Source organism: Aulonocara sp. 'chitande type north' Nkhata Bay, linkage group LG11, assembly GCF_057382095.1.
Source record: "Aulonocara sp. 'chitande type north' Nkhata Bay isolate Kocher_YH1m ecotype deep benthic linkage group LG11, A_spYH_male_GT1.1, whole genome shotgun sequence".
Taxonomy (NCBI): domain Eukaryota; kingdom Metazoa; phylum Chordata; class Actinopteri; order Cichliformes; family Cichlidae; genus Aulonocara; species Aulonocara sp. 'chitande type north' Nkhata Bay.
The window spans coordinates 27,756,253-27,883,723 of NC_141354.1; the positions used below are offsets into that span (position 1 = coordinate 27,756,253).

Sequence of the window (127,471 nt, forward strand, 5' to 3'; positions counted from 1 at the left end):
AATATTTTTTGTTCTGGGGGGAATCTAAAGGAGCTGCTGGATACAATTACTTCAGAAATGTGCAAAATTAAAAAATGGTTTAACAGGAACAAACTATCGCTAAATCTAAGTAAAACTAAAATTATCTTATTTGGGAATTCCCTTAGAAATGCACAAGTGCAGATTCATGTAGATGGTGTGGAAATTGAAAGAGTACTTGAACATAAGTTTCTTGGTGTGATTATAGATGATAAATTAAACTGGAAGTCTCATATAAATCATATACATAACAAAATTTCAAGAAGTGTCTCAATCTTGAGTAAAGTAAAACACATTCTGGACCACAAATCACTCCACATTCTCTATTGTTCCCTGATTGCACCGTATTTGAATTACTGTGCAGAGGTTTGGGGCAATACTTACAAATGTTCGCTATCATCAATCTTTATATTACAAAAAAGGGCCATAAGGATAATCCATAAAACTGGTTACAGAGATCATACAAATCCACTATTCTTAAAATCAAAAATTCTAAAATTCACAGATCTGGTTCATTTTCTCACAGCACAAATTATATATAAAGCAATAAATAACCTGCTTCCTGACAATATTCTAAAAATGTTTTCTAAAAGGGAATGGGGATACAATTTGAGGGGGGAATTAAATTTAAAACATCCTCGTATCCGTACAACATTAAAAAGTTTTTGCATCTCTGTGTGTGGAGTGAAGCTGTGGAACAGACTAAGTAAAGATATGAAGCAATGTCCAAGCATGGCGCAGTTTAAAAAGCGGTTTAAGGATATGGTTTTTACAGGGTACAGGGAAAAGGTAGAGATTTGATAGGGTGTTCTTGTCTAATATTTTCATGTGTGTGCGCATGCACGGGTTTGTTGGTATGGGTATATTTAAATATATATATATATATATATATATAAAATTGTAGGTTGTGTATCCTTCAGGTGTTAATGGGGTTATTGAAAATGTGTATATGTATGTGTGTATATACGTATGTATGGATAGATAGAAGCATATATGTGTATATATTAAAAAAAAAATTACACATAACATATAATGTAATTGCAAGGAGGTATTTCTGTAGTCTATTGATACTAGATAGTGGAAAAGGGGTGGGATTAAATAAGCTTATGCTTCTTCCTGCTCCTTTTTGAACATGGACGTTATTTGGAGTTGTGGTTGCTCGTTTTCCTTTTGTTTGCTTTGTTCATTTGTCTCTTTTAATTCTATTTTTTTATATACTTTTTCAACATGTTCAAAATAAAGATTCAATCAATCAATCAATCAATCAAAAATAACTTGGTCATTGACGAATACTCCATGTCTTTTTGAGTACAGCCCTGTACACTTTACAATTCATCCTGCCACTTCTGTTAGTCACGCCATCAGTAAACACTAGTGATGGGGTTCCACCAACACTTCTCCCACTGTTTCTGACAGATAATGTGTTATCTTCAAATCAATAGGTGTTTCTCTCTTTCCTTCTCTTTCCTTCTTTCTTCCCATAATTCTGCCACAGGCTCATCTTTATTTAAATATTAATTTCTAGATGTTTTTTTTAGGAAGTATAATCTAACCTACTTGTTCTTAAGTGTAACCACTAGTTTGCAGCTTGTTGTAAACCCTCTGGATTAACAGTTACAAACTTACAGATGTAGACTTTGACAGTGATACACCTACTGTACATCCTGGTGAGAGTTTTTTTTCTGACTCAGTTAGATGCTGTGAAGTTGTTTTTTAGCCATTCTTTCATCATCCATTTCAGTTGTTTTCTGTTGTCTTTCTTTTCAAGAATGGCCACTCAGCAGTTGACACTTATTGACTTATTTTGAATTTTTAAGCCTAATGACGACCTCCCTCACTTGGAATGACCATGAACAACTATGAAATAGAAATTCCACTCTTTGAATCACGTCATGAAATAACAAGGCAACAGGCCCCACCTAGCTATGAAGCTGCTTGTCAATTGTCAAGATACTTTTGAGCCTCTGAAAATGAGGGACTGTGTATACAAATGTGGATAATTCTTAAACAGTTAATGCATTTTTTTAAAGTTAGTTTTTAGTTTTATTTCTAAGCCACTGTGGTGGCATGGAGGGACAAAAAGACAACAAGTTGTGGACCTAACCGCATCTGCTGTAGATCTTTGGGTCAAAACACCCAAATTTAGTGGCATTAAACGAGTACTCGCACTAAATGCGGAGCATCAAGATTGTGCAAAGAGCCAACTTTAGAGTTCTGCAGCGTTTGTTTTAACGGGTATCTTCAGAAATCAATCAACCATTTTTAAATGCCAGTACAAAAAATATGTGTATAATAAGCTAATTTTTCTTCTAATAGCCGCCCCAGTATTAATGCACTTAATACAACTATTAATTGTCCACCTTCTGCTGCTGTCATACGAAACGTCCACAGAAATGAAACAAGACCACAGTCTCATTTCAGCACAGCAAAGTACACTTTAAACATCAGTTCGTTTCAATCTGTAATTCTGTAAATGCAGTAATAAAGTCCTGTAGTAGTTGTGTTAGGTTATTTTACCATCAGCTACTGTCTTCATCATCACAAACAGACATTATGATGACTCACGTCCCTCTGTATCAGCTTGTTTCAGCTTGATCTATAATTTGTGTAGTTCACTGAACGGTTACAATTCTCCCGGCTGAGTAGTTAAAATGTCACAACTACGCATCGTAAGTCTAAACTACTGCATCAGCTCACACCCACAAAAGATAAATTGTTAAGATGAACATTTTTTACAGTGTGTCTACATCGCTTGGCAGTGCTCTATGGAGATTGACAGTGCATCATGTGCTTGGCAGTATTGGCTTTTAGTATCATCTTGTGGGCTAGTGCATTATTTTCTATGTGTGAGCGTAAATAGGGCCTTTGTGAGAGTCTGTATATTTGTGTTTGTGCTGTGTTAGCTCGTATTGCGTGGATGACATGATTTGTGTGTGTATGTGTGGTGCATGCCACTAGTTATTTATTTTTTTATTTTTCATTTTTTTAAATCATGGTCGTATTGATCGAACCTTTTGTTAAAGGGATGCTCGTTAATACACAATTAGCATTCAGATAGAAAATACATCATAAGGATAAAAAGTCATGGTCATTAATTCCTGATGACGGGAGTGAGGGATTGGGAAGGGGGAAGGAAAGAGAGGGAGAAAGAGAGACGTAGAAGAGAGAGAGATAGAGATAATAAAAGGCATTCTTCAGTAATTGGAGTGGATTCCATTTAGGAGTTCATATAATTATTCTTCGTTATTTCTCCTCCTCTCTCTTTCGTCCTCCTCATTCTCTCTACCTCAATTTCTCACCCTCTTGGCATCCTTCCTCCCCCTCACACCTTTTAGAGTCTCCATTTTATCCCCATTTTTCTTCTCCTTCCCTCATCAAGTAAAGCGCCCCAAAGTCCCTAACATGTCTCATCACTCATACAGGCCCTCCATCTTAATCCCATTATTTCTCCTCATAGTCTTCCTCCCTCCCTCTTGGAGCGTTAGTTTCCGAGGATCACCAGACATTTCTCTCATCTCCCATTTCTCTCCTTTAGTCTGAAGTGTGAGGACTAGCGCAGCCCTCGTCCTTCCTCCCTATTTTTCCTCATATTTGTCCTCTCCTGGTCCAAGAAAAAAAAAGAAAAGAAAAAAAAAGCTGTCCTCAGCAGCTAGAGGTGCACGTGTTGGGGTTGGAGCTAGCCTCCAAGCTCCCCTCTGGGCTCAGGGGTGGGGGCGACAGAGGGGACTCCAACGCCAAAGTAGAAACCGGAGCTGAAGGTGGTGCAGGAGCTGTGACCTGGACTGGAGAAACTGAAGCTGGCGCAGTGGTTAAAGAAGCAGCAGGGGACAGTGGAACCACAGCACCTCCTCCTCCTCCTCTACCATCCCTTGCATCCCTCTCCCGGAGCAGGTGAACCAGGGCAGCATGCTGGGCGCTGAGGGTTGCAGACAGGTGAGCGGGCAAGGCGTTGAAGCCCGCCGTGAGCTGCTCCACCCGCTGCTCCAGGGACAGCATCTGACGCTCCAAGTCCTCGCTGCGGTCGTTGAGCTCGGACATGAGCTCATACATGACACTCTGCATCTATGAAAGGAGAGAGTGGAGAGTGGGAGATGAGTCAGTGCACACGGCGTACTTTGAAGAAGGGAGACAGACTGCAAACACGTAAAAACAGGAAGATAACACAGTCGCTCTATGAAAGCTTGTTTTAAAAAAAACAAAATACGTTGGTATTGAATAAGGAGAGACACTAAGTAGAGCAGGGATGTCAAATTCATTTTAGCTGGGTCACATGCGGCCCAGTTTGATCTGAAGTGTGCTGGATGAGTAAAACCACTGCATAAAGGTAAAAAAAAGAAAACAGCTTGAAACATTTTCCCCGTCTTTTAGCATAAAAAGTACATTCTGAAAAACTTTAATGAAAAATGAACAGCCTGAGGTGTAAAAATAGGTGAAATTTTAATAATATGCCTCAGTGTTTCCACAACTGACAGCCTGCTGACAATACAAAGAAATCCCACAGTTGTAAATGAAGCACTTCAGCACGGCTTAACCACCTTAGTAAGAAAGCTTTAAAACTGGCCGTTCAGGGCAACCACTAACAAATCTGGAGCAGTGACTGTCTGTCTAGAACTACCAATGCAATGCCAAATGAATAATAAACTTTTTAATTGTGATGTTTTTCTGCTGTTTTAACTTTGTGTGTATGCCAATACATATACATACATATTTTGTATGCGATTTTAACTAGTGTCTTTGTCTTCACGAGGGTATTTTAAATCCCATCAGCCCTGCCCCTGTCCCTGCAAATGTTTACACTTAGGTGAGTCAGTTTGTGGACAGACCGCAACTGGTCACCCACGGTTACAGAATAAGGTAAAGTGTCAGAAAGAGAAAGACTAAGCAAAAATGACAAAAAAAAAACTAAGAGGGATTAGAAATCACACTAGACCGGGCTTTATAACACTGTGAAGAAAGAAAAAGAGCGAGAAGAGAGAGGATGAAAGGAAGCCAACAGAATGTCCCTGCCTTACACATCCCTGTCTCTGTAACCATGGTAAATGCACAAGTGGCCAATTGAGACTGAGATTGCAAAATTGCAAAATATTTGGTGCTAAAGGCATCGCTCCTCTGAAAGAACACACACACACACACACACACACACACACACACACACACACACACACACACACACACACACACACACACACGTGCGCTTACATTCTCACTCAAACACCCACACAGTAACAGAAAAAACACGAGCACTCCCCTCCCTCCTCTCGTTTCCTCCTCACTCTCTCACTCAGTCATCCCTGTTTTAACACTTCTTCTGGTTGCTAGGAGACGCAAAGCCACAGAAACAGGCAGATCAGCATGGAAACGGAGAAATGCTGTGCAAAATTTTTGGGGGGAGCAAAAGCATGTCAGGTATGAGCGACTAACCTGTATGCAAAAATGAAGAGCACTGATGTGTGCCTCACCTTTGAGAGATCCACTAGTGTGTTGGCCTGATCGCTGAGTTTCCTCTGCTCCATTTTCACGCTGCGTAATCTGCAAACAGATGCACACATAAAACACACATACAGGGTGGAAACCCGGTAAATATGCTGTGGTTGGACCAGAGAGTTAATCCCTCAGGGTTCAGACAACACCACTCTGGAGCGGTCACCTTGCCAAGTTGAGCTTCATTTCTACCTGCAGTGTGTCCCTTGATTTGAATGTACAATAACAGCAAGCGCACAGTGTGGACTGAAACATAGTAATCTTGTCATGAAGTAGAGAATACATATATTTGTATATATATAATGAATGCAGGAAAAGAAACATTAAAAGTTAAAAGATAATTATTATTAAGGAAAACTTTTGGGGCACAAGACCTAGAGGGAAATAAACCAAAAAATCTGATAAAAAAAAATCATTGTACTTTAGTCCAATTAAAAGCCTATTGGACTCTCAAAGCACTATACAATAATTGGTGAACTAACCTGTGTTTTCATAAAACAAACCCTGTGAGGCTGACTTTATGAGACTGCACCCCCAGCTGAGCCCGTCTCCTGTTATGCTAACAGATTTTAACCACAGAATGTACCCCTATTCCCATCGAGTCAGCCCGGTTGCTGTGTTGACACAGCCAGTCCACAGTCCACATGAATAAGGATTAGCCTTTGAATGCTAGATTTAACACAGCCTTACGTCTCTTGACTCTGGCTTTTGAATTGTCCTGAAGTTGAACCGTTAAAGATCAAAGGATCAGGAAACATTTACGAGATTCTTCATTTAGATGCTGGACGGAGGATATACAAAAAATCTTTTTCTTTATGTGTGTGAATTACACTCTGAGCACTTGTAACAGCAGCATCACTTTTTGGGAGAGATGACAGGGTGATCGGAGTGTCTCTAACAGCACACAATGCACATGATTATCCATTCCCACAAGTGTATTTGCCTGGATTGAACCTGCCCTTTCGTAGATGATGAATCACATCATGCGTGTGTGTGTGTGTGTGTTTGTGTGTGCGGGGATTAATGCATTTTATCTGATGATCAGCGTTGATTCAACCTGTGGGTGGATAGAAAGTACAGCTGATTTCAAAGGCTTCATCAGCTCAGCAGCGCCGTCATGCGCATGTGCTCGTGTGCACGGGTGTGCTTGCGTGCGCGAGTGTATGTAGTTGTGTGTGAGGTGCGGTCTCACTGATGTATAGCCTGGAGGAACTTCCGCTGGTGTTTGCGGACTCTCGAATGGTCGATCTTCTTCATCAGCTTGGTGTGTTTGTAGATGAGCCAAGTCTCTCTTAGTACGTTAGCAGCTGCATTCTTTATCTGCTCCCAAAAAAGAATAAGCACACATATACACACTTATTGTTAGCAACAGGTGGTCCTTAGCAACTGAAACTGGCAACAGGTTTGCCCAGCCCTCTCGTCTTTCTCTTTTTTCCCCTGGTTTTGCTATTATCTATGCAAAGAAGAAAAAAAACAAACACTAAACCATCATTCTCTTCTTAGAGGCTGCCCTCATTCTCTCTGTCTCTCTCTCATGCTCCCTCTCTCTCTACACATACCGGCTTGCCTGCCAATGCTTTTCATGTGTGCATAAACAGCTCTCTCCTTAGGGAGATTGGCAATGAGAACCAACAGGAGTCTCCCCCTCACACACACTTCTCTCTTCTCTTGGTTTGTCTACATGCCACATTATATCTTAGACTTATTCAAATGGGGCTGCATTATCTTGGCTGGCTGAAGTAATTCAGCGCAGCACCATCGCAGTGTATTAAAACCAGTGATCTTCTGTTTAATTATGACAACAACTGAAAGCAACAATCGCTGCACAGTCACTGCACTCAAACTAGCTGTCAAAGGCATTCCCCATCTCTACAGAGGAGGAACATTAGCCTATGTAATGATGCTCAGTTGTGGCGAGCCACTCCAAGACGGTTATTTTTCTTCACTTCATTTGTTTGGACCAGCAGAATGGGAGATTTCTTTGATTTAATAAAATGCCTGTTTGAAATGTCAGTTTCTGGTCATTTTCTATAGATAAATATCGGGATTCTTCTACTTTCTCGCGGCTCCATACTTGTTCCTGTATGTTTCATGTATTTTATAGGTTGCTATGTAATTACAACACAGGGGTCTGACACCCATCGAAAAAAGCGAGGGTGGACACCATAGAGAAGGGAGAGAGAATCTGTAAGGACATAAATTGAATGAGAGACTTCAAAGAGATGCTGAGCATTGAACAAAGAACAATTATACCCCCGTCTGAGGAGCACAAAAGACCCCGGCAGCTTGGCTAATCAGCACCCATCCACTGCAGTCAAGGACTGCTCACTCACATACACGCCTACACATACACACATGCAGACACACGCACACACTATTGGCTACAGATGAAGAGAGTAGGAGGCCGTGGGCCTTGCAGATGTGTTTTCAATAACACAGAGGAAGTCAAATCAAATAGAGCTCATCGAGCGAACTATAGATAATATATAAGGCCCCCGTGATTCAGCAAATTCGACACGTTATCCACCATTTGTAAAGACAGTAAAGATAAAAAAACCCCAAAACCTTTATTCTGCTTAATTTAAAAAAAAAAACACACAAGAACAAAACTTACAGTAACCCTACAAAATAAAACACATTTATGTTAAAATTCATGGAATGACATAATTTGAATGTGCAAGCATCACCTTCCAGTATGCATCAATGGGATTACAGACCTCCCAACCGTGTGGCAAACACAGGCAGTGACAGACCTGCAAAGATCTTAAAGAGCCATCACAACCCTGACATGCTGTTTAATAGGCCGGGGGCGCTAATGTTGTTTATATATAACATGTTTATAGCAGCGCTTTTTGAGACACTACATCTAAACTACATTACATTAGATATGCTGCTGAAGGATACATGTAAGATTAATTAGTATTAACTTACTTAGATTATGTTGGAATAAATAGAGTTCATTATTGCTCTCTCTCTCTCTTTTTGTTTTACAGGCACTAAAGAGCACATTCAGTACTGTTTAAAGATGTGGGCCCTTTGGTAGACTGAAATGCCAGATCTTGTTTATCACATGATTAATGGCTGCAGGGTGAGTGAAAGATGATGATTGATGGCATCTTGTGTCTGACTGAATGGCAGGCTGCGGAAGTTTTTCCACAGTTTTCAAGCACAGGTCCAGCAGTCCAGAGGGAGTCTACCGCTGCTGGACATTTTTTTTCTTTCTTTTTTGTGCAGATGATTATAAAGCATCATTTAAATCCTGGAAACAAAAAATGAAACCCAACTGTGTATTTTTTGCAAAGACCCCACCACCACCGGCACACTGTATTTAATTGTCTCTCTCCTCCTGTGAATCAATGTCGATATCGATGCAAAGACAGCTACTCCATTAACAAAGCTAACAGACTCAACATGAACCGCTAAGAATACGCCACGAGAAACCAAATGACAGCAGCGGCAGCCATTCCTGGACCATATGGCTTGTACTCGGGCAACCATGTTAGGGCCATCTGGCTGGTTTGGGTCAAAGATCTGTTCTGGCTGCTCCCCTGTGTGGCACACCTTATGGCAGGTACACGCAAAGTCTGTTAACGCATGGGGCTCCCACTTCTCAGCATGCTAGGCAGTTGATGACATGTTGCAGAATATAAATTAATCAGCAGAAATAGAAACATTTTACTGAAATTACTATATATATATATGTAATCCCAGTTTATAATACATTAAAAACAGAACGTTTCCATTTACTAAATAAACATTAACTGAAATACCAAAACTGGGAAAAGAAGGGAAGAAGAGAAATAGACTTTTTTTTTCTCATCAGTTGGAAACAAGATCAGAGGTAAAGCTAAATTGCTAAACCAAGAAAGACTCAACCTTTTTCACCCTGGAGGTCCACATACCAGGATTATAAAGACACAACCACTGCCATTTTCAAAGGTTGCCAAGTGTGGCACTTTCACTTAAAATGAAATCAGCTTCTTAGTGCTGCTGAGACTAAAATGGATGTAGAATTGTTGAGAATTTTTAGACCAGGTTCAACACCATTAGTGTCACTGACTTACAAAACCTCGCTGGCTATTTTATTAGGTACACCTGTTCAGCTGTTTGTGAACCTATCATTAACGGGAATATCTAATCACGCGGCAGCAGCTTAATATACTCAGGCATGTAGACATGGTCAAGTTGACCTGCTGAAGTTCAAGCATCAGAATGGAGAAGAAAGGGAATTTAAGTGATTTTAAAATTAGCACAGTTCTTGGTGCCAGATTTGCTGCTAATCTACTCTGATTTTACTACACAACCATCCCTAAAGTTTACAAAGAGTGGCATGCAAAAGAGAAAATATCCAGCGAGCAGTAGTTCTCTAGTTGAAAAAGTCTTGGTGATGTCTGAGGTCAGACTGCTTTCAGCAGATAGGAAGGTAAAAATGAGTTAAAAAAGAAAACACAACCAGGGTATGCAGAAGAGCATCTCTGGGCAGCAAACGATCACACCGGTGTCACTTCTGTCAGGTAGAAACAGGAAACTGATGCTAAAATTCCCACACAGGCTCACCAAAATTGGACATAAGATATGAAAAATATTCCCTGGTTTAATGAGTCTTGCTTTCTGCTGTGACATTCAGATGGTAAGGTTTTAATTTGGTGTAAACGACATAAAAGCATGGATCCATCCTGGCTTCAGTCAGTGATTCAGACTGGAAGTAGTGGTGTAATGTTGTGGGGATATTTTCTTGGCACAATTTATGCCCTTTAGTAGCAGTTGAACATCATTTAAACACCACAGTCTGCCCAGCTAATGCTGCTGACCATGTCCACCCTTTCATGATCATAGAGTACCCTTCTTCTGATTGCTGCTTTCAGAATGTCAAAGCTTCATTCATCTCAAACTGGTTTCTTTGACTTGACATTGAATCCACTGTACTCAAATGGCATCCATAGTCACCAGATCTCAATCCAACAGAGCATATTTGGGATGTGGTGGAATCGGAGACTCACATAATGAATGTGCAGTCGACAAATGTGCAGCAACTGCGTAAAACTATCATGTCATGTTAGTAATTTATAGTTTTGAGAGATAATAATTTTTTTTGCTGGATATTTTCAAGTCTCACAGATGCAGAAACATTATATATCAAAATTAATTCTAAATGTATTAATTTTGGCCCTACAGTTTTATAGCTGTAGAGTAGAACTGGAGATTTTTACTCAATTGGACATTTAAATAAAACCTAGCACTTATAGGGTTAATGACCTGTGCATGTAATTAGGCTCTGAGATGCTGGACACACAATGGTGTTTTTCCAGTGATCAGAAAACAAACAGACGAATTGCCTTGGCAACAAACTCATCCATGTGCCACTGTGACACGTGGCCTTACCTGCTCTGACCTTCCCTTCACAGACACACTGACAAGGGGACAAGGAGACACTTAGGCAGACACAAACATGGCCACACACAAGGACAATAATCACTATTTCAGCATCCAAAGCAAAGGAGAGTGATGCCCTTAGGCTCAAGTTAAAGGTGAAACAAATCAATAAAATCACAGAACATTAAATTACAGTTAAAATAATCACTGGATCTTATTAGGGGGCTAACACATTTTCTACATTAGAAGGAAGCTCATGTGCAAGTTCAACTGGCAAAAACTGAAAAAAAAACATCAATGAGATATGTAAACGCACTCGTGGAGCATTGAATGAATTGTCACCATCACAATATGACTATAATAACAATGAATAACGATATGCTTATAAATGAAAAGGCTGCTAAAAGTTATTTTTATTATGTGGAGTGGAAGCTAGCTTAGTGGAAATCTTCGGGGGTTAGATTGCTCCCATTTGGCTACTGGTGTAAACATTGGAAGGCACTGCGGCACCTCCTCCTTGGCCAGAGTCCAGAGTGCACTCTGAATATTCAGACAGGCCGAAGCTCTGAAATGTGCCGGAGGGACTCGTAAAAGTGCCCTGAATTAAGTAGTGGTCCAGTGTGAAAGCAGAATATGCATCCCGAGTGCAAATTTCTAGAAAGATTTTTTTTCCAGCTTCTAACTTGGAACGAGAGTTTAAAAGCCTGAAAAAAAAGTAATGACCTCAGATACAGACGGTGTCAGCCACAGTCACACAGTCAACTGGCTTACTGCTTCAATAAAAGGAATTTAACACTGGAATTTGACATCGTAGCGCCATCAAAAGGAAGGAGATGTTAGCCCACTGACTTAGCGCCTGAGCAAGCATGTCCTGCTTTTCTTGGTGTTGAGTGAGCTCTCTGAAAGTTGAGGGTGAAATTTTGACCAAATGGGCTTCCAGCAGTGCTCTGAATCAACCAGTGCTTCAGTACACAGCCACAAAAAACAGCAGCAACAAACCAAGAATCGAGAAGAAAAAACAGTCCTGGCATCAAACAACAACAAATCACACCTCACACACATAGTCAACTTAAGGACTAGATTAACTGCTATTTAATTAACATTTGCATTAATCCTATCAGATGGAGAGACTTCACTGAGCACTGCATGAAAATTAACTCGGTGCATTAGTCTTTGGAAGGAAATCATTCTCCCCGATAAGGTTATTAGGCCCTCCACACGCAATGTGCACTGCACAGGGGTTCAAAATATCAACTTCAGTCTTGACATTGCTCTGCATAAAAAACTGATCGAGGATGAAAGCAGCAAGTATTCATCAATCATGAAAATAGAAAGGATTCAAAAAATTGTCAAAAAGTGTCAAAATCATAAGGAAAAGTTACAGCGAGATTTTTGGGCTCAGATTTTCATGCTATTGATGAACCACACCCTATTCTTTAGACAACATTACAAAATTACATTAGATTGCACAACACCTCGTTCAGATCAGCTAAGAGCGTCTCTCTGGCATTTAATTGACATTCTTGTTAATCCTTCAAAGGGAAGTAGACAGCATTGCAGTGAGTTAGAAAGACAGACTGTGTGCTTTCCTGTCTGTTTGTGTGTGTGCGCACATATGATGATGGCAAGATGTTGAAGCTATTGTTGCATTATTTATTATAAAGCTTTGACTGATTGTATTCTCTTGGTACAAAGATGTGGCAAAGAATGGCCCCGGCTATGTAAATCAATGTGCACACAACAGCTTCAATCATTGGTCTCTCAGTGATAGAGGGCAGGAGACAATTACCGCAGCATAAACCGTAGACCCTTTGAAGGGAAATGTCACCAAGCAGCATGCTGCATATTGCTCTAGGAGGCCTCCGTTACTTGATGAGCGGGTTTATTAAGATCATGAATTACCCTTAATGATGATGGCATTTGCTTTAAAATATGAATATAATCTTTTTGCTTGAGGGGCTAATAAAGTTGATCAGTGTGACAAAAAATACAATACTTTTTTAGCTACCAGTTAAAAATTTGGGATTTGATGTGACTTTCCTCAACCTTTAAAACTTAAGGTACACATGTACCGCAGCAGGTACTTTTGTAATTACCAGGGGATTGTGAAAAAATTGTAGGTTAGCTGAATAAACGATAAAAATTCATTTGATTATAGTATTTAGCACATTTACGGTCACAATTACCAGCTACACAAACCACACAGCCTCCACATAACCTGATCTGCATCGAGTTTAGCAGAAAAGCTGAAAAGGCTAAAAAACTAATGGAAAAATGATTGATATGTACACTGTCTGCCACTTGAAGAGGTGAAGATGAATTTGCATTTCAATGAGGAGTATGAATGCAAATTAAGGTAACCTGCTGAAACAAGAATCTTTAGGCCAGCTAGCAGCGCGGTGAAGCTGTGCTTTGAGCTAAATGCTAAACTGATCATGCTAATATGATCAGGCTACACCGTTTCACCAGGCTGTCAGCAGGCCCAAAAACTCACATTCACTGTACTAACAAAGAAACTTTTGAACATTAAAACAAAAGCCAAGTTTCTACAGGCAAGGTGGTAAAACACTTAGCAAAACTGCTAACGTTAGCTCAAAGCACTGAGTACTGCTGCAAAATTTAAATAGCTATTAATTTGATAATTAAGCCCCAATCACACTGGTCGCTAGGAAAAAAGATATATACCCAACTGTTTGGGCGTGATTGCTGGAGGTTGGTGGCAGTCGCTGTGAATTGCTAAGCCCTCTATTCACACAGGGCATGAGACCAGTCAGTAATCCCGTGGTAATCATGGGTTACTAGAGGAATTACTAGAGAATTTGCAAGTTGCTTCTGTTGCTAAGAGAAATTGGTTGCAAAGAGGTATATGGTGTTGCATCGAAAACCCTTTTACGATTGCTTTGGTCACTAGCAGGTTTCCATGATCACTTGCTGTTTACATGGAAAATGGTAATTTGTCTGCAGACACTCAAAAACGATATGCCACGTTAGGGAAAAAAAATGCAACATAAACCATAAACAGAGAGTAAAACTTGTGCCTTTTAAAACGTTTTGACTGCTGCAGTAAGGCCTGTACAGTTTTTACGCTCCCTGTTTTGGGTTTGCTTTGCACTTCAAACAATGTCACCACCCATCGGCGAGTAGTTAGCGACAGACTGTGGACAAATTTGTGCCTTCCATGAAAACAACGGGCAACCATTACAACATGCTGGCAACCAAAGCAATCACAAGATCACAAGATTTTGGGTTTACCATTCTGTATACAACTGCTTACACTTAGTGAAAATGTTGGAAACTGGTCAGGGAATACAGATTTTACCCTAGTGACAACAGATTTTAGGGGAGCTGCTGTCTGATTTCTAGACCAGTGTGACTGAGACCTTATTAAACTAAAATGAAAACCACCAGATTTGAAAAATGACAGCATTGTGGTCAAAAAACTGCAAATCTTTGGATGCTCAATTGGGATTAGCTGCAAAAGCAAGTCTATCTCCAAAGACTCATGAGAATGAGAAGAATCTGTTTTTCAGCAGATATTATGTAACATTTCAGGTAGGGGTGTTTTTTTATGTTTTTCCAGCATTGTTTTTTTAAGGGCCATTTTAAATTTCCATTATCTAGAAAAACTGCTTGAACTTGGTCCTTTATATTTTTCAGGGTTAATATCTGGTACTCCTGCTCTCAGGAGTGAATTTCAAGTTAACAAAATATTGAAGGATGCTTGAAAGTCCCTAAAATATTTGAAACTCTGGTCTCTGACAACAGTTTTGGAGGACTGTAGAAAACCACAATTTTACAGGGTGGAGACTGATTTTTTTTTTTACAGCTTCTCATATACAAAGCACACAATAATCTTTAAAACAGTCTAAACTGGGAAAATAGCTTCATAGACATTAAAGCTTGAATATGGAAGAAAAAAAATACACTGAAATGTGATATTTCCCAGGTGTGACACCACATACAATATCTAAATGAACTTTAGATAATTTAAGACAAAGCAAGTGTGTAACAGCATTCTCTGTCATTTTCTCGTTGTGAATTTTGAAATGCTCATGGCAGCCAAACATTGTTTCAGAAGCAGACAACTAAATGATGCAAAATGAATATGTTGTATAATAACAAAGGTAGGTAGTTAAATCTTATTTTCAATAATAAACTGTTCACATCAGATTCAGTTTGCAAAATATCGCCGCCCTTGCAAACACCTGTGGAGCACATGGTTAAGGATGGTAAACATCTTGTGAAAACAGACCTGGCCAAAGACTGCAGGAACATGAAGAGAGAGCCTGGCTACAACTGACACACAGAGTCTATTTGGTTTCTTTGTCGATATCTTATCCACGCTCAAATTATTGATCACTCCACTCCGTTCAGTCACCCAGATAACCCTGCTGCCATCATGCACCCTACATATTTGATATGGGAGCTATTTTTAAAACTTGGGTCTTTCAACTGTATGAAAAATTGAAAAGGACCAGAGGAGGGAGGGAGGGAGTTGGGAGAGATGGGGTGTGGGGAACGGAGGCTGGGAGGGGGCAACAGAAGAAGGAGAAAGCAGTGGAGGAAGGAGAGAAGCAAATGTGACACAGAGAGAGAGAAAAGGATTTACTGTAAGAGGGACAAATGTCAGAGGAGAGGGGAGGTGTGGGAGGGAAAAGATCGGCGATGGAAAGAAAAAGAGAGCGGCGGTAAGTGAGGGAGCGGAATAGAGAGAGTGAGACAGAGATGACCTTTTATTGCCTTCGCTCACTCAAATAACATGGCACTCTGTCACAACAATACAGGGTGTAATGTGCTAGTTGGGGAGGGTGACGCAGTAGCAGTGAAAGAACAATCCTTTTAGCCGGGCTCTCGACGCCAAAGAAATTCTACAGTGTAAAATCACTTGCACTGCACATAAAAACCGCACTTTTACAAATGACAGCTGCAGGGAGAACGAGTGCTCTTTACACTCTGTGCTTTTGCTTTATTGCTGCTACAGATGACACACTCATTCACACGCACGCACTCACTGACATCGAGCATGCCTACACACCCTCTTGGTGAGTTGCGTGTCCATCATGAAGTTGTGTACATGTTTCTCGGCCTTGGTCAGCTCCAACTTCCTGGCTACCACGGCAACCACCAGAGCCGTACAGCCCGCACCCTATGAGAGACAAGAGGGGAGGGAGGGAGGAGGACAGAGTCAGCCAGTACAGAGGTGGAATTGGTAAATCTGTGGTTTTTGGACAGGGAATTAGTTCAGATGATTGAAGGGAGCAAGGACAAATATGAAGATGACAGAAGGAGAAGTGAATGGGAGAGAGGAGAGGATTAGGAGGAATAGCTCTGTTCCAGATCCACATTTCCTCATGTTGAGAGGCAAGCCAAATCTATTTTCACCTCCAATCCATCTGGTGTGAGATGCCTTCTATATCGCCTCTATAGGACGCTGAAATTGTGCCCCTTAAAGATAAAACCAGAAAAAAAAATATCACCGTTTGACACCAACTAATTTAATTTAATTGGATGTTGTCAATCCGAATTACGTGGTGTCAGTCTTCTCCTGTCACTGGTGGCTTGAGGCCTGCAGGATGTGTATAAGTGTAAAACAGCACTAGTTTGTCTGTATCCCAGCTCAACCCACGTGGGACTCACGGCAAATTCATTTGGGAGAGAATGACAGCAGTCTCTCAACCAAAAAAGACATGCTTGAGAGGAGAAGAGGAGCAGGAACACAGGGAAGAAGACAGACTTAATTAACTTTTAGATTAGACACTGTATTCAATGGGGCTGTTGAGTGCTCACAGGTTCCTCTGAAGGGGCAGGCACCGAGAGGGAAAAAAGAAGAGAGAGGGGAAGAAAAGATAAAGAAAGTGAAGAGCAATGAGTAAATATAAATGGGGAAGGGAAGAAACATGGGCGGATGAATATATGAGGAGAGGGTGTGTGCACGGAATAGGAGGAGAGAAAGATGGAGAAGAAGGCAATGTTAATGAGGTCACATATCTCCTGATAAGTAATGAATTAAGATTAAGAGTGTTTAATGAAAATGTATGAGTGTCTTCCTTCCTTCTTGTAAGTGTGCGAAGCTCACAGTTGGCAGAGGATAGGAGTGACAGAATAAAGAGATATAAGGAGAGAAACATAGTGACTTAGAGCAACAGCGAGGGCGCATGCAACATTTTGAAGCGTGCAGGAAATAGCCGGGACTTCATCATGCACACTCCTGAACGACAAGACAGGTTTAGGGAACAGAGCCCTCAGATAACAAACAGCACAAAATGCAGCGCAGTGTGCACGTGTTCACAAATGACCTCCTTGGTCAGAAACAGCGGGGCACTGATTGGTTTGTCGGGGCAGCCTTTGTGTGTGTGTATGTGGAAGCATGCGTTGACAAAGTGGCTGTATATGTGTGTATGTGTCAATTTGTTTGCACATGCATCTGCATCTATTTGCTTCCAGCAGCGCTCCCAGTGAAATGTCCATGCAGTGACACGACTGATGACGGCTATGCTGCTGTGATTTCTTCCATTTACCAGGGTGTTCCCCTTGTTTTCTTCAGTACAGCACAGCTGTCTACCCACTCAGAAAAGGGGGAATCACCCATCTGTGCCTTTGTGTAACACCCACGCAGTCCAGGTAAAAAGTGAATGCAAACAGCAGTGGAAAATTGTTTCCAAAACCAGTCAGTGGGAACATGCAGAGGGAGGAAAAAATACGGTTGAAAAAAAAAACAAACATTTAATATGCTCAATTAGTGTTCAAAATGCAAGCACTTAGAACAGAAAAGCCACAAAAAGGTTAAAAATGATAGCTTGTCTGCATCTGTTTAACCTGCAAGCCATCCACAACTGCAGTATGACTGCAGTTAAGCTGTAGGAAATAAAAATAATTATGCACAGTCATATGGTAAAACTTAAATGTAACGCCTACATTTAGGATGAATCTACATGTTAAAAATATTGGAAATATAGCCCACTGTAATGTAGGACATTTTAAAGGAGACCTCTTGCTCCTGAATTTATACTATACATCATGCAATCACAATAAATGAATATTATTTTTATGATTTATTTTTCCAGTACCATATATATTTTTAAGGTCTCTTTTCTTGATTTACAGTTCAAAAATGCCTTATTTATCTCATATTGGCTCTTGATGTAGCCCCCCTGATATCGTCTACTGAAAACAGGCAATCTCTGTAAAGAGCCATTTCTGAAAGCCTGCCTTCTTCTGATTGTCTCTCGAATTGTTTCTGCAGCACAATGATTCTTATGGGCACTGCAGTTTCCTGTAACCAGTGTGGATGTTCTTGAAAGAAATTGTAAATCTTCTACAAAACATAATTTCTTGATCTCTAGTGGAAATGTTTTAAACGCACCTCCACCTGTTTGAGTCACAGATTAATCTGAAGACTGGACTCAAGGAACAAAAGCTTTGACTGACAGACGGTTGCCAATACAGACGGCTCTAGCGTAAGCTATGTGCTAAACTTTGCCACTGCTAATCTGATTTAGCTGAACTGCTTGTGGGTTAAAGCATTTTTAATGCACGTATCCATAAAATAATACGGCTTGTGTGGCTAACCAACATTCCAAAGCATACATCCAAATCAACAAAAGAATGGCTTCACTAGAAGATTATGGTTATACAGGGAGTGCAGAATTATTAGGCAAATGAGTATTTTGTCCACATCATCCTCTTCATGCATGTTGTCCTACTCCAAGCTGTATAGGCTCGAAAGCCTACTACCAATTAAGCATATTAGGTGATGTGCATCTCTGTAATGAGAAGGGGTGTGGTCTAATGACATCAACACCCTATATCAGGTGTGCATAATTATTAGGCAACTTCCTTTCCTTTGGCAAAATGGGTCAAAAGAAGGACTTGACATGCTCAGAAAAGTCAAAAATAGTGAGATATCTTGCAGAGGGATGCAGCAGTCTCAAAATTGCAAAGCTTCTGAAGCGTGATCATCGAACAATCAAGCGTTTCATTCAAAATAGTCAACAGGGTGTGCAATACTCAGAGACATGGCCAAGGTAAGAAAGGCTGAAAGACGACCACCACTGAACAAAACACACAAGCTGAAACGTCAAGACTGGGCCAAGAAATATCTCAAGACTGGTTTTTCTAAGGTTTTATGGACTGATGAAATGAGAGTGAGTCTTGATGGGCCAGATGGATGGGCCCGTGGCTGGATTGGTAAAGGGCAGAGAGCTCCAGTCCGACTCAGACGCCAGCAAGGTGGAGGTGGAGTACTGGTTTGGGCTGGTATCATCAAAGATGAGCTTGTGGGGCCTTTTCGGGTTGAGGATGGAGTCAAGCTCAACTCCCAGTCCTACTGCCAGTTTCTGGAAGACACCTTCTTCAAGCAGTGGTACAGGAAGAAGTCTGCATCCTTCAAGAAAAACATGATTTTCATGCAGGACAATGCTCCATCACACGCGTCCAAGTACTCCACAGCGTGGCTGGCAAGAAAGGGTATAAAAGAAGAAAAACTAATGACATGGCCACCTTGTTCACCTGATCTGAACCCCATTGAGAACCTGTGGTCCATCATCAAATGTGAGATTTACAAGGAGGGAAAACAGTACACCTCTCTGAACAGTGTCTGGGAGGCTGTGGTTGCTGCTGCACGCAATGTTGATGGTGAACAGATCAAAACACTGACAGAATCCATGGATGGCAGGCTTTTGAGTGTCCTTGCAAAGAAAGGTGGCTATATTGGTCGCTGATTTGTTTTTGTTTTGTTTTTGAATGTCAGAAATGTATATTTGTGAATGTGGAGATGTTATATTGGTTTCACTGGTAAAAATAAATAATTGAAATGGGTATATATTTGTTTTTTGTTAAGTTGCCTAATAATTATGCACAGTAATAGTCACCTGCACACACAGATATCCCCCTAAAATAGCTAAAACTAAAAACAAACTAAAAACTACTTCCAAAAACATTCAGCTTTGATATTAATGAGTTTTTTGGGTTCATTGAGAACATGGTTGTTGTTCAATAATAAAATAATTCCTCAAAAATACAACTTGCCTAATAATTCTGCACTCCCTGTACAATGGCAGAGCCCGAACCAATATCCAATTAAATATCTGCCCAGATGAGCTGATGAGGGGTGCGCACAGGAGATGCCTTTGTAATCTGACAGATTTGAAGCACCTTTGCAACTTAAGTTGTGCCAAATATATTGCCAATTATTGTCAAGTCATGATGTGCCCTACTTTCAGACTCCTACCCAAAAAGAACCCATCCATACAAGCAGTTATTAGCGTGTTGTACATAAATTTGTTGCAGACAGTTGTTCATAAGTGGCGATTCTAGGCTCCAGTTGCCTAGGTAACCTTCTAATGTATTTTTCCAGTCTGTCAAATGTTAATCGACAGTATCCTTTGCTCTCATTGATAGCTGCTTCAGTCAGTCACCTTGACTGAGAAGCTGAGAAAAGTTCAACTCGGGACACACACGTTCTCACTTGACGTCACTTAATCTCATTGACTTCAGTTGATATCTGGTCAGCACCTTACTGCAAATTGCTTCCTTTGTAGATTACCTTTAATTTGAATGTATATATATATATATATATATATATATATATATATATATATATATGAAAAGAGGTTATTATTAGAAAATATTATTATTTCCCCACTATATGATTTCAGTTTGTTTTACAATTGGATCGAATGCCAAGGTTTTGCACCACAAAAACCTTGCATGTAAACATAGGCTTTTGGAATCCACTGTATTATTTCACAGTAAAAATAGGTAAAGCATACGCACATTCAATTTTTATTCATGCATACAGTAGTGCTCTCCAACAACCAATCCTTGAATAATAAAATGTCATATAACTACAGCTGTGTCTTACTATACTGCCATTCATTTATTTGTTTATAGACCAAGCCCTACTTCTCAGTGCAGTTTAATAAACACTTAATAATCACTTCATGTTGTACACACGACCTGTGTACAACATGAAGTGCTGTATCACATATGCTGTACACAACATTTGTGGTATAGTGTACCTAACCTCCATCTTGCTATCCACCCACTCACAACAACACACAACCACACACAAATACACACTAACACCTGGCACACCCCCAGGTAGCCTCAGGGCAGTGGTATATTCCAACACCGTTGGCCTTCATGTGTTGTCATAGTAACAACAGTGAGAATTTCTCATTATGCAGTAGTTTTAGACAGTCAAAAAACAAACAAACCCCAAAACAAATAACAACCACAAAATGAAATAAATAAATAAAAGTTTTCTGCCTTAACCTGTCAGCCCTGCGCTCCCCTCCGACCCACCAATCCCTGTAATTCCATAACATTGCTACACCTGGTCTCTTTCTCGTATAGTTATGCTTTAACTTTCTCTTTCCACCTGCAGCCTCACTTCATCTCTGATGATCAACAAAAATAAAGCACTTTGACCACTGTGAAGAGTGTGATGAGAGTGTGTTTGTGTGTGACAGGAGAGGAGCGAGTGTGTGGGAGCTGTACTCAGAGTGTATGTCAAGTTCTGTGTCAGTGTTGTGTGGAGGATGTGGAGTCTGTAGCAGTGGGCTTGGGACCATTTGTATGCACCCCATTTTGTGTCTGTTTTTGTGTGCGTGTTACGGTAAAAGTAGTACTCTTTCTCAAACACAGACTAGATGATTCATCCAGAAAATGGGGGTATGTGTGTGTAAGTGTGTTTTTATTCACACATTTAATGGGCTATACAGTGAGCCGGCAGAAACAGAGAGAGTGGACAAAGTGAGGATGAAAGAATACACATGCAGGTTTTGGGCTCTTATGGAGATAAGAAATCCATTTGAATTAACTTTTTCAATCTAATAGATAACTTCAAAGACCAAAGTACATACTACAGAAGATGCAAAAGAAAAGAAAAAATGTAGTTTGGATTGTGAGAGTTATTTTAAGTTGTTCCCTTGATTTTTTTCTTCTTCAAACCAACGTCTAGCAGTCATTAAATTACATCTCAAGGCACTTCTCAACTGCCTTCAATACTGTTATAAATGGCATTGGCAAAAAAAAGGCTGTAGGTGTTCAAAGAAAGTGGAGAGATTTCACATTTCTAATCCTTTTTCCTGGTGGTCTTATGACTACTATAACGAAAAGAAGGCTCTTAAAATATTTCAAACTAAGCATTTGCACACTTTATGCAGCTGTTTTATTTGTGTAACACCTCCAACTGTCTTGGAGGTCCCAGTCTGCTCATGTGGACAACTGCCTGACGGTGGAGACATTGGGATGTGCCTGGTCCTTCAGACTATGGGGGCTGGCTCATGTTTGGGCCCATTTGCCCAGGTTTCTATCTGACATCGACCACTTTTGCACTTGTGTTTTTTGCAAAGATGGTTGATATATATATATTATTACACACTGTATTAATGTATTAATACAGTGTGTTACGTGTCCGTGGACTCCTAGTTGTTTTCAACTAATTTGGGGGCTCGTCTGGGATATCTGAAACTTGTTTGGTTGAAGCTTGTTTAGCTGTGTCATATGGAGTTGCTGTCACTGACTTAGTTTGTGGTTTCAAATATAACATTCTTCTTAGCACGCTTTTGGAGGCACCTTGACACAAAAATGGCTGCAACGTTTGCATTTTGTGTATGTATAAAAGCAAGCAAAAGGTGATGTGATATCACACTACAGTCACCTTTAGCAGTATTAACTTAAAATAATAATTTCCTTTATGACAATTAATCTCTTACATCATTGTGGAGCATTTTTGTCCGCTTTACAACATTGCATTAATTTATAAACAGCAAGCTTAAGGACACTTGGACTTTGACTGGGTAACAGATTGTAACGCCTTGATTCATTTCTTTTTCACTTATTTTGTTGTAGATTTGCTGCTGTATTTGGGGCATTGTTGTTGTTGCATGGACTAAGCTTTAGCTTTCTAGTAATACTTTGGTATACAGAGGAGTTAATGGCCAACAATGGTTCCCCCCTGACCAAATGAACCTTCCGATCGTGGGGCAAACGCTCTACCTAATGAGCTATCGCCTCATCTTGTCTGTCCAAATGACATTTTTAGAAGTTTTGTGGTTTATTCAAAAACAACTTGCGACCCTAAGCTGTGTTACCATGTTCTATTTTGAGAGAAGAGGCTTTCTGCAGTAAAGCCTTCCAAACAAGCCATACTTGTTCAGTCTTTTTCCAATTGTACTGTCATGAACTTTAACATTTAACACGTTATCCGAGGTCTGTATAAACTTAGCTGTAGCTCTTGGGTTTTTGCTGTTTCCCTAGAACATTGCATAATCTGACCTTGGAGCGCATTTGCTGGGATGTCCACTCCTGGGAAGATTGTGGCACTGTCTTAACACACAGCTGAATGCTCCAGACCAACAAACTGGAAAAAATATGTGCTTTATAGTGGTGACCGGACGTGCTGATAATCAAGTAATCAGATGCATTTGATTAGCAGCTACCCTCCACCCTGTCCTAATTCCCATGGAAACTTTCTTTTTTCACATGTCTGTACTCACATGACACCCACTCATGTCAATCTTGTCAATGTCATATACTGAGGTTATATTTGTGATCATATAATCAAGTTTTACCTTATACCCTGATTCATCTAAGGACTGGTTTTGTTTAAATTGTCTTCTTTCATATGAACACACTGCTTTTATAAGTACAAGGAAAAATCTTATATGTAATGATGTCTTCTATTTTCACGAATGAATGAAGACAAACAGCATATTACATTATTATTTACAGTTCATGGCAACCAACCTTTCCAGTGTCTAATACAATCTTTCTCATGTCCTCTACTTGAGGATTTCTAAGAAACACAGTGATAAATTGGAACTTGGCAATAATAATGGGCAAAAGCCAATTTGGAAAATGAATATCTATTCTGTTAATTACAGTAATTCCCCCAAATAAGCTGAGGGACCACTGAACAGTGAAGTCCAGCTTTTAATCTGAATAAAGTCTCCTATCAGTCATCGTATTCTCCTCTGGCAACAAGTATGAGGACCATTGTGTCCTTTGGGAAATGTATTCCCAGAAAATCATATTATTATTTTTAAACCCTATTTTTCCTTTCCTGACCTTATCTGCACAGGTTAACATACTTATCACATTTAATTTGAGAACATGCAATATTTAGTTATAGAGTTATTTTAAAAAAATCTAATTTTCTTGCATTTCAAAAGACGCAAATTGCCTCGACTCATTCAGAGAAGTGTTAAAGTAATAGTGACAAAGATGTGGAAGAAACAGAGTGAAAGAAATGTTCGAAGGAGGAAAGAACACCTGTGAAGTGAAGCAAATAGAGGATCAGTCGGCAGCTTAAACATTGACAGATGGATGGTAGATAGAAATAAACACATGGCCTCAGGGAAGGGGAGATGGACAGTGAGAAAAAAGATAGAAGGAGAAACACAAAAAAGAGAGATAGCACAAGAGAGGAGGAAAGTGGTAAAGAAAAAAAATGAAAGACCGACAGAGGAAAAAAATGAGAGTGGGAGGACATGGCACACTGAAAGGTAGGACCTTCATTATGCAATGAGGACAGACAAGGGAATAACACGCATAGAAACACACACACACACACACATAAAAAAACACACACACACACAAACCACTAACATGCTCTTGTTTGCACGCCTACACACCCAAAACACACAGAAGCACAGATGCAGGCTAATTCAGAGAGGATTGCCCAAATTACACAAATGGGAGAATTTCTCTTGCAAATGACAGCATGCGCTCTAATCTGCTGACCTTTGAACGAGGGGAGGACAGCACTACTGGGAGAGCAGAGAGAGGGGACGGAGAGGAAATGTACTGACCATGATGCCCGTGAGCAGACAGACTCCTTTGCCACAGTAAGTATGAGGAACCATGTCTCCATAGCCAATAGACAAGAAAGTAATAGAGATAAGCCACATGGCCCCCAGGAAGTTACTGGTCACATCCTGGGCATCATGATACCTAAAAAAAAACAAACATGTTTATTGTTAGAGGATAAAGTCAGTCAATAGTAAAACATCTAAATAATAATAATGAATAAAAACAAACAAACAATAACTGTCCCACTGGTCCTGTCTGCGAATGTGGGCGTCTAACCGAAATAAATGTTTCCAGCAATTTTGTCTGACGCATAACACATAACTGCATCTTTTGCCTCCATCGTTCTTGCCCTACGCGCAACACTGTTACCATAGCAACCAAACCTGGTGCAGATCTGAAACAAAGTTTTTCTTTCAATAAACTATTCAGCAGAAATATAATAAGATGTAACCTTGCTTGCTAGCAACATATATATTTGCTCTGAAGTCTCTCTATTCTCTAAGACTGAAAAGTCACATCTTTGGACGCCGTTCGAAGCCATTTAGTTTTTTTTTTTTTTTTTTCTTCATTAATTTGATTTGGAAAGAAGCAAAATGCCAGTTTCTGCCAGTTGGATACGGACCAACCGAGGACTCCCCAGCAGCCGGGCAGTGATGCATTTAATCAAGCCTATTAACCAGCTGACATTTTCCTACATTTCCTTGATTTATCTCCAAAAACATTTGAATACATCTCCTTTTGCTTTGCACTTGATGGCACATTACAAGCATTAAATAATCTGTAAAATTTAATTATCAATCTCTTAAATGTAACCGAACAACTGGATTTAGTGCTCTTTAATAACAACAGAGAAACAGATATGTTTGCAAGCCGTTTCATTTCTGAGCGTCTGTCTGCTGGATGCAACAGCGGTCGATAAATCACCAGTCTGTACTGCCATGTGTTTGCTGCTGTATTGAGTATGATATGGATTTCTCTTAATGTTTTTTTCATGTCATATATATATATATATATATATATATATATACTTATATGGCATGAAAAACACATATTGTGAGATGTGAAATAGGAAAGAATGAAAATAAAGCTGTAACACACTGTACTGAGCTGCTATAAGCATACTTTTAGGTGTTAATTAATATCTTTGTTAACAACTATACATGTGTAAAACATCTGCAACTGGTGTATTAAATTACAGGAACTGTTTGACTTGCTTATCTAATCATAAAAACCAGTAAAAAACAAAAACCCCAGCTCTGTCCACTTTTCAGAGTCATTGCATCTGTAAAACCACAATTTTGTGTACATTTTTACATTAAATCAAAAAAATGCGATATAACATGTCTGTTGGTGATCTACCAGCCGCAGCTATGGTTTTAAATCAAAAAGAAAGACTTAAAAGCGACATCAGTCACATCTCTGTCATAATAAAAGTCAGTAAGCTTATTCAACGTGATATTTCCAAGGTCAGGACATTTGAGCTCAGAATGTCTTCGGGAATTTTAATACACATTTTTGATGTGGGTGCTTAAACATACCTGTGGGTTAGTTATTCTCGTGTAAATGTATGAATCTCTATGAGGATTTGGCACCGTGTTTGCTCATGTAATGTTTCATTACACTGTGGTGAGGAGAGCTATATTGTACTGTTATTGCTATCTCTTTTTTACTCTTGACAAATGATCAACTATTAAGTCCTTAATTAGGTCCTTAGTGTCTGACAAACTATGTTCGAGTGTCCCGTAACAATATCAGATTGTTTATTGCTTAGAAATGCCTTATTGGAGGGTCATTAATGTTAATGAATGTTTTCTTCAGACACTATTATATTGATTTTTTATTTTTATTTTTAGTCTGACAAGCAGACAAATGAAGTAACAAATCCATTGCCTGAACAACTGCTGAGAAAGCCTCATAAACTGAAGTCTAAAGAGGGATTATGTTGCACAGACGTCTCAGATTATAGATTCTGCCAGTTGAATTTAATTTCTGAGTTGAATTCCTCATCTGATCACAGTCCAACACTCACACTCATGTACGCTCATGTACACGCAATAAACACCAAATCACAATCGCAAACGGACCAGCTTTAGTGCTAACCTCTCACACACTCGTACGGTCCAGGCAGCAATGATCCACAGAGAGATGCTGAAGACCAGCAGCACCGTCCCAGGGCAGATCGTCATAAGGGTTTTCATTACAAACCGCGTGTTAAAATGGACCTAAAAGACATTTAGAGACACACACATACACACATTGCTTCACTTTTTTTCCCCAGGAGTTAATCTTGTGCTGCTCTGAATCCTTATCCTGCACACTGTTTCCCAAGCGGACTTGATGTTTTACTAATTAGTCCTCTGAGTAGCTTTTGATAGCAGCACTCAGAGAATCTCCACTATAATTGGAGTCGAGATCAGGGCTTGCCCTCTGACTCGGGTCAGGTTATACGGTGTCTTTGAGTAACTGGCCTGTGTCAGTGTACTTTTTTATCTCTGGCTCATTCATCAATAAGAGGCAGACAATCAACTTCTGGCAGATGGATCATTTGATGCTTGAGCCCTGGAAGGCTAAAGCAGCTGATAAATGAGTTGTCATTTACAGCTGCACTTCAGTGGCAGCTTCACCTTCCCTCCACGTTGATGCTGCCTGAGGGTCAGAAGAGAGCCGTCGCCGATACACGCGCCACCTGCTAAATTACTCGTCTAAAAAAATCTCCTCTATATCTCTCCCGCTGCACTTGCTCTCCTCCATCTAGTTTGCACGTTTGCAACATGCAACATCTCTACTTCCTGATCTTACAGCAATGTTTGTCGTATAAAGTCATTACAAATCTGGCATCAGCCATTTGTTGCACGACTTCAACATATTTCTGCACTCATACTGCAATTTCATTCTAGTTCTTTCTCTTCATGGCCCATTTGAGCTGTATGCAATAACTTGTTTCCATTTCACACTCTCATCTCATATTGTATTATGAAAGATCCACCACAGCTTAGATCTAAGTCTCTAAGCACAGTGACAACAAAAGGACAGGAAGGGGATTTGAAGCGGTAGATGAAAAGAAACAGCTGGACTAGAAGGACAGAAGGGGCAGGAAGAACTTCAGATAGTTAGAGCGAAAGAGGCCAAGGATAAAAGGCACAACATAGACACAGGCTTAATTCAGAGGAGAGAACTCTTGACCTTAATACCTTTACAACTCCATCACCTGTTTCCAGCAAAACCTTTCACATCCACACTTTTGAAGGCATACCGCTCAGAGAAACATCTACAAGATTAAAACTCTCCTGACCTTATTGAGGGCACCTATACTCCTGGAGGAAGCGTCGGTGAACAGTTTGCTGTGCAGAAGCATGACTCTGGCAATGAGGTAGAGGCGCAGGAACATGGGCACGCTCAGCACCATGTCCAGGTCAGCCTCGGCCTGCGAAGGCGCGTACGAGAAGGCCAGCCGTGCCCGCCACTGAAACTTAAAGTCCCCAGGCACCGGATGCACAGCAGAAACGAGCAGCTCCAGGGCGATTAGCAGAACCCTCTCCATCGTCATGGCGATTCGCCAGTCGTCTGCTCCGTTGTCGATGACAAACAGCTGCGGGGACAGGAAGGACATGTGGATAGTCAGTTGGGGAAAGGAGTTACGCTTCTTTTAATGTGTCGCTGAGAAAACTTTTCATCGTGATGCTCGGTTGGCACGGTCCTTTTCTCATCAGTACAGCTGACTAATCTGATGATTAAAGAACGCACCTGCAATTCAGAATAAATGTCTTCCCTGAGATGGAAAACACCATCCATTTAATCAGTAATCTATTCAGTCCCCACACAGTGCTTTGGCTCATTTTCATATAACCTGAAACTCTTCTCTTGCTAAAATTAAACCAAAGATGCTGATTCATCTGGAGCAGTGGCTCTTAAGCTAAACAGGTTTCTAATGATCAGAGAGACAATATTTAAAAAACAAGGGCAGTATGCTGTGATTTCAGCCGGTCTCATGGGCACATGCCAGCGATGACTCTGAAACCGGTGGGACACTGAGCCACTGCAGATGGGGCTCGGACGACCAGGGGAAAAATATGGAGCGAAACTAAGTTGAATGAATGTGATTTATTTGTTTATTTTTTGCAGGGAAAATAAATAAACAAGAGTCTGCAGATGGTACGGAGCGGACTTTTTTCATTAAAATTAAACTTAGATCCTTTTTTTTATTGTTAACTATTGGTAAAAAAAAATTAGAAAAATTGTGTTGTAGGGTGTGAACATTTTTCAGCTGTGTAAGTGGGCCAGAAAGTTTAAGTTTAATAAAGAAGGCCACTTTAATTGTGGTTTTCCCTCCTCGTACGTTGACGTTCGGGTTTGTAATTGCTGTGGTTACACTTGATATTGTCACCAAAGCCATCGTTATAAGGAAGTGGTAAGAGCAGGTTTCATTACGGGGGCCGTCCTCCAGACGGTGCTGACAAGAGCTAGGGGTTAGGGAGGAGGAGGTGGTGGGGTTGATGAGAGGAGAAGGCGGAGGAGGAAAGAGATGGATGAAGTGCAGAGGAAATGAAGAGATAAAGATAGGAATGAGGAAATATCAGGTCAGAAAGGGCACTGCAAAAAATCTCTTTGTTCTTTAGACACTTTTGACTTATTTGAGGATTATTTTTGTTAACGCAAAATAATATTTTTTTTTAAGAAAGCACCATTTTTGAAGCTCTGCATTTGGGATAAGTTGGAATTTTGCAGTGCACTGGCATACATTTTTCACCTCTCAAAACAAAATGCTAGGACTCAATTGTAAAATTTGTAAAGAGATTACTGCTGGGGGGAGAAAAGGTTAAGGAGCGAGAGAGAACCAGAAAGCAGAGACTAAAGAGAAAGGTCGGGGCATGGGGAGAGAAATGAGGAACTCCCCCGCTGGAAGTCAGCTGAGTTTACCAATTGATGTACTGCCTGGAGAAACAGCCAGTGCTAACAATTGCTCTTTACCACATGATTCATCTCAAGGGCTTTTAGCCCACACCAACATTTATTTAGGAAAACAAAACAAATACAACAAGAGGTCAAATGAAAGAGCAAGCGGCCATGACAGCTGTATGTGTGTCACAGCCACCTGGTCACCGTCGTGATGAAGCCGAACTGAAGCTTTCTCAACCACCTACATGCATGCACCTCCACATTAATCATCACCTTCGTCTAGCACGGTCGGTTGCATGTTGTTCTACTTCTATTACATGTATGCACACATGCTGACTACATGTGTACAGATACACACATATGTAGCCTGCGCACACACCTGAGCCATTTTGCAAGCTATCATTTGCACCAAGGGTCAAACGCTGGCTGTACTCTTTAATGGTCTCACACAGCCTATGTGTGCGTGCGCGTATTTGCATGTGCGTGTGTGTGTGTGCGTGCACTGTACTTGTGTGTATCTGTGTATGCCTGGGCGAGTTGGTGAGAGAGTGTGCAGACCCAGCCTCGTCATGGTGACTGTTGCCAAGGCGACAACATCAAAGAGCAGCCAAGCTTAATTAGGATCCCCAGTGTGTGTGTGAGAGAGAGAGAGAGAGAGAGAGAGAGAGAGAGGGAGAGAGAGAGAGCCAAAAAGATGGAAGGGAGAGACGCGGCAAGAAGACGGAAAAAGGAGACACAAGAAAAGAGACTGAGGTGTGTACGACAGCGAGTGAAGAGGTACAGAGACGAAAGCACAGACAGGTTGTCTAGCACCCACCTTCCCCGCAATGGTTTTGGGTGTGAGTGACCCCTCAGATTTAGGTGACAAAAATCTGTTCACAGTGTCACATTATTGGGACTCACCAGCCATTTAGAGCAATAGACTTAATGTTTATGGCTCATGTTTGGGAGTTGTGTAATCATAGTTGTGTTTAAGTTTAGAATAAGTATCCGGTGTAAGTCATGAACTCCTGTGTGATAAAAACAGGTTTTCCGTGTTCACATGAGTGTTATCCATGCAGTAAAATGTATGTATATTCATTCATACTCACACGTTTTGCCCACAAGCCACCTGTCATTCATTCTTTTCTCCCTCTGTATGAATTTGTGTTTCTTGGCGTCTTTCTGCCTCCATTTTTCTTTCACCATCCCTCACTCCTGTTCCCTTTCTCGCTGAATGACATTTCTCCAAATCAAAACGGAGGTGATCCAGTTTCTTGCCACAGGAGGAAATGAGCACCTCTCCCTTCCTCTCTTTCTCTCCCCCCCCTCCTCGCCTTCCCCTTCTGCCCTGTCCTCCCGCACACTGCTGCTGCTGCTGTCGGTCTTTTCCTGGCTAAATCGCCATGAGGAAGGGATAAATAATTAAATTCCATTAGGAAAGTAATCTGTCAATTGGAATGAGTGAGTGCCACTGCCCCCACATGACCAAGACAGAGGGAAAGGATGAGGGAAGAGAGTGTGGGAAAAGTGTATGCATGTGTGCACAGCCATCAGGAGACAAAAAAGACAGGAAGAGAGTGAAAAAAAACCATAAAGCGCCTGGTAACAATGATGAGGATGAAGAGAAAATAGATAAATTTAAAGTCTGTGCCATTACAGGCTGAGGGCAAGGGGCAAAGAATATAATGGAAAGCAGACAGGACAGAAGGAGGTTAAAGGAAGAGGAAAAAAATAAGCCTGACAGCAAAAGACAACGGGGATAAAAAGGAAAAGGAGAAATGTGCAAAAATGACAGCACCAAAGATAGACTGAGATTTCTCCACAGGTGAAGGTGTGAGGTCTGACAGGACACTCTCCACCTAAAGCACTCCCTGCTCCAGCTGCTACGTCTGTAGCCCGCTGGTCAGTTTGTGACCTCTCCATCTTTTCTTCTCAGCCATCCAACCATGCCTCAACCATTTCTTGCTCCCCCCAGGCCATCGTACCTCTCTAATCGGGTTAAGTCCCCGATTGCAGATGTCTCTCATCACGGAACCAGATGCAGCACTGGTCAGACCCTACCAAGCGAGCAAGCAAGGACAATTTTGCACACTCGCATGCACACAAGCACGCATACGCGTGCACATGCACACATCCAGACGATCCTATAAAGTGCAGCAAAGACTGAAAAAAGCGACAGTTGCATGCAAATCAGCCTCAAGTCTCCATTTCCCATGGGAGTGAAAAAAGACTAAACCCCAGTCTGGGGCAGAGACAGTCCTAATCACTGAAGGAGATGATGATAGAGCGTACACTAAAAAGCATGCACACATACTCTTACACACAGTCACAGCTCTGGGGGGATGTCTGGGTCCTACAGCATGGAAATCCCTAGAACAGGCAGAAAATAGATTCACACACCCTGATATACGTGAATATTCAGAGAGGATAACACACTTTCCCTGACTGTGATTGCAGCTCTGAGGGAACACCCCTGTGGCTGTTTCTATGAAAGAGGAAACGAAGGGGAGAGGGTTCACCAAAGTGAAAAGGAAGTGTTGGAAAGTGCGAGAGATGAGGAAAGGTATGTGTGCATGTGTGATGCTGCCTCGTTTGCCACCAGTCTAAAAACAGTAAGTGGGAGAGAGTGAGGAGAGGTTTCCAGCAGCGTTGTCTGGAGACCAGGAATTTCCTCAGCGCGAATACACGAAAGACAAACTGAGATGTGAGCAATGGCCAGAGGCTTCAAATCCCATGTGATAAATTAACAATTCCTAGAAGTAAATGGTCAAAATGCTTCCTGCGCGTTACGAGTCTAAAGTGGATGCTGTAGTTTACCTCTTGGTTGTAGTTTCAAGGGCAAATGTATATTGTGCCAAAAATGAGAGCAAGACATCATAAAATAACCGTCCCACTATTAGACATCTTATGGCTGCACTTCACTTTAAATAACAGGACACAGCCTTTTTGGAGGGCTGCTGCTCACTTTATTACCCTAATGCCATCCTGCCTGCATTTGAGTAGCTGTGAGTGCCAAGCTCGTGTCTTCTTGATCAATGGACTGCTTCTAAAATTCTCCAAAAGTAACTGAATAGTACAGCTCTGTAATGCTTAAAGTGCACTAATGGACTGGAGAAACATCCCTTTCTCACACACTCTCTTAGCGTTTCTATTTGATTAATTTCAACAACAATTCAATTTTTGCCTTTCACGTCTGGATTTCTTTCAAGTTTATGAGCTAAAAAAATGATGCATGTGTGTGTGTGTGCGTGTGTGTGTGTTTGTGAAGAACAGAGGCGACTCGTGAGTTATCAGAGTGAATCACATAACAGAACTTCAAATACATGGAAGTCTCTGGACGCCACATCAAACACAGCTGAGATAAGGTGAAACTTTCTGAAATATTCTTTTTCTAAGCAAACATTTAGCCTTTGAAATCATCTATCATTATCTTTCGAATCAGCCAAAGGATGCTTGCAAACTTTGGTTTTAAAAATTCATCACTGGCTAGACTAATGCTACTGTACATAAATCTCCAGTAATGCTCCATTATTTCTATCCATACTCATGCATCTATTAAATTTATACTAAAGGTGTGTGGTGATGCTGACGCTCAATAACCACAACACTGGGATAAAAATCTTCTATAGTCTGTTTACTGACTTTATCTGGTTACAGTTAAACAAAAGCAAGTTCAACCTCAATCATCAAAAATAGAAATCATTCATTAAAGAAACGTATTGTCAAGGATGACAAATTAACTATGGTTAGATTATTGGACAGTGTTGATTTTCATGCTGAAGGCCAAAGAGGCCAAACCCTGGTTGTTTTGCGTTTTTGATACACTTCACTCTTCAGTAATCAGACAGGTGTTTCAGATAGCAAGCACAATAAACGGAGCTTTCTGTTATGTGTGCAAGAAAATGACGAAATGATTCTTCTTTTGGCTGCTTCCTGTGGGTGTCACCACAGCGGATCATCTGCCTCCATCTCACCTATTCCAAGCATCCTCCTCTGTCACACCAACCCCTTTTCACCTCCTCTGAGAGTTTCCTCTTTTCCTCCTGCCTCGCAGCTCCATCTTTAACACCCTTTGTCCAATACATCCACGATCCTTCCTGTCCATGTCCAAACCAGCTCAGCCTTTTGTCTCCAAGCTCCAGCCTGAGCTGTCCCTCTGATATGCTCTTTTCTAATCCTGTACTCACAGGATAATAACTGACATGATAATGCACATTATCTGTACACTATCCTGTCAAATATTACTTCCAGCACATGACTGCACAATGTTGATTGTTATTATAAAATAACGACAACATCAGCACCTAGATTGATTCTCTCTAACCCCCACTTCTAAGTTCTGCAACTACCACTGGTCACAAAATCAAGTTGGAAAATAACAGCAACTGCCAAAAAGCAGATGTTAGAACAACTGGAGAAACTCTGGAAACTCTACGAAGGCAAAAGGGAAGAAGGGACCTACGTGAACAGATAAAGAAAGAGAAGATGGAGAGTGTCAGAACTGGAAAGTAAAAGTTTTCCTTTGATGGGCATTCGCTCAGTGGAGAGTGCTCTGGTAATTGAGTTGGTTCAAATAGTGACATTCATTTGGGAATATTTCTCCGCGATCAGTAGGTAACAAAATCTTTCTACTCATTAGCCAAATAGAGCAGGTGTTTTAAAACAGAATGTTGACCTTTAAGCAAGTGCAAGAGGCAGGGGTGCACAGGAAGGTGTCGACTGCCACTTAAAATTCTCCTTGAAACCCAGGAATTAATTTGAATACTACCCAATTTTGCTGAATTTATCATTCATCCTTATGCCTGCTTACTTTTTAACAATATCAAGTTCCCAAACATAAACTGTGAACTCGGAAGCAACTTGGAACTTTTGACAACACACAGTCTTCAGGAACTGGCGACTAATACGAGTCAATATACGAGTCGATATTATGAACAGTGTCGGCTGTAAGAAGTCACCATAATACCTTTGCATTTTTCAGTAATGCAGTAATTTAACGAGTTACCGTACTAAATTCAGTAAACACATTAAAGTCAGAATTATGTTGTTACTTTTGTTATAAAAGATCCTCAGTTATCTGCGTGACGGGTGGATATATGAACCCTTTTAGTTTTATTGCAAGTAAAGACAAGTGCGCGATGGTAAAGTGCAAACTGGACAGAAACAACACCGCTTTGGCTCTTTGCAAACATCTGCACGGGCAGCATGCTGACATAAAGTGGTGAAGAACCATGTTAAATCTGAGTGTATACTGACCCCCAGGCCAGCAGCCAGAGCTTGATCTTCAATGGGTAACAAAGGCAGTGATGAGCTGTCAGATTGCAGCTTTGTAGACCTCATTTCTATCTATTCGTGCTTCTAAAGTAGAATCACAGTGCAAATCATATTCAGTCTTTTTGGGTTGGTTTTCAACTGCTTTGTGTTCAGATGGATGCACTTAAAGACAGACCGTGTGTCCTGATTAGGATTGGGATTCCTGTGGTGGTTGTGTGAAAATGCATTTGAATTCCTGTTAAAGAGTAATGAGGAAGTAACGTAACAAATTGACTAACAATTTACTTTCTCTGGTGAGGGATTAAGTCATGTACTGCATTCATTTTTATAAAAGTAACAAGTAATGTGTAATACATCACTTTTCTTGGAGTAATGACAGCAACGCTGGTTATGATAGCACATGCTTATGTAGCCACTGACTGGGATCACATCAATTCAGGCAAATAAACAGACCTCACACAGATTCATTTGGAACCAAAATGACAGAAATACAACAACATATATGATTGTTTATTTGAACTAAACAATCTTATATGTTCCTCCTCCCTGTAATTGAAGCACACATGTACAGTAAGTGTTGCTCAAAATACAAAAAGAAAAGTATGCACACATTTGACTTTTGACCAGATTTAGGCATCACGATGTAGGTTCAAATGGAGAAAAACATTTCCAGGGTGGTAACTTGCAGAGTACCCAGCACACATTTAACATGCACTTTTCCCTCATCCACTGAAGGTCACTTAACATTAAAATGTAACTATAGGCCATAACACAATTTGCAAAAATGACCTGTGGACAGTTTCATGCTTTTCTGACAAATGCAGGAGAAGCTAAATCTGTGCACTAACCCTCTAAAGAAGTCTTAAAACTACTACAAAGACAAAAAAGACCCCAAAAAGGAAAACAAACAACAAAAAACACGCATCACAGCTGTTAATGCAATACTACCCAGCAGGCATCTGAACTGGAACTGGAAGGAATAAACTGCTCCATTAGATGCTCAAAGTATTTGTTCCAGACGGCTCTCTGGTAAAATGTCATCACTTCTTCAACAAGCCCCATGCAGCAGGGTCTGATGGCCACTTGCAGTCCTGTCGTTCTCTAAACCTAAAAGAGAATTATGGATTTGATCAACTGGTCTCTGAGTGCTATTGACACCCTTTTCTCAACGAGAAGTCGGGGCTCGGGAGAGCCTGAGTGCCCTGGAGGGACTTTCCCTGCCGGTTACACGATGGACGGGTGGCAGAACTGGAGGACCGTGTGCCTGGCGGGACTGTCGATCGAGGACGCTGAAGATATCTACCTATTCGGAACCATGATAACAGGGTTCATGCTGATCGGCGTTGGCTTAGCCCTGGTTTATCAGAGAAATAAGAAAGCGGAACCGGCTGTTCAAACCCCCACAAGGCTGCCCGCTGGATTCGAAGCGACGGGACGAGGTGCGACCTCTCACAACGAACGTAATATGGTCAACACCTTGGAGACGCTTACAGCTGCTGTGAAGGCTCAAAACAACACCATTGAGCATATGAGGGGAAACATCAGAGAGAGGCCTGCTCAAAATGAGACCCTTGAGCGACAGTTGGAAAACATCGCGGAACGGATCACTGCAGTTGTGAGGTCTCAGAATCAAAAGACTGACAACACCACGGAACAGAAGTTTGATACCATCATGGGGAGGCTCGCAGCTCTTCAACGGGAGATCGAGAGACCAGCCTCGGAGTGCTAGAATTCGAGCTGCTCACAAAGGAGAAATCAACAATATTCAACATTTGGACACCACGGCCCCAGCTGCAGGCCCAAGGCTGGAGCCCACCAAAACAACTCCCTGATAACGACTGTGTGATGACTATTCTTCCCGCCCCATGAAGGACACCTGGATTGGCTGGAGGACTGTTTACTTAGCCTGATAGGCCGAAGGACACTGTCTCAGCCAGACTATGGACACGCACACACACACACTTACACTGATAAGCACTCACTCATCCCCCTCCCTTTCCAACGCCTTCGATGCTTGTGCCCTACCGGGGATGATAGCAGTCAACTGGACCAGCACAGATGCTGCAGGACCGGATGCGCTGTCTACGCCGGCTCTCTCTTACCCTTTACCCGCCCTGTTGCTTGTCTCGTGTTTCTATGGTGTATTGATAGTCATGTGCTTTTGTGCTGAGGTGTTTTTTCTTTTATCAAACTGTTCTCCCACTAGGAGCTCAGTCTGAGTGGAGTTTTTTTTCTCCTCCTCTTACCTCATGTAGTGTATTTTCGTTGTTTTTTTCCTATCAGCCTACCTTCTGACATGTCTGCCCAATGTGATGTTTGTGTAAAGTTGGTCAGAAGGTTCCTTTGTGAGTGCGCATGCGCCATTAGCGTGCTGCCTGCTGTAACCCCTAATTTCCCTCGGGATGAATAAAGTATTCTGATTCTGATTCTGATTCTTGTGCTCTGATGCAAATCATACAGTGGAGTTGGAAATATCAGGCAAGAGGTACCAATGAGCACCTGAAAGAGCACTTGAGAAGTGTAGATTTTTGCAGAGACATTATCAGAACAAGAAGAGACTTTATTATTCCTCACTGAGGAAAATAAGGAGAAAACTGTACAGATTTGCACGTTTTTCGAGGATCATATCAACATTTCAGCAATTTGTAGGTTTTTGTGACATAAGGACTCAGATTAATGCAGCATCGTGGATAAAAAAAAAATATAGGGTAAAAACACAGCCTTATTTATCCCGTATTATTTTATCAATGAAGGCAGTTTCTTCTATAAGTCTATAATTAGTAAAAGCTTAATATAATTTACTAATGTTAAAGATTAAACCAGCATCTGTCAGGAATTTTAAATAAATAAAACAGAATGTAGACATTCAAATACAGTTCGCACGCTCTAATACTGAAGGTCTCAAACCCATCTGTGCTGCAAAAACAATTCACGAATTAGCTTTAGAAATCTTCTAAAATTAATAATTCAAAGAAGACTAAGATGCTTCTTTGTTTATTTTTAAAGGTTTAAAAGGGGATTTCTGAGGTGCACAAGCTCAATAAAGTGTGCAATAACAACCGAGAAAACATAAGACAGAAGGTTTTTGTGAAAACCAACAGCAATCTGGGAAATAATTCTGGAACGTTATTGGAACATTTGGGTATTTTAGCAGTTTGGCAGTTTTGGTGAACAGGCCAATTTGTACTCCAATGACTGCATCTAAACATACAGTGAAGTAATGAAAATCAAAGTTACAACAGGAGCATCTTGTGAAAGTTTGTATTTGTCTTTTTTGGAGGGGGACGGTATTGTAGCATTCCAGTTTGCTGAATTAAAAATAAAAGAAGCAAACCCAGGAATGTCAGCGGAGCTCAGCTGACAGAGCACAAAATGTTCTGACAAATCAAACATTTCTCATGTCAGCTCCTTGTCTCTTTTCACTGTCACTTTTCACTGTGAAGCCAAAAGTGACAACACGCACACACACAAACACTTCTGCTTCACTTAACACTGAATCTTGAACTCCTACTTACCCCTATTTTATTTCTGCCGGCACCCAGATGCCAACCAGTGCTCCAGCTGAACGAAACACTGAAATAACGAATCAATTAGCTAAGCAGGCAACTTAAGTCATTCAGTCTTCTTCTTCCTGTTACTCCCTTTAGGGGCCGACACAGCAGCTCATCTGCCTCCTTCTCCATCTCCATCCCTACATTCTCCGTCACACCACCCTCTGTGTGCCCTCCCTCACTACATCCATAAACCTCCTCTGTTGTCTTCATCTTTTCCTCCTGCCTGAAAACTCCATCTTCAGCATTCTTTTTCCAGTATATCCACTGCCCCTCCTCTACACGTGTCCATCTCAGCCTCGGCTCTCTAACTATCCCATCAAACTCGACCTGAGCACTGACATACCCATTTCTAATCTTGTCCGTTCTGGTTACTCCCAGTGTAAATCTGAGCCTCCTGAGTTACTGTTACTCATTTCCCCCCAGTTTCAATATACATTCATGCAAAAAAGAAAGTTTTCGCAGGATTCTGTGCAGCGCTGTGAAAACTGAGCGCACCTCATAAATCAGTAGCTTGTAGAACCACCTTTAGCAAAATAACTTGATGTAATCATTTTCTGTACGACTCTATCGGTCTCTCACATTGTTGTGGAGGAGTTTTGGCCCACTCTTCTTTACAATATTGCTTCAGTTCATTGAAGTTTGGAGGCATTTGTTTATGCGCAGCACTTTTAAGGTCACGCCGCAGCATTTCGGTTGGGTTAAGGCCTGAACTTTGGCTGGACCACTGCAGCAGCAGGACTGCATATGGCCTTTCTTTTTTCACGTAGCTGTAATTTTTTGACTGTAACTTTGAGTTTGTTGTGACAATAAACTCCTCTTTTTGTTGTTGGAGAGAATTAACCAATCTCAATGAACAGATCATTTTTTCAAACAAATCACTAACAGATTTTAGTGAAATTACCAATTTTTGGAAGCAAATGTCACATGATTAGAATTACAGTATGCAGTGGTTGCAACCATAGAGTATGCCCATGATTAAGTAATAAGACTTTGGCGAAGGTTTTCTGAGGTTTAAAGCAATGTACAAGCAAAAAAAACAAAAAAAGACAAATTGGTAGCGCTTTTATTTATTGTCTAACTATTAGCCCTATTAAGGTATAAGCAAGTGCTTATTTCATCATTTATTTAGCATCAGTCCTCCTTAGTATTTACAGTTATATTATTACTAGCAGTTATAGGTGTACAGGGTGCAACAGTAAAAGATGGATAAACATATCAAAAGTTACTAATAATAATACTAAGGAGGAGTAATGATATGAGGTGCTTGCTAATAGCTTACTAATGCTTAATAGTGTGACATTATAAAGTGCTACCGACAAATGATTATGGTCTAAAATTATATATACAGTCGTCACAATCAGTTTGAGCTCCGCAGAGCTGTATTTCGAAGTAGAGGATATTTATAACAAAAATCACCACTTAATCAAAACAGACTCAAGTACTGAGGTGATCCTGGTCTCTATTAAACCACCCATTATATTTGGCTGACAATGTGGCCTTGCTTCATTTTATTAATTATCACTTTTAGCCAACAAGATTATTACTGTCAGAGCTATTTTTTTTCCCCTTTGATGGCTGCGAATAAGGGGAAATATTTGTAATCTGTGATGATTACCGATGAGCTGCACTGCAGTCAAGATGGATTGTTTTTCCTTGTTTCATGCTGAGCACAATTACTTTGGGCTGTCCCCTGACAGATTAGACAAGACAGAAAGAGGAGGAAGACGAGAGAAACTTCCAAAAGAGGAAGGCAGGGAGGAAAGATGCAGCGAAACACACTGTGAAAAGGGGGCAAGATAAAAGAAGAAGATAAATGTGGATGAGTGTTAAAGTACAGCAGGAGAAGGGTGAATAGGTGAGAAGCTGAATGCTGTGTAACAAGGGAGGAGAGCTGTCTGGGAGAAGGAGGATATGTAACTTAACAACAAAATTGGATTGAGGCTCAGTAGAGAAGGAGGGAGATAGATCTAATGTGATAATGACGGAAAAGCAGGAGGAAGGAAGAAAGAAAGGCAAAGAGAAACATCTTAATGGTGGTAAACAGAAATGCAGACTTACACAGGAACAAATGAACAGAGAGCAGTAAAAGAAAGTGAGGGGGATGAATGTGGAATAATAACCACCAGTTAAACCCAAAACAGTTTCCTGCTCTCAAGTGACTCTGCAGCTACTCTGAACACTGATCAGCCATAACAGTAAACCACTGATGAATGACACTTATCACTTTGTTATGTTCCTTGGATGGTGGCATTCATCTGGATGTTACTTTGAAGTGTACCTAAACATTAGCACAAGCGCACACTCGGTGGTTTCTAAATACACCTCACCACACCCCAAAAATTACTAAAGAAGAGCCCGAGGTGTTGTCCAGTAGCTCCAGTCTGGGAGATGAGCAGGACCAAGCCCGATCAATGAATGCCCCACCCTGCAACCCACAGGACCCAAAGGATGTGCTGCCAACATCCCAGTGCCAGATATCACAGTACACCCTGAGTGGTCCTGTGCCAGTCCTCTGATGGGCTGCAGCTGTTTTGGCAGTTTTAATGTTGCTGGTTATTGTGTGCATGAATGAGTCTGTGTGTGTGTGTGTTGTGTGTGTGTGTGTGTGTGTGTGTGTGTGTGTACTTGTAATATCCTGTTACATGCTGGACAAAATGCACCGGCAGAGTGTGTCATAATCTGAAAATGAGATCTTTATTGAACAATACCTTTCATTTTGCACAGCATTACTTCTCGTGTGTGTGTGTGTGTGTGTGTGTGTGTGTGCGTGTGTGTGTGTGTGTGTGTTTGAACCATCCAACAATAAAAGGCAGAGGCACACAGGCACACTTTATGTTGACATGCATCTAAGCAAACAGGCAGCCTTGAGCAGCCAGCATAACTAGCATGCATTTAGTGGATGCATCTCAACATTTAAGCACATTTGTATGCATACAAAAAAAACTACAAGAAAATAAACTGCTACCTCTCACTCTAATGACACACTTTATATTCTAATTCCTGTTTTAATTACATTTTGTTTTGAAAAAACAAAACAAAGACATATTTAGGAGTAAACCCCACAAATAAAACCCATGCAAATTTACAAGAAAGAACTAAAAATTTATGAGAGAACACTTGAAAAGTTTTACATCTTAGAAAAGTCCTGCAAGTTTACAGAAAAAAAAAATCACAAATTTATGGGAAAAAGATCCATTCAATGGCACTGACTCATCTACTGTGAAAATGTTCAGTTTAACAGTGGAAATAAACTTGTTTACAGTCTCATATAAAAGCCGTTTTGCCCTCTGAAGCTAACTTCACCATTTGTGATGAGTGTACAAAGAAACTTTTATCCAAGTCACCCATAATCAAGGGCCTCATTTTCTACATTAACGAAAAGCACACTGAAGAGAGAGCTGCTCAGTATCTCAAGCAGGTACACACATCTAAGCCTATTTTTCTAGAAAAAAAGATCAACATCGCATTTAGCATTGTAGTGAATTATAGTACACCTTGCTAAATAGGCAAGTAAGCCAGTGATCGGATTAGCTGATAATTCCCCAGCTGTAGTACAAACTGGCCAGTTGTGGTTTTAAAACACATTAAAAAATGAATTGACGGCCACAATACCAAATTACAGGACTGTATTTGAGTTGTTTGCTAGTATATAATGAGCGAGCTGTTTTTTTTTAGGTCTATCTGCCTCTGCTTAGATGCAACAAAAGCAGCAGTGAAATAAAGATTTTGTTACTGGTCACCAGTGCCTGGTAAGCACAACACTTCTCAGCCGTCTCAACCTTTGCAGTGGTTCGTCTCTTTCTGGGCATCAGGATTTCAAAAATGATTATTAAAATGAGTTAAGTAGCTAAAGATATATTTGCACACAGGTTATAACTATGGAACTAAAATAAAAAGTGTTATTTTATTGCATGTGAGTGCTCTGAATGAGTACTCAATTCACTTTTATTTTTATAATTTTATCATTTATAAGATTATTATATATTGGTACAGGTGCAGTCTCCACTGTGTTTGTGTAGGTTGAAACAGTTCACTTTGTAAATAAAGTTTACCTGTAGAGAGGTTTGTGTTATAAATTTTTCTTTTGTGTTGTGAAGAAATATGTCAATTCCAACATGTACTTTTCGAAAAACAGCTGCGCTTTGAGGCCTCAAGTACACGTGCCGTTCTATAGTTTGTTTATGTGACTGATATAATTATAAATATCTGCTGTATAGTTATGTGGCAGCATTACATCAAGTGGAGTGGAGCACTTGTTCTCTATAAGTTCACTTTGTAGCAAACGCAGGATGAGTGACTGAGTCGATGGAGAAGTGGAAAGACAAAACACACCCTAAGGTTCAAAACGGTAGTCAGCATCAGTCATTGTAACATTTCTAAACAGGAGATACACACAATCAATATTTAATCATCCTTAATTTTTTGTGGCTGCTCTAGTTCGCGAGGCACCAGGAGCAGGCAGACATGTCATGAGCTCTACATGATATAATGCTGAGAAAGGCTCTGTTCCAGGAAGTATTATTACTTCTAGACCAGAAAAACCTGGAATTTAAGGCTTTCACGTCGACATTTGTTTATTTAAAGTTTAACTATGCTTTAGTTGTGTTTCTATATGCAGCGTTTCTGGTCAAACATTTGAGGAAAAGTTACGATTATTTCAGGTTTCCTCAACTTTGGTTTGACTCTTAATGGAATGTTTTAGAAAATCTGATCACAAAAATATGTATTACCCCTAGTTGGTGTGCGGTTGCTAGAGGTTGCTCGCTGTTGCTGGGAGAAATTGATTGTGAAGATGATGCTGCATTAAAAACCTCCTTGCATTTGCTTTGGTTTAAGGTACAGTAGACTGCCATTATCGGCTGTAGTTTGCATGGAAGACGTTGACGCTGCAAACACTTGCCAACTAACCAGCTAGCAATACTGAAACGTAAGAAATCTGATAGCGCTGGTTTAGCTCACTTGTAAGTCACCCATATGGCCTAAGGCTAATGCAGAAGCCATTTACTTACTGGATACAAAGACAATTCATCTTCAAATTAAAAATTGTGCCTTACTGCTGAAACCAACATGTTTGAAAAGGGGCAGCTTTTACTTTTACTTTCTCTGTTTCCAGTTTGCATCAGTTTCACAATTAGTAAAATGTGTAGTTTGCAAGTGTTTGCACAGAAAGTGTGCTAACTACTGTTAGCGAATCATTTGCAGACAAGTTGATATCTTCCATACAAACTATGGGCAACTGCATCAGTCTCCTAGCAACCAAAGCAATTGCATGCAGGTTTACAGTACACCACCATATACACATCTTTGCGACCAGTTTCACTTAGCAACGGGGATTGGGGGAGGCTGTATTACAGGTGGCTGGGTCCTAGCAACCAATTTCATCGTGATTCCCAGCAACCTTCAGCAACTACTGGTTGACAGGAACTCGGCAACCAGGTCTCTAGGCTTAGCAATTCTTGTAAGTACAGTGTTACCACTGTTAGTATTAGAAACAACATCCAAAGGAAGAAAGAACAAATATATAAACGTCTGTCAGCTTACATAATGTGTGTAAATGATCACCATTCTAATTCACCCATGAAAAGTGATTGTAGGTAAACCCCAACATTACCACCCCCATCCATCTGGCATTCCCACCCAAGTATACCTTGAAGGTATTTTCCCCAAACTCCTAACTTCATTTAATCAAAAGGAATTATTCCTGAAGTAGATTAACAGAACACCCTTTTATCTCTCTCTGTTGGCCTGACAGTAGCCGCTCTCAATCTCCTGTTCTTCTGTCAGTATTAACGTTCCTGTCACGTGTGGAAGCCACAGCATGTGTGGGTGGATGACTGACTCTGTATGTGAATGAGACAACACATTTGTGAGCAGAAACGAAGGGTCTTTTATCAATGAACGCTAAACCGCATCTACGTTTATTCACTCGCACCACTTCCGCGCACTGTTCTGGCTTCTTAATACTGTCCAAGACTAATTACCAGCCTATCAGTGCCTGTGTACGACAGTGAATAAAAAATCACCGAGCAGTTATCGATCTGCGAACGGAGAGCCTGAACCTCAGAGCAGAACTTTAATAGACATTTCCAGCAACAGCCAAGCTGTGATGTAATAAAAAAAATCACAGCATTAAACCAGCACATCGTTAGATGGATGAGTGTGGCTCCGTGGTTTCGTTGGTGGGTGTAATAGCTGGTGTGGGGGTATTCATTGGGTCTGATTCCCGCAAGGCTCCCATAAATAGTCAATGCACATCGATTGCAAATGGCTTCGGATGAAATCCCCGGCTAAATGACTTTGCTACCATTGTATTAGTAAAATGACAAAACAGCAAAACAGATATCATGAAGCATGAAAGCCTTTCTGATTGATCATTTCAAACTTACAAGGGGTTGTAAGGCTGTGTTTGTGTGACTCGTGTGTGAGTGTTTGCATATTTATTTGTGCTTTTTGTGCAGCTATTGAATGACAGGGCTGTAATTGGCTGAATATGTATTTAACATTCAGTGTGTATGTACTTCACGCAAAGACTGTTTTGTTGATCCCACAAAGACTGTCATTAATGCCATTAATTGGCTGGATTCGACACACATCTGGGTCCCTCTGTCTCAGAGGGCTAAGGGATGATAACATAATGTGTACAATTTGGACAGAGCACAGATGAGGCTCACAAGAAAACACTCCTAAAGAGAAACACAATAAACATAGCTGCCGTTTCAGGAACTTCCCAGATTCTAAAATGTAGAAATTTAGAAAAAGAAAAAGAAATGCCTGAACTTTAAACTAGACACCCGTGCATGGGCTCATCATATGCTATTGGCGTCACAGAGGATTCAACCCCTGGTCTCCAAACTGACAGCTCTCTGCCTAACCCACTGCATCACATCTTATTTCCATCCTTGGATTTCTTAGGTTTTTATAACATCTTACACAAGTCACTCCGTCTGTCCTGAAGAGACCTCAGACTGTATGTAAAAGACATATCTGAGTGAGAACTGAGGATGCTCCAGACTGACTACTTTACTCTAAATTGGACCATAAATTACAAAATAAGACTTGACGCCACTCATTAGAACGTGTTTACTGAGGCTGTAAATAAAGAAAGGAGTTTTGTTTTGTTGTATGTTGCAATAAAAATCAGGCTTCTTTTTGTGACCTGAGGGGTTGCCCCCGGCCGGCCAGTAGAAAAAAGTGCAGGTTTAAGGGGTACAAACCTTCATTTGTCAGACTCCCTTTGTTGACCAAAGGCTGGCATTATGAGCTAAATTTTCTAAAGCCCGGAAGCAAAGCCCAGGGGAGGTGCAGACGTCTGGTTCCCTCTTAATTTGAATCACAATATGCAGAAAGGTTATCATGGATTTTCTTTGTCCAGTAGTGCAAAAGAGATATTGCCTACCCAGAGATTTAATAGCAACTTGTTGTATTACAGTCTGCTATGTGTGTGTGATTTTTTTTCATTTTAACTTCATCTTTTTGTCTGGATCAGTAAAGCGAGACACAACACATGCACATATGTTTTACCTGAACCTCCCGCGCGTGGTAAGCAATGATGAGCCCCAGCAGGATGACAGTGGACAGGCTGATCAGACACTTCAGGGCCAGAGAGTACATGGAGCTCTGTAGAGAGAAAATTGAAACACTTATCATTGGAGACACGACATTAGAGCACAAATGTAATATGCACAGATTGACTTTGCCATGACGGTTGGTTTAATATTCAGAGTACAATGACGGACGACAACACACGCTAACAGCCCCTCGGGAGCGCCGGGACATTTCTCCGTGGCCTGAGGGTCATTCTGACCTGCCACGAACAGTCATCTTGACTAGCAATACGTAGCATGCAGGAACGACCTCGCACTGACCTCTGCTAAAGCACACACAGACTGGCACGCACACACATGCACACACAATTAGCCTTATATTATTACATAGCCTTATATTATTATACTTATATTATTACTTATACTGCTTATATTATTATAGTGAGCGATGTGCATATTTGGATGCAGTTTTTTGAGACTGAAATGTTTAATGGTTGAATAGGAAGAAAATTATTTAACATTTAAACTAACTATGGATGTTGATCTTCATAAAAAGTAAGGGGTAGTTATAACACGTACAAGGCTGTGTGAGTATGTGCTACTGCTATTGTGATTTTTAATAGTGCAGAGTGCATCCATAGGCATGGGATATTTTGAAAACTAAACATGCTTTTCAGTCACAAAACTAGTTTGGTACCTGCTACAACAAGAGATGCCATCAAAATTTAGTTTTGCATGAACAAGGTGAACTTTTGCATGAACAAGGTTATAGCTCCCCTCTGATTAAGAGGGGAGCTATGACTATTTCCAACTCTGTATGTTTTTATGTTTGGCAGCATGATTCACAGTTCAAAGTAATACGTATTAATCTGATGCTGGGCTGTGGTGCCGTCTCTTGGTTCATCTATTGTCTGAAACAATGGATGTTTGTCGCTTGTTTGTCTTCACGTGCGTGACATGCCACTCTTAAGCCATACGGTGTAATATGATGTCGGCCTACCCTTTGAAGCTACAACAGCTTAAACTCTTCTGGAAAGAGTTTCCACAAGGTTTATGGGTGTGTTTGTAGGAATTTTTGACCATTCTACTGTGAGGTCAGACACTGATGGGTTCACAGTTTCCGCTCTACTTCATCCCAAAGGTGTTTTATCAGGTTGAGGTTAGGACTATGCAGGCCAATGAGGTTCTTCCACACCAAAGTCGCTCACCCATGTCTTCATGGACCTTGCTTAGTGCACTGGTGCTCAATCATGTTGGAACAAGAAGGGGTCATCCCCAAATTCCTGCAATGTTAGGAGCATGAAATTGTCCAAAATGTCTTGGTATGCTGACGTATTAAGAGTTTGTATTACTGGAACTAAGTGAAAGGAACTCTTCATACACTAAGCCCAAACCCTGAAAAACAGCCCCACACCATAATTCCCCTCCACAACACTTAGCACAGTGCAGTCAAAAAAGTGTTTAAGCACTTCAACGTGTTAATTCAAAGTTAGCATCAGAAACGGGGAGAATTTCCACAGCAAATCTTACTAATGAAGTGGCCGGTGAGTTTATATATACACTCAGACCCACTTCATACTGGGTTGGACCTCTTTTGCCTTCAGAACTGCCTTAATTCTTCACGGCATAGACCCAGCAAGGTGCTGGAAACACATTTTGCTCCATATTACAATGATAACATCACACATGCACATTCACAATGTGGATCTCCTGTTCTACCACATCCCAAAGGGGCTCTATTGGATTGAAATCTGTTCACTGTGGAGTTCATTTGAGTGCATTGAACTCCTTTCTGTGTTCCAGAAACCGGTATTTCTAATGATTTGCGCTTTTTGACATGGTGCATTATCCTCCTGGAAGGAGCCCTCTGAAGATGGGTACACTGTGGTCATAAAGGGATGGACATGGTCAGCAGCAATACCAGCAGCCTGAGCCACTGATGCAAGGCAGGATGGATCCATACAGTTATGCTGTTTGTGACAATCGAATGACCCTACCATCCAAATGTCAAAGCAGAAATCAAAACTCATCAGACCAGGCTATGTTTTTCTTCTATTGTCCAAACTGCTGCTAACTGGCTGTTTTCTTTTTCAAACCATTCTCTGTAAACCCTACAGATGTATGTAGGAAAATCCCAAAAGATCAGCAGTTTTTCAAATACTGTGTGATAAAAACAATCGTGCCACTCAAAGTCACATCAATTTCTTTTCTTCCCCACGATGTTCAGTTTAAACCTCAGCCTGTCTTTTATGAGTACATGTCTACATGCTTAAATGCATTTAGCTGCAGCCACATGATTGGCTGATATTTATGTTAATGAGCAGTTGAACAGGTGTGCATGCATACATACAAAACAAAAAATAAGAAAAACATCTCATCCATGTCCATGGACCTTGGTTTGTGCACTGGTGCACAGTCATGTTGGAACAGCAAGAACAGCCATCACCAAACTGCTCCCACAAAGTTAAGAGCATGAAATTGTCCAAAATGTCTTGTTATGCTGAAGCATTAAGAGTTTGGTTCACTGGAACCAAGTGAAAGAACCTCTTCTGTAACTAAGCCCAAATCCTGATCCTTGAAAAATGTTTTATATTAGCTGTGTGTTTGATTTTACACTGATTTTATTTCCACTCAGTTCAGTCTGCTTCACCTAAAACAACAGTCTTAAAAAAAACTTGAATGTCCAGACTCAGTCACTAGGCTGGTTTCACAGATGTCCCACTCACTCACTCCTCTCTCACTCCTTTGCTAAAATAGCATCAGCACTGTTGTTGCAATTTCTCAGCAAAGACAAAACAAAAGCCAGTTTCAAAGAACAGAAGTTGAATGGTTGCTTTTCGCCTATCAATATCTTTCTGCAGTCGAGCGTTAACTCCTTGTCTGGTTTCACAGGGCTTATAATCAACGCCCAGTATCTTCCAATCAATACGACTCATAGCACTTATTTGGCTTCTCTAACCCCCTCACCTTTCACACTGCGAGAGCAGCAACACTTACGTGTGCTATCATACGCATGTTTGCACACAGGTACACAACACATTTGTACATTTGGTCAGAATACACTGGGCTACACACATCTGATCTACACAAAGAGATTCAAAGGGGAAAGTGCATTCGATTAATTTGTTAGCTGCTCTCCGGAGAGTCTGGTCGTCCATTGGAGAATACATCTATACTGATAATGACGTATCTGGTTGTGTTAATATAACGTAAATACAGGAATGAATCAGTGGATGAATGTGAGAAAGAAAGATTTCAGTGTACATTTGCTAACAGTATTAAATGCAGATCCACAGACTTACTAAACCTATAAAAACTTCATAAGCTTCAGATCAAACTACACTGCTTTCACGCTTCCTTTTCATCCGTCACCAGTTAAACAAGTTTTAAGTGTATGACCTTTTATCAGAAATTGCATTTGTTTCATAGCAGTACACTGGATGGGTTTAAGGAATTCATTACATTTTCATTCATTGCAAATGCTCCGTTTCAAAGGCAAAAATAAAAATAAAAAATCAGCACATAAAAGCAAAAGCTCAGAAACTCAAACAAACCGGTCAGCTTGATTCATTTTCTAATTCTTTAAAATAAAGCTTGCCAATCCGACTCATTTGTCCACATCAGCTCAAGGTCTGTGTTTTGAAATGCACAATTGAATAGACACACGCATATCAAAAGAAAAAATAAGAAACTCAAAGCACATTGGCGGGACCAGCAAGGTCACACACCGAGCGCAACAGCCTTATGTCCTCCGCCAGGAAAGACCTGAGCCACCTTAAGACTTAGGCGGTAGGTTGGGGGTAAAGTGGGAGACTGTTGAGCATTAATCACCACTCTTTAATCCGGGTCTGCACTCTGAGTTTAGACACATATTACTCAGTCTTTCCTCCGTGGTGTTATTAGACAGAATCCACATTGCATTTTGGGTTCATGAATATATATTGCAACTCAGCCTGCTGGAAAATAGAGTGTGTTAGTGTGTTATTGTGTTTATTTAGGGTCTCTGTCTATGCTTCGTGGCCTTAATGGTATTAATTCAATGTCAAACAAACACACAGAAGCACGCACAGAGTCTAGTTGGTTAATACACACTGACGTGCTCCTCTGTTGACTGTAATTAGAGCAATCTGAGAATGAATCTGAGGCTGGGTTCCCCTTCCGCCGTTCATATAATACACTAAAATGCACATGCTGTATGGATGTATTCACATTTGTCACTCATGTCAGTGCATTTATGAGCCAGCGCACAACACTGGGAAAATATCTAGCTTTGCCTCGCACTGATTTCCTCTATCAGCTTACCCGAAGCTGTTGTCTTTCTGTCTTTATTTGCTTGTGCTTGCTTGTCTTGTCTCGGTCTCCTTCTCCACTGTTGCTAACATCTCATTTGTACCCACTGAAGCAAACTAGGTGCAAAGGAAGCCAACATTGTTGTGCTAATGAGAAAAATGCTGGTTTCACTCTTGGCTTTCAGCACCATATCTGTTTAAACACAGTCACACTAGTGAATTGCAATGTGATGGGAGATTACGTCCCCCTTCTCTCTCTCTCTCTCTACGGTCTCCCTTCTCGCTTTCTTCGTTTACACCCAGCACTCTGTTGGTCGTTGGGATTTTTTGACAGTTGTCTCATTACACTGTCAAAAGCATTTTGTTTGCCTGTTTGCACTTCACTTATTCCACCTGTATAGTGAATAACTTAACTGCAAAAAGGAGATATATGCGCCTACTGGCGCGCCTTCTGTTCATTTCAGCTTTTTTACAGTCATGATTTTTTTAAACTCTAACAGGCTGGCATGGGTCTATTAGTTTTTAGTGCCACCTTTTGATTCAAGTGTTTGCATTATAAATGAATGCGCCAGCATTAAAGTCTTTATAGAGAAAAGCAGCTTCACTTTAATGTCAGTGCAGATGCGAAATTGGTGGGATGCAGGCTTGACGGCACGCACGTACTGCACACGCGCTACAGTCTGTACTCTGTGCATGCGCGCTCCTTTCGACTTCTAGAGCCTGTGCACATATTTGCAGACACGGGTCGATGATGAACTTTACATCACATGATTCCTTACAACAAGCAGGACTTGTGCCTTAATTAAAAAAGTTAAAAAGCTTTGAAACTGTGATGTTTCTGGAACAAGTTAACTTTCTGCCACTTGGAAAATGTTTGCTATCTTGCTGAGAGAGCAGCTTAGCGTGAAGGCTGGAAGCAGTGGGGGAAACGACTGTAATGGTCTGTCCAAAGTTCAAAAAGCTCCCACCTGCCGGCACCTCTAGCACTCACTAATTAATGACAAGCTGCGGTTTCACAGGCGGATTATGTGCAGGGAAATTTCTGGGCGTGTCCTGACGGCTTTCTTTCCTTACCTACGATTTGTTTAATCCTTAAATATATATACCATGAGACAATATTACACCCTGTCTAATTAAATCATGTAATTCAATTAAGCTCTCAGCTTCCTTGTTTTCTTCAAAGTGTTTTTTTTTCATTAATGTCCTGTAGTAGAAATTTCATAAATGACAAAAAGCTTTGTTCATTTTTCCATTTTTTTCTCCAATAAAAAGTAAATCTGTGCTGACTAATTTTGGATTGTAGATCCCAGTCCATACAGTGTTACAGACCTTATATGAGAGAGACATGCCACTCAAAGAGTGCTGAATACAATGATGCTACCACTCCCTCCAAAGAGCCAATCACCTTTATCAGGAAACAAATGAACCAATCATGTTAATTCACTGACCCCAGCTAATAGTCGAGGATCAGTTTCTGTGTGGTAGCAGGAATGTCTACATGTTGCAAAGTCGTAGTTTTTCTTGGCGTACTGTAAACATTAAGTGTGTCGAAGTGTGTGTAGTACAACAAAATCTAAAAATGAAAAGTTTCACTTTAATTGAATTCATTTGAGGACATATTCGGGATTGTTTGCTAGTTTTTGTTCAGTTTAACTTGAAATAAAAGTCGATTGTAATGTGTTGGCAACGCCTCTTCTGATTCATCTCGATTTGGTCTGAATCTTTTTAAGACGAAGTAACTTCCCAGCTGCGTTAATAAGACAGGTGCTGATTGGTGAAACTTGCTTCCAAAAGGATTTTGTTACAACAGCATATGACGGAGTAGGCTGCCTGTAGAAACAAATGATCAAAACAGACTTCAACTTTATTTGGTATTGTTATTTTAAATTATGTTTGCAAGCAGAATGATATTGATACGTGGCTTAACCTGCCTCGTATTGGTGCTGGATTGCTGGTTAGAGAAAAGCAATGCATTTAAGGTTTAATCTGCTCATAAACAGAAATGTAAGGATTAATTGTTTATTGAGTTACATGCTCATCAAGTGATTTCGTGATGAATAACACCAACTGGATTTTTGTCACAGTGGGGTTGCCAGGCAACGAGCAATGTGCAAACACAGGTGTAATTCATTAAAAAAAAAGTGATAAATGGCTGAATTTCATTTGGCTGCTTTAGTTTTAATAGTACTTTTACTGTAGGCTCAATAACACACTGCCATCGCTTATAGTGAGACCTGAGAAAAGTGCAATCATTGCAAATGCTCTTAGTAACACCTGTGCTTTAGCGGTGCTCATCTATGGAAACAGCATGCAGCTCCCTACCACAAATCATATATGCAAGCTGAAGGGAAATTTTCTGTGTCGCACTTAACCTCTTAACATTCATAGAGTCACCTGTGACCTGTTTCGGGTTAGGCTGCGCTTTACCCTCATCCTGGACAAGCACAGTTTAGGAAACTGGAACATAAACATAGAAGCATTTTGACCTCAGAGATAACAGCGTTGATAAAAAATGGGTGAATGTTAACCTAACACTTCACCGTCCCACACAAAAGTGGTTGATATGGTTCATATAGACCATATCTTGTGCATCTGACTGTTTTAGGTCAATAAGCCTGTATAACTGCGTAATAAAACAGGGAGAGGCATGACTTTTACTTCAATGGCCACTGGGACATAAAACACCATTCAAATGTGATGAAAACAGACAAAGCAGATAAAAAAAAGTTTGGTAAATAGTCTCAAAATAAGGTGTTAAAAAACTCCCTGCATGTTCTACTTTTACTATACACAAGATTACAGCTAAATTTATGGCTCAATCCACGGTGCTAACATTATTCGATGCCTCTGGCCCATCCCACCAACAACAATGACTGAACTTCATTAATGGCTGCAGAAGACTTAGTTATAGAGGTTATTTAATACACTGTTTTTAGCCACATGGATACTAGAAACCGCACTGCACATCCACCATAATCAAAGCCTAAACAGTTAAATAATGAACTCAGCATGGCTAAATTAAGGTTTTCTAAGTAAAAACAGTCCATTGAGTCTTCAAGCTTACAGAAGTAAGCAAACTTCCAAAATGTGCACACATTTGGTTTAATACACCAATTTAAATTAAGGACTTTTTTAAACAGTTGTGAAAATGAACTGTGCGTCCATCTCTGCAAAAACTGGGAAGCATGATTTGGGCTTATCCAGGTAACTTCAAAATGTAACTCGGGGTTTTCAGTATTAAAAAAGTGGTTCAGTTGCTACTGGGGGACATCGTCATGGTAACTTCTGCTGCTGATATGACCTGTTCTGGAGTGGGTTATAAGATAAGATAACCTTTATTAGTCCCACACGTGGGAAATTTGTTTTGTCACAGCAGGAAGTGGACAGTGCAAAAGTTATGAGGCAAAAATTAGAATACAATAAGAATAAATACAGTACACAACTGTACAGAATAGAATAAAATAAAATACTATATACAGTAGAATAAAATAAAATAAATATACAATAAGATAAAAATAGAATACAAATACAAATACTATATACAACTGAGTAAAAATACAACGATGTTCAAGATTATAAATCAAGAGGTATAAAATCACCACCTACAAAGTAATGTCACCATTCTTGGACTCTGTGGAAGGATAACATGAGGGTCTGCAGTTTTTTAACAGTGTCTAAAGTCTTTGTTTCTCTGATAAAATTCAATAAGAATTCGAAGATTCTTAGATGAAACAATTGTATTTTCCTACACTGAATTTGTTTTTATATTTAGTCTTTCGGCTACTCTCAGAGCCTTAAACTGCACCAGGGCTGCAGCAGAAAAAATACACACTAAAACTATCTCATGCACATCTCAATATTACTTTGGTGGAATAACACAGATTGTCCTGTGCCCTAATGACCGAGCATTCATTACCGACTAAAGCAGTTAAAACACTCGCACGTGCATACAGCACTATTTAAGTCTCGTCTACAGTTCAGTGCTTCTCCTGCTGCAGACACTCATGCTCATGCTGATTTGCCTTCAACTACCGCGACGGTTTCAATCTGCACTGTGTGTTTAACGTCTTCAGATTTTTGTATTATTATATTTTTATCTTTTGTAAAACCAGGCGCTCTGCTGCCAGTTCACGCATCCATGTTTGTGATTGGTCAGATGCTACTAATGGCACTCTTTCATGTGAACGTGCTCGAAGCTAGGTTGATAATTGAGTCAATAAGCACTGTCACTAGTGTGACCGCTTAGCCTGATTGCCAATGTTAGTGTAAGTGAAGCCAGATAACAGAAAGATATCCTACGTATGTTAACAGGGCCCAGACTGACTGACATGATTCCTGGTTTGGCTGTTTTGAAGCTGATGATTGGCTCTTTGGTGCTCCTTTGTTGGAAATACAACTTACATATGCTTGTGTTTCTTCTTTTTCCTTTCTTTCTTAGCCAGCTGTGCATAAGTGTGTGATTAGCGTATATTGATCACTGGCTCTGTGGACAACATGCAGGGATAATGAGCTTTTTGAGCTTCTTTAGTTCAATTAGCAGGGAGACACACACACAAACACAGACAGGTAGTATCTAGAGGGTTTCCCCCAATTGCCCCTACCTCAACCTTATTGACACAGACATGAGAGAAAATACGTGTCACTTACCACGCGGTTGTAATGAGTATGTGCGTGTGTGCACATGTGTCTGCGTGTGATGTAATGCCTTAGCCTTGGGGGTCTCTCCCTGTCAGAGTGATGCCTTCTTGCAATCAGTCTCCAGGGAAACAGGCAATAGACAGAAGCGATGTCACCCTTCCAGGGTAAACACACACACACGCACCATACGCATACACTCGAATGCACATCGGCATACACCATTACGGCCATACACACTCAATTAAATCCAGACAAAGGGAGATGTGGACACACACACATTAGCAGGTGCATCCATGGGTACTAACGTGACAGAGCTAAATACATAAAGACACACACTCCATATGTGTGTGTGTACACAGAGGAGACCCTGTGACGTGAATGTTTACCATCAGAGCACACAAGTTTTAACATAACCATGTAAGTACCAGCACTTCCACATACAGCCAGAGGTTGCTTAGCCTTGTTATGCTCAAACAAGCATATTTGTACCTGTTAGTTGTAGGACCTCTGGGATCTACAGTCGCTTAGAAGTCTGTGATCTAGAAGATGAAGGCAGTGTGGACTGAAGGAAAAGGGAGAAGGTTGAGAAGGAGAGTAGGTGCAGTTGCACAAAAATGCAGAGATGGCTGATAGCTTCTTTAGAGAATATGGTGGGAGTTTAATTCCCTGATCGACCTCATGTACTGTCTCTAAAGCAGCGTGCAGCCACTGTAAGTGGACCAACAGAGAAAATGTGCAGAAAGGTCTACCAGTAAATGTCAGAGATAGCAGAGCGAGGGCAGAACGGGAGGGATGGTGGTCCTGCGGAGGGACTGAGGAAGAGGTTTTAAGGCTGCTGAGAAGGCAATGACTCTCGTGGGGGGATGGAGGCATATTTAAGACTCGCCAACGGAGGGACTTTCTCTGACAGTGAAAGGAAGGAAGGAATCGAGGAAGCAAAGGGGAAATAGGAGGCAGCATTGCTGATGCTTGTGTTGAGAAGCAGACAGAGGGTACATACTCACACTTGATACCCTCACACATGCCAAATGCACACATTGATAGTGTGACAGGTGAAGTCAACAACTGCAGGGCATCGCCTCAGAATAGCAGCGTTGCAAGCCTGAAATGTGGCTTGGAGCTTGGCCCCGAGGAGCTATGTGAGCCTCTGTGAAAGATCTATTGATCTGACTGTGACAGCCCACATGCTAAGGTCCCAAGTGTCCAAGGGCCCCAGTTATTCTCAGACAGAGACACGTGTCAGACCAGGACCCCCTGTTCCTCATCAAAATAATAATAGAAGCATATAGAAGGCTGTCCTCACACTGCTGTTAACATTTTGACATGTCACGATCCTGGGTGTGTGGCAGTGACACTGATCATGAGGAGAGGTCACAGAACATGCAGAGTTAAAAATGCATGACAACAAATTAAAGGCTCAGGTTTTTTCTTTGAAGCCTTTTGGGCAAAAAGTCACCATGAGCCAAAAATTAAATTATTTCACATTCATGAATTATTTCATCATTTAATATTCTCTCTACATAATCTATCTAGGCTCAACAACCGTGCCTGAATATTTACAATGCAGGAATTTACAGCTGTGCCTTAGAGCGCTGAAGGCTGTACAAGATAATAATTTTTATCTGCAATCAAACTTTGTCCTACAGAAGTGGCCTTCATCATGGACTTGAACTTAACTTAAATTGCAAAGGCTGATAACTGAAGATAGAGGCTGCACAGCAATGAATGGAAAAGTCTTAGATGTGTGCTGATAGGGTTTGTGCTGTTTCTGCACAGGAATATAGCTTACTCACAATACCCACAGTCACGAAACACTGTGTCCTCCTCAGTTAACCTCTCTCCATTTACCCTTCCAACACACAGAAACATGCACGCTCCACACAATCCAGCCAACTCTGTTTGGTTCCATTCTTATTCTTCATCTCTATTTTTGGGAGAAAAGCTAGAGCAGCTGGACCTTCAGAAAAAAAGTGCAGAAGCTTAGGTAGAGCTACACAGACTGATCAGTATACAGTGACATTTGCTTTGTAGCCATTGTCAAAGAAGGGAGACCTAAAGGAGCCATTAAGAGGCTATATTTATACACGTGCATTATATATTTTCAATCTATGACGAATGATCTTAACCGATCGTATTTCAACACGAGCTCTCAAGGATGGCTTCTCTGAAAGGCAGCATCCATTTTCAATAAAGCAGTTTGCACAGCATGTGTATGCGGAGGTGCACGGTGCATGTGCGTGGGTGTGATTATCAATAATCAATGGAAGAAATCACTCAAACCTCGCCCCCTAGACTCGTTTAAAGCAGCGCGCGAACCTCTCCTCCTTCCACCCATTCATCTTCCCAGCACGATTGTTCTTTCATCCTCGGGATCTCAATCCATTTTTTTTTCCACAACAGCCAGCAGGCTTCTATCCACCTCAATTATCTAAGTGAGGGTTTTAGCTGTCTGATGGGACTCCAGTGTCTGTTGGAGTCAAACCAAATACGCAGCCATAAAGAAGACAGAAAATTTTACAGTCTCCATTTAAGATGAATTTTGATGCACACTTAACTCTCTGGATTCTCTCTTTAGAAATGCAAGATGCTGAAGACAGACCGCGATGTTTTGCTACATTTCATATACGATTTGTTTTCCCCCCAATATGCCCTGATGATCAGAAATTAATTAATATGGTGAGAGTGCTGACAAACACTTTGATTACCCTGCTCGAATTCACTCATTCCATTGATTCGTATTGATAGATAACGCAGCCTGTTTGAGATGAGGGCTAAATTGATTGTAGCTTAAGAACCTAAATCAGGCTTTTCATTATCGCCTTTTTCCTTTTTTTCTCTCCTTCCACAGACTTTCATTCTCACCCAGCCGCTTCTCTCTTCCGATCACACTCCCCCAGTTTGACGCCCACTGGAAGAGCAGCGGAGCAGAGGGAGAGAGATAGTGAAGGAGGAAAAAAAAAAAGAAAGAAAGAAAGGAATGAAGAAAACAGGACAAAGAGACAGGCGTGGAGTTGAAATAGAAAAGGCCCAGGCAGAAAAAGAGGGCATAAGTCTCTGCCATCTCCTTCAGGGGAAAAAAGAAAGAAAAGGCAGACAGAAGAGAATAAAAGAGAAGAGGAGGGATTGAAAGGGAATTAGAGACCGTGCACTTTCATTAATAAAAAAAAGGACCTCTAAAGCAGTGATTTTTGTAAAGTAGAAGAAAAGACACAGCAGGGAGATTTTTCTAGCAACGGCATTAACAGAAAGAGTCCGGAGATCGCAGACTGCAAACAGAAACACAGGAGGAGGGTGAGAAAGATGGGGAAACACACCCAGTTGGGCTATTCTAACAAGCTACCTGTTAATCTGTGCACTCAGCTGATCTCACAGATTATTTCACATCATTGGCGATCCATGTATGACAAGCTGCATAAGCAGAAGTCATGTTTCCACCTTATGAACTAAAGAAAGCAAAGCCTGTGTCATATCTCTGACCAAAAAAGGGAGGCTAGAATGAGGACAAAAGTGTCTCACAGCAAGGTGAGCACAACATGGTCCGAGGCTTCCTGACACACACGCGCACACACAAAATAAACAGAGAACAGCAGCCAGGGGCCTATTCAGCTTATTACACCCCCCATTACACAAACAAATGAGATCCTGGCCTCCTTCTGATAATCTGCCCCCTCCATGTCCTTAGCATCCTTGCATTACATCACCCAAAAGCAGTAACTGTCAAGCTTGGTCATTGCAATAGTTGTTGCAATCATGAATTCAGTGACTAAAAGGTTCATCTGCACTGCCTAAACCGGGTAAAAAATGGGGTGTCCTAGTGACTTGGAGGGTCAGTAATTGTACTACCTAATGTTCAAATCTGCCTGATGACCTTTGGGACATGTAATCTTCTTTCTTTCTTTATCCCCTACATTTCCTGTCAGTGTTTATGGGCTGCTTGTAAAATAAAAAAATAAAAAAAGCAAAAGGCAAAAAAGCCCAAATAAGACAAAGTTAACCCAGGAGATTCTAGATAAGCACCAGAGATATAACCATGACATACATGACAGCCGTCAGTCATTATGCAAATGCACTGTTTATAAGGTTGGGGAAACCTGTAGTCAGCTCAGACTGAAGAAGTCACTTGGATGAGTGACAAAAGGTTTCTCCCACTGAAAACGCCACGTCCAGATGAACAGAATCAACTTTTTGGGAAACGACAGCCTTGTTTCATAATTGTTACGCATATGCAATGCAGCTACATTAACGTGACACTGTGGTAATTTTGTGTCATACCTCTAAAAGCCTGGGGGGATTGATGACAGACAAATTAAAACAAAACAACAGCCAAAACTAAAGCAGCAGAGGCAAAGATATTGTGAGTATCAGTCCTTAGCTAAAGACACTGGCTCCTACAATTCCCACAGGGGAACTTCATAATGTCTTTCTCTAGACCCCTCTGCCTGATAAATTCACAGGCTTGTCCACACTCCAAGTTTCTAACGCATGCTTTCTTGTATTAATTTTCAAGTGTGAGCTGAGGTAACCCTCTTCACTGTGCTATGTCATCATCAGGCTTATTTTCTAAGACATGGCTGGAGTGCAGCTTGGTTTCCCAAAAGACAACGACTGCGCTCAGTTATCAGCGACTAGATGACTTCTGGGCAGTATTTTCTGAGGGAGAGCTGTCAGTTTATGTTTCTAATTTTGTGGTCTGCCTCCTTAAGATTTCAACTCAGGAAATAATTAATTTTATTGATGGTTAGAACATTTCAACACATGGCCCAGCCCCAGCACTAAGCACAAGTGATCTTTTTATTGGTGTGTCTTTTTAAGTGTCACTCATTTGTGTCCCTCACCTTCGTGTACACGCCCCACGACAGCTCTGTCTCAATCACCATGACTACGATGCCAAACATTCCAAAGATCAGGGCGTAGTCGCTCAGCCGCTTCCTCTTCTCGAACAGCGCCCTGCGGTGCCCCAGTTTATACCCAATGTTTTGGTTCTTTCGTTTGGGAGCCTTGGAGGTGCTGCCCCTGGCCCCGGTACCCACTGCCCCAACTCCTCCCTGCCTGCTGCCCCTCCCTGACTGCGAACGCCTGCTCTCCACTAGTGCGTGGTTCTGGTGGTAGATGGACATCTGGTTGGATGTGGAGTCGGTGATGTCATAACCTCCTCTGAGGTACGGGGAATCTTCTTTGGATGAAATCACAATCTCTGGCGGGCTCTGAATTGGGGGTTGGTTGGTGGAGGACTGGGTCACCGAACAGGTAGGGGGGGCTTCTCGCTGCCGGTCATGCCCCCCAGCAGCAGTTGCGCCAGCAACAGCTGAAACGGCGCCCTCTTTGGTTTCGCTGCTGCTGTCTGACTCGATTAGGTTTCTCCGGGATGCGCTGAGGCGGCTCAGGGGCTTCATGACGCCACCTGTGTACTTACAGGAACTCATGGCAATCTCCGTGAAGGGGTTACTGTCCCTACGGTGAACCAGAGGGCTGGCCTGTCTGTGTTTGCACCCCCTCTCCCTGTCCCTGTCACGCTCTCTGTCCCTCTCCCGCTCCATGGATGGCGAATGGGACGAGTAAAAAAGGGCATTGTAGACTGGGGAGTTGTCCCCACTCAGGCTGTGCTGTGAGCCCAGACAGGAAGAGAGTGGGGTGCTGGTGGGGTGCAGGGCATTGGGGATGGGTGGAGGCAAAGGCTGAGCTCCAGCGGAGGAAAGTGGTAACTTCGGGAGAGATGCTGGGGGCAAGTTGGGCGTGGCGGGCGAGGGGGATGAGGTGCTGCCGTTTAGACGGTCGAGGCTTGATCCTCCCATGTGGTTGGAGTGGTTTGATCCTGGCTGGGCGCCAGCAGTGGACGGATGGGATATACTGCCCAGGGGAAGGAGGAATCGCTGGTCCTCATCCTCGCTCCCTCCTAGCAGAGCCAAGCTCAGAGAAGGGGGAGGCTCCATGATCACAGCTGTGGCCGCACACCTGTCTAGGAAGAGAAAAGAGAGGAAATATAAAGTGGCCCGCGGAGAAAACGATAGAGAATACAGGTTCCTTATCGTAATGTGGTAATGAAGGACATACAGAAAAAACAAAGGAAGGAGCAGGAAAACATTGTGATGGATGGTTAAAACAAATGAGGGAGAAGACTGAACTCCAAAAGCTGAGGATGTGTGACAAAGAGGGAACACAGAGTGAAGACAAGTGGTCATAATTGGGGAATATGTTATTCCTTGAGTCACATTTGAGTCAGTTGCCCAGTCAGCCTCTCTCAGCGCTTCCCCTCTCGGTTTCCCAGTGTCTTCTTGTTCTCTCACATCCCACAGTGCTTCCAGCAATCTATTCCATAAATGTCATCTGTGTTGTTAGCCAGGAGGATGGTGCAAATCCTCTGGCTTTACACTATGAAAATGAGATCAGCCTCAGAGACTAAAGGATAATAATTCCAGATCAGAGCAGAAGTGCGAAAGCCTCAGTTAACCATAAGTTGGCTTGCGTTTTAGTATCCTCTGATTGATCCAAAACAACAGCCTACTTTCAGTATGATATAACCAGACACCTTCACGACCACCCATCTCCTCCTTGACTGTTTCCCATATACCTACCTCCGACCTCTTCTGCCTCGGTCCCTTTTCCCCCAGGTTAGTTGTGTCGAATCACGGACTGGATGAAAGCAGACCACAGCACTTTTTCTTTTTCATGTTGTCACGGCCATCCCATCATCTTTTCGCTTCGTCTCCCTTCATATAGGTCCTCCACAGGTCTTATCTCTCGAAAATGCGCGTCGCTTCCCCGCTGATGATGGCTCCGTCTTCCGCTCACCTGATAAGATCAGTTTGTCTCTCTCCCAGTCATCGGTGATGTATTGATCGTTCCCATTTTGATCCTGTCAGTGGCAATCGGCAGTGGATGAAGCGGAATAATCCATGGTGACTCGGATAAATCGGTCAACCTGTGGCTGCACGTAAGCAGCATGAAACAGGAGGTGGTGGGGGGGAAAGACGACGGCGTGGATGTGAAGTAAGAGTCCCCAGATGAGCTGTAAAGTCTGCGATTTAATATGTGACTCCACCGACAAACACTCAATCTACGGCTCTCCGTCTCTCCGACTCTGTCTCTCACTCTCTCCTCCAACTTCTCTCCCTCTTTTCTCCGCCTCCAGACCTGCCGCTCACTCCCATTGGACGGAGTCGGAAAGGCGAAATAACAGGTGGCAGGATTTTTAAGATGTGGCCACCAAACGGTTGTCTAGATTTATTGTACCGGGTTATTTCGGGGTTATTATTAAAACCAGTGATCCGTGTGGCATTCGTAGCTGCTGCCTCTGTAATAAAGACTATATGAGCCATTTGTTGTTGTTTTTTTTCTTTATGGCACCTGTTGGAACACGGCACTGAAGGATGCTGGGACCGCCAACTCCACGTCAGAAAAACACGCAGAGAAACATTTCCAGAACAAACACACGTGTAAGTCAAAACTGAAGTGGAGGGGAGACACATGCCTAAGACAAATATAGATGTTAATGCGGGTCTATAAAAGCAATCCTGCAACATCGCTTATGCAATATATGTTTGAAATCATTTCATCAAATTTTGATTGATTATAAGGTGAAACGAATTACTTTCAGAAAACCAGTTTAGATAATGCCGATACATTTAATCTGAGACCATTGGCTGGTATGTTGTCCTTGTCTTGTCCTTGTCTTCCGGGCAAGGACAGAGAGACTCAAGAGGAGCTTCTATCCCCAAGCCATCCGTGCCCTAAACACACACACCCGCCCGCTCACATCATCTATAATTGACTGAGTCAGGACTCTTCCAGACACTAAACCAAGGCACAATGTACATTTCAATTCCTTTAATTTTAAATATGTTTATATTGTCTATCCTGTAAAATAGTCAGATGTCTATTCATATTAATGTACAGAATTCTCCTGCTTGCTGCTACTACTGCACATTCACCCAATGTATATATATATATATATATATATATAATGTTTTTCCTCTACACCCCCCCCCCCCCCCCCCCCCCCAATTTTTTTGCACATGTCGAGGAGCGTGTCAGGCTACATTTCACTGTGTGTTATACTTGTATAACTATGCATGTGACAAATAAAGAACCTTGAACCTTGAGCAGTGTTGGTCAAGTTACTTGAAAAAAGTAATCAGTAACTAATTACTGATTACTTCCCCAAAAAAGTAATCCCGTTACTTTGCTGATTACTTATTTTCAAAAGTAATTAATTACTTAGTTACTTAGTTACTTTTTAAAAACACGATTTACAACCTGAATAGGTGATAAAGTGATAGATCTTTCAGCCTAATTCTACTTTTTCTGCATAATCCATCATGCAAAATGTAATCAAATGGAAAAGTCTATTTTTAAAACTTGTTTTATTAGTTTTAACCTTATAACTTTATGCATCAAGCAAAAATTTAATTATATGCAACATTCTCAGATTGGAAGAAATTTGTTTAACATTTAAACCTATTTTCTGCACATTCCAGCACATAAAATAATTTTTTTTATGTGTTTACACTCAGTCTTTCAAATAGATGCAAGTAAAACACAGCAGAAAATAAATAAAATCAAAGACTAGCGGTCCTTTTGCTCTATTTTCACCTGTAAAGCAGGAGTAGGGGAGGCGGAGGTTTACCCTGGTGCAGGTGTGCCGCAGCGGTCAGTGGAAGAATCCGCGAGTTTCTCTGTGAATTTCCCATTACCTCATAGCGTACTCAGCGCTTGCTTGGAAGTTTAGGGGTTTATTTTCGCTGCAAAAAGAAGTTTTCTTCTCATGCACAACGGACACTAATGTTTTTGTCACCTTTTATGGAATCAAACTCAAAGTAAGGTCAGTACTTCCACGCTTTAAACGCTGCACGCTCATACTCTCTCCCGTACTGGATATATTATCCATTGTTGATCTGCACACAGCTGTTGCCACGAACGTAGCACTCGCTTATGTCACTGTCATGAGACATTCTCGCAAAAAAAATCACGGTTTTAGTAACGCAGTAACGCAGCGTTCCTACGGGACAGTAACGGTAATCTAATTACCGTTTTTGCAATAGTAATCCCTTACTTTACTCGTTACTTGAAAAAAGTTACAAGTAACGCGTTACTGCCCATCTCTGGTCTTGAGCCACCTTTCAGAGGGGTTCAGAGACTTACATGGAAATACACTATATAAGGTAAAAATATCGTTTTTCAATTCTAATGAGGTTGAAATGGATTTAGTATGACCACCTTTATTCATTAGCACAGCCTGAACTCTCTTAGGGAAACTTTCTTGTAGTTGTCTTTAAGTAGTCTCCAAAACAGTTCTCCAGGCTTCTTGAAGGACAGTCAACGCTCGCTTTTTTCTTTCATATTGGCTGAGTTTTCTTCTCTTCTCTGTCAAGATGATCTCACATTGCCTCAATAATGTTGAGGTACGATTAAGAGTTCTCCTTTGTGTGTTTTTCTATCTGGGCTTTTACTGCACTGGCAGTGTGTTTGGGATCATTCTCATGCTGCAGAATGAAGCTGCTGCCAATCAGATGCTTTCCAGGTGGCACTGCATGGTGGATCAAAATCTGATGGTACTTTTCTGCATTCATAATTCCAACAGTTTCAACAAGATCTCCAACACCACTGGCTAAAATGCAGCCTCGAACCACAACAGAGCCTCCACTGTGATGAACAGATGGCTGAACACACACTGGTGTACCTCTCTCCTGACCTCCTCTGGACATATTGACAATAATGTAAACCAAAAATGTTGCATTTGAATTCAGCACTCCATCCTGTTGATTGAAGTTCCTGTAATTTGCCATACCTCAGCCTTTCCCCTGTTGCCCTTCTGTAAGAACGGCTTCTTGACAGCCACCCTTCCATTTAGACCATCTCTGATGAGGCTTCAGTGAATGGTAGATGCATCGACTGAAGGGAGAGCTGGATCTCTCTGGTCCTGTGTCAGATCTTTGAGGGATTTTTTATTATTGCTTAAGGAAACGACTTTCAGGTACTTTTCATCTGGTGTAGATAGCTTTTTAAAGGCTGCCACTTTGCTCAGAATTATAAGGACACACTGCACATCAAGCTAAAATAGGACAACTTTTCAGCCCACAGCCCTTTGGGAAAAATGTTGGCTAAGTTGTGTGTTGTCTGTGTAGACGCAACACTGCTTCATCCCTTGAACTAGGTGATTTTTTTCAAACAAACAAACAAAAAATGTTCGGCTATAAGGATGGGACTGGAAAAAATGAAAAAGTAGCCAATGTCCAAAGAGAACTATTGATCGAGACCACTTAAAAAAATGTGAGGTTCTGGTGCCTTGAAAGCAAGATACGAAGAATGAAGGGTTGCTCAAGACTTTTGCACAGTACTGTATGTATATTTTGTGACAACTGTGAGAGAATAGTTTCCTTAGATATAACTTCTTACTGTGAATATTTTCCAAGTTACAGTCCCAAAAGTGCACACATTAGAGGTAAGTTGAAATTTGGCACTTTCTGTGAGCCTTATTTTTTCCAGCATTATGATGCGTCATAACTTCTTAAGTGCGGAGGAGAGCCACATGAAAATTGTAGAGCTGAAAAACACATTTAGGTTCTGTTAAAAACTGTGACCAAATCACTCTTACTCCAACTCCAAGTGTTACAATCTAAAGCCAAAACCTGGTTTTATTTTTTTCCCAGAGCATCTTTTTTCTCTGACAAACTTTGAGTGTCAGGATCATGAGGATATATCAGAAGAAAACTTGAAAAAGTGTAGTTTGTGTAACCACGTGGGATGGTCAAAACAAGTTGTGATTCCTTCTGTGTCAAAATATTTTTTAATGCAGATTTTTTTTTTAACACGCAGAAATTTGTGGTCTGGTTGAGAATCTTTTGAATTCTCCTCCTGTAGTCCTCTCGTTAAGTTGTTGTCCTCTCATTTTGTGCTGCTGTGCCGCTTCTATTGTCAGACTCCGTAAAGCTGTGATGATCTGCAGTCTTGGCATCCAGCACTTTTCTTTTATAAAGCACCAGGAAAATGTTTCATCTTCAAGAAATCTAGATGGATATATTTTTTCTCAAATGTATCCTCTTGCAAGGTACCATGCATAGTCATGGATGATAGCCACATATTGACCAGGGTTAAGTATAACACGAGTATCACTACTTGTGTTATTGCAATGATATTCCTGCTGGGCAATGGGTTTTAGATTGTTACATGACATCACTGACATATTAAAGTTATTCTACAGGAAAATAATTTTAGAAATCTATAAGATCTGCAATATATAAGAGACTACTTATACTAGATTTTCCACTGGGATTCTCTGATTTGATTCCTATAGACTTATCAGGTTATAATCCCAATTCAGCCAAGTGTATATCCTCAGGTATAATCTTATATAATTAGACTATTCTACCTGGCCTAATCGGTTTAACATTAGGCTGTGGCTTTCTGGGTACGGTATAATCTGATGAGAGCAGACACAGAACTGTGTGGGAGTGGATTAGACCGTTTCCTTATGACAGGTCAGCCTATCCTGCCATTATGCAACATGACAGACATCAATAAAGCAAATCATAGCATGTGAAGGATGAGTCCAAGTATTTATACAGCAGCAGCCATACACCAACACCTCGCTCACTGTGCGCTCACTGTGAAAGAAAGACCGTAGTCCTTCAGTGATACAGAAAATGATGGTGACCTTATACATCTAAGTTTGAATCTTCTCTCGGTACGCCTCTGTATTTGTATATCTTGTCCAGTCTGAATGCTCTAAATGTGATATTTTATTCATGATTTTCATTGCCATGACTTGTACCAGTGTCTTTTTCTGTGGGTAACGGTTGGAAAGTGGCTGGTTCAACACATTATTTGTAAGGGTTTGTTGCATGCTCCTCTACAAATAATATCTATTTGATTATTTATGGGGTTGCTGCAGCCTAAGAGTGAGAGTTAGTTAGATCAACAAGGGGAAAAAAAGGATATGTGGGTTTTAGTGTAGAAAGCGAGTTTTATGATTAAGCTTCAAGTTTCAAATGAGGAATGCAAAGCTGCAAAAATGTTTCTATTAAAAATTTCGACAAATCTTTTTTAATATAATTCACGTCTTTTATGTCTTTCATCAAACGCTTTTCAGTTCCAGCTCCATCCTTTATAGCAACTATTTGAACTATTCCTTCAGATGTCATGTTGCATAAAAATTGTTCTTGACGAGAACATTTTTACAATTCCTCAAAATTTAACAGATCTATTTTTTTTTTTCAAACAACCGTATTATATTTAGAAATAGGCGATTAAAATGACACAATAGACGGTGCGAAGGCTGATTGTGAAGGAGCGTTAACCGGCAAAGTCGGTCTGTTTCTCTCTTATGTGTTGTTTCATCTCATCTGCTGAAATAAAACCCTTAAGTACATTATGTAAAACAGCATTAATCCCACCTGAACCTGAATGTTCTGGCATGATTTTTTCAAACAGGTGTTTGGTCAGCAGAACACAGACGAGAAAGTTGGAAAACAAAAAAGAGAAAGAGAAAGAGGGGGAGTCTGACAAACGCAACACAACACAGTGAAGCTTGGTAAATGGAAAAAGGAGTGTCAGAGGCCCGGAGGGAGATTAGAACTGAGAGGAAATGGGAAGAGTGGCCGGCCACAATGTATACCCTTCACAAGTCTTAATATTGTGCGCAGCGGTTAGGGGGCAGGAGGAAAAGATGGAGAGTGGGGAGTCACGAGAAAGAGAAATGATGGGCCCTTTGAATGAAAAGGTTAGTCCACAGTCTTGCCCTGCAGCATGTGTCATATGTATGGTGTGAGAAATATGTAAAAGAGAAAGTGAATAATAGAATACAAAGAGAAATAATAAAGTGGGTTGACAGTTGCTATGCCAACGCTGTAGCGTACAGATGAGTTCTCACTCTGCCAATCCATCTTTCTTCCTGGTCTCCCTCTGAGTTTAAAGCCACATAAAAGCCCGACTACAGGAAATGATACTGTATAAATCACATAAAACTTCTAAATGACACAACAAGCAGGTGGGTGGAAGAGGAAATGGAAGATGGGAGTAATGTGCAATCGGACGGAGGAGAAAGCGATGTGGAGGAAATGTGAGAATTTGGACGAGGAAGCTCATGAGTGAAAAGAGAGAGGGGCTGATTAGATTCTAACTGAAAGGACAGCTGACCCTCTGCCCCTCCACACACACACAAAGCAGCAATCACACATGCATTTCCTCCTTTCATATTTCTCACAAACCTACTCATATTTGTTTTACACATTTTATTTCCTGTTGCTGAAATATACAGGTCCATTCATTCAGAAAACACTGGTTTGCTGTTCCCTTTACATCTTCTGGCTGTTAAGTCTCCCTTTCAACAACAAGAGGGGTGGAAGAAGTACTCCATTCAAGTCCTGTACTTAGAAGGGATAGCTAGATGAGAGTGAGAAGATCGATACCACTCTCATGTCTCTCCAGTAAATATGAAATTGCTTGTGCTTGCATGGCACAAAGACTGGAAACAGGGGAAATAGTGAGGCTGGCCTTGCTTAAAGAAGCAAAATCAGCTTACCAGTACTGCATAAAAAGCTGAAATGTATTGCACGTTGTGGTTTTATGTGACCGCCACTAGAACTATTTCTTGGGCAGGTGTAGCCTTGTAGCTTCCTGCAGTGTAGTCATTACAGGAAGTGAACGGGGAGGCACATATAGCTGAGGCCATCTTGAACAAGATGTGACACAGTGAACCATTAGGGTTGTGGGAAGTGGTTTTTTTCACCAGATGGGGTAACGTACATTCATGTTTACTACAGACATGTGAGTGGAAGTGGTCTTCTCATTTAACTCTCAGCACAATTGATACGTAGAGACTATTTAGATAAAAAACTATATGAATGGGGAGATTGTTAATGTAAGCACTCTGATTCAGTGAGTCTAATACATAATGCACAGTATTTATCTAAAGGTTACAAACATTACCAGGATTTCCATATGCTGCTGATCACTGAAGCAGGAACCTCTAGATATGAAAAGAAAATGAAGCCAATACAAAGTGGTAAAAACTGCAGATCCTCAAATGAGGCTAAATCTGAAAGTCACCATGTTAAAACGCCCAGTTTTTACATGTTTACCGCATGGTACAAAAGGGTTTTGGTGCCCGTCCCCTGAGGAAACAATAACACAAACAAAGTATGTGTGCTAATTTGGGTGCACGTCTCACTACGGCCAAAAACCAACGTCCCAACATTTACTGTTAATAAATTTAGGGCCGTTACTATTTACTGGTGTAGTAGAACAAGGGAGTAACAGTTGACAGACTTATAGCCACAAACATAAAGGCTCAACTCATCTCAGTGACAGCAACATATAAAGAGGACACACAATGGGCTGTAGGACCCAGAAAATTCCCTCCTAAACTAATGAAATAACAAAACTGGATTATCAAATAAAGCCACAAAAAACTGACTACCTTTCAGGCTCAATCCTGAAAGGAAATAAAAAACTAAATACTTATGAAAAACCCCCCAATGATCTGAGGAAGCTGGAGAGCTGCACGGTCTGGTCACAAGCTTTTTCCAGTCTGGGGCTGTGCAATCAGCTGAGAAAGAGAAAGGAGAGAAAAGAAGGAAAGAGGACACAAACACAAGAGAACATAACCGATTTAAAGGAAAGGAGAATCCATAATTTTAACATTCAGTTTAACCATGCATGTTGAAAACTTGTGCCTCCTTTCCTTCGACACTGCAGTTCTACCCCCTTGTTCTGCTGTACCTCCTGGTATTTTTAGGTACTTAAAAATTACATCTGAAACTTAAAGAATTATATAGCAAATATTTGGAAACTATATCCCAAGTCACAGATTGTATTAAGAGGTGCTACCTTCACTTTCTGTTAACATTTCTGTGACTAAGCCGGAAGAAATAAATGCTCACTTGTCCAGCTGGTTTAATTCAAAATGCAAAGTACAGATTTACAGGCAATTTGGCAGGCAAGAGAAAAGAATTAGGAATTGAGAACACAGCATGAGCGTGTGAGAGAATCTGGCAGAAAACAATAGCAAGATGGCAGGTATAAATACAACATGGCTGATTGAGAAATTGGGAATAAGTGACGTGGGTGTGTGTCAGGTGACTGGGAACAGAAGGAAGGCGCTGGAGAGCTAGTGGGTGGATAGGGTAAAGGAAGGAGTGGAAGAATAAAAACAAAAGCAGGGCAAAGATAAGGACTGCGACAGTTCTGCATTTTGAAAGGTGGGCTTTATTGCTTAGACATTAAATTTTCATTGGTGATAAGAAACACACATTTATTATATCTGAATTTTCCCTCTTTAATCAAAAGTAGCACACTGAAAACTTCAATCACAAGTAAAAGTTCTGCTGTAAAAGGTTTTGCTTGAGAAACCATATAAAGATATTAAATATATATAAACAGAAAAGTGTATTTACTGCATAAAAAATCATTATACCAAATGCCTCTATAATATGCATTTTTTATGACTGAATCAGTCTTGTGCTTGCATCGATGTATAGCCATCATTTTAATGGCATAGCTAGGGGAAGAAAGCAATTCAAGGAGTTCATACACCAATGGGCAGTTTAATGAATTACAACTCATCATATTTTTAAATATTTACAGATATTTGTGTGTAATGAGTTTTTCCGCTGTCACACAAAAACAGAGCAGACCTGCTAAAACATTTTAAAGAAATGTTGTGGAGTGCAAGTAGGAAAGGAAGGAGGGAATGAAGGAGGAGGTATAAATTGTGTAACATGTAAATAGAAACAGAATGCAATGATGTGAAAATCTCACAAACCCAAAGAAAACATATCAAATGTTTGAACCGAGATACTTTAATCGTTAATGAAAAAACATTATATCATTTTTAATTTTGATGACTAGAAACCACTGAGTGAGAACACAGTTCGCTGTACCAGCCACAAATGCACATCAAAGCTCTGTCAACAAAACAAGAAGCCGCGTGAACGTGAACCACAAACACTCGTCTGGTCCCAAGCTCATTTAAAATGGACGGAGGCAAAGTGGAAAGCTGTCGTGTGGTCAGAAAATTAAAATTTTAGATTCCTTTTAGAAAATATGAATGCGGTGTCCTCTGAACTAAAGAGAAGAGGGACCATCCAGCAGCACTCAGTTCAAAAGGCTGCATATTGCTGGTATGGGGGTGCATTAGTGCCTATGGAACTGGGAGCTTGGATCATAGCGCTCATCCCAGCAAATCAGTAATAAACTGCACACTGCATACACCAATTTAAAACGTTTGGCATGTCATGAAACAAACAAACAAAAAAAACAAAAAAAACACACAACAAAAATTGCTGAGAATCCTAAATTCCTCTTCCAAAAAATCCAGCACCTGGTGTCCTCAGTTCCCAGATGTTTACTGATGTTGTTTGGAGAAGAGGGGATGCTACATAGTGGTAAACATGGCCCTGTCGCAAATTTTTTGAGATGTATTGCTGCCGTCACATTCAAAATGAGCTAAGATATAGTAAAATCTCAGATTAAACACTTGACACATTTCCTATCTTCTTTTGTTAATAAAATATGGGTTTATGAGATTTGAAAATCGTTGCCTTCTGGGTTTTTTGTGTTTTGTTTTTTTTTTTACACGCAGTGTGACAGCTTTTTGGACTTGGGGTTGCAAAATACACAAGTAAAGCTAAGAAAAAAATGGAACAAAGGAAATGTTCTGCAAACATTTCCTTTTCTGAAAGATAAACCCACTCTGGCCAAACTACAAAGCCACTGAATGACAGGAAATGGAGAAGCCGATTTTTCTCTCTGTCCAAATAATGAACCTGTTGTTGACTGCATTTATGATAGATGTCAGGGAAGTGATGAGTAAGTGCATTGCATAGCTGCATGACTCTTCTTAATAGACCACTGGGCTGGCCTCACTCTATCAGACATGCTCTAATCGTTGCCCTACACCGACTCCACTGTATCCTAATGGCTCAGATTGCACTATAGAGCCCTAGAAGCTGTGTAGTCTAACCCGCAGCCTAGAAACGATGGATGTATGCAGATGGATTTCTGCAGAGCAAACAGCTCCCTGAACCTGCTGCCTGAGACAGACTAATCAAATCCAGAGAATGGGAGACTGCAGGGGGTAAAAGATACAGGGAGGGAGAGGCGTAAAGAGAGGGGGAGTGAATGGTGGAGCTTGAAAGCCGCGGGTAATGCGTCCGCGCTCTCCTGTTCAAGAGGCGGGCAATCAGAGCTGAACATCTTGCCTCCAAACAACTGTGCCCTTTTAATGAAAGGACTGACACACATTCAGACACACAAACATATGTAAACACAGCATATTTGCGCAGCTTTATCAGAATCTGCGTCTGTCAGAAACTGTATCATACGCCAAGCAAAATATTAGTCACCACTCCATCTTTTCTAAAATGTATATAGAAAAGGGCATCATCACCCCCTGACTGAAGAGCCGGTTGGTTAAGTGCGCCGCTCACAAGTGTGTGCAGCTGTCCTGTTAGTAACAGTCGATGTTTGAAGAGTTCAGGGGGTAACTACAGTTTCACAGTGTCAGCATGAAACCAAAGTGTGTGCTGTGGTGATGCTGATGCACTGGATGAGTGTTTGTGTCAGCTGTCTGCTGACTAAAAAAAAAGAAGGAAAAAAACCCAGCAGTCAGCAGACTAGTGTCACTGCCGGATTTTCACTTATTCACACTTTTCCTGACACTTTCAAGTTCAAGGACCATTTCCCCCCTTTCATAGTCATGCATGGCTTTAAGGTTCGAAGTCAGGGATACCACAAGTAAGGTAATTAGTAATTAGTTTTGGCTTTCGATTTAGAAATCTATCACAGGGTCGGAGAAGCTGGTAAGCTCATATTCCAGGGTGCACTGTCAACCCAGCTCGTGGCTGGAGGCGGTAACTCCTTTATTGAACGTCTCTCTTCCAGATTTTATAGTCCATGCTGCTCAGCTCCTCTAAAACAATTTCTGGCTTGGTATCCTCTCTGCTGAATGAAATTCAATACGCTTTCAAGATGTCTTGGATGTGTAAAGGAGTGTTTTGATGTGCTGTTTCTTGCTTCTCCAGCTCTTGTTGCCTACAGCTGCTTCTAACAGACCCCAACAAAGTTATTTTGTGGCAAAGACTCGAGCTAGACGTTCTTCATCTGGGTTGATGGATAGAATTCATTTCACAGCATAATTATTGTCCCCATATTCAGTGTTTTTTCCAAAAATAAATGACTTTACTGTCTCATTGACGTCATTGTCAAGCTGTACTGACTAAAGAATTGTTGCTGATATCTTTAGGGATTTTTTATTCTTACTTGGTGTCGAAAATGGTGAGTGATAATAAGTGAATGTACCTGGTTGGGATGTTGCGCTTCATGGTTTGTGCCTTAAACCCGCAAGCCTGAAGAAAATGACATTCCTGTCCCCTAATCTGTGTTTTTTTTTTCTCCAACCAGCTGAAGCAGCCATTAAGGAGCCTAGTTGAGTCCATGAAAATATGGGAGCTGTATCTGGAGTCATGCTTGTTATGGAAATTTTGTGAGACCAGGCTTTCTCATGCAGAAATGGTCTTTTGGGGAGATTAATGCATAGAAAATAGACAGAAACACTTAGTATCATGAGAAGAGAAACAGGAGGAAAAGGAGGAATTACCTCATTCTAAGTTTCTTCCCCCTCCATAGGAAGTTTCTTTATGCCTACTTTAATGGCTACTCATTTTCCCCACTGATAGTAACGATGGTCATGGTTTTTGTGATGTAGGGGGTGTGAGAGATATGTGGCCTTTTCTCTTTCTTCACAGATCAGAGAGGTGGTGTCAAATTTAGATATCTTTTATGTATAGGCAGCAGGAGGTCAAGGGCTCCCTCCAGGCCTCCGAGAAAAGGAATGCCGTGGTATGCTGTGTGCTACGTGCCACCCTGGATTGAAGAGACAGCTCACTAAGTATGCCTGCAAGTGTGTGCAGATGACCTCATTCTAACATTTTAAAGTATTACAGGGAGTTCAGAGGCGAAGCCCAGCTTTAAAGCGTCACGATGACAGTAAAATCCATGCAGCGCTGGTGATCGTATGTCTCTGAGGTGACCGCAATATTCCTGAGTCAGCTGTCTACTGTCTCTCAGCTGAGCGACGCGGATTTATTTTGGTCACAACAGTACCATTGCACAATAAAATCCATTTTCCTTGATTTAAGGTACGGCAGAGTCCAAATTACAATGTCACTCGATCTAAAAAAAAAAAAAAAATCACTGGTAACATAGAGTCAAATGAGCAAACTGCTAAAGAATCAACACCTCAAAGGCCAGTGTGTAATGTTAATATGAAATAAGTAAAATACAAATAACTGGTTCTATGTATTCGTTATGGCTTAAACAGTAGATAGAAGTACATAGATAGTTAGATACAGTTTTAACTATTCAGGCTCTTAAACGGTTTTCTTAAGCTTCTTCCCTATTAGCAAGTTCATCTTTCTGCTTTTCACCCTTTTATGGCTGGATAACCTGATAAATTAGGCTATAAAATATGTCTCTAATTAGCAATATACTGTAGCGCTCACAAATGAACTGGAAAAAAGGTTCATAGTTGGCCGATCTGAAGTAACAAAAAGGGAAAAAACTACTTGATCCAGAACTTTAGACCACAAAACCAGGCTAAGATTTCCCAGAGCCATAGAAAGGCTATACAGTCTTCAATTTTTGCATTGCTTCTTACAATCCACAGCTTTCATTTTATTATATTACAGGAATAGACTCACCACCCCCTACTCCTCAGGTCTTCCCATTGGTTGTTGTCCTCCTGATATGTCTTGAGGACAGATTTTTTTTATGTACATACTAATAATTTCCAAATCGGGGGCATGCCCCTCATTTTTCATTTCATAAATGGGCTTTTATTGTATTTCTGCTTTACTGGTTGCAGTAGCAGAAAATCTATTTACCTCTCCCAATCCTAGGTCACAACTAAAATACCATGTACAGGTTTTTAAGCATTCAACCTCAACTACTACATCTGCATTATCAATAAAGCATTAGATATGTTTCATAGATTTAGTCAATACAAAAGCTACCAGACCATTCTAATAATGACACTTTGTGGCATTACTCATGGTTCAGCCTGTGGCAAAATACATTTCCAGTGGTTCAGCTTGTCATTATGTTTTAATGCAGTACTAGTCTTTAAGTATAAGTTCTCTGAGAACCACTTCAAAGTGATCAATAGCACTGCAAACAATGCTCTACATGCATACATGCTCCTGCACTGACTACACCACTGCAGCACTAACACTGCAAGTTTTAGGCACATTAACCATGTCAGGCATCAGAAGAAGCATTGCAGTACAACTGCCATTAACTCAAAACACCATCCATTACCCTCACAGCACCGTGATACTTTTCAGGCTCTCTCTTTTCCTCCCTGGTGCCTCAATGATCTGACACTCCACCCGGTCACGCTTCGGATGACCACGATCTTGTGCTTTTTTAGCTTGGCTTTTAAGCCACTCCTCTCCCCTCTCAGCCTCCATGTATTCTCTCCCTACCCTCTCTCATTTATTTCTATTGGAGAGCATCGATTGGCTTGTTTAAGCCCCTCGGTCCTGACTAATATTTCACTTCATGCAGCCTCATTCCACTCGTCTATCCTTTCCTCCACCCGTGCTTTACTCCTCTCCCCCTATCATTAGTCCTGCCCTCCCACCATCCAAACACTTGCTTTGAGAGACAGTAGGAATCCAACTCGATGGGTCGAGATCCCAAGTGAAACAGGCCTTTTCTATAGCACACCGACCACCGAGAACAGCAAAAACATGCTTATGTGCAGGTTTTGAATACAACACCAGAGAAATCTCTCTTATTTCTTAGCTCCAAACTGTAGTTAAGTATGATTGTGTACACATAAATCAGCGGGGGCATGCCTTTAAATGACTTTTAAAAAGCATTTTTCTTAGGGTGTTCGTGATTCAACTTGTGTGCACCCACATCTAATAAAATGTAATAAAAATACTGCACTGATTGGCTCGTGATATCGCTGCCACTCACTGTTTTCTCCCAGTGAGATGCTGCAGAGAGCGACAGCTCTAAACGGCTTGCTTAAATGTTTGCTGTGTTATTGCATCCTATTATGACACTGCTAAAACAGCGTGAAGTACCAGGAAATCTGCTTTTATGATTTACACATAACTAAAATCTCATGCAATTTCTCCCCAATATTCTAATATCCAAGTTAATTTTTTGACAATCAAGTTGAATCCAGGGTACACTATTTCTCTACTCAGTGCGAGTCTAATGCAGTTGGTCACAAAAGATAAGTACTGTTACAAAATATGAGTGAAAATAAGCGCATCTCTAGCTTTGAAAATGACACAGTTAATGCTGGCGTATCGCTGAATGCAATGAGCTAATCTACAGATCAAAACTCTGCAAGTCACAAATCATATCTACCCAGAGATCTGTCTTGCATCCACCATGAATATCAGGTCACCCATGGCTGGTTTCATGTAGGCTTTCCCTGATGCATGCATTCAAAAACAGACCCGCAGGCTTAAGGTGTGCACACGTTTCCATCTGCTGATCCTTTGGAGCACTGCAATAGGCTTTGCAGCTATCAGAAGGCAGATTGGATCAAAACACCACCCTGAGGGAAGGAGTCCCTGCTGTAGAAATTACCATCGTCCTCACACTCGAAATTCTCTTCTCCACTCATTGTTTCTGCATAGGTGTAATCCACAGCTTAGTCACAGATGAAGAGTGAGCAATAAGGGCATTGCAAGTAATTTTTTTAGCACTCATAAAACACTTCAACAGCAGCTCTGAGCTGCAAATTTTAAATGCCCTTGTATCATTCAGACACTTCAAACCCCAGGCCTTTCAAGGCCTCCCACAAAGAAATAAGATGAAAAATATGAAAATATGACAGACTGCTACTTTTTTATTATTTTTAACTTTTGTTAAAGTCATTGTTAAAAAAAAAAAAAAGAATAAATTTCACTGTCAGTTAATTAAAATATCAGGAAAAATATAGAAAAGCAACTGAGAATGATTTATATACATTAATCCTGCACATATACATACACACACAGACACACCGGCTATACACCGTTAAACCAAAAAGCCCATTTTATCATAGTGAGGGCCCACAAGTCTGAGTTTTTGAGCTAAGTGATTCACATACATGTAGAGCTCAGTGCAGCGAATATAGATCAGAATTTACCAAGAGTTTAAAAAAAAAAAAAAAAGTATACACAGCTGCATAACTCGCTGCTGAAGACAAGAATTCACTGGAGGTGCTGCTCTTGTTTTTACAGAGGCAACTTCAAAACCAATGACAAAAAAAAGAGATTTATTTTCCAGTAAAACAATGGCTCTATACATGCATCAAAGCTACCCCAAACCGTTTGAAGGATCAGAGAGCTGACTTGCATAGCTTTACCTCCGTAGTTATCAGACACTAAGCACAAACATCTGAGAGAGATATCCGGCGTCACATTACATCTCTGACATGAGGCGACGCGTCCAAATTCTTCCCAAAACCCGAGGTCTGTTTAATGGAAACAGCAGCTCGTTCAAATCTTAAAACTGCTCATCTTTCTAAAAGTGTATTTCAAATTTTCAAAAAACAAACAAACATAAAAACCCAAAACAAAACAGCCACACATTAAAATAAAAGCTTCTGTAACCAGGCTTAAACTTTTGGAACCCACCGTACATCTTTGTGTTCATACACATATACACATATATGTATATACATGTATGTGTATACGTGTGTGTGTGTGTGTGTGTGTGTGTGTGTGTGTGTGTGTGTGTGTGTGTGTGTGTGTGTGTGTGTACATATGTATGTATATGTATACACACACACACACACACACACACACACACACACACGTATGTATATGTATGTATATATACACACATATACATATAGCATCATACACTCAAATCAAAGACAAAACTTAAGCCCCAGTTTTCAAAACTAAAACTACCCAGTTTACCAGAGCTTCAAAAGTTTGTGTATTTAGATTTATATTTTCAAAAATATAAGGTGGCTTTCCCCACAGGCAGGACACGTGAGGCTTCCCAGGATTTAAAAACACACCCAGCTACTGATGAACACTTTGACAGAAGAGGGTCAGGAGCTCAGGAGGAAGAGAAATACTCAAAACGCAAGGAAAAAAGACAAAAAACTGCAACAACAGCCAGCAGACGTACGATCAGCATGTTTAACTAAAAATAAGTCTGACTGAAGACTTTAAAGCATGTACAGGAATTAAAGACTGAAATGTTGAACAATGAACATTAATGATTTGCTTATGTACATTCTTGTAATTTTCCTTTTGACATCAAAATTAAATCAATGCAGTTTCAAAAATCCAACCCAAAAGTTCCCGCTGAGGGTGTCCCATTATTTCTCTTCGTCCTAAAAAACACATTAAACACAATAAAAGCATAATGAACCTGGGGGGGGGGGGGGGGGGGGGGGGGGGGGGGAGAGATACTTCATTATAGAAGATTCCCACTGCAAAGTAAATTAATCACAATTACAAACACTGCTACATGGCACTGGTCACACCAGGCTGAATTCCAATAAGCAGTTTCTCTCCTCTGCAGAGAAAACAAGTGATTTGGGTGCAGACATTTGCAACGGGAACATCGAGTAGTACAATAGGAAAGCAAGAACCACAAATGCCAGACGGTGACAAAGAAAAACTGAAGCTGTCTGAGCTTCCGAGCAGTGCCTGCCATGTTGGTTTACTGACTTCAGACTAATTCTTTTGCATGTAGTGTCTACAATATTCTGTACACCCCGCGGAGCTCTGTCTTGTCAGCTGTGGACTCACTCATCCTTTAGGGTTTGCCCTCCTTGACCTATTCCACTCACTTCTTGTGTCCCTTTCTTTCACTCTCTCTTTAGTCTTTCCATAGTTTGGGGCACTAGCGTCGTCACATTGTTTGATTATCCTTTTGTCTTTAACCCGTTTGCACTTTGAGCTTTTCTCCCTGCACCCAGTGGTATTATTTTATGAAGCACTCGACACAACAGTTCTACGCCTCCACTGCTCCTACATTGTTGCTGTTTCCCACAGGTGCCCCATTGTTCCCGTTTCCCTCCCCAGCCTCGAAGCTCTTTTCTTCCAGGGGTTTTCCGATCCAGGCTCCGTAGCCGTGGGCGCTGAGAGCTTGGAAAAACTGTTGCTTGGCTTGCTGGAAGGACACAGCAGACATCTTTGCCTGAGCGTAGGAGGGCAGGGAGAGGAGGTCAGTGCGACCGCTTCGCTGGCACAGGGAGCGGAAAAGATGGAATAGATTGGACTTGGACACGCGGGACACGGCCAGTTTGGTCCTGGACAAAAAAGACATTAGCAAAGTGTTTTAAAAAAATGCAAAACAAGTGTGACAGGAAAAGCATTATGGTTTGTCTGGCAGGCTGGCATGACAAAGTGTTTCCTCAGATCATGCAGTGTTTCTTATTTAGCTTACTTCGCTCCCTGCTGCTCTGTTTTGACTCGCTTAATTAAAATTCAATGAAGCAAAAAATCTGCAAACAGCTTTCAGTTTATGGTGTTTTGTAAAGAGTTTTTATTACTAATGTGGTATAGGAGGGTGTGGGAAGACGTTATAAAGATAAATAAGGGGAAAAAACTCCACAAACTGAAACTGAATTATCACAACCTGCTTCAGTGTTTCCCCCAGAGTGGGTGTCAGCATCCATTCAAATCCCCTAAAGTTAATTCAGTTCATCTGGATGCAACGTTTTCAGTGGGAGAAACGTTTCATCGCTCATCCAAGTGACAGGAAGTCACTTGGATGAGCGATGTCACAAATGTCCAGTGAGGCTGAAGAAGTCTCACCAGACATTTCCTGAGACTGTAGTGGTTACCTGGATGAGCGATAAAACATTTCTGCTACTGAAAATGTAGGTCCACATGAACCGAATTAACTTGGTTGGATTCCTTTATCTGAATTATTGAGCATGCATCAAGACACTTCTTTTCAAAGCTTTATGTGGCCCACACTGAACAACAGCTCAAGATAGCAACAAAGCATTTTGGGAGCTATTAAGTGATCCAATTTAAAATCAGAATGTCTGACTTCTTTTTCCTTGTTATGCAAAAGTCACACTAGGAAAAGCAGTGGCTGTACACCTCAGCGTGACCAACATTACTGCAACCATGTGCAACAATGTTGGACTCCTCTTGCATATACAAATACAGGCCATTTAAAACGGTTTCTTTAATGACAGGGACCAGGTCTGCGACTCCTCGCCATCATCTGCTGTCTTCAAGTGACTGTGGTTAAGGAAGATTGAGTCAGTCTGCTATCAGTCTGTGACTGAATGTGGTCAAGTTGGCAACTGCATGAACTCTGTTTGTAATACCATGATGATTAACTGTAATAAATCAGCAAAAACTGCAAATCTGTTGTTTCTATGTACTGATAATTGACATTATCTACTTATACGCAGAGTGCAAATCTTACACATGGAACAGAAATCCAGAAATTCCTCCACAAATAGTGACGTAGTTGCTGTAGGACGACCATTCAACTGTAAAATGACACAGGTGCTCTGATTGCTTTTACACTGGAATGTAACCTGAACAGTTGCAAAGTGATGCTTTGCAGAGAAGTTGACTCAACGCAGTCTGACTCCAATTGATGCAGTGTGTTGGATCAGTTAGACAGCAATAATTTGCATGCTTTCACTAGTTTGTCTGAGACTGACTGCAGTCAGTCCAAGACTGTGACATGCTTCCTCCCATCATACAACCTGTACAAACACCTTGTGAGTAAACTGATCACCCAGAGGTTGAGTATGCAACATCCTAAACCACTAGGCAATGAGTTGGTTGTTGCAACTACTTGCATTTTGCCTCCAACAGCTATATGTACAAACATAATCTATACTAAAGAAAATAAAGATCAAAAAGGATAATACAATAAGTCTTGAAGCTGTTGAATGTAATGTCAATTGTAGATTTAGACTCAACTCACAATTCTTACTATTAATAATAAAAAAGAAAACAAAAATTCAGTAAAGATAATACATGTCAGTCCCTACATGCTACATACCCATCTACTTTTCCTTTGGTCCCGTCAAGCACTTCAACACTGTGCTGGTCTGGAAAGCTCCAGTTCACACTGGACTCCTTGGTCTTGCCTGTGTGACGTGTGGAGTCATACACACTCACCCTGCCGACCTACAAGTCCAACCAGGTGGTGTGGGAGAAGGGATGGGGAGAGAGAGCACATTTTGTAAATTAGCAGTTCTTTAATTAGATGAGTAACACGTGCATCACTGATGTGTCAGAGGCGTCACACTGTGTTGATTAGTGTCAAACTAAATGACAAACCAAGAAAATGTTAAGAAAAAAAAAGGCTCAAAAAAAGAAAAAACTGAAAGTGTGGCAGCTGCAATATTTCTTCCTTTTCTCTTGGTGTTACAACAGCAACCTGCTGGCTTTTTGTTAATTGATGGATGAGGCAAATTTAAAATAATATGAGCAATAAAAAAAAAAAGAAAGCTGTGCAGGCACAAATAGGATTGTTGGCAGCTTGATGGATTTAGTGAGAATAAACTTAATGTTCATGATTAATGTTCCAAGTGTGACCTTGCCAAAAACCTGTGCGGTTACCTCAGGGTGGTTCAGCTTGAAGGAAGCGGGGAGACTTTGCGTGAAAGCCTCGCCGTCTCTGGCCAACCGACAGCAAACGGCGCGTGTCAGGTGACCGTGGCTGTACAAATAGCCTGTTGGATAAGAGACGCAAAGACATGCTGTAAAACTGGTATCCAAGTCCAGAACCAATGCAATGGGAGTCCACCATTTTTCACTGACTCTTATCTGCACAAAGAAATCTTTATATTTTACCAAGTGTGATGGACTTCAGGTAGATGGGATCCAGGAAATGGGTAAGCAGTGCCCCCTGTAGGCCTATCACATTCCAGCGCAGGATCTTATCACTGCAGCTCATTGTCCTCAGCCTTTCACCGTGCTGGATGCCATCCCAGGTGGGTACAATGGCACTTGACTCCACAGGGATGGTGCCCTCACCTGGCAAAGACCAACAGCACACTCTTGCTTACAAACCGGGATGTGGTATCATTTGCTTTCATCTACATTTCATGACAGATCATGTACATAAAAGCCAATTTCTCCTTCAGTATCGTGCCTCACCATTCTCCACTTTAGTGCGAAGCTTGCCCTGCTTAGCATTCTCAAATAGAGGCTGGTGGCCTTGAGCTTCATCCCCCGCCTCACTGCATGACTTATCAAACAGAGCACCGTCCCCACACGGTGCCGTACTAAGGATGAGAGAAAAAGGAGAGAGATAAGGTATTGCTATGATGCACAGCCAAGCAACCTGCAGTTTAGGAGATGAGACCTCACAGAGCTAAACAGGAAACACTGATGTGTGAAAGTGAAGGCTTGGGGGGAGTGAAGAAAGAGAAAGAAAACATCTCATACTCCCACCTAATGTAGAGGTGAAAGGTGATGTCAGATTTGATCCGTAGTTTGTTATTCTCCGCCGGTTCAAATATACTATCGTCTGCACCTTCATAGTGCTTGAGCAGCTCACTGTACAGAAACCTGAGAGGAAAGGAGAAGGTGAGCTAGACTTATAATGTCCCACAGACGCCGTTTCAGGGAGAGGGGGGTATTTTTAGAAGTGTAGGAGAAACACTGATAAAGAAGCAAGATATCAATTTCTACCGAATAAATCCTCTTCTGGAGATGATTTCTGCATGGCAGTCATTAACAGTCTCTCCTTTAAGGCTCAGCTCCTCCCCTTTAACACAGCGATTTCCTGACAACAAGAATGAGAGAGAGGGAGAGGAAAAAAAGACAAATTCAATGTCAAAAAAACACGACAATGCGGCGCCTCTCGGTTCAGCGGTGACCTAGTTGCTTCAGCTTTGTGACAGTACATACCTCTAAGCGCAGAAATCCACAAAACTAAACATCGTGGAAAAATGCAGGGGCAATCCCCCCCATCCACCCCCACAGTGCTCCACAATTAAAATTTTTTACTACTTTGGTCATTTCATATGTTATACGCTAAAGGTAATGGATGTACCAGTTCCAAGGCTGACAACAGTCCCCAGGCCCTCCCCCCTCCTCATGATGATCGTGGCTAGAATCTTGCGTCCCAGAAGGCAGTGCTGGATCCGTGTGGTCAGAGCGTTGAAGCGCTGGTGACTCAACATTGCTATCTGATCATGCAGTGTGCTGCCGCTCACTGGTAACTAGCAGAGGGGAGTACAAAAACATGCAAATGAAAGAAAGACAGGAAGCATTATTTAAGACATTATTATTCAACATTCAGGATTCTCTGAATATGAATTGGACAAAAATGTGAAACTAAAACAGGAGAATATAACAAACTGCATGTTTTAGTATGCTGTCTATACAGACGTGTCACTTCCTTACACATTTGTGTTGTGTTCTTTATTGTGAAGCACTTTACCTTAGACTGCTTTTGTCTTGAACGAGGTTATACATTTTAAATGTACATGAAGACATTTTCTGATATTATTTTCTCAGGAGAGCAAGTGAAGTGGTTAGTTGATTATCCTTCAAGCATTTACTGTCGATTACTTTGAGCTTAATCTTTCAGCACAAGTAATCAAGCTAAGCAGAACCTGTTGCTATGCTCTACTCTTTCATTCCATTATGTTCACCTGTAATCCCACGCTGAGCCACGGAAAGCTCTTTTAAAGCTGCTGCACTTTTAACTTTTAAGATGAAATGCGTGAATTCATTGAATAGTCAGTACCTCAGCTGGTGTAAGCTCCCCAGTGCGGGCTGCTCTCTCAGCTTCTCCAATCAGAACGCGCAGTGCAGCATCAGCTGCTTCCTGCTTTCCCTGCTTCTTGTTGGACGCACAGACGGGAGGGAACCAGCGTCCGCCGAGCTTGGCCTGGTAGGTGAACCTGAGAAGATGGGCAAAAAGTAAGATAAGCAGAGGATTTTTCTTGGTCCCCCCCCTCCCGTGATTGCATGGAAACCCCAGCTGTTTTAACAAAGAAATAAACACAAATATCTATTCTAATAATTCCCTCATAGCATGAGTTGCTATTGCAACACACCAAAGATCCTGGAAAGCGAGGCAAAAAAAGAAATGTTTAAATTATTCGAAAATCTACATAAAATATTCCTTTTACAAGTATGTGGCAGCCCAGACAGTAGTAGAACTCCTGGTCTGTGGGTTTGGTTGCATCATGGTCTAACATACTTAGGGTCATGTGGCGGTCCAGACTGGCCCACAAGGCGGATCTCGGCAGCAAAGCCACGGGCTCTGGCATACTCCAGAAGACCCGACACTGCATTGTTGTTCAGGTGGTTGATGAGGTCCCCGACCCCTGCCTCGTGGGCTGCTCGCAACTCATCTGCAGTAAGTGGAGGTAAACTGGGGCATGTTGCCCCAGAAAAACTCTCGTCACTGCCACTGGAAGGACCCAGGGGCAACTGAGGCTGGAGAAGACAGATGGGTGAGGCGGTGATGCAAAAGAAAGATGTGAACAGTAAAGAAAAGAGCTTTGTGACAGATGTGACAAAAATAATTTCTTTATGCCCAAGAAATCAATTATCCCTTTAATTTTAGGAATATGCAATCCCCATCTATTCTTGGTTACTCATTAAACACCTTGTTGAGCTGCAGTTTCCCATCAGCCATTAATTCTTTGACAGCCTCCTCTGCTGCCAGCTGGCGAGCTGCCTTCTTGTTTGGAGCTGAGGCCTCTGCAAACAAGCTCTCTCCCACCTTCACCCTGTACATGAACCTGAGCCCAGAACAGAGAAAGGGAAACGAAAGGATTATAACTGAGATCAGATTCATAACTCCACATTTACAAAGCCTGAACAGATGCACCATGATCACAATGAAACTGGAGCCTGTACTAAGATCATGATCAAGAGTAGTGATCGTGTTTTCTGGAAAGTGATGGCAAGAAAACACAAGTTTATACTGTTTGTCTGACTCAGCCATCAACTGAACAAAGACGTTTTTGTGCCTTTGTCAGATGACTACAGTACTGAGAGATATTGAACAGCTGCTGCTCTGAGGCAGAAAAGTATGACCACAGAGAGAAACTCAACCTATGAGCATGCAGTGTGGAGAAGAACATCCAAACAGATTCAAAGGGAAGTGAATGAGTCAGTACCTTGGATCATGCGGTGGACCCGCCTGTCCAGTGTTGATGAACTCGATGGGCTTCCCACTGCGCTGGCTGTACTCCATAAGGACAGACACCGGATTCTTGCCACCAGGCAGAGAGCGGGACAGGGGTTGGCGAGGTCCCTCTGCCGTCCCTTCCACACCGCCAGACCCCAAAATCCCCCCTGTGCTTTCAGCAGGCCCCTTGTGGAGAGAGTAAACAAAAATGCCAACTATAATTTACGGCACTTCTCAGACACAGTTTTTAATTGGTCTCCAACATTAGATAACGGCTATGGACACAGTTTTAGCCAGCACAGGTAATTAGACTTCTGTTTACAGTTCATGCCCTGGTGAATAAATTCAACACTCTCAATTGACGAAAGTCTGACCAGTCACAGGCAATTAGTTAAAGCGTGCTGTGACTAAATGTGATTTCATTTCTTAAAATGCATAAGGGGTCGTATTTTCACAGATTACAAAAGAACTTACGCTGGTGTCTGGAGGTAGCTCCATCACCTGGTCCACATTGCCAGTATTTTCCTCATCGGCGGTGCACGTCCCCCCTTGCATCTCTTTGACAAGGATTCGCAGTGTGGCTGCAGCAGCATCCTTTTTTGCAACTTTCTTACTAGAAGCTTCCGCGACAGGAAACAGCCTCCCGTTGAGCATCACCTGCATACGAAATCTAACAGACGCAAAAAAGCAAATACAGATGTGACACAAGTATCTGCAAATATGATTAATTCAAGAAAAATTTACCAAGATTCCTACGTTGACTAACAAGCAAAGTAATTTACATTTTTAGTTCGACTTCACTTCGGAAGATCTATTTCTTATAGACTCTGAACACACAGATCTGTGTAGGTGTAAAAACAAAACTATCACATAATGAAAAAATGATAGGATTTACCCTCTGTATCGGTTAAGTCTTATCGGTGTAGAACAATTTCCGTACAAAAGAAAACGGAAGAAAGAGAGCATATTTCTCATTTCATTTCCTTTTTGATAAAGCATATAGTTTGGGCTGGATCAGGTGACCCTGAATCCTTCCTTAGTGGGACTGCAATAGGCCTAGGCTTCTTGGGGTTTCCCATGATGCACTGAGTGTTTTTTTTTGTTCATTCTTCTTTTTTTACTCACTACATGTTTATAAACCTCCCTGCATTTAATCACTAGTTATTACTAATTTCGGGCTCTCTTCCACAGCATGTCTTTTGTTCTGTCTTCCTCCCATCACCCCCAAGGGGTTGCAGCTGATGACTCCCCCTCCCTAAGCGTGGTTATGCTCTTGAGGTTTCCTCCTGTTAAAAGGGAGTTTATCCTTCCCACTGTCGCCAAGTGCTCGCTCAAAAGGCACATTTTATTGTTGGGGTTTTCTCTGTATTACTGAAGAGACACTAACTTACAATATAAAGCACCTTGTTGTGACTGTTGTTGTGATTTCGAGCCATATAAACAAAACTGAACCTAACTGAATTAATGAGCTCGTGAAAATCCTCGTAACACAGCAGGACTGTCACTATTAATTGCGATATTTTATGAGTTAAACTTGGTAAAGTAATTATTGTGGCACTAAAACCTGAGTCAGTGATTAGCCGTAACAAACCAGTAAGTGCCATAATAGCATTTACAAAGCCTGGTGTATGTGGATCATTTCACTAACCTAGGATCGTGGGAGGGTCCTGACTGGTCCAGCAGCAGGAACTCGCAGTTCTGGCCCAGATACTGGGCATACTCCATGAGACCGCTCACAGGGTTCTTCAACCTTACCTCCTGTAACTTAGCCCACAGATTCTGGGGAGGCGGGGCAGCCACTGAGACAGCTACAGTCCCCATGGCATTGGTTTTCTCGGATGCCTTTTTTTCAGCATCCGTCTCTCTGCGAATAGCATTGAGGAATTCAGGGATGTCATCAGTGGACCACTGTCCTTCATTGGCGTTTTCGCTTTTACATGAGGCAGAGGAAAGGGGCTAAAAGGAGGAACGAGATGGAAAGGGAAAATTGAGGTAAAAGGGTTAATATAGGCAGGGTAGATCTTCAAGTCTTATCTAAATGCGATTAATAAAAAGTTCACATTTTCAGCAAAGTGTCTCTCAGAGCAATAGTTCAACATTTGGAAGAGAATTAGAAAGAAAGATTGACACTGCTTTTATGTTTGTTGGATAAATCCACAGATGGTTGATTTGGCTTAGTATAAAGGCTGGAAACGGGGAAATGAGCGAATAAGCTTATGTCTCAAAATGTCAAGCTACTATTTTAATCTTTTCAGAATGCATGCTGTGTTTTACTGGGGAAATATCTTTAATACCTAGAATTTGTTATCCATTGAGCTTGACCTATTTAGCTGAAAGAGTTTCAAATTTATTATTTTTAAGTTATGGTTTGATTTTCATTTAGCCGCCACATTTCAAGGAATCTTTGTATTGTTCTATATGTAGCAGACCTACACTACAGATGGATTCACCTTAGTGCAGGCAAAGCCAGGGACCATGCTGAGCTGCAAACACACTTTTATTGTCACTTTGCACGGACAAATGCAGAATAAATCAAAACCCTGTGCACTCAGGTGGAGCCTGCCTGGCAGGGTGAATCACACTGGACTCCAAACAATAACTCGGAGAAAAAGTCTGGCTCAGCCCACAACCCAGCTGTGGAGTCCTAAGGCTTTTCTTATTTCACTAATTTGTTCCTTCTCGTCTTCTCTGTCCTCTCGACGGTGACCTGGAAATCAATCTCAGTACACTATGCTGAAGGGTGTCACAATTCCCAAAACCCAACTGGAGGACAGAGGAAAGAAGAGGCTTGCCAGAAGAGCTCTAATGGAGGATGCACAGGTTTGGATCAAGTGTTTTTACCTTCAGTGTATAAAAGAGGCGTAGCTGGAAAAGACAAGCAACGCTAGAAGGCGGACTCTTTACACAACTTGTCCTTTTTCTTCACAATTTGTTCCAGTTAGATGATCAAACTTTGTGCTCTTCACTGTTTCTTTGTGTGTGATTAGAAAAGAGTATGGCTTGTCACAGTGCGCCATGCTGTGAATTTAATTAAACGTGGCCCTAAATCTGAGATCATAAAATACAGCAGGGATTCAGGTAGAATAAAAACACAAGTTGAGTCCAACATCAAACTGAACCAATCTTGTTTTGGAAAGAGGCTCTGAGGCAAAGATTTCAAATCTGATTAAACGCCTGTTGCTTTGCCTCCTCTGCTTGAATCTCTGGTGTGACACAGATGCACAAAATAAATAACTAAATAAAATTTTAGGGGAAATAAGAAGGGTGGCTGGTTTATGCCATCTGGTCACAGCTGGCTGATTGGCAAAATCAAGGCAGGTGTATTGGTCACTGCCCCCTGAACTACTCTGCCTCACTTCTTCTCCTGCAGCTGAGTGAAAACCCAAAGCCATTTATAATTAAACAAATCAAAATGTATAAAGCAAAAACTCTAGCTATACCTACCGCTTCACTAAGAATTTGGTCTGGTATCCAACCCCCCGTAAGTACCTCAAGGCCTGGTAATGGTGGTAGCGGTGATGGGGAAAAGATGGCACTCACTTCCTCCTCTTCTACTTCCATTTTAACCAGGACAGCCGGGTTGCTCTGTGCAGCTTTGAGACTCCTCTCCATTCTCTCTCGGCGGTGGGTGGAGAGCTCCCATGTTGGAGGGTTGACTTCAACATTCCTAACGACTTCACCTTGCTTTTCTAGGGCGTACAGAGTAGAATTGACCTGCTTAGCAGTCTTGAGTCCAATATTTTTCGCTATGTTAAGAGCTGTTGCCTCCCTTGATTGAAGAAGGTATTTAAAAATCTGTTCCTTCTGTTCTGCCATCACAGCACCTTTAATGTCCTGATCAGGAGAGCTGGAAGTGCTGGGATGTTGCTTCTTGTGGTGTTGACCTTTTGCTGATGACTGGGAATCTTCAGAGTCAGAAAACTCTAAAGAGGAGGAATATGAAGAACTTGATTCTGTGTCAGAGTCCTCTTCTTTGGCCTGGACTTCCTCTTCGGTTTCTGTTTCAACCTTTTCTTCAGGTTTTTGTGGGGGTTCTGAACTGGCTAACGAATATGGAGGTTGATTTTGTACGTGATACTTTGTGCTTTGGTCTTCCTCGACTCTGAGAGGTTCTCTGTATAGTGTCCACTCAGGAGGGGTTAATCCTTGCTTGGAAGCTTTCTGTAAGTGTTCCAAAGAGTACAGAGCCTTGTTGACTACCTTTTTGGGAAGATGCAGTTTTCTGGCTAACACTTTAGCAGAAATACTTTCACTTGGCTTCAACGCAGCCAAAGCCTCATGTACCTCGCCCTGTATTTGAGTTGTGAGAGTGATGTTAGGTTTACAAAAACTTAAATTTCCTGTGCTGCTGGATGAAGAATGTTTGTCAAACCTTTCTCCTCCTCTGTTGGGCCTGTCTTTGAGCAACAAACCCTGAAACTGGTCACAGAGTGAATCTGTTTGGGTGCGCCATTGTCTACTGGAGTGTTGGTTATGGTTTTTACCTTGGAACTGGTTTTGATTCAAATGTCGAGGTGCTAGGTTACCTCTTGAAGCTCCTGCACCAGGTCGGTATGGTCTCCGGTCTTGGCTAGCCCCTCTACCACTAGGGCTGCTGTTTGGATGTCTACAGTATCCTGACTGAGGCTGGTATAAAGTACTATGTGACCTGTTGGGTACAAATCCTCCTCCTCCTCCTCCTCCACTCACAGTGGCTCTAAACTGTGGAGCCTCAGAGATCCGCCCTGTCAGGAATTCTCTTTGTTTGTCATAAAAGGAATTAGGGCTTGGACCTGCACCGTGATTCGGGCTGTACAAGCTATTATGGGTGACAGAGTTTGGGACCACTTTAATGTGGCTTGGTGTAGGGGGGGTAGAAGGGATTAGGGGAGATGAGGGCTGTATGTGTGCTTCAGGGTGGGTAGGACCGTCGTAGTAACTTGGATGTGGGATCTGCTGTGGCCCAGCTCTGGGATAGAATACACCTGGGCCAGGTCTATAGAAGTTATCCCTTTCCTGCACGCGGGGTTGTGGATGCCTGTAGTAATGTTCTTTGGAAGGCCCTCCTCTACCTCTGCTCATAGCGCAGGGGTTGAGCGTGAAGGGGGCCGATGCTGTGCAGCTTCTGTATTAGTGTATGTCCTCTAGCGCAAACAGAATACCCTGATCAGGAGTCAGGGCAGGCCAGTTGCATGCTGAGAGACCCTGAAATAAAAACAAAGGGCAAAGTTAGGAGAATACCAATAAATTGAGACAAATAACAGCAAGATAACTCAACTGTTGAAGAAAAAAAAAGAAAAAAGAAGAAAACTTTTAAAAATTAAGGAGCAGTCGGGAGGTTAAGAAAAAAACTGTCATTCCAGCCAGTACCACAAGTTCAGACTGTGCTGGCAACCCTCCAACCTGCTCAAGTGTCCTTGGATAAGTCACTAAATCTATAACAACTCCAAGAGCAGGGTTTTAAGCAACTGTCTATGCCACTGCTTTCTTAAAATACAGCAGCAAACAACACAGAGGATTACTCAAAATGTGGTCAATATGGAAGGTTGGAGGAAATGTGGAGACGACAAGCTGGGAGTGCTGCATATATCATCAGATTATCATAACTATTCAGTCTACAAGGATACTGCAGGGTGACATACTATCTCTTCCAGTCACACTGAAACCAAACCCCGGTTAAAAAGGAAGCTGATAAATAATGCAGACCTTGTTGCAACTATTCTGTATTATTTCTGGCCTTAGAAATTATCGCTGGATCTGAAGCCGAAGCAGAGAGGGAAAGTGAGACTGATGCAAACAAGGAGAACAGACAAGGGCACAGAGGGACATGGGCTAAAAAGTCATCAGTAACAAACTGCAGACAGGGAAAAAAACCTGCAGCAGTTAGCTAGCAATTCTGGTTATAATGTTATTTTTCACAGAGCTAGCTAGAGTAATTCTTCTAGCATGCATGAAAATAAAACATTAAAAAAAAATTTGCAATCTGAAACAGAAATTTTGACCTACACTGTCCCAGAACTTTAAAATCCTTCTATGGGAGAAACAAACATTGATTCCTCCTCAAGTGTCATATCTGACAACACTCAATAATGTCTATATCAGGCAGAATGACAACAAGGAGACACCCAATACTGAGTCAGGTTTCATCCCCTCTGGCACAGTCAGCATCAACGGCATGTCGCTGAGAGCTGAGCGGACCGAACATAGCGCATTAACAGAGAACACCATAGTGTTGGTTCATCGCTGTAATAAGGGCCGACAGGGCCGGCAGCAGAGGGGCCAAACAGTACTGAAGCTGACTCATCTTGACCCTGATGCAAGGCAACATTTGACAGCCAAAATAACAACTGTGTTTTTCAGAATCTGCGTTCACTACACTCTCCTTTGTTGTTAGCCTAGACAGAGATGTAGACAAGACTGTGCATCTGACAACTGATTGAGAACACTATTTAATACAAAAAACAAACCAAAAAACCCATTAAAGACAAAACACCTCCTGACATTGAGAGTCACCCTCTTCTATCATCACTAAGCTTTGTGCCCTCTGTTTCCTGAATATGTCAGAAATGAAGTCTCTAGATTTAGCGCACACACCTCCACATGTGCACGCAATATGCTATATTTACAAGCAGGAAAGGGCCCGTGGAGTCTTACAGCATCATCAGAGGCATTATAACACACTGACTTTAACAGTTCTCACCTACAGTAGTTCAAATGAAAGTGGCAGCGCTGAAAAAGTAAATAGAAGTAGTAAAAAGCGCCCTTACTTTTGCAGATTCCTAAAGGCGACTAATCCAAGACTCGATCCCATGTAAATAAGGTAATAATAATAATTATAACAATAAAATAAACGTTACAGATTAATGTAAGAATAAAGACGGAACCCGTGGTAGAATGGGTGAAAAAAAATAATCACAAATCTATGTAGTGCTGAAGGTGTTGTCCAAAATGCAGGGTCTTCCGGTTTTGGGTGATCAGGTCCTAATCGCAGCACAAAGATGAACACCGGAGAGGTTTGCGCGCTTATAAAGCCTGCTGCAAGATGCGTTAGTACACTGTTACACGGCGATGATGAAGGGAAAATCCGCGGGGTTGTTACTGTAATAAAAAGGAAACTGTCCTCCACTAAAAGGGTTAAGTTTCGATTTCATTTCTGAAGAAAACTTAGGTTTCTGTCGCCAGTCACGTGACCACGAGGCACACCGGAACTGTTTAAAGGTTAAGCTTCCTCGTCTCTGTTCGAAGAGGTCAGATTTAAAAAAAAATAAAAAAAAATTTAAAAAAGCTATAGCGACGTCCTTGTTGCTCCACAACAGACCAGGGCATAGTCTCCTCGGTGCTTGCTGTAGGAGACAACACTCGCTCGGATCAATTTCTCGCTTTAAAAATAAAACAAGGAAAACGAAAGAAGCGGGTGAAAGGAATGTAATACATTTTGGGAGACTCAAATATTGTCCCAAAGCGTCAAAATTTTGCTATGAATTTAGATGGCATACTAAATCAAGACTCCGGGCTCCACCTGATTTTAAATTGCCTGAAATATTTTTTAAATAATAAATCATATTGCCAATGTGCTGTTGTAGCTTTATCTACAAAAGAAAATGCTTGAATCCAAACAGTTAATGTGGAAAACAGCTGCACAGCGTAAAAGGGGGGTTTATAAAAATAAAACGGAAACTTACAAACTTTTTTGTTAATCAAAGCAAACGAATATTATCTGTCTCTCTTATCACTTTCATGAAGGTTAGCATTAAATTCAGTTACTTTAAAACTGGAGGTCTGACAAACAAGACAAGGTTAATAATTAGAGAAACACGAGGCTTAAACGTTAGGAGCTACAGGTTAGACCAACTTGATATTCATATTTTTGTTCCAGACACAACAGCTCTCACTATTATTAATTAATAAATCGGTGAAAAGACAGTATCAGGGGATGAAATGACCAGTTGATAGAAGCTAACTGAGCATCGTTCCTCCTCCGGCTAACTGAGGTTAGCCTGCTAGCTCCGCACTGGCACTGCACCATTTCTAACTGTCGCCTGCATCGCAGCAGGCTCGTTATCTGCTACAGTCAAACAGCGATAAACGCCTCACACAAAGTCTACAAAATGACTTCAGGACAAGCCATAGCCTTTAGCAGTTACCTCACTTCGCCGTGTTTCCTGGTAGTGCGTGGTTGCTGGTGTGTGATGTTTTAATGCGGTGAAAGAAACAATCAAAGAACTGATGCGGGGAATAGTGACGCAAAGGCTGCGACTGACGATTATACGTCGCAAGCAAATGACGTAGAACCTTGCTAAAGTTTCAATATTGTTCAAACCATTGACTAACCAATGACTGTAGAAAACAGTCAAAACGTACCAAAAACAATATAACTGAAAACTGAAAGTAGGTATAACCTAGAACTTAGTTGTACTTTTAATTCATCATTCTATAAAAGCTGTATGTGAACATAGGTCTTCATCACAAAAACGTATCACAGACATTAGAATAAGCATTGTAGGCCTACAATACACTGGAAAGGCATTTCATTCTTTCTGTGATGACAACACATAATATTCATAATAGATTATCTCAAAGCTGAGTCTACGAGTGTGAGTCGTGTGTGAGCATTGTTAAACATATGTTAGAATACAATAATAGTACATAAAACCTAGGTGCAACATAATTCAATTTGTGAGGAAAACACTACATTTGCTTATAGAGAGTATAGAGAAGGTGAGACAGCGCTTAACTGTGTCTTTGTGGATTTAAACAAAGAATATGATAGGGGGACAAGAGGAACTGTAGCACTGTAAAGAAGTGAGGAGTGGCAGAAAAGTATGTGACAGTGGTGAAGGGCATGTATGAGGACATGGGACAGTGGTGAGGTGTGTGGCCAGATGGGGGTGGGATTACATCAGGTATCTGCTCCAAGCCCATTTTTGTTTGCAGTGGTGATGGACAGACTGGCAGATGAGGTCATGCAGGAGTCTCTGTGGACTGTGATGTTTGCAGATGACATTGTGATCCATGATGAGATTAGGGAGTGGCTGTAAGAGAACCTGCAGAGCTGATGGTATGCTCTGAGGAGTAGAAGAATGAAAATCTGAGGAACTAAGAAAGAATACATACATGTGAATGAGAGGGAGGTGCAAGGAGGTGGATGAGTTAAATATGTAGCACTGCCAAAGCTATAGGCTGTGCACAAAAGAAGCGAAGGAGAGGCAGGAGTGGATGGAGACAACTGTGTGGGATAATTTGTGAATGAAGGATAGCAGCATGACTGAAAGGGAAGGTTTACAAGATAGTAGTGAGACCTGCTATGATGTATGGTTTGGACACAGTAGTACTAACAAAAAGACAGGAGGAAGACTTGAAGATGCTCAGTTTTCAGTGGGAGTGACCAGGATTGTATAGGCCTGTCCTACGAAGCAGGTTTTCATCTTATCCAGGTAACTGTGGGGTTAAGCCTGTTTTTTCTTTATTAGAAAGGATTGATATATCACCATGGTAACTTACTGCAAAATTCCAGACTACAGATCAGCAAGTATGAAATCACCATCTACTGACCAATCAATTTTCTGGAAAACATTGTCAGCACTCCTGGAAGATCCAGACAGAAAGAAGATCTAAAGTTTTTAATAGCATCTCATACTTTGTGTTTCCCTGTTGATGATATATTTGTAGACACAACTTTCCTTTTTTTAAATGTCTGCAGTTTTTTAATTTTATTGCTTTGTAAGTTTGAGTATGTGATTTGAAAACAGAGCAACTACGTGCTATATCGAATTTGCATGTAGACAACGCTGATGCTCTGGAATAACCTTCCCCTCCAAATTAGACAAGCGTCATCAGTGCAGGTCTTTAAGTCCAGATTGAAAACCTATTTTTATTCCCTGGCTTTTAACTCTGTAGGAAACTGACACCTTCTTATTTATTTTATTGTATGTAATGATTTTATGGTATTTTTAATTTGGTTGTTGTTTTGATCTGTGATGTTCAGCACTTTGGTCTGCCTGGTGTGTTCGTAAAGTGCTATACAAATAAACAATGATGATGATGATGTTTGGATTCTGTTTTTACATTTATCCTTTACTTTCAAAGCATTATTTAACTGAGGCTGCAGCTGAAAGAATAAAAACGAAGACTGTATTTTATATATTAATGAATCAAAAATGTGGCTGTAACCCATGAGATTCTCCCTTCTTTTAATAACAGAGATGTGATATTGATAAATCTGTTCTTTCCTGGCTTGAAATAGGCTCAATATTTTAATTTATTTGCTCATTTCCAGTCTTACTTTTTCTGCAGCAGCTGCTTAATCTCACCATATTTTTCCCATAGCATAGTTTCAGTTTCCTTTTCAAAATCAGCCACCCTGCTGCCACTGGATGTATATATAATCGGTCAGATGGTGCCAACACCATTCCTTTCCTGAGAACTTAAAAAAGGAAAACCTGGGTTAATTCAACAACTTGATAGCCAGCTTTGCGTTAAACCAGCGGTCCCCAACCCCCGGGCCTCGGACCGGTACCGGACCGTGAGTCGTTTGGTACCGGGCCGTGAGAGTTGAGGTTCAGGTGTGAAATATATAGTTTTCAGGGTTTTTATCGGTTTTCAGGGTTATTTTGTTATCGTTTTTATCGTTTACTAGGTTTTCCTTGGTCTTTTCACGCGTTTTCTTTTTTTCGGTACCGGTACTAGTTTTATTTTGTTGTATTTATCCGCGACAACTTAAAGGCCGGTCCATGAAAATATTGTCGGGCATAAACCGGTCCGTGGCGCAAAACAAAAAAGGTTGGGGACCGCTGTGTTAGACTAAGTGAATCCAGAAAACAGAAAGATATTTGGGGTATTTATTTTAGTTGGCTCTTTGGACAGGGCTCAGATCTCTTCAGGCAGGCTATTACAAAGCTGAGGGCCCCTGATGGAAAAGCTGTGAACAGACATAGAGCTACAGTCAGGACCCAGACTCAGACAAGTTTTAACAAGGGATGAGTAAAATCTTAAAATCTATTGTAAAATGTTCAGAAAGCCAGTGGAGGCAAGCCAAGAGAGGGGTGATGTGATTCTGTCTGCTAAAACCAGTAAGAAGCTGAGCTGCTGAATTCACAACCAGTTGGAAGTGAGACAGTAGTTTTCCATTAGCGAGCAGACAGAGAGGATGGAGTTACAATAGTCCAGTCATTTTAATGTGAGGGGTAAAGCTAAGGGCTGGATAGAAAATAATACCTGAATACCAGTGGGGTTTTTGGAAACAGGCTCAGTGATGTTTAGTGAATAATAGGAATTCTGATTTTGTGGTATTGAGTCACCGAACATTTTTCAATGTTTAACATTACTGAGACTATCCCGAGGTAGTTATCATGAGGCATATATCTGTGTGCCACAGGTATCTTGGTGAGTTTTCAAAATATTATCAAGTAGAAGCAAAATCAGACTGAATTTCAAACCTTGCCAAACACCACAGATAATGCGATCTGTAAATAAAGAGAAATCACCTGGTGATAGGTGACGGTTCTCCACCTGTCACACTGCAAAACACTTTTGGAAGAAGATGATGATGAACGCACGTCTGAAGTCCACTGCTGTTCTGACAAAGCAACAAAATGTTTTGACCACCTTTGTTTAACAAGGTGGATTTTTTTTTCCTATTTTGGTGGAAGTGATTTATTAATTGACACACAAGGTTTAGACTTTTTTGCAGGCTAACAACAGTACGTGGCTGCATTTATAAACAGTATTTCTATGTATTTCCCCCTTTGTTCTCACTGTTACTGTAGCAGTGTCTTTTACAGCTAATATTGATCTCTGCCTTATAATTGTTTATTTGCTTTCAAAAATGATTTTAAATTGTTTACAATGTCCTTAACAAGCCGTAAAGAAATCTGGGAGATGCTTTTTAACAGCATTTGCACTTGATAAGAATAAACAATCTATCGAAATTTGCTCAGTGTGTTAATGTGCATATTGCATTTTACTGACATAGCCATTGGGTGTCACCACTACTCTGTGAATACGCTAGTGTCAGATCAGACTAGCTCAAAAGCAAGACAGATTTTAAATATTGCTTCCTGGTATAAATTAGAAAGTGAAAAAACCCTAAAACACATACACACATATATATATAATATTTCCTGTGATTTTAACTGATTTAATAACTGTTAAAGACAGCTGGACAATAGCTACTAAAAATACCATCACCCAGACAGCTCTGCGTATTATATCTCCTCCAAAAATAAAGCTGCTCTTTATGTCCACCAATCCAGAAAAACTGAATGAATCCATCATAAAAATGATGGAGGATGACTGACATGTAGTCACAGATAACCGCATATCATAAAGTCTGCAGGGTATATTGAGAAGGGATGCATGGATGATGAGTTTTAGCACAGGTCAGGGCATCCCCATGTCTCTAAACCTGACCGACTCCAACAAACAGCTTCTCCGTCTTTAGAGGAGCAGTCATTTCGCTGCATTTCTCACCCACTCTCTCAGTCTCTCTCTTCCTCACCCTTTCTCCTCCTTTCCCTGCTCTGCTGCTGCTGGTGTTGAGCTCTCTCCACTTGTTTTCTACAGCCTCTCTTTCTCTTCACATCCCCATTTTTCCTCACTTTACATGTTTAATCTTCTTTCATCTTCACCTTCTCCCTCTATTTCTCCTTTTACCACTCTTTCTCTGCCGATACAGAGGAATGCAGAATGAAGCAAACTGTGGCTCTGTGGCTGTTGATACTTGCGACTCTGCTCCGGGGTGAGTGACTTTCACTGCGCTTTGAGCGAGACTGTGCTCGAACAAGTGTGTGTTTCCTGTTCTGCATGTGCTGTTGCATGTAAAGGTAGCGGATCATAGTAACTGGGGACAAAGCAGCTGATTTAGACAAAGAGAGTGGCCACTTGTGCACAGCCGTACAGAAAAATTTATTTATTTTTATGATGAGCCTGCAACACCACGATGTAATCATCTCCACTGCAGATCCCATAGGTTTGGCTGAGGCTTAGATTTTTTAGATGCTGAGATAGATAGATAGATAGATAGATAGATAGATAGATAGATAGATAGATAGATAGATAGATAGATAGATAGATAGATAGATAGATAGATAGATAGATAGATAGATAGATAGATAGATAGATAGATAGATAGATAGATAGATAGATAGATAGATAGATAGATAGATAGATAGATAGATAGATCGTATGTTTTAGTTAGTGTAAATTTGAGTGCATTAATCTCACACCAATTACTATAGCACTTTTCATGTGCTTTTCCATTTTAAGCATATAGTAACTGTTTATAAGTTACTCAGTGTGCCTCCTGTATCCACCAGTGATCCAAATCAGGAGTGATTTGAAGCCCTCTCGGAGTTATAGGGTGAACAGACAAAGTTGCTGTGTGTGTCTGTCCAGGGTGTCTCAGTGTTTAATGGCCTCAGTATTTTCCGCATGGAATAAAGCTGACATTTTTACAGCAGTAGAAAACTCTGACAGTATGCTGGCGATCAATCAGCGATGTAAGTGATTAGAAAGAGTAGGCTTCTTTCTCTGTGCTCTCCCACCCGTTTCTCTTTGTTGCCTATGTTATTGTCTTACATCCTCTCTCGTATAGCTTTGCGCTCCATTTCACCTCAATTTGAGCTTGTCATCTGCTCCTCTGTTAGTGTGCCTCTTCTTCGCTTCTAGCCACCTATATAATTTCTACAGCACTCTACTCTAAACTCTATCATTGTAATCGCACCGTTTTTCTAAAATGTTTGCTCCCTGCCTTCTTTGACACAGCTTTCTTTTTGTGTCTGACTTTTACCTTGTGCTCTTATGTCTTTATTTATCTCTCTTTAAATTTTCTCTCCGTCCTTCTCCCCTCCCTTACACTCCCTTCCCCTCCCATGTTCAGTATCAATGCAGGGTCCTTACCAACGCTTTCTGCTCAAAGAGCTGCTGCGGGACTACAACCCCATGGAGAGACCGGTGGCCAACGACTCCCACAGTCTCACTGTTCAGTTCTCTTTTACACTAATGCAGGTCATGGATGTGGTACGTTTGGCATGAAACATGCATGCATTACAATCAGACAAGAAATAAAGTCACATTTTCCTCATTTTCCATAATGCATTTTTTTCCCTTTTATAATCAAAAGCTTCATTGCTTTTGAGATCGGGGCACGAATCCTCAGTCTTTCATTTATGTAAATTTAATTTCAGACACTTATTCTGTTTCCCCTGACAGCATGTTCTTGATTAACTTCAGTGCAGGGACAGTCACAAAAAGAGGAAAGTTATTAATGACTTGCATAATATAAAAATCTCTACTTTGGTAGATATCCACATGATTTTCTATCCCGTATGAAAGATTTTAAAAGGACATTTTTACCCATAAAGAGGATTGTGGACATTTTACATCACATACATTAGAAAAGCATAAGAAAGCACGGACGTGGGACACAATTACAAAAGCCAGAAATCATTTAAATATAAAGTCAGTGTACATTGTTTTAAGACCATTGTGCAACATGTGAGCTCATTCTTTCAAACACGAAATCATTTATTCTCTCATTTTCTTTCTGCCATGTAAGGATGAAAAGAACCAGCTGCTCACCACAAACGCCTGGCTGCAGATGGTGAGTATAATGGATAACATTAATGTAATATTGATCTGTGTCTACCCAAAGCCATTGCAGATGCACAGTATCAACCTAGATGCAAGTTGGGTTTTAGTTTATATGCTGCTCAGCAGGGAACAGCTTCTTCCTTCAACCCCAAACATGACCTTATTATGAGTATCTTGAGAATTGGCTGAATCTGGGCCAAACGACTAAGCTGTTTGTCTCATGTCAGCGTTATTTTTTATAACCCATATCAAAGTTTTGCCTCAGACAACTTTACCATCTTCTGCTGAGATAAGGAATTCCCTCTTCACCAGCGAGAAACTTGTCAGAACTGTAACTGTAAAAGAGGAGAGACATACCGTAAAGTAGGGGTGCTAAACATAAGGCCAGTGGGCCAGAATTGGCCCGGCATGATTCCAGTCCGACCCACAGGGTGGATTTAGAAAATGTTAAAGAAGGTGTGAGTTCAGGATTTTTAAGAAAGGCAATTTATACTACACCAAAATAATAAAGTACCGCATAAAGTTCCTCTTCTTTTTAAAATATCTACTATAAAACAAAATTTCATTTTTTAAACTGGGGCCACTGTGAAATAAATAAATAAATGAGCTATGGGAACATTTTCATTACACATTTTCTCACAAGCCCCCAAAATCTTGTTGGCAGCTTCCTTTCATTTACTACAGCAGCATTTTTATCATGCAGAAAAACTGAGATGTACTGTGGAAATCACACTTCTTTTTCCTATATCAAGATATCTCATGGACTCGTTGCACTGACAAAAAAGGGAGTTTCACTCACCCGGCCCACTTAAGATCAATTTGGGCTGTATGTGGCCTATGACCTAAAACGAGTTTGACATTACTGCTGTGAAGGATAAGCTGCTTGTATATCTACTACGATATAGAAATCATAATGGGTGTGTCTTCCTTCAGTTTTTTTTATGTATTTGTGGAGAGTATTTTTTAAATATCATTTTCCATTCATGGAGTTGTAATTGTGTCTCCCAGCAGTGGTACGACCACTACCTGCAGTGGAACCAGTCAGAATATCCTGGAGTAAAGAACCTTCGTTTTACCCCCGACCAGGTCTGGACGCCTGACATATTGCTGTATAACAGGTATGTGACGTACAAATACGGGTGTGTGCAACCAGTGCTGCTGGTAATTGCTGACTGGTCACTGTGCTATTGTCCTTCAGCGCTCATGATAAGTTTGATGCGACTTTTAAGACCTATGTGCTGGTCAACTCCAGTGGTTTCTGTGAGTATTTGCCTCCAGGTACGTTTTAGCAGAGGTTTATATTTTCCTTCAAACCATTTAGACCTTTAATCATTCTGCATAATTGCACTATTATTAATGCTGCAGCGTTTCATTAAATAACTTCGTCTTCCTTTAATTCCACATGGCTGCACCACTGAGCAACATTCATTTTATTATCCAGTATTTACTTGCTTTTTCTTGTTATTTATGCATTTCAAGGAATTTTTATCAGCACATGTAATGTCGATGTGAGATGGTTTCCATTTGACATCCAGCGCTGTGAGCTGAAGTTTGGCTCATGGACATTTGATGGTTGGCTGCTGGACATCCAGATGAAGGAGGCAGATGTATCAGGATACATGGCCAATGGCGAGTGGGACCTACTGGGTAGGATCCGCTGTCAAAAGCATGGATGACAGACTGTGTTGCTTAGTAACTGTGCTTACATTAACACCATACAGTATTGCAATTGTAAAGACTCACTTAATGAATACATATTATATATGAGTGCATGTCTGATTTGTTGCCATAGAACCTGAAGAACATGAATGCTTTTTGCTATGATGTTTTATATTTCCATACACGTTTACATCCTTATAAAATATCCCATGCAACACGGAATCATAATTTTTATAGCATCAGTCCTTGGTTTCTACAGTCTCTTAAGGGCTCTGTTTTTATAATGCTGGTCCTGTGCCAGATTCTTCTTATAGTTCTGATTTACAGTATTGTGCAAAAGTCTTGTACTCATTATTTTTTAATACTTTGATAGGATAATATTAATTATATGTGCAGTAATTTACTAAACCTGTGTAAAAAACCCACCCAGAATATAGTATGTATGGCAAAAACCACAGCTTGTGCAATTCTAATGAGCTTCAAAGTCAACCCTTATTCATCAGCATGGCCTGAACTCTTTCTTTAAGCGTCTCCAGGAGTAATTCTCAAAGCTTCTTGAAGGAGATTCAAAGCTCTTCTTTGGATGATTACTGCCTTTTATGATCACACGCTGCTTCAATAATGTTGAGGTCCAATCTCTGGGGAGGTCAATCCATGACTGATAGTGTTCCTATGTGTGTTTTTCTATCCAGGTATCCTTTTACTGTATTGACAGTGTGTTTTGGATCATTTTGATGCTGAAAACTGCGGTTGCTGCCTATCAGATGCTTTCTAGATGAGTTGCATTATGGATCAAATTCTGATAGTACTTTTCTGCATTCATATTTCCATCAGTTTTAACACCACCACTAGCTGAAATGCAGCCACAAACCATGACAGAGCCTCGGCTGTGTTTAAAGGATGGCTGTCGAAACTTACTGTTGTACCTCTCTCCTGACCTTGACAATGATTTGAACTTCAAATTTGAAGTCATCCTTCCATCCTGTTGAACTGATTTTCAGTCCAGTTCTTGAGTAGTTTGGCATACCTCGGCCTTTTTCTCCTTGTCTCCCTTCCTTAAGAATGGATTCTTGACAGCCTCGCTTCCACTGAGGCTTTCTGATGACAGTAGATGCATCAATGGAATGGCCAGATACATCTCAGGCACTGTGTCAGGTGGTCTTTGCTGCATTTTTTTTTTTTTTACTGTTTTTTAAGGACATGACTTTCAGATACCGTTCATCTCTGGTGGATTGTTTTTTAGACCTCCCACTTCTTTTTTTGTCCTCCACTTGTCCAGTTTCCTCAAATTTATTAAGGACACATTGCCCACCTTGCCCAGATATGCCAAGTTTTCAGCTAATAGTACTTTGGGAATCACCTTGTGGGTGTAAAAACACTATTTTATGCCTGTCAAACTGTGTTATCTTTGGCATGTTTCCTAGATTGAAATAAAGAAATTTGAACAAATTCAATGTTTTTTGCAATAGGCCGCTAGTGTCTAATAAAGTAATACAATTTAAAATAGTTCTTAGCTAACTTGTCTGCTGTTAAGTGTACACACAACACTGGTTCATCCCTTGAGATAGGCACATTTTTTACACTTGAATGATTCCCAGGTCTGTGTTAAGTGGCTTAACAAACAAAAAAATGTGAAAGACCTTCAGAGAGAGGAGAGAACTATTGCTCATGTCGATTTTTAAAAAAGAATTCAAGCAAGTCTGTCTTCTCGGAAGCAAAATATAAAGAAATGACTCGAGACTGTTGCACAGTATTGGATATACATGCAGCTTTCCCCACATACAATCACAAATATTCAGTGGATGCACCAAAATACATTTCATTAGTTATATTGATTTTCTGATATTCTTTATTTTTTGCTTCCCTGCTTTCTCATCGCTTACGCAGTTCCTATATCTCTATGCTTCCTAATTTTTCTCAGAGGTCCCAGGAGGTCGTAATGAGGTTTTCTATGAATGCTGTGTAGAGCCTTACCCCGACGTTACTTTTGTGGTGACGTTACGCAGAAGGACCCTGTTCTACGCTCTCAACCTCCTCATCCCCTGTGTGCTCCTCTCCTCCATGACCCTGCTGGTCTTCCTGCTGCCTGCCAACTCTGGGGAGAAAATCAGTCTGGGTGAGGAATAATAAGTGACCAGGGGAGCAGGGACAAGGCACAGTCTGACAATAAGCAAGGGAGATAATGAAAAACAAGAGGTGAATCTGCTTCTAAGATAAAATATGTTCTCTAGCTGCATATTATTCCTCACTCCTCTTGAGAAGGCAATGGCTTATTTCACTCCAGTGTTTTTCCAGCAGTCTTTCTCTGTTAACAATATTGGAAAACCTTCAGTCAGAGCCTTTGTACAGTGTCAGGAGGGATGTCGTGGTAGGGAGGAAAGACAAAGGCAGAAAAGATGAGAGGGAAGATGAAAAACAGTAAAATCGAATAAGTTTTCCTGGGAGTGTCAGTAATCCAGATGATTATGGCGAGAAGTCAAGTACAGCATACCAAATATACAGTTCTACTAAGTTTACTCATGTATTTTCTTCTCTTAAGGGCTTTTTCTTTTTTCTTTTCTTTTTTTGCAACCCACGACTCCCCGGTGTCTTGTGTTGGCCTCCAGGCATCACAGTTCTGCTTTCTCTGACTGTCTTCATGCTGATGGTTGCAGAGATTATGCCCGCCACTTCAGATTCTGTACCACTGATAGGTCAGGGGTTTTTTTTCGACTGCATGTGAATTTGCATGTCAGTGTTGGAGATTTTGCAGGATGATAATCCCGTTTATAGCCAACAGATTAGTAGCAAAGTCTCACATGTGTTTCAGGTCAGTATTTCGCCAGCACCATGGTGATAGTTGGGATGTCAGTGGTAGCCACAGTCATCGTCCTCCAGTTCCATCACCATAACCCCGACAGTGGACACATGCCACGCTGGGTAAGTTGTGACAGTGAGTGAGATATTATACACAATGCAATACATATTTATCTGAAGTGTGTTTATGTGTGTGACTCCCTGTTCTTTCATTCGATTTGTATCTGTGTCCGTATCTTTCAGGTGAATTTAGTTCTGCTGCAGTGGGTTCCTTGGTTTCTGCGAATGAAGCGTCCAGGTGAGGGAGTGGTGCCTATTCTTTCCAACAGTCAGGCAGACTCCCAAAGCAAGACCCTGTCCTCTCCAACCACCACCACCACCACCATCCCCACACCAGCGCCCTCCGTCCTCCCACAGGGCCTGAACTCCTTGCAGGCCAGCCTGGCACAGCTCAACCTCCCTTTGCCACACTCACTGCCTCACCGTCCAAACTCTCAGGCTATCATCCTCCCTAATCCCATTCACAGAGATCCCAGTCCCAACCCACAACCCCAGCCTAATGGGCATCTGCCTTACATGGGATTCCAGACCTTCCACACCACAGCAGAGCTGGAACCGATCCAGAGAAACAGAACCACCAGTCATGGTAGGGGTAACAGTGAACTAGGAGAAGGAGCGGGAGCAGGAGCAGGAGGGGGACCAGTCCGCGATATACCACTTCATCACCAACACCAATCTTCTAAGTTTGTGAGCCCCACACAGGAACTTCCAGTGTGCCTGGACCCTGACCAATTAACCACAGCTTCTGGAGTCTGCGGCTTAGAGGCTGGGACTGGGAGATCAGCTGTGTTGCATGCCCACAGTGGGATGATTCGATCTGTGGCAGTGGACAACCAGCTGCAGGCTCTTCTGGCAGAGGTGCAGTTCTTAGTTGAACGTGTTCGTGAGCAGGACCGTCAGTTGAGCTTGGCAGAGCAGTGGCAGTTTGCCGCGGCGGTCATCGACCGGTTGTGCCTGGTTGGATTCAGTGTTTTCAACATTATCTGTACCATCGCTATCCTTATGGCTGCACCCAACTTTGGAATAGCACTCTCGAAAGACTTCCTCTAAGAGGCAAAAAAAGACATTTGATAGACCAAGGAGGTGTTAAGAGATGACACAGATACGGACGTGCTGGAAGCACAATTGCTCTCTAAGGCAGTCGGAAGTAAACAGCGAGTATTTCATGGACCGTGACACGTCAGTTTCGTCCTTTATCCTGTATACTGTAGACCTCATCATGCCTCCAACACTGTTACAGTGCTTTGTTTCATTATTTAATGATGGTTTGTGGACTAACTAACATATATTTAGTCTAGAAATAAATGCTTTTTGTGAAATAGACGCCTTAAAGATAGTTATCCCACAGCCTGACTTTATTAAATTTGTAAAATAGGATTACAGCTGCCCAGTCAAGAGAAACTAGACATAGAGGTTTTAAAGCAGAACTTATGTAAGAGTTTAAAAGTTCAGGGTTACATCAAGCCTAGCTTTGTGTACTGAGTATTAGTGAAAACTGTTATTTCTTAAATCTGCAGTGCCCATATTTTGTTAACAGTATCAAGGTGGTGTATGGGTTTCAATTGAATTCATTTTCTTTCAAGGTTTTCTTTTAGAAGGATGTCTATGCCTGCAAAAAATGTGATGAATCAGAGGCACTACGGATGAACTTCTGCATCTTCTTTAGCAACTGTGTTTGCTTGAGTTGGTAGTGAAGTGCTAAAAAACACCTCTCGCATACCGTCAAGGGAATATTTTCTGTCTATTGCATTTTAGTTTCTGTAAACTTACACACTGCATCGACGTGATGTTTCAAACATGCCCTCTGTTTATCGTTAAGGAGGATGCTTTTTGATTATCTATGAGAGCTTACTGCACTGAAAAGAAATGTTTCAAAACTCCTTATTTTGTTCATGATTTGTAATATTATAGTTTATCTGCTCTGGTGTCAGTAAAATTCAGACTGCAAAGGAAGAATCGATGATTAGTCATGTAAATTTCCCAAGGCTTTTATTTAATTACATGCATTACTCTCGCTCATCTATTGCCACGCTCGCGCTGTTGTGTATGCAGAAAAATGCAGTCCCTGTGATTGTGATTTTTAATGTAATGTATGATGTTGGACACTTTATTACCAGGGCTGTGACAGACTGAGCTGTAAGTAATGGCAGTAGAAATAAACAATCTTGTCTTTTGTATTCTCTACACATGCATCAAATTTTCAGTCTTTTCCCTCGTTCGCCTCCTCCCAGTCCAAGTTTTCAAAGCGACGTAGGAACAGAGGACAGGGGGAGTGAAGGAGAAGGGGAACAGCCAAAGAGGAAAAGGGAAGATAGAGGTAATGAAGCACAGCAATAGAGAGGGCAAAAGGAAAAAAGAGAGGGCGTCGCAGGAAGGGAGGGCTTTGCAGAGAGACACCGACAGAAAGGATGCAGAATGAAAGAGACGACGAATAGAACAAGGTGGTCTCATGACTTGGTTGAGAGAAACAGAGGAGGGAGCAAAAAAATGTGCTGAGAAAGCGGCAAGAGACCAATAAAGTTTTTTAACTGATTGCTCGTTAATGAGACAGGGGAAGGAAGAACGTGAAGAACAAACATTCCCTCCTCCTCCTCCCTCTCCTCTATACTGCTGCTGAACTGTACTGTGTCTAGCATTTATGGGTGACTTGATGTTTATTCAGAACTGGAAGAGGATGTCCTCACTGGGATTTATGTGATGATCTTGGCAAAAATTCTCGTTTAAAATGATTGACTGGGAAATAATGCAAGCACATTATGAGGATTGAATTTGGCAAATTGGTGTCTTGGCACAGCCGGACTCGCACCTTTACCCCGAGGCTATTAATTTGACTTGTCCTCTATGTGCTGTAGGCTAGTTCACTATTGGAGAAATCTCTGTGTATTTCAACGGCCTACTGAACTCCTTTTGTCTGTAAAACTGGGCTGCTGAGAGATGCACTACAGCGCAGGTAATAAATCTGAGATACTCTCCTCCTTCACTGGCTCTTTCCTCCACCTGCTTTGTGTCGACAGCTCATGCAGATCTGTTTATTGGGAGGAGATGCACACTGAGTCATCCAAACAGACGAGCACAATGCAGCGGGATGCAGAAGACGCGTCGTGTCTATCAAGGGGCCACTGCAATCTGTGGCTGCAGCTGTCGCACGTACCTGCGCGCACACACACACACACACACACATCCACGGATACCAAGAGCAGCGCAAACACAAACCCACGCACACATCGAGTGGTAAAGTAAGGGCTCTGCTGCAGACCTAATGCAGTAACCACTCATGGTCCTGAAGCTGTCTCTTTCTGTTGCTTCAGATCGCTTCCACACAAACTGTTCACTTACGGCTGCTTGTGCAGTGCTCTTGCTTTGCAATATTTTTGCTTATGTGGGAAAAATAAGGCAGGGAGACAATCTAAAAGGATGGCGTAATCGCTGAAATACCATTTTGTCTTGTATTTTAATAAAGTTTAATTGATCAAAATGTGAAAAAGCTGCTGAACTCAAATAAGCTGAAACTTGTTTTTATAGTTCACTCACTTGCCAATCAGCTTTTGCCACAGTCAGCATGACAAGCAGGAGCTGTCAGGTTGCCAGCCCATAATAGGTTTTCCACAGAAGCTCACTCCTTACTTAGATGTAAACTGAAGAAACCCACCAGTGCAGCGAGAATAGAGCTGGGCGATATATCGAGTTTTTAAAACATATCGATATATTTTTATACGAGATATAAGATGTGACAATATCCTTTATATCGATATAGTCTATGTTACGTTATAATTATAGTTGTGGAGCCGCAAGTTTGCCTCTCTTTCGTCCACTTTTGTCTCTACGCAACGTTACTCCGCCTCGCCTTCACTGAAGACAACTCCCCCTCCTCCCCCATCGCTTCACGTGCAGGCAGCGACAAGACGGACACGGCAAATCTCCGTTAACGAGTTACTGCGCATCGCCCCATGCGTGGGGCTGGACGGCGTCAACGTGCTAACGAGCTAAACCTGCTAACGAGCTAACAGCGCTAACCCTAAAATCCTTTCATTCTCTCAAAAGTTGATAGCGCGCCTTATGTATGAATTCTGGTTGTGCTTGATGGCCGCGAACCGATTTTATGTGGTACACGGCGCTCAGCAATCTGTCAAAAATGTTTGAGTACGACTTTGGTAAGCTACGGAGCTGCACCGCTTGATAGATTGTCGGCGCATTACGGCTACCGAGGAGCTTCGCGGAGTGATACGTACTGTGCATCAACGTAATATTACCGTATTGTGTGTGTATAAGGACCATAAATGGCACCTGTAAGAGAGGTGGTTATGAAGCGGATTTCAAACTCCAGGCTATCAGTCACACAGTAAAACTTGGGAACAGAGCAGCTGTGAAATCTGTCTTTGTTATTACGCTCAGCGTCTTTTAGTTTACATTTTGACTGCACAATTGTGAGCTCTTTGTTTAGCACAAAAACAACCTTGTTTTCTTTTATTTATGGAGCATTATTATTTAATGAATTCTCATAATTTAATTTTGAGTAATTTTTCATGTACATCTGTGCTGTATGTTAATAAAAGTGCCTGTGTGACATCTGGGACACAGCTTTGACTAAGAACTCTCTTTTTGTTCTTACTTTATGGCTTAAAAAAAAAATCGAGATATATATCTTATATCGCCATCCAGCTAAAAAATATCGAGATATGAATTTTGGGTCATATCGCCCAGCCCTAAGCGAGAATATGCAATATGCACACACATACACAGACTTAGACAACCGAGACAGTAAGGGTGATCACTTAGCCACTGTAACAACACTTATCTATTAATATTTTAACTCTAAAGTGTTGAATTTTATATATCAAAATTTATCTATAATTCAGAATGTACATTTAGTGGCCACTTCATTACGTACAGCTTGCCTTTACTGGGTTGGACCTCTTTTACCTTCAGAGCTGCATTAATTCTTAGCGGCATAGAATTAACAAGGTGCTGGAAACACTCCTCAGAGACTTTGGTCTAGAGCTGGGCGATAGAACGATAACGATATGTATCGCGATATAACTTTTACTCGATAGAGAAATTAAGCTATCGCGATAGACCTCGCCGCTCTTGTCCTCTTAAAAAAAAAAAAAAGGTCAGCCAATCCAAATTAAGCAGCGCAGAGCCGAACCAATCACAGCCGCAGCGTCACGTCGCATGACTTGTTACGTACAGCACAAGTGCCAAGCCGCTCGTGTGTTTGTTTGGGAAACAGCCAGCGGGTAATGGAGCCAGCGCGTAATGGAGGAAATGAGTGTGCCGACTAGAAAAATCAACCGAGCGCGACCGAAGAGAAAACAGATGATGGTTCCAATGCCGGAGAGATTGTCGAACGGAAGAGCCATAGAAGTTCCGTAGTGTGAAGGTATTTCGGCTATTTCAAGTCTGACAAAAACAGAGTAGCGTGCACTGTAAATGTGCCGAAAGCAAGTCTGGAAATACAATAAACTGGTGCATGCGTCACACTGTGCGCCACGTTATTGTTTCGGTGAAATGAATTTCTACAATACTGTTACTGTTAATTCTACTCTCTGCAGTGTTTAAATGCTTACATATACACACAGTTACTGTCCCTCCACACTTACGACTCGGTTCTGCTTCTATGCCCCAGCTTTGTTTACTTTTTCCCACCGAGGCTTCTAGACTTCTGATTGGCCAACATTTCTGCACGGTTAGGAATCTAGCGCCACCTGCTGCTTTGGCATGTTCATAGCAGCGTTTTCCTTCATTTCTGCCTTTATGTGTGGACGGGATTATTTTTTAAAACGAAAACGGAAAATCTCCGTTTTCAAAAATACCCGTGTACGTGTGGACGTAGCCTCAGTCTCTGACTGGAAGCGCTAATTCGTCATTCGGCTTTTGTCAGACTAAAGTAACTGTTAAAACTGTTTGAAAAGCTAAGCTATACAACAAGGAGAGATTGAGAATTTCCTTTTAGTTCTCAGTTTATTTGATATTGACAAAAGTTAGTCAGTTTTGTCTGTTCTTCTGTAAAACAAACTAAGATTTATTTTTAGAATTAATACTTTATTTCTAAGTGGAATTGACAATTTAGTCTGTTTCGTTTGTTCTATTTTGAAACTTAAACGCTTTAGCGGCTGTCTTTTGTGTAGTTTGCAATATTTGCCTTTTATTTATCTGAAAAAGTCTCATGTTCCTTAAGTACATCTACCCTGTTGAACTTATTATGGGAAATAAATATTTAAATAAAAACAAGCTGCTGATTATTTCACATTTTACTTGTGAGCAACGGCACATTTAAATCTTACAAATATAGTTATTTGGCTTATATCGTGATAGATATCGTTATCGCCTGAAATGAAAAAAACATATCGTGATATGAAAAAATCTCATATCGCCCAGCTCTACTTTGGTCCATATCGATGTGACAGCATCACACAGTTGCTGCAGATTTGTCAGCTGCACATGCATGATGTGAATCAACACATCAGAAGGTGCTCTATTAGATGGTGTTGGTAACTGTGGAGACAGTGAACTCAATGTCATGTTCAACAAACACGAGATGATCTGAGCTTTGTGACATTGTGTGTGAACCGGCTGGAAGCTGCCATAAGAAGATGGTCATAAAATATCATTACACATCATTACACCACAGGCAGCACCCAGAACTGTGGATACAAAGTAGGATGGATTCACGATTTCATGGTATTTACACCAACTTCTGACCGTAAAATCCAAATGAGTGCTGCTGTAGCTCATCTACTTCATGTGCTGCCCTCAGAGGTGCTCTTCTGAACACCTTGGTTGCAGCAAGACGTTATTTTAGTTACTGTTGCCTTCCTATCAGCTCAAAGCAGTCTGGCTCTTTTCCTCTGACCTCTGGTATCAACGAGGCATTTTCACTGGATATTTTCTTTTTTTCAGACCATTCCCTGTAAACCCTAGAGTTGGTTGTGTGTGAAAATTTCACTAGATCTGCAGATTCTGAAATACTACCAGCCGTATCATCCTCCAATTTTAAGACTTCATTTAGTTCACTGAAATTTGGACTTAAAAAACTGAACTTAAATTATCACTGAAACTAAGCAATTTAGCTAAATACCTAAGTGACTCTTTCCATTATATGTCACCAGTCATCAGAGCCATCATATTATGTGGGTGGGATGTATCAGGGTTGTGAGATACAAATGCTTACCCATTAAAAGTAAGTTTTTCAGGCCTGCTGGTGAATATTTTACAAAAGGTGATCAAACCTTCAGAAACAGCTCACCTTTTTATTTTAGGCCAGCCTGTAATCTTTCATGCTGGAGGCCGTTAAAAAGCTCTCTATAACAGAGAACAACACTTGGCACTGCTCCAGCTGTGCAAAAAGCATTTTCAAGCAATCAAAAGAAGCTTCACAACACGGTTGTGGTGTGTTGCAAGCAGGGAGACGCAATTCCTTGGAGGGAAGATGAAGAGAGAAGCGCTTGGGTCTTTTTATGTTTTTATATCAAAATGACAACTAATTTCACATGCAATAAATGCACAGAAGCTGAAAATGAGTGTACACTCCCATCAGCAGTGGATCTACTATTAGAATAGAGCTTAATTCTTTTGTGAAGTGTCTTCCTCAGAAACTAATCAGCACTCAGGTCTGAATACTTCCACGAGGTCTCTCAGGACAGATTTTCAGACCAAAGATTTTTAGCTTTTCAAAATTCACCCATTCCAAGATAATTTTCAGTCACCACCTCACCAGCAGCAATCAATACCTATTAATTACTGGGTGCAGACACTTGATGCAGGTCGATATGTAACGGCTATCTCGCTGCCTGTTGGGTAATTGTCTCCCAGATCTCATTATAAGATGCTGGAGTTGGGGAAAGAAGAGGAAGCCGGTGAGGAGAGAAGAGGAAAAGAGGAAGAGTGGAATAAAGACACGGGTACAGGTGTAAAATCAACTTTATAGGATAAATCTGGCTCTGCCCACTGTGGGGACTGTCTGTTACTTTGTGATTTCCGCACTCCTTGACTCAGCTCCAAACACACAACGTTAGTTGCAAATAAACAACAACCAACTTTGCATCAATAAATCGGTTTATTTAAAAGAATATGTTACAATTTATTACAGTAAGCGATGTAACCAAACACTTGCTTAAATTTTACATTTCGACATGTCAAAGGCTCTGTAGGTTGTCATTCTCCATCCCCTTCTTAGTGTGACGCTCATCAGCTGAATTTAAAATCGAATCTAACTGTACGTGACATCTAACTTCAGTCAGCATGAGAAAGTGTGTGCACGTGTGTGTAGGGGGTGGATGGGTGAGCCCATGGGCTTGAAGGTGGGGTGATCAGGCGATGCCAGACAATCGACTGTGTCAGACATGGTTCAGTAAGCAGACACGAATCCTGGGGAAATGTGTTCAGCCTTTAAGACTGCACATTCAATCTCTCAATTCAAGGCTCAACACATTCAATTAAACCTCCTTTCTACCCTCACAAAGGTGTGCTGAAGCTCATTAATCACCCCAAAATGCTTCCGTGAACAGCGCTATCACGATAACGAGGACTCTTAGGTAGACTCACTGATGTAAATTTAAAGCTCCCTACTGTCTTGTAGATATCTTTAATATTAATGCTATTAAGCCAGTGGCATCATATTCTGTTTCTACAACCTATAATGTGATTGTTTTATAAAATTGCTGTTGACTCAGAAGAAGCTTTAATTTAAACCTAAGAACAAATCTCAGCTTTCAATATATTGATTTTTAAAAATACCTCTATTAAGATAATAATAACTGAACATGCCACTCTTCTCTCACCTTGTAAAAGCAACTGGTGTAGAAACAACCATGTAATATTTGTCCGACTCACTGGTAACTTTCAAAATGAAAAAAGTGCAACACATTACGATTTCATTAATAAGGATGCGAGATCACAAAATTGCACTAAGCAATAATAAATGTTTAATTTCAGCCATCGCAGCGCCAGGTTTTAATGACGCAATGAATTGTAATTTTTGTTTATTTGTCAGGCTCTGTATTGCACCATCAAATAATTAGGTTCTAGCTCAATGCATAATTGTTTTGATTACATTGGAACTTGAACTGGGCTCATTTAGAGATGGCATTACAGTGTTGAGCTTTACCTTTTTGAATCATCGGCTGGTAGGATGTCTTTACGGGCTGCGCACTGTAATCCTTATTTTGTCAAATGGTCGAAGGATAAAGCCATCGCTTTTTTGTTCGGAGACTGTCATCCTGTTTAACCCGAATCTGCAGAGAATAAGTGATTCAACAGCAAAGCACCAGCTACACAGATAAATAGTGCTGCATAGAAAGGCCATTTGAATTACGGGCCCATTATAAATCCGGTGGGAGCTCTCAGAAAAAAAAAGTAATAACTGCATGCTCAAGAGCCGGCAGGAGGACAAGGACCCCTGCTGCCTCTTCTGGGTAAAGCACGATGTTACGTGTCTGAGCGGAGCTCCGCATCACCGCTGCTCCACGATGGCCGTAAACATTTTGCATGGTGTGTTCATTAAAAAGATTACCTAAGAGTTGAATGCACAATTCTGCACACTCACACAGTATATAACTGCACCGTAGTCAGTGATAAACGTAGACCTGTACTTATTCCATTATAATTCCATCTATTGCCCTTTTACATTATACTATGCACATTTGGAGGTCAATAATACTGCTGGATAAAGTGCAACATATGTCTAAGCATTGATATGCACCCAAATATGAAAAAAACAAACAAACAGCCTATAAAGAAAATCTGCGTTCTTCATCCCTTCTCTCATTTGTCACATTATTAATGCAAATGCAGTTCGCAACACATGGAAATTAATGTATGTGACGTGGTTCAGCTGTAACTTACTTTATCAGGGCTCGACTCTGGTTTGCCCCTTCTCTCTTAGCTGATGGGGTTTTCTGCATATATTAATAACACGCATGGAGACGCAGGACACTGAGGCTCTAATCCATAAACTGAGAAGCTAAATGTCTTCCTGTGGTCACCCCTCCGAATCAGTGATTAATGTGATCTTGTGGTCCCCTTTCTGAGGGCAGCTAACAACTTTTACTTTCCTTTCTTTGTCCACCAATCTTTTCAGCTCTCTTTTTCAAGTAGGACTTCTTAAAAGAAGGTTCAAAACCCCGATCGTTTGCACGTCACATTCCACTTCAAGTCCCTGCCAATAAGAGGAAGGCTCGCATGAATCCGTCACTTTGATTCTGTAGGCAGCTCGTTTCTTTTCAACGGAGCTCTGCTTAATGCATGGTCGCGATGTGCTGGATTCGAGAGTTCTGGTACACAAGTCTGTAGTTGTTGTTTTTTTTATGCGTCTGTTCATTCAACGTGTTCATCAGCAGATGCTTGTTGGTTTGCATGTAAGGAGGAGCTTCTCATGTTGAAGTTGATGGAGTTTAAATGACGTCCGAGTAGTTAACAGCTGATTTCTGGTGGGTATGGGGGGGAAGGTCGGGGCCAAAACTGAGCTGAGGTGGTGATGGCGATGTAGTTACGAGGTAACGATCTCCCTTCCTAGGTGCCCCCATCCCTTCTGTGCCTCAGCAGCTGGAAAATATTCTGTTACAGAAACAGAAACCAGGGGTAAAAACCACAAGCTTAGACACAGAAGGAAAAGAAACTGTATAAAACACCAAAACAAGAAAGTAAAAGGATTATCACTGGTATCAAACTGGACAGAGGCAGGCAAAGCCTTACCTTGCCACACATACCATCTTTACTGCAGTTCTTATTGTCCTTGTCTGTAGCCTCCTCTTCCACCTGAAGGCACAGATGCATTATTTCCGTAAGTACAGGACAGAAGTAAATGGCTTGTATTAGAGCAGATTATTCTGTAAAGAAGCAGAAGGGCATTACCTCCTTCCTCCATTTCAGCTCACAGAAGACTCTCTCAAAGCACTCATGCATGTAGTTAAACTAAACAATGACAAAGAGAAGCACAGATTTAGACTGGCGTTTATACGGTTCTCTCTAAAACAGTGGTGTCAAACATAAGGCCCAAGGGTCAGAATGAGCCCAGCGAAGACTAGAATCTGACTCACTGAACAGCTTTAGAAAATTTGACGGAGTGCATAGATTTGAAGTTTTTAACTGTATTTAATACGTTTTACAGCTTTTCCTATTGATACAAACTGCCCAACCCCCATTAGCTTTCATGTTGAATTAAAGTAATTAACAGATAAATAATTAAATGACATAAATGGTCCTGTTTTTCAAATATTAATTAGTCAGCAGTAAACTAACAAAACCATTATATTTTATAATTACAGGACAGTCTGTGCAGTGAGCCATTATACCCTTTTCTCTAATTTTACACATCTATCCTGTATTTTTACTGGCTCGGCCCACTTGAGATCAAAGTGATTGCATGTCACCCACCATATAAAATGAGCCTAACATCGCTGCTCTAAAAGAGTAGTAGAAATGAGAGTCTCTTTCTTTTCTTTAAAAGGAGTTTGATAAGAACTTTGATACCACCTTCTTGTACTTGCCTGTAAATATAGTTTAACTTACATCCACCAACTGGTTAACTTATCTCAGCATAAGCACACTTTATAAAGCAACAGTAACTGGTTCCCAAAGGCTTTAAGAGCTGGTGAAAGAAGATGTGTTGTAACACAGTAGTAAACAAGCACCTGTACTAACTTTTTTTTAAAGGAATTCAATTTAAAATGATGATTTTTCAAGATTCGGTACAACTTCTCGGATATGTTTTTGTACTATTTCCAATTAAATATGGGCTTCTTCTTTTCAAACATTTTTTTTGGTTAATTAGCAGGTGTATCTGGCTGATTTTATCCATACAAACAGGGAAGTTTGCTATGATGTAATGTGTAAGTGAACTAGGCTGACTACTGCCACTACTTTTAAAAAAAATAAAAATTACTGGCTGCTTGTGTCATCCTCTTATTTACTGTAAAGGCATACAAGTGGTGTCTACTCAATAAAATATCTGCAGAGACCATACTTACCATTTACCATGATCTGTTCCTTCTAAATATAGCAGTAACTCTCCTCATCCTGAACTTTTTCTTTTAGAGTTCTTTACAATTATTTCATTTGTAGCAGTATTAACAAATAAACATAATATGTATGCAGTGATCTGTGTGTGATCCATACATTAGGAGTAAATATCTTGACCCAGCGTGGCTTCTTCTCTCCTCGTGCATATTCAAAGCAGAAGGCCATGCCCTCTTCATCCGTGTCCCACCTCTGCATCTCCCCCCAGTCAAATGCAATCACCTGATTCTGGAACAACACGAAGGCTTCAGTACACTCACCCTGTTACACAAGAGGTATAGAAAAGGCAGACACACACACACGCACACACACACACACACAGCAAAGAGTAGGCCTTGCCTCAAGCGTCCCCTCCTCTGTGCAGGCGTGCAGCTTGAAGTGGTGAATACTGATGGCCGTGATCACGTGGCCTTTACGTCGAGAGTCGCAGGAACAGTGGGGGAATATGATCTCGTTGTAGCCTTCGCAAGTTCGCAATAAACTCAGGTACTGTGAAAAAAAAGAGGGAGAAGAGGCAATGTGAGCTAAATATTTTTCACAAACTGAAAAACAAGAGGATGCTCTGCAGCTGAATGAAGTTTAGATGCAGGGTGCATTTTTTAACTGTGAAAAAACACTTAAGGCTATAAAGCAGAGTGCAGTTATTCTCTGTAGCCTGACTGATTTAGAAACGGGATGTGATTATTTACCTGCTGGAGCAGCTTTAATCTCTTCAAATTGGCGGTAATTTACTGATGCTCACTCACTTATTCACTTTCAGCGAGCACATTTTGCTGGCAAGAATGTGTGTCTGTGACACACTCGCTCTTAGACTACTTCCTTTTTACACTGTGGTATATCACTCAGTGAAATAAGAATGAAGCAGTGTGACAAAGTGGACGACACACTCAGATATAGTGAGAATACAGTGTCTCTGTATGTGCATGTTACTCTCAAACAGTAGCGTGCTGTATATAAAAGGCTCACCATGGACATCTTCTTCTGCTCGGCCAGCTTTTGGAGCTGATAAGACTTCTGCTCAACTTTAATGAAGCCTTTCTTCACATCATCCACAGCCTGCAACGAGGTCAGACAGGAGACACAATTAAATACAAAATCCACTAAGCATACCAAACAGAGCAGACAAATACACAGTGTGTACGCACCTGGTGAAAGAAATAGTTGACAGCGAGCTGGTTGTCATTAAGCAAAATCTCCTCTTCTGTGGTGAAGAGCCACTTGCGTAGGGTGAGACAGGTTCCTGGGATCGCTGAGGTATAGTTCTGTACATACAGTTTGTGGGGGAACTCATTGGGGGCAAGCTTACGTACTAAAGAAGAAAGAAGACATGAAAGAAATTTGTAGAACATTTAACAGCACAAATCCTACCTCCTAAGACTTAACTGTACTTCTTCCACAAAGATGGATACCATCTATGAACCAAAAATCAATAGGGTTTCATTTAAGTTTATATAATTTCATTTTATTGGATATGTCAATAAAGTCACATAACCTGTGCTGTATTTTTTGTGAGGCTAGCTGCACAGGAAGGTCAGTTTCTTTGTCAGTGTGTCAGTCAGTTCGACAGACATTTGTACAGCAGTAAATCAAGTGTCTTTTGTTCAGCAACTGCCAGAATGATGGCCATGAAATTTAATACAAGCACTACGGGGGGAAAAAAAGACTGGCGATCCATTAGAAATGTTCTTAATAAAATAACGATAATTTGCATGAAAAACAAACAAACACAATTCTTCATAATAGGTTTTATTAATAAAGTTTCACGAGCTGCTAATGTGGTTGTAGGCTTGTTACTTTCTGCTTTGTGATACAATGTTGTGACAGTAACCAAGCCATACAAAACAATGCAACACGAATAAGGAAAAAAGAAAGGCAAAGCAAGGTCAAAAACCAAAGACAGCGATGTTACTGTGAAACCAAAGCTAAGGATCGTTTCAAGAAACAGATGACGCTTCTGAGCCTTCTGAGACAGAATAAATCAGGCCACAGTTATCTACACCTACAGCATAAGGAGTGTAACTTTACATTACACTACAACATTCTAAAGTAAACACTGAAGTAAATGTAACTGATGTTAGAACTGCAAGACAAATGCTTCTTTTTACTTGTGAAAGATTCCTTCGTGCTGCTAAACAATTTCCTTCCTAGAGTTTGGAAAAAAAAGTGTTGTGTGGGTGTGGAAGGGGTGTGGAAGAACAGCACAAGTGCATACACTTGTAATTATCAGCTCTTCAGCTGATTAAAAATAAAACGGGGATGGCTTTCTTCACATCACTGGGGATAGAATTTGCTGATTTATTCCTTGCAAGAAAGAAACAAATTGAAACTTTAGTGGATACACACAAAACTTTCATTCTCATCAAATATAACTGGTTATTGCTAATGTTGTGGTGCATTTGTCCTTGCTGTAATAGACACAGGTCATAGAGAACTTTGTGCATTAAACAGAAATGCTACTACTGTAGTTTTATTTCATTTTTTAAATTAGGCACAAACAACACACTAAGCTTTGTCAAACGAATGTGACATCATTATAAATGCCCTTACAAACCATATTATGAGCATGATTATTCATGTATAAGGTATTTGCTTCTAGATGATTATAAAAAAAGGTGGCTGCATACAGATATTTTCTTTTCTGTCACTTGTTAGTGATCACAGATAGCAACTACAGCAACATTTGTGCTATGCTTTAGCAAAAATGCAACCTGTGCTTGAGTTACCTGCCCTTACTCACCAAAGGTGTGGTTGATGACCTCAAACAGAGCAAAGTAGCTGGCTGTTACACTGTCCATCTCTAGCTTCATAACAACAGCCTGAACGTGAGAGATTGCCACAGAATGAGAGTGAGAGACTGAAATAATGTTGTGGCTATAGTGGGGACAGGACTGTTTGTGTGGGTTTACCTGATAGACCTGGTCTGTAGTTGAATTTTTGCGAACTCTGACAGTGAGTGTGGTTTTATCTGGCATCGCTATTCTCAACTCCACATCCGACACACCGTTATAATTCTAGGTCACAGCAAAGACAGCCAGAAAGACAGACACAGCGTAGTGAGTCACAGGCGGGGAACGGGCAAAAAGACACGTTTATTTTTATTTTTTTACCTCATCTGATTCAGACAGGAACTCTTGCATGATGTCACTTTCTCCAATGACTCGGACAGAGCACACTGCAGATGAAACACACATTATATTAGATACAGTTTTTTTTGTGTGTGTGTGTAAGTGAAATAAAAGTCATTATACAATGACATCTGCGACTTCACCACCTGGCCATAAAACTGCTTAGCAGTCAATTGTCACATTAACTCTGAGCCTCTGAAAATGGTGTCCTGTTTATAAAAATGTGTGTAATCCTTAAAGAGGTCATGCAAATGTTTTGGAAAACTGAATAATCACGTGTTGTTTGTTTGATTTACAATCAACCGTGGTGGCGTTCAGAAGCAAAACTACAAAGCTGTATCTTTGTTCCAAACAATATGGAAGGCAACTGTACGTGGGCGAACTGTTTGTGTGCTAGCCCTATGAAGAAAGCCTGATTCTCCTCCTCTCTTCCTCACCTTTCTCTAGATATTCCTCCAGGCCTCTGCGTCGTGCGTCCAGCTGTTGCTCTGAAAGGGAAAAAGGCCATTTTCCAGGCAGCTTGGGGAAAGTAAAGTTAGCAAACTCCCTCTTCAGGTTTTGGTGTAGAATCACAAACTCCCGGTAACGCTTGGAGCACAGCTGTCTGCCTGCCATGTACACATTATACACCTGGAAGAGTTAAAGTGGAAAAATGAAAATGAAAAGGCGGTGATCTTTAGTCAACAGTATTTATAATATCCAGAACATTAGGTTGCTCATAGACCTGAATATAAACATCTCATGAATGTAACAATCGCATAAGCCTTGAGTTGTGACTGGCTGCGTCCAACTACAAAAACATTTTTATCCATCCGAGTGTTTTTGCACGAGTGTACCCACCACAAACTTTTCATGGTTGAGTTCAGTGTGTTTGTAGCTGGGAACAGAGATGGGCACTGCCTGCTTGTCGGAGTAGTCGTAACAGGACTGGGCCGACCCGTCGTCTCCGGGATCCAGGCAGTCGGCCTCCTGGGGAGGAACGGACAGCACGGCCAGCACCAGCTCTCGCTCACCGGCCCGGATCAGATCAACCACCTGCTTGTGTGTTGCTCCTTCTACGTTCACCCCATTGCTGTTGAATAAAGAGATTTATATACTAGAGTGGCAAGCATTTTCTTTTTTAATATTCTTAAGGTTAACTTTCTATTTTTCATAAGCATAAAAGAGTACAGAGTTTTTTTTCACTGAATTAGGAAATACAATAGTGAAAATGCAATTATAAATTAATGCAATCAAATAATCTAAACAGCAGCCTTTAATTACCAGAGACTTGAATCAACACACAGACGGCATGCTGTTAACACCAATGAGAAATGACTAAGTGCTTCATGACTGCAGGGCTGTTATATTCAGACAATTTATCAGTGCCTTGTACTTTGCTTCTTCTCTCTCAGGGTAGAAGTTTAACACATGAAATTATAAGATTCACAAATAACAAGAATTATTTGAACTGCTAAACAATATAAAAATATTGAATGAAATGGGAAACAGCAAAAAAAAAAAAAAGGGGTTCAAATAAGAGTTACTGGTGCGCACATTGTAGAACTTTTGCATCATCTCTTTCAGAATTGAGACCTTTGGTTATGTCATGAGCACAGCTGAAAGTGAGCGACACTGGGTGTGTGCACTTTGGCAGTTGTGTCAAACGGAGTGAATGACAGAGCTGTAGCAGCCTAACCCGTAGTTAACTTTGCTCCAAAACCATGTCGCCTCATCTAAAAGCTCTCAGCGACACCACTGGATATTTCTCACACTTTTAAAACAAGCTCCAGCGTAGGCTGGCAGATAAAGGCGGTATTTGAACGAGGCCTGAATGAGATTCAATAAATTATTCTGTGTTTTACATTCCAGGACTTAAACAACAGCTTGGAAATATTACAGTGAATGAGGAATCAGGCCAAACTTCATTTGAACATTTTCCAAAGACTACAGAAGCCAGCAGCGTTGTAAATGATATTTGCATAACCTAAATGTAACACAGTCAGTGGTTTGGGGGCAAATTCTCACATTAAGTAGACATAGATGAGCTCTGATCATCTAATGTGAAAACACATGTTGTGATAAATACAGGATAAAGTGTGTTAATATGCTGTTAAGATACACTTCGAGCTTTGAGCAGAAAATAAAACCCAATTCTAGGGTTTAGTTGACTTAAAAAACACATCACCACAGGGTGACATCTTTTAGGCAGCGTGATAGTATGCAAAAGGTTTGAGTGTCCTAATTCACATTTTATAAACAAGCACGTTGTGAGAAGCCCACAAATGTTTCACTAACTTATATTAAAGACAACCACTGAGATGGTAACAAGCCAGGACAGGAAATGCAGGAAATGCTTCAACTGAATGAATACATATCTGTTATGTTTGCCATGCTGGCATTTAGATGGAGGGTTGAAGCCCGATGAACATAAGCTCTATTTTACCTACAGTGGAACAAAATAGCTACACACATGTACTCAACATAAAGAAGGCATTCTGAGCCAGTGCACACATAGCAAAGCTGGGAATGATGATTATGTAGGTAAAAGTAAGAAAAGACTAATATGGAGGACACAAATATAACAATCTTGCAGGTGGAGTGGGAGAAAGCGCAAACGTGTCCTACAAGAAAAAATGCAGACCAAGCATTTTGGCAGCTCTTTCCTTCCTGCAGCTTTATGATGATATAATAAGGACCTGACACAGAGGCCTTTGCACCGCCACTATCAGCACTTTTGACTATGATAAACACTTTACAGTAGACACCCTTCCCATGTGACAGATTTCTAGTTCTGCTTTTATAATTGAAATTACTAGTATGTGTTCATTTTGTTTTTGCTGCAGCTTAAGGATTTATTAGGTGACTTTATGCACTATGCAGTGTTCTGTACTTCATGTATAAATGTTCAACCCCTCACACATAGTTTAAAGGCCAAATTAAAATGCATTTGACACCTTGAAAAGTGTTTAAACAATATATATGACCTTGATAATAAAACAGAATGCTGAAATAATTATGCTAAATAACACAAACTGAATTTAAGTCTGAGAGGAGGAGCTGTTTATAAAAGTGCAAATAAATAAAAATACTCGACATGCTGCAGCTAGTATGCAGCCACTCCAGTGTGAATGTGAGTGCTTAGACTCACTTTACTACTTACTTGTATTAAACTAGCAAATGTTTAACCAGCCAATCACATGTTAATTAAGCACGATGAAGAGGACCTGGTTAAAATCAAGTCACTAATGTTGCATGGCTGCTAGCGCCAGACTGGCTGTTTTGAGTTACTCAGAAACTGTAGCTCTTTCAGGATTTCAGGCAGAAGCATCTCAAAACAGACATCCAGTAACTGAAATGCTTTGTTGACAGCAGAGGTCAGAGAAAAAAGAAAGTCAACAGTAACTCTAATATTTAAGTCACCAACCGAGGATTTTCGATGACCACGTGGTTTTACCGTTTTTTCTAATGGTTAATTTCAGCATCATTATGTGCCACCTTACAACCTTCATATAACCTCAGGCTGCCATGGTCCCAGTTTTCTTTTTTTTGTGTGGTTTTTCAAGGTTAGGATTCGTAGTGCATATATTTGTGTTTGGGTTGCTGTTTGGCTTTTATTATTCTAGTCTTCTTGACTCCTGTTTTGTTTTCTTTGTTATTCTAAACCTGAGTCTGACTTATTCTGTTCCTGTTAAATCTTTGATTTCTGAGCTCACTTCATGTTTTTCTAAGTAGTAGTTTTACATTGTCTGATCCTGCATTTTGAGTCATGTTTTCATTATTGTCCCACACTGTTAAAGTTTAGTTTTTTTTTTAATGTATTATGTACACTCTGATCTTGAAGGATACTATGTGGCTAGTAAATTTAATAAGTGTACTGTAGCTTTACATGACCACTATATACCATGCTAATAATACTAGCAGAGGGGTATCTTGTATATGATAACAAAATGATCAGGCACACATCCACATGCTGGCACACAGAAATAATGGGGTCAACAAACTGCCAGGTTACTGCAGGCCATCCATTGACACAGCAGTGTGCAAAAGCCAGCCAATCAGAAAGTGACTTTGAGAGGACAAAGCCAATCAGAACTGAACTCAAGGCATCCCTCCCTCTCTGCATCATGGTATTCCATGCACACAGACACACTGAAGCATGAGTACTGATGCTGATGCTGTGTGTTACTCCACACAACAACAGTTCAACACACACTTGAACACTTCAATGCCAAATCAACCAGGTGCAATAATCCTCAGTGCTAAGTAACATCTAATTCAGTGATGCTGATGTTAAAGATGTGAGCTGGTTTACCATTCATGATTTGTGTAAACAAAGTGTTTCATTGATAAATGACCCACACTGCATCTGCTTAGGATGATGTGAATGTGCACAGGAGTGAGTTGGAAATATCTGGCATGCAGTGGATGAGAGGAATAGATTTCAGTGTGACGTGAATTTCTAATGATCCCCGGATCGTTTCTCTCTGACACACACAGACACTCCTTTCATTGGGATGAACGGCTCTTCTGCAGGACCGGTGTCACAGTGCATGCACACACTGGCACCTTAGTGTTCCCAGTTTGACTGAATGATGCTATAAAGTCACGTTTGCCTTGAGCTCACTGCGTGATCGTCCGGAAAGTGAAACAGGTCATTTTCATCACTTACGTTATAAGCAGCTTGGAGAGAAGCTAAAAAACAGTACTTACACCTCAAGAATCCGGTCCCCTTTCGAAATGCCGGCTCTGTCGGCGGCACCCCCCGGAAGGACCGCACTAACATGCTGCAGTGGGGCGTACAGTTCTCCGTTGATGCTCCGTAATTGCCCTCCTTCACTTACTTGCCCCCGAACGTTGAACCCATAGCCGGAGTCAGACTTCACTATCCGAACCAGCCGCGGGCCTGAAGTAACGGTGGTTGCGGTCTGGCAGCTGCCGCCGGTGCCCGGTGTAACGTTACCGCTGCCGGAGCCGTTACGAGAAGAAGGGTGAGGTGACGGAGGGACCGGGGAACAAATTTCTTGCCCCGCTACGTCCGCCATTTTTCTGCACTCACTGTATCATCCAATCAGATTCGGCTACAACATTAAATATCATACAAACATTAGCTTGTAGTAGCAGGCTAATCAGCTTGGCTAGCTAACTGAATGAGGTAAGCCGGAAAAAGCCGAAATCTTACGATGATTCGCGAGACCGTAGCAGGATGCGCGGGAGGCGTTCCATGTCGACCATCAGAGACGGTTTTTTTTAGACTGACCGTTAAGTTACTTGAGTAGTGCACATAATTGTGTCGAGAGCAAACAGAAGTCTGCAATTTCTAAACTAAATCAGTGAAGAAAGAGATCAGACCGTAACTTTGAGTCTCCTAAAATGTGATTCCCAGACTTAACACGGACCCCACAAGAAAACTCATCACTCCTAAGTTCGCTTTTGTTTAATATTTCACTGATAAATCCCTGATTGAGATGTTGAGAACACATGTCACTGCTTAAATCATGGTCTAAACTATCAATCCTTGTAGTTACAGTGGGGTTTTTTTTCCTTTTTGTAGAACAAAAAGAGCCCTTTTTGTAAACGTCTACATTTTTTTGGCATATTTACAAAAGGCAAGTCTATTTATATAGCACCTTTCAAACACTACACAGGGACGGATCTAAAGAAATTTATTTAGGTTTCATGAGATTAGGATGGAAAAAAGGGGTGGAAAAATCAACAACAATCAATTACACGTGATGCATTCTGTAACGTATTACATATGGTTAAAATACATCAAATGCAGTAAGTATACACACGTTTCATATAAACATAGTCTGCAACTTTTTCAGATCTGTGGCAAGATCTGAAAACTGCTGCCCATCTAATCTGACTGAGCTGGAGCTGTTTTGCAAAGAAGAATGAGCAAGGATTTCAGTCTTTATGTGCAAAGCTGGTAGAGACATACCCCAAAAGACTGGCAGCTGTAATTGCAGCAAAAGGTGGTTCTACAAAGTATTGACTGAGGGGGCTGAATAATTACGCACACCCCACTTTTCAGTTATTTATTTGTAAAAAATGTTTGGAATCATGTATGATTTTCGTTCCACTTCTCACATGTACACCACTTTGTATTGGTCTTTCACATGGAATTCCAATAAAATTGATTCATGTTTGAGGCTGTAATGTGACAAAATGTGTAAAAGTTCAAGGGGCCGAATACTTTTGCAAGCCACTGTATGCAATAGTATATTACTTACACCTTATATTATCTAGAAAAGTTTGGGATCTTACTACATTCATTCACAAAATCTGTTCTTAGTGACGATGCCAAGGATTCACGCTGAGTTGGGGAAAAAAGGCTTCAAGTACTTCTCCCCTTATGTATGAAATCAGCACCAGAATGAGCTCCATTTGAAGGAATTGTTTCTCTGAGTGAGTTTAAACAAATACTTCACATTTTACATATCCAAAGATTTGCATGTAAATGTTTTGATGGACTTTTTGACTACACTGCTGAACTTGTTGTTGGACTTTTCTTTTGTTTATATATGTTTGAGATCACTGATGTTTTATAATTCATAACATTTTACGAGTGGTGTATTTTAGTGCTGTTTTTATCCAGGTTACCCTTGTAAATACGTTTAAAAAAAATCTCATTAGATCTTTCCTGGTTAAATACAGTAATAATAAACTAATAATAATAAATTAATAAAAAAAGTCATCTTGGGGAATCACTGCTTCTGTCCTGTCGCTCTTGTTTCTTTGACCTTCCTTTGAACCAGTTTATATGCTGCATCATCCATCACCTGCACCCTTTTGCATCCTCTATTCTCCTTTCTCCTCCTTACTCCACAGCACATCCTCCTCTATCACAGCCAGGCCACTACTCACTAAGATGTTTATTTATTCACAATTTGTTGTAATTCTGTCAACCTCCAACTGTTTAAACAGGTCTTACGATATATTAGTGCATTTCACCTGTAAAAAACTGAATGTGCTGCAATGAAGAGCTCACTAACTAGATACTACAATAAAAGTGAAAATAAATGAATAAAATAAATGAATAGTACATAAAGTGAAACAGCTGAATACAATAAGTGGCTTCATGTATTAAAATAGCTCTATAAAGCAAACTGTACCAGAATAGAAATAGCTGACTAAATTTAGTAAAACGACAAGCACAGTACATGTCAGAAGACATTAAAGGGACTCAGTATGACAGCGTGTAAAGTGTAGTGACAGAACAGATCATCCTCTGCTAGACAGATGTGTTTCTTTTTTAAAGAGGTATCACACAAGGTATCAAAGATTTCCAGTGTGTGTCCTGAAGGAAGCAGAGCTGAATCAGACTGTTAGAGAAATGTTTAAATACAGCTTCACAGAAGAATGTGTCCATCACACCAATCTAACATTTTGAACAAATCATCCAAGTGTAGCTGAGGCAGGTCGATTCAGTGCATATACTCCAGGCTGCTGAAGACAAAAACACTTTAACCAATCTAGAAATGACTGAAATGCTCTACAGTGAGTCTCAAGTAGACAAAATGCAGTGCCATCACAAAAAGCTGTGAATGGCACAAAAAAAATATAAATCTGATGTCTAACAATATAACCTTTTCTTTCTTTAATTGGGACACGATAGTGAAAGGCAGATTTTAACACGCTGGATCAATATTCTGATATCGTGTTTGAATTCACAAAGTTTATGATTTATGGTTCTGTGAGATAAACACTTCAGCTGTACATATGCAATCTGTACAATGAGAAAGTGAGAGTGCTTCACAACAGCTAAGCCAGGTCTGTCAAATATTTTATGCTTTTAACTGGAACATTTGGGTCTAATGCACAATGATTAATCACACGTTTATTCAACATTTTACTTTTTTATTTACTTCTCCTTCATTTAACAAGGAATGTACGACTCTTGAGATTAAACATAACATTATGTATACGCCGTGTTTGAGTATAACTGATGTTCGTTGTCTGAAGTGACAATTAACAAATCAAAATAAATGCTGTGACATTTACTCTCTTGTTTTATCTCTACACAAAGAACAAATCATGAAAGAACCTGATTTGTACAACAGCTTATGTAATGCATAAAATCGCTTTTGGAAACATGGTCTGGCTTTTCAACACGTGCAACGCAGGGGGTCATTTCTTAGCTCATTAATCAGGGAGGCATCCAGTGGTTATATTTTAAATATTATGTTAGTGTTTGGATGCCTTTACATAGAACAGCAAATAACAGTGAGATATATGTAAGCTTATAACTGGATCCTTAACCTCTTAACTTCCACAAAGGTTGCCTCCACAGTGAT

The 127,471-nt window shown here is 41.0% G+C and overlaps 5 protein-coding genes across 9 annotated transcripts; 2 read left to right on the forward strand and 3 right to left on the reverse strand.

Moving 5' to 3' along the window:
* Nucleotides 1–309: 309 nt before the first annotated feature.
* Nucleotides 310–61,932, reverse strand: kcnn3 (potassium intermediate/small conductance calcium-activated channel, subfamily N, member 3). Its single transcript, XM_086311710.1, has 10 exons — nt 61,440–61,932; nt 59,703–60,823; nt 45,918–46,013; nt 27,983–28,279; nt 26,791–26,912; nt 24,690–24,831; nt 15,908–16,018; nt 6,692–6,819; nt 5,478–5,547; nt 310–4,080 (listed from the first exon to the last, which is right to left on the reverse strand). Exons 2-10 carry the CDS (start codon nt 60,795–60,797, stop codon nt 3,661–3,663), a joined length of 2,481 nt encoding a protein of 826 aa, XP_086167836.1. The 5' UTR covers nt 60,798–60,823; nt 61,440–61,932; the 3' UTR covers nt 310–3,660.
* On the forward strand, nt 35,955–37,268 carry LOC147319250 (uncharacterized). Its single transcript, XM_086309983.1, has one exon. It carries the CDS (start codon nt 35,963–35,965, stop codon nt 36,569–36,571), a length of 609 nt encoding a protein of 202 aa, XP_086166109.1. The 5' UTR covers nt 35,955–35,962; the 3' UTR covers nt 36,572–37,268.
* Nucleotides 61,933–78,282: 16,350 nt separating the features above from the next.
* adar (adenosine deaminase RNA specific) lies at nt 78,283–93,217 on the reverse strand. 4 transcript variants are annotated; one of them, XM_086311714.1, is made up of 16 exons: nt 93,093–93,217; nt 88,510–90,153; nt 86,618–86,925; nt 85,444–85,639; nt 84,959–85,155; nt 84,442–84,577; nt 84,031–84,269; nt 83,572–83,728; nt 82,873–83,041; nt 82,509–82,602; nt 82,269–82,385; nt 81,972–82,099; nt 81,666–81,848; nt 81,432–81,544; nt 80,869–80,996; nt 78,283–79,141 (listed from the first exon to the last, which is right to left on the reverse strand). In XM_086311714.1, the coding sequence occupies exons 2-16, from the start codon at nt 90,028–90,030 to the stop codon at nt 78,844–78,846; spliced, it is 3,984 nt and encodes a 1,327-aa protein (XP_086167840.1). In that variant the 5' UTR covers nt 90,031–90,153; nt 93,093–93,217; the 3' UTR covers nt 78,283–78,843. The 4 variants fall into 4 exon arrangements, with proteins under 4 accessions (XP_086167840.1, XP_086167839.1, XP_086167837.1 ...); XM_086311713.1 differs by having other exon boundaries at nt 88,459–90,153; XM_086311711.1 differs by having other exon boundaries at nt 88,414–90,153.
* Nucleotides 93,218–97,449: 4,232 nt separating this feature from the next.
* On the forward strand, nt 97,450–106,207 carry LOC147319252 (neuronal acetylcholine receptor subunit alpha-7-like). Its single transcript, XM_086311715.1, has 10 exons — nt 97,450–97,684; nt 98,825–98,964; nt 99,503–99,547; nt 100,546–100,655; nt 100,736–100,815; nt 101,017–101,184; nt 103,118–103,312; nt 103,803–103,889; nt 104,006–104,115; nt 104,236–106,207. Exons 1-10 carry the CDS (start codon nt 97,633–97,635, stop codon nt 105,100–105,102), a joined length of 1,854 nt encoding a protein of 617 aa, XP_086167841.1. The 5' UTR covers nt 97,450–97,632; the 3' UTR covers nt 105,103–106,207.
* Nucleotides 106,208–112,095: 5,888 nt separating this feature from the next.
* Nucleotides 112,096–124,491, reverse strand: snx27b (sorting nexin 27b). Of its 2 annotated transcripts, none has more exons than XM_086311717.1 (13): nt 123,885–124,491; nt 120,033–120,264; nt 119,630–119,822; nt 119,175–119,239; nt 118,974–119,078; nt 118,805–118,883; nt 117,213–117,376; nt 117,034–117,123; nt 116,407–116,556; nt 116,167–116,295; nt 114,904–114,963; nt 114,745–114,807; nt 112,096–114,606 (listed from the first exon to the last, which is right to left on the reverse strand). In XM_086311717.1, exons 1-13 carry the CDS (start codon nt 124,214–124,216, stop codon nt 114,562–114,564), a joined length of 1,707 nt encoding a protein of 568 aa, XP_086167843.1. In that variant the 5' UTR covers nt 124,217–124,491; the 3' UTR covers nt 112,096–114,561. The 2 variants fall into 2 exon arrangements, with proteins under 2 accessions (XP_086167843.1, XP_086167842.1); XM_086311716.1 differs by having other exon boundaries at nt 114,759–114,807; nt 123,885–124,490.
* Between the last annotated feature and the right edge of the window lie 2,980 nt (nt 124,492–127,471).

Bases quoted from the DNA above. Each gene is read 5' to 3' on its own strand.
- LOC147319250 (XM_086309983.1), top strand. From the start codon at position 35,963: ATGGATTTGATCAACTGGTCTCTGAGTGCTATTGACACCCTTTTCTCA.
- kcnn3 (XM_086311710.1), bottom strand. From the start codon at position 60,797: ATGGAGCCTCCCCCTTCTCTGAGCTTGGCTCTGCTAGGAGGGAGCGAG. The intron at 26,913-27,982 runs GTCAGGAGAGTT...AATGTCTTTTAG, and splicing joins GTATAGGTGCCCTCAATAAG to GTCCATTTTAACACGCGGTT. The intron at 6,820-15,907 runs GTGTGTAGGCAT...TTTTGGGAGCAG, and splicing joins ACACGCAACTCACCAAGAGG to ATAAAGAATGCAGCTGCTAA.
- adar (XM_086311711.1), bottom strand. From the start codon at position 90,030: ATGAGCAGAGGTAGAGGAGGGCCTTCCAAAGAACATTACTACAGGCAT. The intron at 84,578-84,958 runs GTACTGACTCAT...TTCTGGGCTCAG, and splicing joins GGTCCACCGCATGATCCAAG to GTTCATGTACAGGGTGAAGG. The intron at 83,042-83,571 runs GTACTGACTATT...CCCCTCTGCTAG, and splicing joins GGGAGCTTACACCAGCTGAG to TTACCAGTGAGCGGCAGCAC.
- LOC147319252 (XM_086311715.1), top strand. From the start codon at position 97,633: ATGAAGCAAACTGTGGCTCTGTGGCTGTTGATACTTGCGACTCTGCTC. The intron at 97,685-98,824 runs GTGAGTGACTTT...TCCCATGTTCAG, and splicing joins ACTTGCGACTCTGCTCCGGG to TATCAATGCAGGGTCCTTAC. The intron at 99,548-100,545 runs GTGAGTATAATG...TGTGTCTCCCAG, and splicing joins CAAACGCCTGGCTGCAGATG to CAGTGGTACGACCACTACCT.
- snx27b (XM_086311716.1), bottom strand. From the start codon at position 124,216: ATGGCGGACGTAGCGGGGCAAGAAATTTGTTCCCCGGTCCCTCCGTCA. The intron at 119,823-120,032 runs GTGGGTACACTC...TAACTCTTCCAG, and splicing joins TCAACCATGAAAAGTTTGTG to GTGTATAATGTGTACATGGC. The intron at 114,607-114,758 runs GTATGTGTGGCA...TTTCTGTAACAG, and splicing joins TAAGAACTGCAGTAAAGATG to AATATTTTCCAGCTGCTGAG.